Source organism: Nannobrachium achirus (assembly GCF_963921795.1).
Source record: "Nannobrachium achirus genome assembly, chromosome: 9".
NCBI lineage: Eukaryota > Metazoa > Chordata > Actinopteri > Myctophiformes > Myctophidae > Nannobrachium > Nannobrachium achirus.
In genome coordinates this window covers 33688974-33816077 of record NC_137818.1, presented here as the reverse complement: position 1 = coordinate 33816077, position 127104 = coordinate 33688974, and the positions used below count along the sequence as shown (strand labels likewise).

The 127104-nt window shown below is 42.0% G+C and overlaps 3 protein-coding genes across 3 annotated transcripts; 2 read left to right on the top strand and 1 right to left on the bottom strand.

Moving 5' to 3' along the window:
• Positions 1-8468: 8468 nt before the first annotated feature.
• Positions 8469-22783, top strand: LOC308291677 (putative helicase mov-10-B.1). Its single transcript, XM_080733771.1, has 23 exons — positions 8469-8743; positions 8872-8989; positions 11306-11508; positions 11810-11921; positions 12596-12737; positions 13109-13361; positions 14029-14142; positions 15159-15339; positions 15470-15615; positions 16024-16200; positions 16587-16699; positions 16849-17045; positions 17242-17339; positions 18511-18608; positions 18695-18793; positions 19044-19146; positions 19522-19639; positions 19901-20092; positions 20225-20296; positions 20473-20598; positions 20678-20766; positions 21187-21299; positions 21801-22783. The coding sequence occupies exons 1-23, from the start codon at positions 8619-8621 to the stop codon at positions 21860-21862; spliced, it is 3051 nt and encodes a 1016-aa protein (XP_080589897.1). The 5' UTR covers positions 8469-8618; the 3' UTR covers positions 21863-22783.
• Positions 22784-26926: 4143 nt separating this feature from the next.
• On the top strand, positions 26927-40074 carry LOC308290784 (putative helicase mov-10-B.2; the record flags this gene model as incomplete). Its single annotated transcript, XM_080732693.1, has 20 exons — positions 26927-27084; positions 27482-27578; positions 27800-27941; positions 28713-28965; positions 29469-29597; positions 30462-30624; positions 31420-31580; positions 33144-33320; positions 33944-34056; positions 34568-34764; positions 35315-35412; positions 36223-36320; positions 37762-37867; positions 38071-38188; positions 38442-38633; positions 38849-38920; positions 39020-39145; positions 39341-39549; positions 39638-39750; positions 40049-40074. The coding sequence occupies 20 exons, from the start codon at positions 26927-26929 to the stop codon at positions 40072-40074; spliced, it is 2748 nt and encodes a 915-aa protein (XP_080588819.1).
• A 1897-nt stretch (positions 40075-41971) lies between these two features.
• Positions 41972-65950, bottom strand: LOC308291710 (rho-related GTP-binding protein RhoA-D). Its single transcript, XM_080733833.1, has 5 exons — positions 65803-65950; positions 51433-51588; positions 47060-47180; positions 44767-44897; positions 41972-43993 (listed from the first exon to the last, which is right to left on the bottom strand). Exons 2-5 carry the CDS (start codon positions 51586-51588, stop codon positions 43820-43822), a joined length of 582 nt encoding a protein of 193 aa, XP_080589959.1. The 5' UTR covers positions 65803-65950; the 3' UTR covers positions 41972-43819.
• Positions 65951-127104: the final 61154 nt, after the last annotated feature.

The following is a 127104-nucleotide window of genomic DNA, read 5'->3' as shown; positions in this document are numbered from 1 at the left end:
ACTTGCGTGGAGAAATAACTGAGCCCCTTAACATGGACAAATAGGTGTGGATAAGGTCTGCAGAGAATTGCCGATTCATCACGAATTTCAAACAAACAGATTAGACGGAGACTGTTGTAGTATTCAGATGGACTTACAGGATTTGGAGGTGTATACAGTGCAGCCTGGGTGTGTGAGATTTGTGTGGGTACGAGGCTATGAGAGTTCTGCGGGGATTGCCAACAGGGGCGTCACAAGGGGTAGGAAAGTGGGACTGAGTTACCAGGGCCCAAGGTGGTGGAGGGGCCCTAGTAACTTTAGCTATTGAAAAATAGCAGATATACAAGCTCACAGCGCGGCACCGAGTGCCGCGCTGCGAGCTTGTAGATCTGCTATTTTTGAAAAGTCGTGAAAAGGTGTGCAAATCTTTGAATATGTATTTTTTAAGTGGACATTTGTAACTCAGATTTTGCTTCCGGGGGGATCCCTGGAACTAAATATTTTGAGATGGGGGTCCGTGGCCAAATTCATATCATTTTGGGGGTCCTTCACATGAAATAGTTTGAGCATCTCTGACATGGTAACATGGGTTTCTTGCACACTTTTTCACAATTTTTCAATAATAGCAGATCTACAAGCTTGCAGCGCGGCACTCGGTGCCGCGCTGTGAGCTTGTATATCTGCTATTTTTTAACATTCATGGGGGGCCTGCAGTGAATCCTTGTACCCAGGGCCCAGAATTTGGTGTGACGCCCCTGATTGCCAAAGCAGTGACAGGCCATTCTTCTGCAAACAGGTTTTTCAGATAGCTCTTATCTCCTCCTCTCCTCCAGTCCCTTTCTCTCCATTCCTCCTCTCTCGTCTCCGCTTCGTTCCCCCCAGTTCCCCTTTCCTCCTCCTCCCCTGTCACCTCCTTGTCCCTCCTCTGCATCGTTCGCTCCACTGCAGCGGTCGTTCACTTCGCAAAACACGCGGCTGATTGGCACTGCGGATTCACCAGACGTCCAGAGTTAAGACCTGGGAAGACACTTTAACTTGAACCTCTTCGTTTCTCAGATAGAGATCGCCACGCTGCGAAATCCTGAGTGTCAATAAAACCCATTTAGAACGGGTACACATTATTGTATATCATTATTTTATGCTTTAACTATTGAAAAATAGCAGATATACAAGCAACGAGTGCCGCGCTGCGAGCTTGTAGATCTGCTATTTTTGAAAAATCGTGAAAATTAGAATTTTGACCCGATTCTATAAGTGTCTTTTGAATCCTTCTAAGATTTTTTGAAAAACCTATGTTTCTATGTCAGCAATCTGGCCAGCTATCGTCAAAGAAAAGGTCCTTTTCACTTAAATGGAGCTCAGTTAGACTGTTCTTGAGAGACTACTATGTCAGTGGTTCTCAAACCTTTTCAAGTCAAGGACCCCCACATGTATTTGGCCACGGACCCCATCTCAAAATATTTAGTTTCAGGGACCACCCAGAAGCAAAATTTGAGTTACAAACGTTCGCTTTGAAAATACATATATTCAAAGATTTGCACACATTTTCACGACTTTTTTCAAAAATAGCAGATCTACAAGCTCGCAAGCTTGTATATCTGCTATTTTTCACTGGTTAAAGCATTCAATAATTCTAGGCCTTGACGTGCAACTCTGAGCGTGTAAAAGAATGGAACCACGCTTTAAGACTAGAATTACCGCATTGCGGTTTGTACTGTATGTCTGCCTCAACCAGCCACTGGCAGTTTAAATCCGTGACTGTCCGGAGACCCACATGATAGACGTAGTGAAGACTTTGAGGGAATTTAACAGACGTGTTTCGTGGAGTCACAGTGACCTTGACCTTTGACCACTGACCAGTAAATTCTACGTTAATGAACCCCCCCCCCAGGGGTCCCTGAGATATCACATTCACGAGAAAGGCAGCAATGTATACGGACGCGTGTACGTCTGTATGTACTTAAATACGTATGTACAGATGCACGTTACGGACATAACGCCTCTGGCCATGGCCATGGCTGCCACCAGCCGAGACATACAGCAATTAACCCTCACGATATTCACAGTGCAGAGACTCGGGGGCGGTCATCGTCAGCTCTGGTGATATATAAAGCGAGGCTACGGAAGGAGGGGAGAGACGGGGGTGGCATTCGGGGTCCGCGCTTCCTCCCAGATGACCTCAGCAGCAGCAGCAGTCCCAGCCTGCGTGTCTATTAGAGCAGGGGGGCTATTAGGCCATCAGAACGCTGGATCGTCCCCTCTCTCGCCATGGTGATAAGATCAAGGCATTCCGACAGCCCGAGAGCGGTCATTACCCCGCTCTCCAGCCCATAATGTCTCCTCCATTAGAAGCCCTCCCTGTTGCCATGGAGATGCAGCTGCGGCCGTTTAACTCGTGTTCTTGGCAATGGCTGCCCCTCTGGGTCACTGGCACACACACACACACACACACACACACACACACACACACACACACACACGCAACCGTCATTCTCGCAGGAATTTTGTTTGAGAGATGAATGCGCGCGCAGCCGCGCACGCTCGCCGCTGCAGTCACGCAGAGCCAGACGAGGTGCCGTTTCTGACAAAATGACATTAATAATGAATACAATACCTTGCGTGTGCACTGTGCAGCCATTTGGGTGCAAATTGTATTTTATTATTATTATTATAATTTAACTTGGATTGTAGAGGTTCAGTGAGAACACATTTTCTTTTCCAGCAACGCCCTGCTCCACACACTCTCTCTCTCTGGAAGCTGAGCAGGGTGTCGCACCAAATTCTGGGCCCTGGGTACAAGGATTCACTTCATATTTTGTGCTTTAACTATTGAAAAATAGCAAATATACAAGCTCACAGCGCGGCACCGAGTGCCTCGCTGCGATCTTGTAGAAAAATCGTGAAAATTCGAGAAAGTCTTTGAATATTTCAAATCATTCTAACGTTTTTTCTTTTTTAAAACCTACGTTATGGTGCTCACAAATTTTCATGTGAAGGACCCCCAAAATGATATGTATTTGGCCACGGACCCCCATCTAAGATATTTAGTTCCAGGGACCCCCCCCCCCCTCAGAAGCAGAATTTGAGTTACAAATGTTTACTTAAAAAATACATATATTCAAAGATTTGCACACATTGCCACGACTTTTAAAAAATGGCAGATCTACAAGTGAGTGCCACGCTGTGAACTTGTATATCTGCTATTTTTCAATAGCTAAAGTAAAAGTATAAAATAATTAAGGCCCCTCCACCTTGGGCCCTAGTAACTCAGTCCCACTTCCCCCCCCCCCCCCCCCCTTGTGATGCCCCTGGAGCTGTCCAGTACAATCACAGTCTTACATGCTGCTGGACACGACAACCACTGAGGTAGCAGTTGGGTTAGGGTTAGGGTCCAGTGCCCTGCTCAAGGGCACTTCAGTGGTGTTGGGGGTGAGAAGATAAGAGGTCATTTTGACTCACTCACTTGCTTGCTTGTGGTTGTCCATCGTGTCCGATGATGACCATCTTCTCCTATTTGTGAGTCTTCTGGTGGCTGTATAGTCCGATCACACACACACACACACACACACACACACACACACACACACACACACACACACACACACACACACACACACACACACACACACACACACACACACACACACACACACACACACACACACACACTGATTGATTGATTGATTGAATACTTTATTACAAGTTCACATAGGAAAAGTACAGGAGAGTACAGTTCAGAATATACAAGGTCTACTAAAAGGATTTAAACCTCAAGAAAGCACAGTGGCTTGTTTGCATTGGGGTCCATTTGTACTCAAATTCATACAAATATTGAATACAAAACACACACACACACACACACACACACACACGCACACACGCACACACGCACGCACGCACGCACGCACGCACGCAGGCCACGCACGCACGCAGGGGTCATGGTCGTCAGGACTGGGAGCCAGTTACTGAGTCACTCCCTGGTCACTGTCATGTTCCCCTGAGGCCATGGCGTGAAGTGATGCTCTTTCTAGGAAGACTTTCTGGCTTTATTCAAGCTTACACACCCAATAACACAAACATAGATAGACAGTTTGTGGTTAACAGCCAGCCACGCACACACAGCACTGAACACTACACTTTGAACAGGATAAACAAACACCTCGGGCTGTCCTGCAGCTTTGCCATCAAACAAACCTGACCCCCCATCTCTCTAATACCTCCTGTGGTCACGTCCAAGCCTTTGTCTGAGTCATCACCGGGGCCCCCAACCACAAACACACAAACACACACACTACACAGACTTTTACATGCACACGCTCTCCCATACACAAACAGAGGCATGTGCATCACAGTGGAACGCCTTATCTCTCTAAAAGTTTCTTTAGAGTAACAGCGACCTCTAGTGTTCATCTGACGTCAACAAAGATTCCCTGAAAAGCCCCTCACTGCCCCATTCTGCATTCTGCAGAGAGGGATACTTGGATTCCTTGAGGTGGTTGTCTGGACATGAATTTGCTACCAGTGAAATTCCTAATTCCATTTATCTCTCAAGAAAAACCTGATTCAAGGACACAAATGTTGATTGGAAGTAGCTTGACAATTCAATCATGAGATGTAAAAACTAAAAAGCATTTTCTTTGCATGTGTTGTGTCCCTTACATTAATCAATGTGAGAGAAAAGATCAAATATTGACTTGATCGTTTGAGATAAATGTGTATTAATTTGAGTGGTAGGAAATTATTGACAGAGAATGATGCTGGTTGCTGAGACATATTGAAATTGCTGTCATGATGAAAAGCAGAGCGAAAGTAGGGTAGACTTGGGCGTAGAAGCCTTGCGTTGGCATAAGAAAGTGCCATGTGTTCCTATAAAGATAAGGTTGTCGATAAACCTTTTATTTATAGGAACACATGACACTTTATATCATATCATAAGAAGACAATAAACTTTATTTTTGTAGAATTCAATGACATAGTGCCATTGAAATGTTGTCTGTTACTTCCAATAAAGTCATATTCTGATTTTGCAACAACATACTTCAGGACAGGTGGCACGGTGAAAATCCTAAAGGCCTGTCCATAGTCTCTCCAAAACCGAACCTGGTGAAATGCTAACCTGCCGGTGCCGAGTCCGACGCTGGTGAATGTTAACCTGGTCGGACCGACGGGAGGTCTAACCAATGCTCGAGGATGTAGAGCCTCCACCCAACCCCAACACTCCCTGCTGACAGGTGCCACAGCCTGCAGTTGTATTGTGAACATTGCACTGCAGTGACAAATTGTACACATTTTTTGTTAGTGGAAACTGGATAGAATACTATTAAAATATTTCTACAAGTCACTACAATGACAAATTCCTTCCCATTCTACAGAAGGAAAGTTTTTGGATGCAGTGTGACCAGCTGTGTTGCTTTTTATTCGACAAGAGATGCTACGTGTTTTGCTTTAATACCTGTGGTGTTAAGAATGCCTCTGAGGGGCGGCACGGTGGCGCCAGTCGGTAGCGCTGTCGCCTCACAGCTAAAAAGTCCTGGGTTTGATTCCTGCTGGGGACACTGTGGGCACGTCAACCGCGTCATCAATGCCCATACCCTAGGTGGGGTTAGCAAAATGGCCTTTCTGTGTGGAGTTTGCATGTTCTCCCTGTATCCCCTGGGGTATGTAACCTCACAAAAAACATGCAGTAATCCTGATCTCTATACTGCCTCCCCTTGGCCAGCCAGGGTGCCTGATGGAAGGGAAAGGAACTTGTTGGAATAACGTGTTTTTTCCATGCTAGCTGGGGAATCTCTCCCCTGTCAGGTGAAAAGAAGCGGCTTGGACTCATGCATAGAAGGAAGCATGAGGTCAGTCTGTTGCTCTCCCTAGGTTGGCAGAGGGAGTGTAGCGCCCAGGATTACTTTAGATAATTGGCACTGGGTGAAAAATGGGTTACAAAAATCGTGGGATAAAAAAAAATACGAAAAAATAAAAGAATGCGTTCTGACCCAATTATCTTGTAGTGTGAGCAGTCTCCCATGCATCTATCCTTGGACCCCTCATCTTTCCCCTCTAGTCTACAACAGAATATCTCTTTGCCAAAAATAGCAGATTGCAACACGTTGTGAGCTTGTTAGATCTATTATTTCTTCAAATGTTTCACACAGAACAGGACTTGGGGTTGAAGTTTTTTACAACTGGAATAAATATACTCAAAATGTCTATTCACAGGTTCAGCCATATAGACAGTAAATGGTAGCTATACCAGTAGTGGAAAGTAACTAATTACATTTACTCAAGTAGCCTACTTAAGTACAATTTGGAGGTAGTTTTACTTTCCAATTTTTAATACTTTTACTTCTACTCCACGTCGCATCACAACATGGAGTAAGCTTGTAGATCTGCTATTTTCAAAAGATTTTCATATATTTTATACATATGCTTTGTGAAACGGCACATTATGCATAATTAAGAATACTTTTACCTTTGGTACTTTAAGTAGCCTATATGTTGTATGCCAATCCTTTTGTAATTTTTGATTAGGCCTACCAGACTTTTATTATGTATTTGCACATTGCAGTTTGAAGGCTACTTTTACTTGAGACTTGAGTTATAATATTTCTTTGTATTTGTCACATTCCTAAGACAAAAATGTGATTAAGTGAATTTACCCCCATTGATTCCGGAAGGGAACCATGATAGTCTTCAAATTTGATCTATCAAATATGTATTTAATCGAGTGTGATATTTGCTTTAATACGTATCCAAGAAATGTCAGACTCGATAAAACATCTATGATTGATAGTCTTGATCCAAGGCTAGGTGCGAATGCATCAGCATCAGTTATTACACAGCCAGCCTACCGGTACTTCATGTATGCGGGGGATTGGGGGTAGAGACTCCCTTCCATGGCCTGGAGCTGGAGGATTAGGACCGAGCCTTGTACATAGGCCTCCATTAGAGCAGGTAGCCTACATGCATGCCAGCCAGGAACGTATGGCACTCATGCTAATGTAATGTAGGATGGGGTAAGGGCAGCAGTCGACATTATAACTATAGCCCGGTGGCCCGGTTGTACCTTTTTGATTGACAGGGCCACTACAACTCACCAGCGACTTGCCCGTTTGGGCCAGTGAACATAATGCCTTGAAAATAAAATCTACAAGTAAAAGTAAAAAGTAAAAAAACGTTGCAGTTTGAAGGCTACTTTTACTTGAGACTTGAGTTATAATATTTCTTTGTATTTGTCACATTCCTAAGACAAAAATGTGATTAAGTGAATTTACCCCCATTGATTCCGGAAGGGAACCCAAATGCATTTGGGTTTTGGGTCCCCATCCGGAATCAATGGGGGTACATTTATTGTAATCACATTGTTGTCGGAATGCAACAAAAATCAAAACATATTATTGAACTCAAGTCTCCATGGTGTGAGTAATCATTAGAATGTTTTTGGGGGTGAACTACTCCTTTAAGTTTAAAAAAGTAATGTTCCCACTACTGGTAATTAATCCATTTCCCTGTTTTCATTCATGCACCCAATGTAATATCAAGCATTTATATGGTGTAGACTAGAGTGTAGCCTGCCTATCATCCCTATAGTTACATGTAGATCACCTGCTCTGCTTTGTCTTTTCATGACAATCCTGCTTCTTTATTTACTATTGGGGTGTTTCTGTTAGACCTGACCAAAGTCTGTACAGAAGTGAGCCATAAAAGCACTAAAGCAGTCGGCCACAATCTATTTTCATATGTTATAACAACCATAAATAAACCTAATGTGAGAGTTGTCCTGACTTCAGGATGACCTTCTAGCAGGGTCTGCCTTCTTTTTCTTCTAGCCTATATTGTGTTGTCTGTATCTTGTTTTGTCTACTATCCATGGTGTGTAGACTACAGGGGTCTGCATGGTACAATAAAAAAGCTCACCTAGTAGCCTACCTACAAACTAAAGCAACAGGTGCGTAGAAGTCCAAAGGCAGATCACCAAATGGAACCCCCCCAAAGACCCCTGGGGGTTCCAGACCCCACTTTGAGAACCATATTGTTCTAGTTGATAGGGCTTCAGCCTAGGAGAGGAGAAGTAGGGGGCAATTCATCAACTAATCAATAAAAAATAAAAATAAAATAAAAAACAACACATGACATGACATGACATGACATGACATGACATGACATGACATGACATGAAACAAATAAAATAATAAAATATTCTCTCCCCAATCTCTCTCCCCGTTTCCTGTCAGTCTACTACTGTCCTATCAATAAAGACATAAAAGCCCCCCCCAAAAAATAAAATAAATGGGAAAATAGCAGAGCTACATAGCCTAATATAGCTAGCCAGCTCTTATAACAAACGAAACCTAATTGAGTCTTGTTTACTCTTAGGTTTCGTTTCCTATTAACAACCATGTGGACGTGTACACAGTCCCTTTACAGTGTGTGGGCGGCACGCTCAGCTGTGATGCAACCATTGAACTGTACTGTCCCAGTCTCTACTTGCAACCTACACAGACCGACACGAAAGTTTAACCCCAAGGAAGGATACAAAACGGGTTATGCGCTTTATTGTCTGTCTGTCATATTGACATTTATGCAACTTTTGACGATTGAGCTGAGCAGTTTTCCTGGAGCATAGCTCAAACAAATTAAGAAAGAAGATGAGATTCTCCGAGGTCTGCAAAGTTGGATTAGATTTCTTTGAGTTTTTGAAAGAGACTGATAGGGAAGAAATCAAATACAGGAGTCAACTAAAATACATCTATAATCTTGAGTTCAGGGACAGGTGAGTTTTGGTTCCAGATAAGCGGTTTTACATGTAGGGCGGCTACTGTAGTGCTATAAACTAGATTTTTCGTGATTATTGTCCGTCCGGGAGTCCCCGTTAACATGTAGCCTACTATAATATTTCAGAAATGGTGAAGGACACAGAAATCCAAACTTTTGGAACGTTCTTCATGTTCTGGAACTGTCCAACAAAGTCGAGTTCTACTCAACGAAACGGAAAGCTGCAGTTCGTTTCACCCCCCAGGTAAGCATGTTTTCTCAGCGCAACTTTTCATTTGGGAAAATAAAATGATGATCTGGCTAACATTAATTGTTTGGAAATGAAACTCGCACCCACTCAAGGAAGGGCTAAGGTACAACAGCTGCTGTACCATTGGATCGAGAGTTGCCTAACATAATGTGCTTGCTTACCCGGTAGCCCCGAATGTTATCTCAGCATTCGGAATCTTTGTGCACTGTATCAGTCCGTATTTTTCTTTTAGATGTGTTTTAATCCCGTCTGTGCCTGAACGTCATTCTGTCCCCTCGTTTACTTCCTGTTTACATTGAGTGTAATACCGGTTTTCACCGGATGCGTCGTCACTACCGACCATTGAGAACTTTCGACAGAATCCAACACAGACGGGTTAAAAACACATATCTATTGAAAAATACGGGCTAATACAGTGCACACAGGTTCCTAATGTCGATTTAACATCCTTGGCTACAGGGTCAGCGCTTTATATGTTTTGTTTGTAAATGTACGGAGAAGTACGGGCTTTCCGCGCGGATGTACAGTGTCATTTGTGGGGTAAAGCCCAAAACTATCACAGAGATACGAAAGTAAACGTCAGACACTCGATACAAAAATATATCATGATAGTCTTCAAATTTGATCTATCAAATATGTATTTAATCGAGTGTGATATTTGCATTAATACGTATCCAAGCAATGTCAGACTCGATAAAACATCTATGATTGATAGTCTTGATCCAAGGCTAGGTGCCGTGCGAATGCATCAGTTATTACATAGCCAGCCTACCGGTACTTCATGTATGCGGGATTGGGGTAGAGAATCCCTTCCATGGCCTGGAGCTGGAGGATTAGGACCGAGAAAAGCCTTGTACATAGGCCTCCATTAGAGCAGGTAGCCTACATGCATTAGCCTGAGGGCTTTTAAGCTGTGACATCATTTTGTAGGCAGAGGAGAACTCTGCCCCCAGAGCATTTTCTGTCCCTCGCTATTTCAACAGATCCGAGACAAAAATAACGACTAAAGTATAATTCTAACACTTTCCTTTCAACAACAAAGAGAAGAAAAATGTGTAAATAGTAAAAATAGTAAAAAGATTCACGGAAACTGGGGGCAGAAATTCTCCTCTGCCTACAAAATGATGTCATACTTAACAGCCCCCAGGTAGGTCCTACTTTACTTATGGCACTCATGCTAATGTAATGTAGGATGGGGTAATGGGATTATGGATTTTTGGATGTGTAGAATTGACTGGTGCGAATTGACGCGCGCGCGCGCGCGCGCACACACACACACACACACACACACACACACACACACACACACACACACACACACACACACACACACACACAGGTAAGCTTTAAAACTGTGCAATGTATATGTGCACTAAAATGTAGGGTTTGTACAAGGCATTTTCAAACTGCAAATGGTGTGACCACAGTCTTTAACACACTTGTATTGTCACTTTATTGTCACATCACGGGTTTACAGGTGACTCGGTTTAAGAAGTGGGTGAAATACTATTCAGGTGTATTGCACTGCAATTAAGTTGCAGCACTGAGAAGAGCTTCAGAAGAACAGCTGGAAATGAAAATGTTTTAATATGGAAATTACAATGGGATTTTAATTAACATTATACCATTGATATATAATTCTAACACTTTCCTTTCAACAACAAAGAGAAGAAAAATGTGTAAATAGTAAAAATAGTAAAAAGATTCACGGAAACTGGGGGCAGAAATTCTCCTCTGCCTACAAAATGATGTCATACTTAACAGCCCCCAGGTAGGTCCTACTTTACTTATGGCACTCATGCTAATGTAATGTAGGATGGGGTAATGGGATTATGGATTTTTGGATGTGTAGAATTGACTGGTGCGAATTGACGCGCGCGCACGCGCACACACACACACACACACACACACACACACACACACACACACACACACACACACACACACACACACACACACACACACACACACACACACACACACACACACACACACACACACAGGTAAGCTTTAAAACTGTGCAATGTATATGTGCACTAAAATGTAGGGTTTGTACAAGGCATTTTCAAACTGCAAATGGTGTGACCACAGTCTTTAACACACTTGTATTGTCACTTTATTGTCACATCACGGGTTTACAGGTGACTCGGTTTAAGAAGTGGGTGAAATACTATTCAGGTGTATTGCACTGCAATTAAGTTGCAGCACTGAGAAGAGCTTCAGAAGAACAGCTGGAAATGAAAATGTTTATGGAAATTACAATGGGATTTTAATTAACATTATACCATTGATGTTATTGAAATACTACAGGTAACAGCCATATATGTGGACCAGTGGCATTCACGCAGGAGTCAGCAGCGTTTGGCTGCCCAGCCTGCCCAGAATGGATCACCTGGGCAAGCACAGAGTAGGCCTACACAGAGTACACCAAGAGTATTTGGTGAACAGATGACTGGGGTTCGAGGCAGACAGAAATTTGCCAGGCATCTCATGAACAAACTCAATACAAACATGTAAGAGGACAAAGGCAAATTGCTTATACAATAGTCATACATTATGTAGTATGCTCCTCTATGATGATGTAATTCATGTTCTTACTTCATTTTGTGACTACAGAGATCCTACCATATGTGTGAAATGTTTTATTTTTTATCTTGCTCATGTGACTTTTAGTTCTTTTTTCAAAGTGACACCCATACTTTTTGTTTGCTACATATAATCCTGAATGTATTATTTGCATGGACGCTAATGTGCTATTCTTGCTTGGCTTTAGTGACATGCCAGTACAATAATCTTGTCATGTTGTATCCACAGGGCTGAGTTCATCTTGGACAAACACGGTGTCTGCATCACCTCAGACCATGAGTTTGAGAACGGCAAGGTTCTAGGTGTTGAGGTTGTAGTCGGTGTTGGAGGCGTGTACGAGGTGCGCATTGATAACACAACACTTTCTGGACAGTACAGTATCTGGTAGAAATAGAATACATAGGCAAGTAGGGTTGCAACTATTGATTATTCACTTTATCAATGAATTCTATCAGTTACTGTTCTGAAAAATAAATAAATGGAGTAACTTTTTTTTTTTAAACACATCAACAAATCGACCAAATTGGTTAGTCTGATTAAACACGAGTGCCAAAAAATAAAGGATTTTAAAGCTCACAACAAGTGGCATTATGATTTGTTGTACATCTGCTATTGTTGTTATTTTTGAAAATATTTGAACATTTTCACCTATAATGCCATGCCCAAAATAGGGATAGCAGGTTGAAAGGAATACAAGAATGTTCCCCCCAAAACACGCTCGTCTCGGGTCAAATCCAGCAACCTCGGAACGGTCGCCACCAGGTACAGTATTCCTAAACATAACCTCAAGGCCCGGACGGCTGGCATAGCCTGAGCACTCCGCGAAAGAAATGGGGGGCAAGTGTGTTTTGGGGCGAGCATTACCGTTGGTAGAGGTTCACTGTTGCAGCCCTCTTGTACTCCACAGTCCCATTTATGCTACTCGATTACTGGATTATTTAATCAAAATAGGCAAGATTGTGATATACAGTATAGAGTTCCATTGAGTGACTCTGTTTTTTCTCACTCTAACAGCATGCGGTACGTATGTATGTGGAGAACACTGGAACAGAACAAGTGTATTTCACCTACTACAGTCCTCTACACTGGCTTAAGAATTTTGCCCTGGAGGATGAACATAGAGTGACCCGTGCCAACCCGTTGAAGCTGGAACCAGGTGAATTTATTAAGCTAGCCTCTATATTGCTGCAATGAAAAACAAGGTCTGGTTTCTTAATCTTAATTACTATAATAGACTGGATTGTTATAGCAATCTTCCATCTACATGATTGTATTCAAATACTGATAAAAAACCATAATTAACCAGGGTACCCAGGGGTCTGTACTTGGTCCCCTCTACACCAAATGTCTTTGCCAAAAAGAAAACTCACAATGTGTTGTGAGCTGTAAATCTATTTTTGAATGATGTTCACCTATTTTCACATAAAACTTGTCATGCCAAGAATAGGAATACTGAGGTTCATGTTGTTAATATTAGTTAAATCACTGGATGAAATATTGTCATATTTTATGCGTTTCTGTCCCCAGGTGATAGCTATGAAATCAAAGTGCTCTTCCGTACCAGTTCAGTAGGTTACTATCCAGCAACTTTGGCCTTTGAGTTCAAACCAGACCAGCCATCCTCCACTGCCTTCCACATTGTGCGTGTTATTGAGGTCAAATGTGTTACACCTTTTGGAAAGGAGCTGGGTCCTGAAGCCCCTTACGAACCTTGCATCATCTCTGCCGTGACAAATGAAGGTCCGACGAGGAAAATTGTGGATGGCCTGCCACCTGAGAAGTATGTCATACTGACTTAATATCTGTCAAGTGTTATCTGTGTGTAGCAAAGTTAAGTATCTGATGATGATGATCCGTATAGGCAGTGTCGTATATTATATGCTCAAGCTTACATGATGGGGAGGAAATTCCACTCATGTCCAATTGAGGTGAAGGTAAACCTCTTCAGAGCATACTGTACACCCCTATATACCGCTCCCTGTGGGTTAAGTTCAGCAAGGCAAGCATGTATAAACTTCAGGTTGCTTAAGATTGCATATTGCGTATACTATTGAGAAAATCAAGGTGGAGCATTGCAAGTGAGTTCTGTAATATGGGTGTCAACACTTCATGCCCTTTTGAGAAACATGATGTACAAATGTAATTATGTGTCGACTGAATGAATCTAAACTCTATTATTATGCTGCTGTCTAACCCCTGCCTCAGTGCTACAATGTATCAGTCTTCTTTTTGGAAACACTGGTATGATTGTCTCTTGTTATAGCTGATGATTTTATGCTTTAAAGTTTTTCTTTTTGTATGTATAGTGTTTTTATGTGTTTCTTTAATGGACCTCTTGAGTCTACACAAATAAAAATGATTTATTGATTGATTAGGTTGTTGAATAGAAGTGGAATGTAAATGTTCACTAACAGGGATGCATCGATTAAATTGTCTCCTGTGCACAGTTTGTCAGTGTTGCGCCTTAAAATGGAAGTTGGGCTGAAAAAGTATGTGGTTCCAGCATACATGACGCAGCTGATCATGGCACTGAAGGGCCCGAATTCTGTCCATAATGCAAGGTAAATGTGGCGTAATTTGGATTATCAGCACATAAAGCATACCACTTTTAAACAAGCAAAAGAGGGAAACATGTACATTTTTTACAACCCACTTAAAATTGCATATCCATCTTTCCCTATTTGCAACATCAATTCTCATGATTGTCTCTTTATTGTCCATAGAATGATGTTTGCTTTTGGCCCTGTCAAATCTTGGTAGTAACTCATTGGCCACTATGGCCAGTAACATTCAACGACCTTCCAAGGTCAACGTTCCGCCAGTGGGCCTTGACCTTTCTAGATATAGTATATTTAGAGCAGTCGATAGCAAGGTTACACGGAGCAAAAGAAGAAAACATTAATATGTGGTCGGACATTGCAGATAAGCTTAAGGCTATGATTCAAGAAATCACTATATAGTGGTAACAGCCTAGCACAGGCATGCACTATTGTACATTCCGTGTTGGTCCGGGGAAAGGGGGTGGGTGGGTTTTCTTTTCCTTTTCTTGTTTTGCTATTGTTTGTGTTGTTTGTCTGTTAATTGCATTTTTCTTTTGATCAATGTTTTACTTTTTCTTGTTCTATTCATATGTATGTCTCTAATTTCATGTTTTGGAAAATAAAAATAATTGATAACAAAAAAAAAAACGACCTTCCAAGGTCTGAATTTGTGCAAGACACTAATCACGTGACTATAAACAGCTGTTTAGGTGTGGGTAAACTGTCTCTTGAGTATGTAATAACATGGCCTGTATTCTATATAAGTTGCTATTTTATTGCTATTGATCTTTAAACTTCTCGTGTCTGGCATTTTGTTTAAAAATACAAAATGACTATCCTTTTTTGTCAGAGCTGAGGGACTGTGCACCTTATGTAATTATCTGTTACTATATCTTATGTACATATTTACTCCACTCATATTAGAAATATTTCACTTATTTTCCGCTGTCCAGAAAACTGCAAATGATGGGAGCTTGTACAAATTTCACCCTTATTTTTACACCTGTAAACTTGTGATGTGACAATAATCTTTGTAGAAAGTCCTTGCTTGAGAGTCCATTGAGCGAGGAGAACTATTGTGAGAAGTTCCAATTGATGCTGTTCCTGGAGGAGATCCAAACGATGTTCGACATCAGGAGATACGGCATCCCCAAAAAGGACGGAGAATATGCCACCATGGTAAAAGACAAAGTCAACAAGAGACTTCTCGTTTTGGAGGTCAGTTTGAGTCGCACACATGCGCGCACACATGCACGCCATTGCATGCATGCACACACACACACACACACACACACACACACACACACACACACACACACACACACACTCATGTATCCTCTCCTGCTAGGTTGAAGGTGTGTCTGAAAACCGTCCATCTGTGCTTCGTGGGGACAAGCTGCTAGTCCAACTAAAAGGGGAAGCTGAAGGAGTGAAATACCAAGGCTGTGTCCACAGTGTGGAGCAGGACCGAGTCAAGCTGGGCTTCAGCTCAAAGTAAGCCCAAGACAGTGTAGCAATGTGTAACAAATGTAACAAGTGTGGTTCCTGTGGAAATAAGCCTCTGCTTTCTAGGATCTCCTTTTAGTTGACCGTGTACCAGTGATTTGTACTGTCATGAAACTTCAATCAATCGATCAACAATACAGAGTAGAATGCAATACATGTTGTACTCCATTAGCATCATTATACCTGGTTTTGGTACTCATGCATTACTGTTTGCTGACACTTCTTTTTACTTTCTTTCATTAGTATAACTTGTTACTCCTAGCTTTATAATTCTTTCTGTATCTGTCCTGTGTTTCATAACTGCTGTAATGGCACAACAGAATTTTCCCCGGCGGATTAATAAATATCTGTTTATCAGCAGCTCATACATTTTGTTGTGAATTGAACTGCCTGCAGGTTGGTGGATCGCTTCATAAATGACATGAAGTTCAGTGTCGAGTTCATAGTCAACCGCCTGATGATGCGCCTCCAGCACAGAGCACTAGAGTTTGTGGCTGAATACAGACTGGGAAAGGTGCTGTTTCCCAACACTGCCTCCCTAGACCAGCAACAACTACAGCTGCCTGAACTGAGGTTAGTCATCCTGTCACTCCACGTTGAGATGAGTCATTAAACACATACTGTACTAATCTCTCAACAGCAGAATCTGTCAGCGCCACTGACCTAAACACGTGGTGTTGTTTGTAGGAATAGAAATGAGTAGACAAGGAAAAATGTTTTCCACATGAACCTTATTGTCTATTCTGGTTCAAACCTTTGCCGAAAATATCTACAAGCTCAATGTGTCGCAATGCAACACGCCACAATACTAGCTTTCCATGGGTGCTACTGTAAAACTGTGTACATCTGTGGGTTCCCTAGATCACAATGCAGATTTATAAGAGATCATTTGTACGTAGTGTCACCACAGTGCTGAAGCCACAGCAGATAACTATTGGTTCTGATCTTTCTCTCTGTAGGCTTTTTGACAGACAGCTGGAAAATAATCCTGAGCAGTACGCAGCCGTACAACACATTGTAGCTGGGTCCTCTAAACCTGCTCCTTATCTACTGTTTGGACCACCTGGCACGGGTATATTTGATTTATTTAAATTTTAACACATAAGGGGGGGGGGGTCTAGTAATTTTGCTAATAAGGGGGAAGGGGGGTGGCATCCCCCGTCCCCCATCAAATCTTCTTTCAGTACCCAAATACCTGTAACTGCTGTTTGTGTTTGTCAGGGAAAACAGTGACTATGGTTGAGGCCATCAAGCAGATAGAGAAGACCCAGGGTTCCTGCTACATCCTAGCCTGTGCTCCATCCAACAGTGCCACAGACCTCCTCTGTAAGAAGATAGTGGAGCATGTGGACAAGCACAAGGTGTTCCGCATGTACGCCACCAGTGTGGAACCTATACGTGTTCCCGAAGAACTACGGGTCAGTACACTAACATTAATGTTTTCTTCTTAGTTTCTTAATGTAAGTTCATGTTTGCCTGTCATTCTTTTTCTGTTCAGAGAAGCACTTAACACAGCACTTAACCATGTCACATTTATAACCTTGTGAGCCATTCCTCATGCTTGTGTTATGTGTGCATGTGTGCATGTGCTTTCCTGTGCATGTATTTTCATAGGATTGCTGTAACCTGGAAGGAGAAACATATGTGTTTCCCGCTAAAGAGGAGCTGATGAAGTATAAGATCATGGTCACCACTCTGATCACTGCTGGAAGGTAGCTAATGCTAGATGCTAACATTTACAGTGTATTTCCCATGGAGACAGTTAAGAAGGTAGCAAACCTCTATTTGCTGCTATTGACAGCCTGTTTTCATCCTTAACCCTTAACCTTATTACCCACCACATTGCTAAAAGCTAAATAGAAATGTGTGCTCAGTAGAAGGAAAAGTTACACTTGTCTGTAAACCAGACAAATCTGCCAATGTAAAACAAAAATTGCCGTCGGCACTCGGCAGATTTGGTCTGGCACGGCTCAGTTGTGATTGGATTTCACTCCCTCCGAAGTAGTGAGGGACCAATCAGGGCCCAGTATGCAAATGTGGGGAGGATTTATCACCAGAGGCATTTTTGTCATTCAGACCTTGGAAATGCAGGTTCCACACAGAGATTCTAGACTAATATCTAAGCAGTGATATTTGTCTGGCCATGCCATGCTAAATTTACACCAGGATTCATGCCCCATGTCCCTGCTTCAGATACAAGTTCAACTGTGTAGGTCATATCCTACATACACATTACTTTTCAGTGTCATGTACAGTACTATTGACTGCCAGCTTGAGCGCTTACTTCCTCATACAAAGGACTCGCAAAGTGACTGTAGGGAAGCAAAAACCTGACACGTCCAGTGGAAAGAAGAGAGACAAGTGTTTCCAACGTCACCTCATTTGTTTACTTCCGTGTTGAAAGAATAAAGGGAGCCTCCGCACACTCAAAACTGGGCAAAATCAAGTTCTTTATTTTCACTTAGACAAAGTGCAAGCTTTCGGTCATAGACCTTCTTCCGTATTGGAGGAAAAAAAAGTTTGTGGATCATCAAAGGTTAGTGACAATGATGTTTTAACTCTGGCAGTAAAAGAGTTCATATATACACAACATCTACATAATGCTATCATCATCTTTAAGGACAATTTCACCTCTGGGACAACCAGATCTTATTTTATTGTTGTTTGGGACACGATCAACACAATCCTGAAACAACAATAAAATAAGACCTTGTTGTCCCAGAGGTAAAATGGTCCTTAAAGTGCCGAACATGAGCCTATCTCCTGTTTCTGCTGAGTGTCAAGCATGTCAAGCACCCACTTTTATTATCTTTGGTATAACCAATGCATTATTAAGCTTTCTAATTCTTATGACATTCTGTGGTGTCTCTCTCATGTGTACAGGCTGGTTACAGGAGGGATTCCTCCAGGCCACTACACGCATGTGTTTGTGGATGAGGCAGGGCACGCTGTGGAGACTGAATGCTTAATCCCATTGGCAGGTAAAAGATATTACAATTATCATAAGAAACATGTTTACGTTGTGTTTATGCTGTATCCACTCATTTATATGATCCATGGAACACAGGGCTACTCCACGCTGAGTCAGGTCAGGTAGTGCTGGCTGGAGACCACAAGCAACTTGGTCCCATCCTCAGATCTCCACTGGCAATCAAATATGGCATGGGTTGGTGGCGCCCCTTCACCATTACACACATGCGCACACACACACGCACGCACACGCACGCACGCGCACGCACACACACACACACACACACACACACACACACACACACACACACACACACACACACACACACACACACACACACACACACACACACACACACACACACACACGCGCGCACACACACACACAAACGTTGCTCAACATGCTGATGTTTGACGTGGGAGATAAAATGTCTTCTCATTTATAGATGTCTCCTTATTGGAGCGTCTGATGAAGGATATCCCTCTGTACCAGAAGGATCAAGAGATGTACAACAACCGTTTTGTCACCAAACTGCTGAAGAACTACAGGTATTGTAGTGTTTATTGGGTCATTTTGACACAATCGCAACAGAAAGTATGTATTTATGTATATTTTATTTAATTGGTTTTATTTTATTTGAGACTTCCTTTAAGCTTGTCATATCATTGCTGTCAGTCAGACACCTCTTATCTCAATTTTGTTTGAACTTTTTTATGTTTTTATCCCCCTGTAAATTAATGCCCTACTTTGTCATTCTAGAGTGTCATACCAAAGTAGCAAAAACAAACGATCTAAAAGCTCAAAACACACCGCGCTGCGACCTTGTAGAGCCAATATTTTTACATTTGAATCCTGAAAAGTAACAGTTTTGGACATGGACACCACGCGGCAACAACGATATGTGTTGTGGTTTGCTGTGGCAGGTCCCATCCTGCCATCCTGAAGATTCCCAATGAGCTGTTCTACGATGGAGAGCTCGAAGCATGTGCTGATGTGATTCTACGCGAATCCTACTGCTGGTGGCAATACCTGCCCAAAAAGGTAACTTTTACACTGTGTATTGTTCATTGGCAATGTGCACAAGAAATGTGGTGCTTCTCAGTCCAGCGGTTTACACTATACACTATAGAGAGAAACTACAAGTTCACAACCTTAAAATATGGTTAAAATACACTTTTCATAGGAAGTGTGCAAGTGTTTGTCACTTCCACAAAGTAATACATTTCCAAGTGAAGAACACAATGCGTCAGTGAGCGACACAGTCATACAACAAACTATAAAGTAGGCTTTGTTGTCTCTCAGGACTTCCCAGTGATCTTCCACGGGGTGACAGGTATTGATGAGCGCGAGAAGAGCAGTCCTTCATTCTTCAATGTAGCAGAGGTGGAGGTGCTGATGGACTACGTGAGGAAACTCCTTGAGACACAGGGCAAGAGGGGTCTATCTAAGATCCCAACCCGCGAGATAGGTATCATTGCCCCCTACAGGAAACAGGTGGGAATACACTTCTATTGCCATGCAGCTGTGTGCACTCTATAACATACACAGGCAGAATACATATATATATATTCAAATCTAGAATGAAATGAGGTGATGTATTGTTTTCTGGGAATACTGTTCATGTAGGTGCAGAAAATCCGAAAAGGCCTTCTGAAGGTGGAGAAGGACCTTAAAGTGAAGAACATGCATCACCTCAAGGTACACAGCTTGTTCACTAATATTTACAGGTAATGAGAATATACAGTATCAGCGATTTGGCATAGCATAAATTGCTCTCTGTGTACTGTGTGTGTGTGTGTGTGTGTGTGTGTGTGTGTGTGTGTGTGTGTGTGTGTGTGTGTGTGTGTGTGTGTGTGTGTGTGTGTGTGTGTCAGGTCGGTTCGGTGGAGGAGTTCCAAGGCCAGGAGAGAAAGGTGATTCTGGTGTCTGCCGTTCGCAGCAGCCGCAGTTGGGCTGAGTTTGACGCTAACTTCTCCCTGGGCTTTGTGAAGAATAAGAAGGTAAGGTATATCATCAAACACTTGTGTGTATGTGCTGTGTATGCAGACTGGTCCTTGATACACATTTCTCCTTGCTCAGAGGTTCAATGTGGCAGTAACCCGAGCCAAGGCCCTGCTGATAGTGGTGGGAAACCCGATAGTGCTGAGGTCAGACCCTACTTGGGAGAGGTGGGTACCACAATGTCACCAGTTCCACATATCAGTGGTTCTCAAACCTTTTCATGTTATGGACCCCCAAATTAATATGTATATTTAGCCGTGGACCCCCATCTTTAAAGATTCTTAACTCCTACTCCTGTTGTTAGATTGTTTCTTTTTTTGGGGGGGATCTACAAGCTCACATTGCCCTCACTTTCCTGTTTATCTTCACTCTCCGGGTCATAATAAAGCAGAAATGCCTAATATTACCTTTAAAAGACCCAAAATGCTATCATGTATAAATATCATACTAAACTGTCTATCGAAAACGTGTGTCTTGCTATCTAACCTCATTGTCTTCCCCAACCCCCCCACTCCTCCCCAATACATGGCACTAACACACACACACACACACACACACACACACACGCACACACACACACCCCTCAGGTTCCTCCAGTACTGTAGGGATGAAGGAGGCTACACTGGTGTCGCTGACCCAGAGGACGATGAGCAGGTAGAGACCAGATTGGTCCAACTCTTCGCCCAGTTGGAAGTTACAGGTGAGAAACACACATGCACATGCACGTCGTACTCACGCACGCACACACACACACGCAACAATCTTCATTTTTATCAGGTCGTACAGACCTGGTCTACATCTCCTCTGACCACCTAGTCATAGCTCTCTCATTTACATCTTTCCCATCACTTTCATCACATTGGCTGGCACTGTAGCCAATGAGGAGGGCTATCAATGTCCTCATCACCGTCTGAAAGCACTAACTCTTATTGAGAAGGTGGCTAGGAGCAGGAGGATGGCAGAAATACCGCTATTTCTCAAATAATAAATCGTCATTCATATTGATTCTCCGTTCCCCAAAATACAGCACTAAGTGCGTCCCATATCAGTTAACCCATTTAGGCCTGACCTGAGTTTTCTGAAAAACTTCAAATATTATAGTATTCAAAAATTACAAAAACAAATATGTTGCTAGTGCTACATACTGTACCTGTAGTTTAAATAATGTTCCCCTCCCTTACTGTCTGTTGTTGCCCCCTAGTGGAGACTGCAGAGAGTGTAGTTCAGCAGCAGCTGGAACCAGAGTGGAGGAATGACCTGTGAGTGTAAGCTGGCTGAATGGAGGCTGGATTCTGAATTCCATTTGGTTGTTTCTCTTAAGACACTAAACTACATGAGTGGGAAAAAGACTGTTCTTCAGGTTCTTTGAAATACTTTACAAGTCCTCACTGAGGTCATGGTGGGCTGCTTGCACCAAAAAGAAGTAACTGAGTAAATAGTATAATTGTTTTTATGTCTGAATAGATTGAAGTTGAATGGGCTTATACTAAAGGAGTGTGGCGTGTCTAATCAAATCAGTATCAAATATCATTCAAAATATAAAACCAAGCAACTTAAAAACTGTCTGAGGTGCACCCAAAAGTCTGAGTACTAGTGAATAGATATGAAAATTAATATAATCTTATATTATCTTATAATCTTGAATATTGATAATGATAAGTTTTGGTGGAGAATACTATATATTTGCTTTCCAATTGTTGTTTCCTTTTCTTTATTCTCGATGTCCTTGTTGCTCATAGTGTTTATCAGTGCCCTATCTTTGACCAAATGTTATGTAATGACTTCTGTGATTTAATGTAGCCTCTGTGAGACTGATGGATGGAGAGAGGGGTTATACAATGTTCTGTATATTAAGTCCTGTTTAATGGCAAGGAGACATGGGCCAGGTGCAATTTTCTTATATTAAATTAATTTGCGCAGCCTTATGTGAACAGATTCAGGTTCAGTATAGACCAGATTATTTGACTACCACTGCCCTCAAAATGGAGCATCAAATGTAATACTAAGCAATTCATTCAAATTTCCATCAGCATATTCCTAGGGGTATTTTGTAGACATACAAAACTGTTTATACAATCTTTATACATGTAAAATACATGTAAATTATTTTATCCACTGGCTTTCTGCAGTTCAGTGGTTCTCTGAAAGTGATTGTGAATAAATGGAAGTTGAGTTTCCAATTAACTAATTTGTTGACTTTTTTCTTCAGAGTTCTTATTATGAGTTAGAATTCAAATGAGGCTGTGGTATTGTTTCTTTTAATGATTTGAACATCTCAGCCTGGTGTATTGCTAATCACATACTGTACATGCAGGTTTCTAGGAAGTCGATTGTATTTATTACATTAGTCCAATGGTATTCATTACAGTGGTCCAACAGGTTATATATCAGTTACAATCTGGCTAGCCATCGCCAAAGAAAAGGGAAAAAACTGCACCCTCTCTGTTTTGTTCCTTTGAGAATCTTTTTTTTTAAATGTTTTTTATCCCACGATTTTTGCAACCCATTTTTCTCACCCGGTGACTACCTAACCTGTAGTCCTGGTTTCCGCTCTCCCCCTGCTGCGCCAGGGGACATCGGGGAGCACCCGGCTGGCTAGGGGGAGGTAGTATAGAAACCAGGACTACTGCATGTTTTTGTGTGAGGGCCTATGCCCAAGGAGACACGGGGAGAACATGCAAACTCACCACAGAAAGGCCCTATCGCCAACCCCACCTAGGGTGTGGGAGAATCTTTTCTTGAAAGATTATAGCAGTTACACCAGAAACGAAAGTAAGCAAGGTAAAGAACGTCACTCTGGCACCACGCCAGATGTGTGGACTCTGGACAGGCATTGTAGATGTAATCAAATTCAGAGTCATAACCAAAGTGTTCGGTCAGTGTTTTGTTTATTTCATCGGATAATAAAACAATTATAATTAACCCATCATATATTATTGCCCAAGCGTAATGATGAGAGAATATCCTAACATGTTCTTATAACTGTACATTCTGAGTACTTGCTTCTTGTGTATCTCTGTAGGCCAGTGATGCCTAAACCTTTCAGCTCGAGACCCAAAAGAGAAATTGTATAGGACCCAAACTAGTAGACCTAAAATTATTTTTTCATTCATGTTTTTGAAAATGTTTGAAAATCTAGGAAACAAATAAATAAAACCTGATATTTACTAAAATTGGTCTGTGACCCTAAAATGGGTCCAGACCCACTGTTTGGGAAACAGTGCTTTTATGCAAGGGACCTGCGCTCAAACAAGTGGGATATTCTCTGGTCTTGTCAGTTTCATTTTCCAGACAATAAATACAGGAAGCATTGAATCATTCCCCATCAGACCCAGTAGGCGTCACCTGGCTCACAGCCAGTTTACTGTAGATAAAAGACAGCTTTGCCCGTAAGTCCAAGACTACTTAAAGGTTGATGCCAGAGGGCTTCTTATTAAATATTTATCCCTTATTTTTATCACAATAACTTTCATCAAACAATGGCAAAAAGAATGACAGTGAGACAGCGGCTGAATGTGGGGCACGACTTCATTGAGCACTTGGAGGAAAGTAGACGTGGACACATTGCTGACAGAAAGAAGCTGACTGACATCTACAACAAGGAATTTAGAAGCAGGTAAATTAAAAACGTTTTAACCTGTACTGTAGGTAATAAAATATACTATGTAACATTAGTGGTGGAAAAAGTAGGTTACTCAAATGTTTTACTTAAATATAAAAGTATCGATAGAAGAAATACTCTACAAGTAAAATTGGCACAATGTCCCATTTTCACAAGTTTTCAAATGTATAAAAATCTTTTGAAAATACCAGATCTACAAGCTCACAATGCGTTGCATCACATTGTAGATCAGCTATTTTCAAATGGGTGAAATGTATAGGGCAAAAATGGTTAATGTATGTTTTAACCAATCAATCAATAATCTACAAAGTAACTAGTAACTCAAGTTTTCAAATAATTGTAGTGGTTTAAAAAGTACAATATTTGCCTCTGAGATGTAGAGGTGTAAAAGTATTGAAAATTGAAAAGACTCCAGTAAAGTAAAAATACCTCCAAATTGTACTGAAGTACTTGAGTAAACATACTTAGTTACTTTCCACCACTATGCAACATTATATAATGTAGGTCTTACAGTATATAATGTTACTTAGTATATTTTTTATATGAGGACTATACAATTGTCTGATTAGTATTGTCAAAGGGAATTTTTCTGGTGAATTATCAATTGGTGTCTGATATAACATACTTTATTTATTTGTACTGAGTGTACAGATCTTGGGTTCAACGCTGTGGTTTTAAATGTATTATGGATTATGGATTAAATTGGATTGGATTGGATATCATTGAATGTCTCTATCTCTCTCTCTCTCTCTCTCTCTCTCTCTCTCTCTCTCTCTCTCTCTCTCTCCACTTGAAGGGACTGTGGGGCCAAGGACCCTAACCTCAGCAGAATCCTCTTTACTCTATCAAGGTCCAAGCAAGTATTGACATGCGGGTCGAGTGTAATATTACATCCCGAGGTACACACACTGCATGTCTTTTCTGTGTTCACACTTTCACTTTGTTTTGTCTATTGTAGCCTATCGGTTGCCTGGGTGCCAGCCTGCTACGCTACGTTCCGTGGATTTGTGTTGTCACTTCACAGTGAAGTGACAAAACAAATCCACAGAAGGTAGCAGGCAGGCTACGTTGCTACGTTCCTGCATAGCAGGCTGGCACCCAGTCTAACACATGGGAATAAAATCTTTTCTATTTGTAAAACTACAATTCCCAGGAGGAAGTGCTCCACATAGGGTGTGCACCAGGTGTGCTGCATACAGCTGATGAAGGGAAGGGGATGGGAAGTTATTTATCCTTCCTATGTGTTTTGGGTGCTCAGAGGAAGGACACTGGACTGGAAATAAAGTGGGGGCATAGCACTTGGCCAAAGTGTGTGGATATCCTCTCCCTGTGTTAAAAGATTTAGTGTCCAGCAGCTTACTAGAATCTTTAAGCCGGGTGAGAGGCTGTCTATTTTTGTGCGTTTGTTGACATTTTTAGTACAAAGCAGTCATATCACATGTTAGCAGTTGTAATCACAAGACATTTCAGTCTTTCTTGGCTTTCAATTCAACACCTTTTCAACCAGTCTTGTGGCTTTAGTGATTCTTAATTAATGTTAATGAGTACTTTTCAAGTTAATTAAGTATTGTGTAGGCCCAACACTAGATGCAACTTTGACCCAGCTCTGCAGTTCCACCTAGAATTGTAATCTATTTTGCTAATTAAAGGGGAATATCATTAACTTGGTCAAGAGTATTTCTGTAAATGTGGAAATCAAATTATCTACATTCTTCAAAAGTTGTGAGTCAGTGCTGTCTGCTGTGCTATTCAAAGTTGGCCATTGTACTACAGACTTGTAGCCCAACTCTCTGGTTTCATTTCTGAGTAACATGCTGAAGAATCTCTCAAGAACAGATGTATTGCTACATTACTATTTCTGGTGAAATGAAAAGGAACAAAACAGAGAGGGTGCTGTTTTTCCATTTTCTTTGATGATGGCTAGCCAGATTGCATGCTGAAAAAAACCTAGATGTATACTGGAGATATGGACTAAAGTCTATACAGCTTTAAAAAGATATCCCAAATTAGCATTTATAAGTATGGAGTTCCCATGATATACTGTACCCCATTAGGTATGCTTCAAGCAAGCATCATGCTTGGTTATAATAATGATTGCGACTGTAGGGAGCAGTTGGCATCAAAACCTCCGTCTCATGTCAGTGAGTGAGATGGTCTCGCCTCATGTCACACTCCATATATTTTCCCCATTGACTTGAATGGGGGAAATTCAAATGGTAAGACAGAATTCATTTGCAAGTGTGACTTGCATCACAGCGACTACAATTGCAAATGAATTCTGTCCTTGTCCCTTTTATGTCCATATATAGAAATCCCTGATGTCATCAATATTAAGCCCATATCTGGGAATGCCCATATATGGAACATATTGTGTCACTGTGTCAGTCTCATGATAGTCTCTCAAGATCAGACTAACTGACTCCAGTCAAGTGAAAAGGACCTTTTCTTGACGATGGCTAGCCTGATTTGTCTCATGATAACCAGTGTGGTTGCCACGACGCGAGTCACTCTTGCAAATTAATTATGTCCTTGTCCCTTTCATGTACGCATATGGTGTTTTTATGCCCATATATGGAGATTGTGACCTTGCCTTAAGGCAAGGTTGCGTCTTACTAGTGATGATAACCAATAATAAAGACTGATGTTTTTTGCTTCAGAGGAGAATGTTGCATCAGGATCAATGGCACATGCCGGGATTAGCGCACATGTCCACCCTGAGTCCAGGACCGGTGGGCTGCAGCCCAGCTCAGGTGGGCTCTGCTGAGCCTCTAGAAAACTCAGCCTCCCCGGGTGATGCAGAGACGGGCGTTCTAGCCCGCAGGAAGCTGGCCAGACTCCTCATGGACAGACTCGCCACTGACAAGTGAGACCATTGAACCAACTGTACTGCACAGTGTGAATGGGGTTGGGATCCTTTTAGGATTTGAACGATTCCGGTTCCTTATGGTTCCCTTTAATGATTCCTATATTTTGACATTTCTGTATGCCTTCATTGTAATCTTTGATAAACACAACTTTGATCATACATACAGTATTGCATTTATGGTAGTGGTTCTCAAAGTGGGGCAGAGGGACCCTTTGGGTTACTTGAGGGGGTTCCAAATGGACCCTTACAGGTCTGTAACTCTTGAGTGTACAAGTGGAATCATATGACAATATTATATCCAAAATCCCAGGTATCTACTGTATATCTGCTGTATATAATATTGATATACTGTATATATTGCTCAGTCCTGCCCCTGTTTCTTTCAACCCTGCAGGGCTCAGTTCATCTCTGATCGTTGCGGTGTCAGCATCACATCAGATCATGAGCTAAAGGATGGAACAGTTCGCTTCCATGTTGAGGGCGTGCATGAGGTAAAGGTCTGGCAAAAGTACTAATATAAATGGTGAAGAACATTTGAAGTCACTTGTATCATACAGTACTTTGAAAAGTTGTGACTTTAGTTCCCATTAATTATGATTTGTTCCCTTGGTATATTTCGATCTTTACCCCGCAAGAAGTTATCAACGATCTATCAATACAGATACATTGTTGAGGTGATTAACAATGATTACTTTGATACATCTCTTAACAGTATGTTGCCCGACTCTACATCGAGAACTCGGGCTCCAGCCCAGTGTACTTCACCTACTATTCTGCACTGCATCGCATCAGCTACTTCATTTTCAAAGATGAACAGAATGTATCCCGAAGCAATCCACTTCAGCTAGGACCAGGCAAGAGAGACACACACACACACACACACACACACACACACACACACACACACACACACACACACACACACACCGTCTGAAGATGCACAATCTTCCCAACATTCTGATACTAAAGTAGCTTTTTTCAGAGCGACAAATCAACAGCAACATACACTAGAGATCTAGCACCTGTAAACATGGGATGTCCACAATATCTGCCGCCCACTTTCAGCATTTGTGTACCATTTCGCCTCTAGTGGCACAGCGACCGTTGGGCTAGCTTCCTAAATGAAGCATCTTTGATGACTCATACATTGGAGACCGTTCTGTGGGATGCTTTCGGATTTACTCCCGGGACACAGAGATTTGGTCAATTAATGTGTGTGTGTGTGTATATACTTTACATGTCACCTAGGGTTGACTGTTAGATTATTAGCCAAATTTGATGTAAACCTGTCCAGAAAATGTTTTATTTTTCTGTAGTCTTGCATAACTGCATTAGTGCCACTATTGATGAGATGACGTGTGTTATGAGCTCAACAACTCCCTGCCTTCCAGGCACGTGCACACAATAGACATCAAAGGGGGCTTGAGCCCCTGCCCTTTTACCTGTCTGTAAAAGGTGCCCTCTCCAGACCATGAAAATGCGCAGACCTCCATGCTCACAATGCATCGCAGCGTGACGCGTCGTGAGCTTGGAGGTCTGCTATTTTCGATATTTCCACCAAAAGGCCCTTTTAGAAATGTCCAGAACCTGCCTTTCTAACATTCTCTGCATGTCCCTGCTCACAGGTGCTAGCTATGAGATCCAGGTCCTGTTCACCTCCAGCCAGGTAGGCTTCTATCCAGCCACACTGGCCTTTGAGTTCAAACCGGACCTGCTGCCCTCCTCCACCTCCTTCCACATTGTGCGCTTCATAGAGGCCCAGCACTTGACCTCTCTGGCCAAAGAGCTGGCTCCAATAGCCCCCTACAACCCCCGCTCCATGGCTGGCCTGACTGGAGAGCCTCGTTGTCCCATTGAGGATGGCCAACGTCCTGAATGGTAAGAGACTTCTATAATATTGATCTTGAATGGCGCCTGAACCAATGCCAGGTTGCTGGGTCCGATCCCGACGTTTGGATAATTGTAGCCCACTGATTTGACCAATATTTTGTCAAAAAGTGCAAAATGTTCTAATAAAAAAAACTCAGACCTTCTATCGATAAAATAAATACAAATAAGTTGGAACGATAAAAGATAAACTTAAATTGAACATTATTTAACCACTTGACCCCATTAAAAAAAAACAGCAGATCTACAGGATCACAACATGACACAATGTGTTGTGAGCTTGTACACATAGTAATGGCCTATAATAACATGCCCAAATTAGTTATGCCAGGTTGAAAGTGATAAAAAATCAGGACACATCAGCTGCACAATTTCCGATAAAGGCTTTATATACAGTATATTATAATTGCCCTAACATTGATGATTGCACAGAACTTGCCTTTTACTCAGGGCTAGAAATGTTTTCACTGCTCTCTCGTCCTTGTGTTTCCCAGTCCTGCAGGGAATCCTGAACAGGTGGTTGCTCTGACCACCTACAGGATGCCACAGTATGTGAGAGATCTGACACTCATGGACAAACACCCCAGCTTCATCTCTCACAGACAACAAGTTTTGGATGCTCGGTACGTTTACAACTTTTACTTTCCTTGAGTATGTACATTTTTCAATACCATACTTCGATAGCAATAACGTATTTATTTATTAACTTATTTAACTTAATTATTTGACAGCTTTAGTTATTGTTACTTTGCAAATTTAGAATATTATTACAAAACATACAGGACGTATACTTCTAACAGAGTATTTTTATGTTGTGGAGTTGCTCAATTTACTTGATGAAATCACTTGAAAACTGAATCTTAGTATTTTCCACCACTGCATCAGTATGATGTGGAACATTCAGACAAGACATTGATCTAGACAGCGTTTCAATAAGACAGCTCAATATGTAGGTACTGACAGAATGTGTGGTCATCATAGATGTGAGGAATGTGCACTTGAGATTCAGGGTACATTGGACCTTCGCACTCAGCTTTGCAATGTCTAGTGCACCAGGAATTTATTTGGGGGTAAATAAAGTACTTCATAATATTCAGTTTAAGTTACCAACACTATCAACTCTAAAGCAGACAATGTTATTTTTTGTCTGCTATATGATATTATTTCCCATCTGAATCAATCTAACCAGACAAACATTTCTGGGCTATTTGTTGTTGCTTGCTTGGGGATTGTTATTTTCTTATTGAAACCATATTGCCATATCACTGCAACTTCCACCATCCATTCAGATATTAAAACATAAAGCAAATCCATCTGTATCAGCTCAAGACATACACATTTTATGTACGGCATGTCTTTGTCCCAAAGTTCTGTGTACTCGCATTTATTAAAACAAGCATCTCATTCATGTTCATTTCAATATGCTCTGGCATGCATGCCACTGTGCTTGTTAAAAGTTGAAGAAAACCTGTTCTGCCCCTCCATAGGGCCATACTGGAGAGTCCCCTGAGTAGACAGAACTACACAGAGAGGTTCCAGTTACTTCTATACCTGGAAGAGCTTCAAATGACAGTGGACATGCAGAAATTCAACATTGTGGCAACTCCCATGATCAGAGACGAGCACGACAAGAAACTCATCGCTCTCGCTGTGTGTATTCATGCATATTATATACTGGGAGAGCAATTTAGTTTAAAGCCATACATATGCACTGTAGTTTATCCATTTTGTACAAGTGGTGGAATTACAGTAGTACTACTTTGGACTCGCCTATTTGATACTTCTACACACTGCTCTTCTACTGCCACAATATACAAGCATTGCATCTGTGACTTGTAGATCAGCCATTATTAATAACCCAACAACCCTGTCTTATGCCTTAACCTTATTTTGTGCAGGTTCTTTTTACTATTTTGAAAAACATTTTAAAATACTAATGGGTCCCCAGAAAAAGTATTTAATTTAGCGGCACAATCATTTAACCACTTAAACCATAGTTTACATGTCGGCTGTTAAAGCATAGCAGATATATAAGCTCATGGCGCATCACTTTGTGCTGTGCTATGAGCTTGTAGATCTGCTATTTTTGAAAGATAATGACCTAATTCTTAAAGCATTACATTTTTAACTCAACTCTTTGCTTCTGGAGGTCCCTGGCAAAAAATATTTTTGGGGTCTGCAGCCAAATACATAATGATTTTGGGTGTCCTTGACTTGGAAAAGGTTTTGAGAAGCACTGCTTTACACCTGGTTCTCAAAGTGGATTCCAGAGACTCTGGAGTCCTTTTAGTGGGGTCTAAATGGACCCATACGTCTGTAACTCTGACCGTAACAGGTTCATTTGGTTCCATTTGTACACTGTCAGAGTTAAGAGGCGACCTTGAAAATGTGAAAGTTTTGAGAAGCACTGCTTTATACCGCTGTGTACAACGTGTGGACCTTCAGGTTCCAGGGGTGTCTGAGAAGCGCCCCTCTCTGCTGCGTGGGGACCAGCTGCTGGTGAGGCCTTCCACTGAGCCAGCAGGGGGCGCTGGGGAGCTGTTGAAGTACAGGGGCTACATCCACCGTGTGGAGCAGGAACAGGTGAAACTGGGCTTCAGTGCCAAGTAAGAACCAAGAGGAAGTGTCAGTTCAACTGCTAGTATGAAATGCATTCTAACTGACAGGCAATTAGATTGAAAACTTTCAGGTTAAGGCTGAATTACCAGTTATTTATTAGAACTTCGGTAGGAGCAATTCTTTGTGTTATTTTTGCATATGTTTTTGAGCGGTGGTAGACCGCTCCATAGCATGGCCGTGTGTGTATCCGTGTATGTATCCGTGTATGTATGTGTGTATGTAGCCTGAACTACCACTCGGTGACCAGAGAGGGTGCTCTTGAGTCTAGTCTGAGCATCAACTGCAATATTCTCTCTCTCTCTCTCTCTCTCTCACACACACGCACACACGCACGCACGCACACACACACACACACACACACACACACACACACACACACACACACACACACACACACACACACACACACACACACACACACACACACACACACACACACACACACACAACCACCGCTCAGTTCACACGGGTGTGATTTTTGTTTACTGTCAGACTCTGCATATCTTGTCCGGGTAACGCTTGACACTGTGGTTCCCCTGACACATCACTGTGACATCACAGGTGACATCACAGTGATGTCAGATACTCAGAGCAGGGATCACGCCTCACACTGTGGTTCCCCTGACACATCACTGTGACATCAGTGATGTCAGATACTGGGATCTCCATATATGGCCATAAACAGGTGGCGTCACAGTGGTCTGGCTGGTTCAGACAGGGATTGTATAAATGGTAAATGGTAAATGGTGCATTTATATAGCGCTTTTATCCAAAGCGCTTTACAGAGATTGTGCATTACATTCACCCATTCACGCACACATTCATACACCGGTGGCGGAGGAAACCATGCAAGGCACCAACCAGCTCACCGGGAGTGAGGTTGAACAATGTGGGGTTGAACAATGTGGGGTTCAGAGTCTTGCCCAAGGACCCTTCGACATTAACTCAGGGGGAGCCCGGATTCGAACTGGGAACCCTTCGTGCTCTAATAACGGTTTTTCTACCCCTGAGCTATGCCGCCCCATGTTGTATGTTGTGATGTCATGGGAACCACTCTCAACAGAATCCCTTTATGCCCATATATGGAGATCCCAGATGTCATCAATATTAAGCCCATATCTAACAGGGGCATAAAAGGGATTTTGTTAGGGATCTCCATATATGGGCATAAAAGGGATTGTATCCCAGATGATGCCCTGTTAGGAAAATCACACTAACAGAATCCATATACTGTATGGCCAAGACAGATGGTGCGACCTTGCCCTTTAGGGTGAGGTCGCTTTACGCCCTTAGGCGTCTTAATGGTTATATTTACATTAGGTGTACAGCAGTTAATCAAACTAATCGATTTGATTAAAGTTGAAAAGTTACATGGTAGAGGCGAGCTTGAGTGGTTAAGCAAATTAATTAGTAGATTATAAAAAATCTATTCTAAATTGTTTGTGCCAATTCATCAAATGAAGAAAATGATGTATAAAAACCTTGCTTCTTGGTAATTTGATTAATTGAAAAAAGAAATCGATGCATGTGTGGCTTGTCTTTCACCCCAGGCTGCTGGCCACCCTCGTAGACGGCATGAAGTTCAGTGTGGAGTTTACAGTCAACAGGATGACCATGCGCCTCCAGCACAGAGCCGTAGAGCTGGTGACTCAACACAGCCTGCTGGAGGTGCTGTTTCCTACGGCAGACACTGCCTCAGAGCAGCAGCCACAACTGCCTACGCTCAGGTCTGCTGACACCTTTTGGATTTGAGATGTTATTTACTGACAGATTTGTACACATATTCATACATATGGTTGCACACCACAGTCAAAAGGATAAAACATTTATGAGCTTCTTTTTTTTCATTGTGGTCCTTTAAAATTAAAATTAGATGTATGTCTGCAGAGTGTGGGAGTTGTATGTATTGATTGTATGTGGATAAATAAAATGGTAAAGAGCAATATGAATACATTAGATATACCCATATATATTAGCCTTGTAAACCACCCCCTTTCCGGAAATGACATTTGCTTTTGATTTCAGAAGGTTGTGATTTATGAGGCTATACCCATACATATACAACACATACAGTATTTAGTCAAATGAAAGAAGGAAACTAAAACAATAACTATAAGAGAAAGGTTAAGAGACGGGAGACAGGATTCACTGTAGCTTCACCTTTAGTGTAAAACAAGACTGCAGGTACATGGAAGTAGAACAATAGACAGGGGGGCATGACGGTAGCACAACAGGGACAAAACTAGGGCTGTCAATAATACACAACCAATACACAACAGTAAACATTTAGGATAAGAATATATCTTTTTCATTCTGGTTGAAAGTAATTGACTTGCCTTTTCCTCTGTAGTCTGTTTGACAGACAGTTGGAAGACAACCCAGAGCAGTATGAAGCTGTGCAACACATTGTAGCTGGATGTTATAAACCTGCTCCCTACCTGGTGTTTGGACCGCCTGGCACAGGTACACTACTTCATGTTGTGTGTGTGTTTAAGGTATTATAGTTTTGAAATATTCATTAATTTGTATTTACATTCTAGTTTGATTTTAGTTTGTTTTACTTTTTACAAGCAAAAATGTAGTTTAAGTTTTAGCTTCATTTAGTGTGGTTGCCCCTGCAGGGCAACCAGACTATTAGGCTACTTGTTTTGTTTCAGGTATTATGAGGAACACCTTCATTTGTAGAAGTAAAGCTGAAAAGGGATAACATAACATGTGATTGAGGAAAAACAAACAAAGATGATTTTATATGCAATTCTGTGTCAGTTACTGTACTGTAGTTGCTTATTGTAATTCACTCTAGATTAGGAGCGTCTGCTCTTTTGGTTCGTTTTGCGTTTTTTTTTTTTTTTTTTTTTTTTCCAACAAATAATTGTCTCCCTTTTAGTTCATCTTAGTTTGGGTTCACTAGAATTAACCTTTGTGTGCTGATCTGTGCATGAATTTACAGAATATATTTGTCTGTGTTTGTCAGGGAAAACAGTGACTGTGGTTGAGGCCATCAAGCAGATAGAGAAGACCCAGGGTCCCTGCTACATCCTAGCCTGTGCTCCATCCAACAGTGCCACAGACCTCCTCTGTATGAAGATAGTGGAGCATGTGGACAAGCACAAGGTGTTCCGCATGTACGCCAGCAGCCGGGACCCCAGAGACGTCCCTGCACAACTACTGGTCAGTACCTACACAATTCCTGGTCAGTACCTACACAACTCCTGGTCAGTACCTACACAACTACTGTTACGAGTTAAAAGTCCAGTATTCATTTTACTTGAAAGTACAAAACTATTGGCATCAAAATATACTTTAAGTTCCAAAAGTAAAATTACTTATTATGCAGAATGTCCCAAGTTTTGCAAATGTTTAAAAAAAAAATCAAAATCTTGCAAAACTATCAGATATATTGTTACATCTTACATAAGAATTAAATTTGCATTGTGCCAGAATTAATACATTTTGCCAGGAGAGGGCAATGTCACTCCACACAGGAACTGTAAACATTGCTGCCCTATTCTTGACATTTTAACTCAATCATTGGACAATACAGTATAGTCTGTAGATATTCAATTAACCTCATTCAGCTAAATTGGCTATGCTCACAGCGTTACGTGGCACATTATCAGCTTGTAGATCAGCAATTTCTTTGGAAGGAAAAAAGGGGGACACTGGTCATTGAAGTCTATATGGGTTTGAGTGGTTAATTCTATCCTTTTCATTTGACCAGGGATGCTGTAACCTAGAGGGGGACAGCTTTGTGTTTCCCACTACAGACAATCTGATGCAGTTTAAGATCGTGGTGACCACATTGCTGACTGCTGGACGGTAACTGATGCTTAATTCCATTCACAGTGCATCTTCCTTACTCTCTCTGTACACTTAACAATTTTGCTGCCATTTTAAACATAGCTGTAGTAAGCAGCTGCCAAATTGTCCTTACCTTTTAACGTGGGCACGCGCACGCATCGTGCACAATCTGTGCGCGACTCATCTAGTAGACGTGTAGACTCGGTGAAAGCTATCGAATAAAAAAAACAAAACATTGAAATAGACATATCCGTTGCCACGCTGTATCCCTGCTTATCCGCCAGTGTTTACATGAAAAAACATTGAAAAAAGCCAGCTGTGCGCTATGGTAACACGTGGACACGTTCACGCACAAAACGCACGATATGTGCGGGGATCATAATCCAGGCGTGTAGAGACTGGATCAAAGTTTCCAAACGCAAAAATCGGATTGAAAAACGAGCTTTCCATCGCTGAGTAGCTTCCTCTTCTGTTACAATGTAAACCAATGGAGGCGAGACTATGGCCCAGGCTCAGACCGGATACGGAAAGCTAGATCCGGTCCAGACCGGAAATACGACCGGATACAGTTAAGGGGTGGGCCTAAAGAGCCAGAATCAGCGAAAATCTGCGATAATACTTTTAATCCTTTCATAATGTTTAAAGCTAATTAAAATTCCGGGATCGACGGGCATGGCACCGCGGTACAGTGGGAAATCTCCGGTTTCGACGGGGATCGCAGAGTATGAGTTAAACCAAAACCATCGATCTCCCCAAATTCACCTTGTGGAAAGACATTTCTGTTAGTGTAATATTCACTGTCCTTGAATGCTAACGCTGTCTCTGTAGACTGGTGACGGGAGGCGTTCCCCCAGGACATTTCACTCACATATTTGTGGATGAAGCAGGCCAGGCTATGGAGACTGAGTGCATCCTCCCTCTGGCAGGTTAGGAACAGACACACACACACACGTTGGTATTGCTACATGTGACAAAGGCCTTTTTATAAATGTCCCCCTTTTTTCTTGCCATTTTGTACCCTAACCCTAAAGTCTGAGTTATATTGGTTGCACACCTGTGCCACCGAAAATTGCCGATATCGAAGCTCGCGCCATGCTGAAATGCCTAGCGAGTTTTTAAATCTGCAATTTTTGGTGCATTCCAGACTCACATTGTCTATAACACACACACACACACACACACACACACACACACACACACACACACACACACACACACACACACACACACACACACACACACACACACACATTGTACTGTAGGTGTATTCACAGTGATGGAGTGTTTTTCCATGTGTGTACTGTAGGTCTGCTCCAGACGACGTCTACTCATTTGGTACTGGCTGGAGACCCAAACCAGCTGGGGCCTATTGTCAGATCCCCCCTGGCAATGAAGCATGGCATGAGTAAATATCTCTTCTCTCTCTCACACACGCACGCGCGCACGCACGTCTGGGTACCTTTTATTCCAGAGACTGTGGATATAAATCCAGAGATAAGCTGTTTTGATCCCAAGAGACATAAGTGTCATTCATAGATTCATTCATAAAATCTGAACCTGATCAATATGACTGTTAAGCTTAAGATATATCCACAATGAAAATCTATCAACAATTTGTATTATTATACGTATTGTCATTCAGCAATATAAACAAAATGAACATGAATGTACAGTTACCCTCAACAGGCATAATATGCCAGTGTTTGGCTATGTACGTCATAGCCGTAATTGACAGTATCTATGAGCAGTAGTAATGTGACATGAACAAAGTCCATGTAAGAGGGAGTTTCGGGTCAAGCTTTGGTTGATATAATGGCAATGCCTGATGCTTACTGTACCTTACTTTTGAAACGAAATGATAAATGTATGCAGTCATGTAGCACGTCATAATGGATTTAAAATGCATACAGTGGACAGGTGGATTTAGAACAGTGGTTCCCAAACCTTTTAGCTCGAGACCCAAAAGAGGAATTGGCCATTTGCCCGGGACCCAAACCAGTAAAAACAGCAGATCTACAAGCTTACAACGCGTCACTTTGCGCCACGTTGTGTGAGCTTGTATATCGGCCATTTCCACTACTACTTAAACATTTGTTTTCTAATTTACAGAATTTCTTTGATTTTCCTTATTTCTTCATGAAATTACTTTAATTTGTGACAATTTTAGCTTTTATGGGGAATGTGTTTTTAATGTAAAAAAAAAATCATTCAAAACAAAACATAGGAAACTTAAAAAATGAAGGGACCCAGAAAAATGTGTCCGCGGCCCCACCCAGTGCTTGGGAACCAGTGATGTAGAACACTGGGGACCATTTTGAAGGTCAAAGATGTTGCAGCCACAGAGCTTATGTTCTGGTGTCCTTGCAGCCCTGTCCCTGTTGGAACGTCTGATGAAGCATGTGGATCTGTACCTCAAGGACGAGAGGGGAGAGTTCGCCAAACGATTTGTCACCAAACTGCTAAGAAACTACAGGCATGTTTATTTCCCTTCCTTTAAAAAAGCCAGACATTTTATTAACTTGCCAAGATGCTAGGCCTGCAGCGCTAAAAGTCCTATCTGATTTCAATCTTGGATAGTAGGCCCTGGTTATAGGCCTACCACATGCCCACTTCTTATTTCTCTGTCCTCTTCTGTATATTCAGTATATTCAGTCTGTATTGTACACTGTTTTCCAGGTCCCACCCAGCCATTCTGAACATTCCCAATGAACTTTTCTATGAGGGAGAGCTCCAGGTTTTTGCAAATGAGATGATCCGCAACTCCTACTGTAGATGGGAACACCTGCCCAAGATGGTAACTTTTTTTCTATCCTTCTCCCTTCTCCCTGAATACATAATGTTTTTTTTTTTGTCTTTTTGGAAATCCTTTGGAATATGAATAATTAAAAACTAAACATAGGTGAGTGGTTGGGGAGCGAAAGCCCCTGGTCGTTCCAGGTACGATGCCAGGCCAGAAATTAATCAATGTGTGTCCCTGAGCAAGACTCTTGACCCCTTGTACTAGCCACTGTCTTAATGTCCTTCCTTCTACCTGCCCTCTGCTTCAGGACTTTCCCATGATCTTCCATGGGGTGACGGGTATTGATCAGCGCGAGGCTAACAGTCCGTCGTTCTTCAACATAGCAGAGGTGCAGATGTTGATGGACTACCTGAAGAAAATCTTTGAGACGCAGGGCAAGAATGGCCTGTCTAAAATTGAACCAAGTGACATTGGCATCGTTGCCCCTTACAGAAAACAGGTTTGAGCCGCACTAGATCATCTGAGTACACGGTAACATCTTCAGTGTTGATTAAATGCCAAAGGCTATTCCATTGGTTCCATTTGTACACCCTTGGGAGTAGTTTAACCCTAAAGATTTTACTGTGTAGGATGGACTATCCATTTATATTATACTGCCAGTAGAGATGTTTTTGGTAAACAAAAGACAAAACACAATGTTGTATATTTATACAGGTGGAAAAAATTCGCAAGGCCCTCAAGTCAGTGGAGAACTCCCTGAAAATAATGAACATGAAGGACCTGAAGGTATGGAGGCATCAGCTGTATGAAGGCATCGGCTGCATATTAAAAACATTTTAGACGTTTCAGAAACTACTCCTTTTGACTTGTGTGTATGTATAATAGGTTGGTTCAGTAGAGGAGTTCCAAGGCCAGGAGAGAAAGGTGATTCTGGTGTCCACAGTTCGCAGCAGCCCCAAATATGCCGAGCTTGATCAACAGTTCACCCTGGGCTTTGTGAAGAATGTAAAGGTATGTACAGCATAACACGAAAAACAATACAGGGCTCGCAGCTCACTGTTAAATGCTCCAAATTGGATTTATGGAATACATCAGCAGATATTTACCTTGCAGTCTTTTTACAATAGTAAAACACGACATAACTCAACTCATAAAGTTCTGTTCTTATGTTTATGAGCTCCTGTGATGCCTTTGTCTTGTACTTAGAGGTTCAATGTGACGATGACTCGAGCCAAAGCCCTTCTGATTGTGGTGGGAAACCCCAGAGTGCTTAAAACGGATCCAACCTGGGCCAGGTGGGTATCGTCTCTAAATGTTACTATAGAATTGTGTCATTTGACAAAGTTTTCGTTAACCACTAAACCCTGTGTTCATAGAATCCCCCAGGGCACTATAATTGGTCTCCTCCTAAGCTTGTAGATCTGCTATTTTTGTTAGCCTATCGGAGTAGGGACACTAGGGTTTGTTCATTCTGTTTCTTTCACACTCTTTTCTCTGTTCCAGGTTTATTCAGTACTGCAGTGATGAGGGAGGCTATGCTGGTTTCCCCCACACAGAGGACGAGGAGGAAGTGGTGACCAGATTGTCTGACCTTTACATCCAGATGCAGCCTAAAGGTGAGAGACGGACACACAACGAAATTTGACTTAATCTGCTGGCCTACCTTAACCACACTTGTCCCAAAATCCCCCAAAACAAATTGTAACTCCGACCTGAACCCTTAAACTTAGAACCGTTTTTGTTACCGTTAAAGATTACCCTGTTAACCTTTTGTGGTGGCCATACTTTTATTTAATTTGAATTAATTTCGAGTAGCCAATATTCTTTGGCTACCTGTCAGTGAGGAGCCCCAACCGGGAGGGTGTAGCGTGACGTCTCTGTCCTACTTCTCCGTTCAACATTACCCGCTGACAGGTGCCGTCCCCAGCCCCAGCCCGTAGGAGTACCGTATGTACAGTGACAAAGATCATCCTCCTTGCCCAGCTTATCATCCCCGAGCACAGCCAATTGTTTTCGTATAGGGTGTGCCAAATGTAGTTCTAAGAGCGGCCATTTCTTGGGTAAACACAGCCTTACACAGGTGTTCTGATCAGACTATAGCATTAGTTCTATGCAATCAAACAATTGAAACACCTGTGTTTTTACCCAAGAAATGGCCGCTAAGGACTACAATGACGTAGCCGCTGGCACACACTATAGACGCTTGGCAAGTCGGATGCACCACGGTGGATTTGCAATCCGAAAGCCTTGGAAGCCATACGTAGCTAGTGGTTCAAGAGAGGCTGGTAATCAGAAGATTCACCTCCCTGTCTGCCTAGTACATTTGTCTTGAGCCTGACCCCTAGCCCTACCCTGAGCACTCATTTTTACAGGTATTATTATCCTCCCCCAACCAAGAATAGTCTCTCACACCCCCCCCCCCCCCCCCCCCACACACACACCCCCCCACACACACCCCCCCCCACACACACCCCCACACACACTTTTCCTTATGCAGTAATATGTTTTATCCATTGTTAATGCCTTCCTTCCCTGTCCTCTCTTTTGGTGAATGGCGCCCTCCAGTGGCGACTGTTCAGCTGCAGCCAGACCCAGAGTGGAGGAATGAACATTGAAAGAGACTACACTTAGGACCTGTTCCAATACAAACATATTATCCTGCTCTTCTACACAGTTGCTAGGCTGGATTAATCCATATTTAGAAACGAGACATTTTCCATGCACGTCTTGTGTAAATAAGACTCCTTGTAAAATGTATGTAAGCATAAACAAGGCCTATGTATTTTCTTATGAATATGAAACGGCAGCTTTTTTATAAGGAATGGTTTTGATATGACCAAATGCACAGTTTTTATTACATCATAATGTGTGTGCCATTGAATGCAGTGATATTTATAGACTTAATAGATTTTGAAATTGCAACATAACTTATTAATTCATTAAAAGGATTCTAGGATGAAATGAAAATTATTTATAAACACTATTTAAAGATGTAATTTATCAATAAGTGCTTCAGGCCAGAGGCTGACCACCTCCACCCATAAAGAAAACAACAATTGTACCAGTAAATAATCTGGGACCTGGGAACTCGCACAACTAAAGGCTTCTCTACGACCCTGAACACCCCTTGAATAGGAAATACTTTCGCTAAACATTCCTGCGTGTTTCAACATCTAAGACCATCTTTGTCTATGATAGAAATTGTCCTCAACTACCTTGTTGTGCAAAACAATGTGCTTGACTTTGATTTTATTTTTATCCCACCATGTATACTATGTAGTGTTATTGTTCACTTATGTCATAAGTTTGTGTGAAACCGAGGCTCGCTTCCTGTCTATTGTACACAGTATGCTTTATGTACGTAATGAGTGAAGGGCTCTGTCCTCGCACTCAGGAAATCTTGTTTGTACTCATCTTTTTATAGGTTTAAGACACACAGTGCAGTACTCGCTGTTCAGGCAGCATCTGTGCCTTAGCATAATGTAATGACAGCTCTGGGAACAAAAGGCTTTGGCAACTGGCTTCAGTAAAAATGGATTTAAATAAAAAATACAGCATCTTTTTTTGGACTCTTGATTTTCTGCGTATTCTCAAACTTCCACTCAAACTAGGGCGGTGGATAAACGACCTTGCAAGCTTATGCAAAGGCTAAAGTGTAGTTTAGATGTCAGATTAGATTTTCTTATGTTACTCATAGGTTCTTGGTTTAACATTGATCCTAGATTACTATTTATGCATTTGTTGTATTGCCTCATATTTCCCTTGCTACTGTAAATCACTCTGGATTAAGGGTGTCTGCTAAATGCCTACATTGTAAATAAAGGAGGAAAGACATGGTTTATGTAGCATTTCAAAAATATTTTATTAACATGTTTGTCTTACCCAGACATTAAACACCACACCCCTGTCCTGTTTGTAAAGCATCACCACAATCAGCTTTTTCTCTTGACTTTACTTTAAGGTCTTTATCATGTTCCGGGGGCATTGCTGTTAAAAGGAGATGGGGGTTATCGGCCAGGAATTTGCCAGAGCCCCACTGCCCTCTGATCTCAAGGTGTCTGATAGAGCTGGACAAGCGTATGCAAGATTGCCATCCTTGGATCTCAACATACATTGAGACAATCTACACACACGCTTAACCCAGTGATCTGCCATGAGCTCTAGTGTAGAGTGATAGTGGGGAGGATACTGAACAAGGGTTGATGTGCACTGCACTCCATCCCTTTACATCACCCCTGATGTCAGGAAGTAGCTGTGAAGACTCATTAATCACTGCTTTTGCATTAGTCAACCGATTGACACTTCAAGAAGCTTTAGTGTACTTTTGAGAACTTCTCACTAAGAAAAACGTGGGTCTTGGTAGGCATTTCACCCCCCTCCCATTACATTTCACTGTCTACACGTTTCACAATGTTATAATACAGCTGGTTGGCTGGTGTGTAAAATCAACATGGCAGTTCAAACAGCCAAGGTATCTACTGATCGTGGTGTTCCATGGTTTAGAGTTGGCACATTGATAGCGAGTGTGTTTGTCAATCAAGCTGTGTCTTATAGTAAGTATACAGCTGGATAATTCATAAGCCACCTCAAACTGTCTGCCTGAGTGGCAATGTTGCTGAACACAGTGGGGTCCAGCAAACCACATATGCACTCCCTTTCAGTTAATGAAAAACAAAAGTAATATCACATAACTGCATAATGGGTCTGAACGAGCCATACAGAATTCAGAGTGGGCATGTTATGGGAGGCCCTGGTGTGGCCCTGGTTCGTGGCATGTCTGTCTGAGCCAGTGTGCGTGTGTGACTGCGAGTATTGTTTTTGACAATGGGCCACTGTGTGTGGTGCCAGCCATAGCAGACAGACAGAGCAAGGTGCATTCCGTAAACAGCCCTTACTGCCCGAGTAACCTCATGTAGGTCTCAGTGAATGAATAAATCCAATTTGAGGCAGAACCTAGACGTACAGTCTTTTTTGTTGGTGGAGAAAAGAACACACAGGGAGCACTGCCGATCTCAGCACACTGGAAATCTCGGGGCGTAAAATTAAACAGTCGCGGCCAATGACCGCAGCATGAGGACTGATAATGATGCACGGTGTGGAGACGAGTGAACAGGTGGGGTTCCATGACATTTTTAGTTTTGAGTCCAACAAGCCAAATCTAAAAGAACACTTTATAAGAAACCGTGTGCCTTTTTGATATCGGCTGGGAGATTTTAAGGGGTGTGTGTGAGCTACTTGGTCCTTCTCTGTAAACAATCATCACAGAGGCAGTGGCAGGATGACTGATATATATGTAAAGTATAGATATATATGCACATATAAATACAAACATACATTCATACATACAGGGGGGGGACTGAGGGAGACGAGCTCCTCACACAAACAGGCTGGTATGCTGGTGAAGAGACAAAGAAACAAAAACCAGCAGCGAATGGAAGAAAAAAGCAGGAACAACGTGTGAGTAGTAGAAGAAGAAAACAGAAAAGTACAAAAAAAAGGCTGATTTGTTTTGCTTTTAAACAGGTGTGTCAGTCTTTCGCATTTGCCTGTGGCATGATCTGTGTTTGTGATGTAAATATAGTCCAAGAAAGCCATTGGTTGGTTTAAAGGTTTTTCTCCTAAGGACGCGCTGCGGGGAGGTCTTCCCTCAGTCGCTGATTGGTGGTTTGGCCCGTCCGTCCCCCTTCACAGCAGCAGGCAGCCGCCCCGCTTCTTGCGCTTGCGAACCTGCAGCGCCGCCCTGGTGGCCATTTCAAATACCTCCCGCACCCCATCCTTCGTCTTGGCTGAGCACTCCAGGTAGCCGAAGGCACTAATGCGGTTGGCCATGTCTCTGCCTTCCTCTGGCTTCACTGGCTCCTAAACAACGAATGCACATATCTGTGTTAATTTTGTTGGCCAACACTGGCAAAATATATTCACAATTTTGACAAAATATATTCACAATTTTGACAAAATATATTCACAATTTTGTCAACAAATAAAAACTAGACTAAAATAATAGGAAGGAACTACTGGAAAAGAGATCAAGTAGAACTAAAAGACAAGTCATTTTATGTTTGGTTGTCATTTTATTCTGCATTTAGCTTAAGGCAAGAGCAAGACCCATATTCAGAGTGAACATTTTTAACTCAAATGTTGCTTCTGGGGGTCCCAAGAACAAAATATTTTGAGATGGGGGTACGCAGCCAAATACATATCATTTTGGGGGGTCCTTGACATGACAAATATTGAGAACCACTGATATAGGCCGATTCTACAAGTGTCTTCTAAAACAGTTTTCTGAGAAAACTAATTGCTGTCAAAATGAACTCAGTCAGTTGTTTCTCATCAGCAGGGGACCGCTGGGGGTCCTTCAGGGGGTTTCCAGTGGGTCCCCTGCCAAACAAGTACTTTAATTTCACTAATGAGTCATTATAACCTGCCGATACACACAGTATATACCATATCAGACATTTAGACAAAAGTGTCTTTTCATAACGGGGTTCTAAAAGCAGAATTCCAGAATAACTGGAAATCTGTCCTGACCTGCATGCATACATAGATTATAAGGCACTGGTTATACAGGAGACAAATGTCTTTTCTCAAGATATCAATATAAGCACACACAAGATATCAATATAAGCACACACCTGTTTCATCTTGGCCAGCTCTCTGCGTGTGTGTTCATCGTTCCTCAGGTCCTTCTTGTTCCCCACCAGGATGATGGGGACGTTGGGACAGAAATGCTTCACTTCAGGCGTCCATTTCTCTGGAATGTTCTCTGCAAGAAACAGAGGGACACGTGGGTTCCATTGAAGTCCAATCCTGCTGTTGTTATCCACACACACACATTCCAACCATCTTGCCCTAAAAGGACAATTGGGAGAGTCCCGTCCTGTTATCACAGCCAGGGGAGACGTAAACACTCAGAGGCCATCGACCCCTGGGCTGATTCTGGGTCTATGGCCCAGTGGTGAAGACCAGTGTTCTCGTTTTCCCTGGAAGGAGATGCCATACTGAGATACAGTAGGAATGCTAGCTGTGGCACAGCCAAATCCAAACAGCATGGGAGAAAAAGCCCCATGGCGGTGGTGTTTCAGAGGAGGGGGCTCTCCATACATCATGTCAGCCAACAGGGCCAACTTATTTAAAGACTTGGGAGGATACAGAGAGCCTAGCCAGAAATACATGTCGATATGCTCTGTTTGCTTACAGGAAATGTCAGAGCCTCTAGTTTGAGTTTCACTCTAGAAATCTATTCTATCGTCTGTACATTTATGAAGATTAGAAGCAACTGCATGACAAGAACGAGTTTGTGCTCAAACAAACAATGTCAGCTTCTTTTATATTATGTAGAACATTACACTACAAACATCAAAATGAATTGGCACTGCGCAGTGCCAATTCATGCATGACATAATACAGAACAGCAAAGAATCAATCTACACAAGTTATGCAGTAATACATGCATATTCAACTGGCCCCTATACTATACTGCACATGTGTGCACACGCCCCAATGTAAACACTCATACTGTGTATTGAGCCATATACTGTACAAGCCCACATGCACAGTAGAATGCAAGGTCATCTACAGTAAGATATATATATATATATATTTTATTATCTTATAACCCTATTTCTTATCTTCTATTTATTTTGCTGTAGAGATCTGTAGAGAATGATATGTGTCCCTTGCAGTAATTATTTCCCTGGGGTTGCCCTGGCCTAAGGATTCATTTGCAGTTTTGCACCAAACTATTCTTACTCAGGATGCTGACTCTTAGGATAAAAATCTATGACGCCAACATGTCATAAATTCTCACCTTCCTTCTCTGTGCTCGCCTCTTTCCTCAATCCTCTTTAACAATTACAATCTAAACTGCCATTCCGTGAATGCTAGCAAGCTACATACTTGTGATTTTTGGGACAGCTAGCTACAGTATCTGTTGCAATTTAACCAGTGCAGTCTTGCCCCTACACCTCATGTCGTTTTAAACCACTTTCACCCTGGCGTCCCTATTGGGCATGTCACTGTAGGCATTAAAAATCAAAAATAAATCAAAAATGAAATGAAAATATGTTATCTTGTAGATCCGGTATTTTAGCTATTTGTCATATGACGAAGTATATAGGCTTAAGTGGTTAATGCAGTGCTATGCAAGGCATTAGGCGTCTCATCTGTGGCTTCTTCCACAATTACATTCCAGTTGCACCGCATCGCGGCTGGAGCGCAGTCACCACACCTTGTGCTGAACACTGAGCAGGACAACAGTGGTTGTTGTTTTTCTATGAAGCACAAACAACCAGAATGTCCCCGCCCCATCCAAAATGCATAATGGATTTGTGACTCTGTAACAGACTGTCACAAGGAAGCGTTGTACCCTGTTCAATCTTTATTTCCTTGCAGAACTCCTGCCAGAGATTGTGCGTGGCTGGACAAGACTACGCAGATGTAATCTGCACAGTGGTTTTCATCTTCTGTAGCACACATCACCATGATAGTTTGGCATCTACATTATACTATCCAGTGTTTAAAAGAGCCGAAAAACATGCAGGAGAGCAAACTGTTCCAGTAAATGTTGCATGTACACACGACCTGTACAGGTCTTGACATGTACCTGTACAGTCAAGTTGTGGAATGATCAACTTTCTTCATGCTCTGGGAGGGCCCTTTTAGACTTCTTGTAAAAGAACTGTGACAAGGTCTCGACTCACAGGCTTTTAACACCTTGCCAAGAGGCAATAGGCCAAGAGTCTGGCCAACTCGGATGTATTTTTAAAGCACCTATATGGACCTATGGGTCACATACTTAATCGGTACAGAAAATCCTTTTTATACTTGCTAGACCTTTTTCTCTCCTTGCAATTATTTTATTACTATAAGCTTTAATTATTTCATTCATCAACATTGTTAGCAGCCAAGTATGTCCTGCCATCTTACCTAAACTATCAGGGCTGTCTATGGAGAAACACATGAGGATCACATCTGTGTCGGGATAGGAGAGAGGCCTCAGTCTGTCATAGTCCTCCTGACCTGCTGTGTCCCAAAGTGCCAGCTCCACCTGAGGAGATAAAAAAAGGACAAGCCATTTACATAACTTGACACAAAGAAGAGAGGGTCGGCGGAGTCCAATGATCAGAGCTTTAGATGAGGGAATTAAGTAGACGGTCAGGGTGCCTCGCTCACTTAATTAAAATTAAAAGGACAGATGATATATTAACTTACATTTCATGCCTTGTCATTTAAGATGGAGACAGAGATAACTGAAGGCGGAAAGTGGGGAAAAAAGGGAAAAGGCGACTGAACATTATCGGTTTTGACAAGTACACCTATAAAAAACGAATTCCCCTGAGCATGACATGGGTCCCCAGGCTCTCCTCCGGTTGTTAATCAAACAGTTAGCAGCTCCCGAGAGGACTATCTGACCTGATCTAGATGAAACAGATACTTGCCAAAACGAAAACATAAAAAACCTGCACTGCAAGAGACTGCAGCACACATCGAGTCTGGGAATGTGCTCCGCAGGAATGTCTTATGTACAGTAGCCTAGATATGTCACTTTTTTCATCATGTGGCCTGTAAGCTGCTCAGGCCGATGGTAAAAGTCTGCCAACTGAATGCAGTCTCTTGGCTGCTGTATGACACAGTGTTGCCCTCCACACACACACACACGAGAAGTCAGTAACCTGATCTATACCACTTTTTTGTTTTTAAATAACACGCATTTCAGTCAAGACAAACAGTAATAGGTTGGGTTTTGGCAGACTAGATCAGCTTTTATGTCTCGCTGCAGCATGGGTGTGCAAAGACTTTGGTCAGGATAATCCGCCAATGGTACATAAAAACAGATGCTGGTAGGTGGGGCTGGGTGACTGTGCTGGAGCAAGTCATATAAATGCTTGACATTATTGACGGTGAATGATGTTTGGTCTCCTTGGACTGTAGTTGCGCACCAAGTCTATCCTGTTTAAGGTAGAACTTCCTTATTAAAAAAGGTATGCCAGTAAATGAAAGTTACCCAGAGATTAACCCCGGAGACTCCGGAGTGCACTTTTTTTAGATTTAAAATAAAAAGGTGACATATTCGTTGTTCATCAAGATCTGAAATTCACTAAGCACAGCCAAGCATGGGGGCGGGGCAAAGGGGGGCGTTTCCCTTGGGAATGTGTTGCAGTGGATTGCACTGTACCACATTTCCTGTCTGGGTGGGAACATGAGGGCAGCCATGGCATGGGCAAGGCAAATCCACTGGTGCCACTCTCCAACTCTGACCTGGCATTCTGTCACCACTGGGGGTCTCCCAGGAGTCAGCCAATTCAGCCATAATTTACTTTTATTTCTTCAAGGGTCTTCAACAGGGGTTCAGGACCCCTAGGGGGTCCTCAGAGTTACTACAGGGGGTCCTCCAAATCTTCCAAACCTTTTTATATTAACAACTTGAAACCCAGTGTCCATATTCTGAGAACTGTAGCCAAAAATAGCAGATCTACAAGCTCACAACGCAAAGAAGGTTGGTGTAGAGGGGGAAAAGAGCAGACTAAGAACAGAGTGAAAGGTCAAGTTTATTATGTAATGACGGCTCAAGAGGTTAAATATCTGAAAACAAAAATTGACATGAATCCAAAATACACTGATGATTGTGCTGGGAAACGATGAAACTAAATGGAATCTATGAAAAGGCAGTGGGGGTCCTTGCTTCATCTCTCTCTCAGCCCATCCAAACAGGCACTCTTCAGGAAGCATAAAAGCCCATTACCCTCGGCCCTGCCATGCCCGAGGAACCCGAGAATTTCTCGTTTTTGAAAAAAAAAAAAAAAAAAAAAATTAGGAAAACATAATGGCTGCTATCTCATGAATGCCTGAACGGATTTCCATTCGGATTTTTTTGTTTGAAAGCTGTGAGCAATGTGGACACACGTGGTGCATCCACGTCCATATCTAGGCATGGGTGTGCATGATCCGTGCACTATGTATTACATGGAAGTCTATGGAGACAGGGGCATATGAGAGTACAAAGGTATTGTTAAATGGCAGCAAATGAGTTAAAAGAACACATGGACCATCTTTTGTGGGACCAAATAAGTACTTTTAGAGGTAAGAAACTCTCCTTTAAAAAGCAGTGGAAGAAACTTGCACCGTATTGCAAAATAAACCCCCTCAGATTTGAGGAAGTGAGCCCATCCAAGGTTTCACAGTACAGGAAACGGGGCATTAGTCATAACGTATTGTACAAAGGTGGGTAGGGAGCGCCAGCCAGGCCTGCGCAGGAAGTCTGTGACGTTCCATTTCCTGTTTTTGACTGTGAGGTCTACGCTTCCTTGCCAGCCTCAATAGACAGAAGGACTTCCTGTCTGTGCTGCCCACTCATCTCCCTCTCAACCACCATCCATTTCGTCCCCCTCTTCTATCATTGTTTGAACTAAAAAAGACTTCCTGCTTGACATGGTCAGAAGGACACATGAGTAATGAAGTGATAACTTTCCACACGAGCCAGGAGACTTTAGGTGAGTAATGTCTCTCACTGGAGCCTCTCGCCATCCAAACCTTCCTCGTTATGACCTAAAAAGAGGCCAATTAAGATTCTAGTTTATTGGCCAAACATGTGGCGTCTCGTGCACATAATGAATATGCAGTATGTGGCGTGCACCGATTGCTTCACCTCATGACTCCCACCGCTGAATTCATTGTAGATGCACTGCGCGGTTCCTGCATGTAGCCCATATCATAGTTTCATACAGCTTTATTTATACTCATCGTGCAAAATGTGTTGCTTGCCTAAAAGTCACAAAAGAAAAGCTTTACAACACATCAATGTTCTTTTTTTGTATTGTAACCGTTTTGGGTTTTTTTTGGCTGCCCATTTCATGTTCATGTGCTCCTCTATCACTTTTATTTGATTTTACATTATACGCATCAGTTCTGGTTCATTATATTTGTGCAAATATTTGTGAAAAATCTGAAGGTTTTAATTACAGGTACATTTATAATGCTTGCTTGCAGTAGTTGAAAAAAAAGATCACTGAAAAAGCACAAAACCAGGGACATGTGTTTTCAATGAGTATCATGGATTAAATTTGAAGTTCAATGGGCTTCAAACTGAGGGGGGTGTATCTAATAGAATGAAGGTGTTTAAAGGTGCACACAAATGCCAGAGTACCCATTAAAATGACCCCTGGAGGGTTTGAAAGTGAAACGCCACTTTAAGCTCCACACTTTAAGTTTCCTAAACACTGGGTCGGGATCCATGTGTGGGCCACGGAGTGACTGCTGAGGCACGCAATACAAAAGGAGTTTAGTTTTCTCTTCTGCTCTGTGTGTGTGTCGGGTCTGATCTTGAGAAAAGAGGACATAAAATGTGCACATACAGTAAATTATATAAACTAGCCCTTACCCGTTCAAAGATATGAGCTCCGAAATGATGTGCAGTGTGTGGATTATGGGATGTGCACTGTGCACACAGTATATGAGGGATGGAAAGTAACTTTAACTGGTGCTTGCATGCTAATATGTAGGAGCATCAATGTAAGAAATACCCGTTCCATTTAACGGCTACAGAGATACTGTGTACCGATCTGCATGATTTTGGACAACATCTGTAACAGGGCCAGAACCACCCCCCCCCCCCCCCCCTGCACACACACACACTCCACCCCCCCCCCCCCCCCCCGTGTGTGTGTGTGTGTGTGTGTGTGTGTGGGGGGGTTTGTGTGTGATTGTGCATGGCCTGAACAACAGCGCCCCTCCCTTAACATGTGTGGTCACAAAAGGTACTGTAGGCTAAATAGATATAGATACACCATAAAAATGCAATTATACAGCATACGATTTGTGAAAGTGACAAACGGGCTTCACAGTTATGTCAGGTGTGTTCATATGCTGATGGTGATGCGATTTCAGATCAATTGCTCCAGCCACTGAGGAGAAACGCGGTTTCAGACAGACAGACACTCAGACAGACAGACAGACAGACAGACAGACAGACATTCGGAAAATTATATGTTAGATATGAATAAACATACACTATTTCGTCTTTCGCTTCAATCAAAGAGTATGGTCTAGATGTGCTCTTAATGAAGTGCAGTTTTTTCTTTCACCAGCACCCGTAGCATGCGTCTGTTAATGGCATAATATAATAAAGTAAATTTGACTTGCAGGTGGGTACCATTGCTCCTGCAATGGTATTGGAAACACACTGTACTACTTTTTTCCTGCAACAAATCTCTTTGCCCCAGAATAAGGACACTACGGTTCATGTGGTTGGATCCCATGGGTGCAGATCACACGTGTGGCTGTGTGTGTCCTTCACAACGTACCTGCTTGCTGTCCACCTCAATGTCAGCGATGTAGTTCTCGAACACCGTGGGGACGTAGACCTCTGGGAACTGGTCCTTACTGAAGACGATGAGCAGGCAGGTCTTTCCACACGCGCCGTCACCGACGATCACCAACTTCTTCCTGATGGCTGCCATCTGCCAAACAGAAAGGAACACTTTAACTAGGTGTCTTTACTCTTTATTCAATATAAGAATAAAAGTGCAGTATATAGCACCTTTATCCAAAGCACTTTTTAGAATGTCCGTTACATTCACCAACTCACACACCAGTCTCACAACCGTGGAGGAAATCCAACATTATCATCAGGAACAGTCAGAGGTTCAGTGTCTTTAGAACGAACTTGGAACCTTCCATTCCCCAAGTGGCCGCTCTGCCTCCTGAACCATGGCCCTAGTCATTCATTCATTTTATATTTGATCCATTTGTGATAGTGCACAGCAATTTATAATGAATTTATAATGAACTATTACATCTCATAATTTCATGATCAATACAACTCTGTCTGTCCGTCTTATCACTGGAAAAAGAGAATGCAGAATGGAAAATGCAAAAATAGGAACAAACTCCTACACAAGCATTCCGAGCCAATTCTTGGAAAAGCATGGCTAACTTGTAGCATGGCAATTCATGGACGGGGGGAGGGGAGGGGGCAATAAGGGAGTGAGTGAGTGCGAAACCCGAGAGAGACCGAATGAGACTGGCATTAAGAGGCAGGAAAGGAAGGAGAGAAGAGGTGATCCAAGTCTGGTGGAAAGCCGCACCCTCTTCCCCTTCCCTTCCCTGGGCCGTGTCCTGTCCTGTGGGCTAGGTGGAAAACAGAGCGAGGCAAGGCTGAGGGTTCATTGTTGGCCTGGAAAGAAGAAGAAGAAAGAAAAAAAAGAAGAAAAAAAAAAGGCGGGGGGTTGGGATAGCAGGCGGCGCGCAAGAGTCCTGAGAACACTGCAACCCCACACAGGCACAGGATGCAATGCTCTACATACAGCTGCCCACGCATGGTCTCTCATACACCAGCACAAAAAAAGACGGAAAAAAAGTGCTGCTGCTGCATCACCTTGGCCTAATAATTTATAGCACCTACAGGTTTGGTTGGTGACAGGCCTGTATTGCACACAATTCTCTCCCGACTGCTTTTTACTTGCATCCCTGAAGGTGTGTCTGAGTGCAACCTGGCTTGCAAGTGAAAAGAGACACGGACACGCACGCACACACACATACACACACGTGGATCAATAGCCATCTACCTCCAAGCTGACAATAATGGAGAGGAGGCAGTAGGTGATGAGACAACTGCTTGGCTGGCGGCCAGCAGTCTCAGCAGCCCGGGCCTCAAGGAGAACCAATTTCAACTTCAATGAATTCTCAGTTCTCTGCCATCTTTGACCAAGTGTCCAAACCTCCCCTGATTAGGAATGGAGAAACACTGCAGTTGTTTCAGACTTTCTTGGTGGGCCCGGAAAAGTGCTCCAAAATGGCACCGAGGCCCTTCTTTGACACTAAGCTGCTTGTCCACTGAAACAAATTACTTTATCCACTGAAACTGAAACAAATGAATTTCTTAAAGACACGTCCTGCAAGCGTGTCTTCCTTTCCTAGTGCAGTAATGCCACAAGTTCCCACAACCACGCCCTTTAGGTATGACGTTTGTTGTTGAGGTCATGTGTTCGAGCAGTGCAGCTTGCTGCTCTAATAAGTGGCTTTCTTTCAGTCCAAATGACAGCATGTAAAGTGCAAATTATACAAATCATAAATATAATAAATGGAGTACCTGTTGTGATTACATTTAGTATAGTATTATTAGCATTCATTTCCTTAGTAAATACTCGGTTTTCCCATGATTACTGTGCAGACTGATAAAAATGGCAGCTATTACAATGTGCTTATGCGTTTCCTCCTAATGTGATTAAATATTAGACAGCTATTATTACAATGTGCTTTGCTTATGCATTTCCTAATGTGATTAAATATTACACAGCTATTACAATGTGCTTATGTTTCCTAATGTGATTAAATCTTTATGAAGATCATGAAATTTGACCAGACTGGACGTATTTTCCCCCTGAATAATGCCAAGACAGAGTTGTGTTAATGTATCTAACAGCAATCACAAGAGAATACAATGTTTTAGTGCTATACATTATACAACAATCAAAGTTTCAATGATTGTTATTTTGTGGTAGAACAACGGAGGCCTGTCAAACTCAAAGTATTGAACTACTCCCAACTTTCAAACCCTTATCCATTATCTTATTACTTAACCATCCTTGGCCCATTATTTTTGTCCCTCCACACAAAATCTCTTCACTGAATAGCCGATTTTTATATTTTTTTGTCGAATGCCAACCTATTATGTCATGCCCAGAATAGGGTATAGGGTTACAGTGGTATACAAGAGAAGGTTACAGAGAAGTATACAAGGTAACAGTCTCAGCAGTAGACTTTTTTCTGCATACAGCTTCATTACTGAACATTCAATCTAAAGCAACATACTGTAGTTGTGTATGTGTGTCTCTTAATAACATGGCCCGTGCAGCCTGTGTGTGTGTAATGCAGGTAAAAGAATTATAAATAGTAGGCCTGTCACATTTATTACATAATCGTCTAATCGCAATTATTTGACATAATCGCAATTATTTTGTCATAATCGGTGAATTTGTGAATGTTGAAAAATTCATACATTTTCAAATATTTTCAGAAATAGTGGAAATAGCAGATCTACAAGCGATGTGACGCGTTGTGAGCTTGTAGATCGGCTATTTTCACTATCAATGTTATTTTTTAAGTAGAAAGTTGTCAAATATGTCAGTAATTTGATTTATTTGTGTATTTAGGTTATGTGTTATATCTGCCATGTGCAACTTCAAAGCCTAAAAGCCAAACAGAATTATCAACGACAAAAACAATCAAATCATTAATCGCAATTATTTGAATGACAATTAATAGTCAAGTAAAATGTCATATCGTGACAGCCCTAATAAATAGTATTGGCCTATTGTTAAGTAATCTGCCTGGCTTTTATAATCATATGAGCCATTCATAATAATTGTGGGTCATTATAAATATTTAAATATTACACAGCTATAACAACGTGCATGCTTATGCGTTTCCTAATGTGATTAAATATGACACCTTTGTTTGCTTTGCATTAGCTTATTTTTTTGCACTCAATTTGAACTTACAGAAAACAGCCAATTAGAGACATGTTAACCGAGTAAACGTTAAGAAATGAAATCGATTTCCGGAGGGTTCGGAGCAAAGGTCATTACTTGCGGGCTGTAGTTTTGGTAAAACTGCATTAGGAAAGACAAATCCACCTCCTGGAAGCAGGGTTAGTACATTCTGCACAACATGTCTGGTTCTACTCTGCATGATAAGGAACACTGCCAGATACAACGGATGTACGTTTTGTATATGTTCCCCACCCCCCTTCCATACTATACTACACACACAGAATACAGCACATGCAGAAGGCCAGTTTAGCACTGAGGTTTACAAAGTAAATTATGTTATATGTGCAAGAGCCAAATGAATGTGTATGTATATTGCATCTTAACCTGTAGGCCAAATGATGCTCACAGCTTTTAGCCATAGGCATTTGCCTTGGCGCACTGCAATAACAGCTATAGTACCAACTGTGTTATTCCTCATCCTCCACATATTTCATTAGCTGGAGTTCTTGCTCACTCTCTCTCACACATCAGGCCAGTGCTGTTGGGTTGTCTCTGGAGAAAGCCACCTGTTCTCTGTGATAGTAGGCTGCTGCTTAACTCCATACATCATGCTGTCACTGCCTTAGGACACACACAGGCGTGACTGCTAGCTACAGTACAACCCTTTCCATTCGCAGTTGGAGATGGCTTCACAAAATGGAGCTTGTGTTTTATTTCTCCTGACACGATACAGTAATGTGGCTGGTTGCTGATGGCTGCTCAGAGTGCTGCCCAATAAAACTGCAGGAATAGATGTACTTTGTAGGAGTGATGAGGGCCCCTTCTGGCCTGTGTGTGCGCGCTCCGTTACAGGATAATAAAAGTGGCCTATGGATTGTGAATCTTTCCTCCTAATTTTCCCTCCATCTTTTACTTCTTCCTCCTTTGGTTTGGTTTCTGCCCCTGCTGTTATTTCATAAAGTACTTTACTGGCTCAGGGAGGAGCCCAATACACCCAGTCTTGCGTTGCGTTCTCTCTGTACCTCTCCCATGTCCTTTTCCTGAAGTCAGAGTCAAGACACTTCAGGCCAGGGTCTTAAGATTTCACCTCCTCGTTCCAACAAGTGTTCGCTAAAGAATAGTAACACTGGTGCGTGAACGTTTATGTTGCAGAAAACTGCGGAAACAAGCGCCATAGTCAGTGCTACCAGTGATATCATGCCACAGACTGTGTTCAGGCCTGTCACAAGATATTGCCCAAATGTTGAACAAATTCATCCAAATTCAACACAAATATTACATTAACCTCATTAAGAGATAAAATGAAAGGTTGAAATCCCCTATACAATGTAATTAACCTCATAGCCAGAAGCTTTGGGTTACTTTCAGATCAATTGTACACTAAACTTGGTGACATTTTCAAGCAATAATTAATTATCCCCAATACGCCTTGAGTTTCTTTGGCCACATGGGGGTGTGTCAGCCTCAAAGAACAGTTAGTTATATGCTCACATTGCCACAGACATACAATATACCATAGATAAGAGACAAAATGGATACGATAGCAAAGCATGTGCTGGTTTGTGGTATGAAATTGCTCATATCTCCAACAATGTAGGAGACAGAAACGCTGTTAAACGAACCGGCTGCATGACAACTGAGCGGTGTCAAACCCAGGGTTACATGACTCACATCACATTCACCAAGCAATGGAGACTGCAGGCCGAATGGTGAGCCATCAGATTCTCGCTCTCTTACACACACTCCCTGACCTTCCCATGTGACTGCTAGAGCGCGCGTGCGTGTGTGTTGGGATAAATCGACCTGCCTTGCATAATGTTAGTCCCCAAGTGGGGTTGCAAAAAGGGCAAAGTTCTCATTCCTCTCTCAGCAACTAGTGCTCTTTTCTCCCAGGCAGGTCTGGCGTCTCCCGTGCTGGAGTAGTAACACATTAGCCAGCCCAGGGGCCATTCTTGTCCACTGGACAAGGGAGGTGGTGGTTACATTAACACACAAAGGCTTTATTGAGTTTCAGGAAGACTAGCAAAGAAAGAAGGAGCTCTACCCGTTCTTAAAGTCTCAGCCCACTTCTATTCACATGCATCAGTGACCACAAAGTATCCATTGCAAATCATGTATTTGGGGACCGTTCTATTATGTTAAGCACAGGATATTGCGCTTTTATTGTGCGATAGCTTTCGCTTACCCTGGCCTGGGACGTAGGTCATGCAAAAACGAGTGTAAGAAAGTTCATATCAGTCACAAAAAGGTTCTTCTAATTTCCAGGTCTTGTAGAGCAGTGGTTCCCCAACTTTTTAGCTCTTCTTCTTTGTTCCTTCTAATTAATGGATCCTGCCCCCCACACATTATTTTAAATGGAATAGTTTTAGAAAAAGGTTGAATTTGTTTTTAATTTAAATGTAGGAAACAAAAAATTAAGGGATATTTGATCGTGACCCATAAAAATTGGTCCACGACCCACTGTCTGGGAAATAGTGCTTATTGACAGTCAGATGAGATATCATTACCGCGTTTAGGTCTAGCAGACAGAGTGTGAGTGACAAGTGTAAATAAATGTTAAAATAAACACCATGAAGATTTCAACAACGTCAACAAACAGACAACCACACAGTGCTTACTCAGCTGACATTAACCACTTAAACCCTATACTTAGTGGGCCGGAGTCACCTAACGCTCTATACTCGTAGGCCTCCCTCCCTCCTCTTTTCCATTTACACTAAATTATCTTCACCGGAAATAGCTCACAATGCGTCCCGAGCTTGTATCGAATATGCTACTTTCCCCAAATGTTAACCCCAGAATAAGGACACTAGGGTTCAAGGACTCTTTCAGTTGACCAACCATATGAAGTTATAATTTACATTAGTTCACTCGAGGCATTTTGGAGGCATGTCTGGTGGTCAGCAGCAGTAGGGATTACAGTACATACACACTGTTGTTGTGATTGTGGTGAGGAAACCACCAATAATCTACTCAACCCCCACCCAGCTCTCTCTGACAGCAAATTTGTCGAAGAGGAAAACGAATTGACTGTTCTTAGTGACTCAGATATCCTGATGCATGTATAGTAAGTGAAAGTGAGGGCCGCAAATATTGATTATTTTGTTGGCGATTATTCTATTGATTACTTTCAAGAATCAATACGGTTTTGACACCAACTTTACAAGTACAAGCAGATAATTGTTGATGGGACAATGCTAAATTGCTAACATAATATACTTTATCAATTAAAGCCATACTGTGTAAGTTGCTCACCTAGTGGTCATTAGCCCTATAGCGAACCGCGGTCGCGTCCGCGTCTTTCGGCCGTTTTTCGTACCTTCAGACCCCCGCGTCTGCCTCCACCTCGCTGAGATCTATCTTTGGAGGGGTCCCTTGTTCCTGTGCGTTCAGTAATTCCAGAGATACACTCCTTCACCCTGCCTGGTAGGCGAAATTACCTAGAGACTGGATGGTACAAACCGGCGACAACAAAATGGCGACCCCACTTCAAGATGCGATGTGATTGGCCGGCAGTTGTATAACCCTCGCTGTGATTGGCCGGTAGTGTGATGACGCAATTTTGGCGCGAGATCCGGTCCACGGCAAGGATCTCAGTTTACATATATAGAGAAGGCTTTACAGGCTGAAATTCACGGCGCGGATCTTCTAAAACTTTTGTGTTTTAATAGTTAGGAGAATTTTAAGATTTGTTTTATAAAAAAAAGTTACATAGTACAACTTTAACTTAACACGATGACTGCCAGGGGCCACAAGGTGCCGCTAGAGTGCCAGCCATTCCTCCATAAGGCTTCATAGTAACATCCGGTTAACCACGAAGAAGTGGCTTGTGTTTTTTCTGCAAACAATGTTATGAACGTGAAATGGAGGCCGAGAGCTAACAGTTAGCTATCGGCTATTTATTTTTTTAGAAGCCCGATCGGAGGCTATAGGGTGTGCCAAATGTAGTTCTAAGAGCGGCCATTTCTTGGGTAAACACAGCCTTACACAGGTGTTCTGATTAGACTATAGCATTAGTTCTATGCAATCAAACAATTGAAACACCTGTGTTTTGACCCAAGAAATGGCCGCTAAGGACTACAATGACGTAGCTGCTGGCACACACTATTTAGCCGCAAAAAAAACTTTTCCGCTGCACTAGGAACACAGTTCAGAGAAAATGAGCTCTAAAGATGTGACTATGTATTGGATTGGGCGGCGCGTTTCGGCGGCGTTACCCGATTACGGGCCGGTGGAAACAGAGCTCGGTAGGCGGCTTGGATCAAGATTTAGACCGGGGCTTCGTTGAGGCCTCCGATTATTTAATTCATTTTATTAAAGAAACCGAAATTGTTCGGTTTTTGTACCTCAGATACGTCTTGCAAAAGGGGGCTCTAAACTTTATTCGAAACCATTTTCAATGGAATAAATCGTCGCAACATGTAGCATGGCTCGTTGGAAAGCGATGGACGAGCCAGGACCACCCACGTCGCTACTAGCAGCTCAGGGTAAGTAAAATAGCAAAAAGAATATTGTATTGGATTGAAAAAAAGAAACAAAATTGTTCGGTTTTAGCACTAAATGAGTTAATAATCTCAAAGCGAGATTGAGATTTATATATAATACTTGACTACATCACAACACAAGTCTGATAAACCATATCTTAATAAAAATAGCGGATTGTGCATGCAAAGTTCGGCGCAGATCGGTCCAGCAGTGTCTGACAGAGATTAGCTGTGCAGCTAAACACGGACAGGGGCGAAAATAGAAGTATTTGCCCTCATTGTCTGCCCGGCAAAGACAATGATGATTACCAACAAAGGGTCACTGAAGGTTCACATGCAACATTAACTCTGTGTGTGTGTGTGTGTGTGTGTGTGTGTGTGTGTGTGTGTGTGTGTGTGTGTGTGTGTGTGTGTGTGTGTGTGTGTGTGTGTGTGTGTGTGTGTGTGTGTGTGTGTGTGGTGAACCATGGAAGGACGTAAGCGGTGTGGAATGTCTCACCCACTTAGGTTCCAACACCCTTATCCCCTAAATACACAACACCCCTGGTCCCAATCAGCCTTTATCTCCACGTCTCTCTCTCTCCCAGGTCCTCTTGCTTCCGTTCACATTTTCCACTCACAGGCTTGTTAACCACATGAACCCAAGTTCCTAATAGAATATAGACGATCTTCAAGCTCACAACACATTGTGATGCGAGCTTGTAGATCGGAGATTTGGGGCAGAGGGGTAAAAAGGGTAGTCCAACCCTCCCGGGCAAACTAAGTATATAGGACCTACAGGGTTTAGCAGTGTGTTGTGGTCAGATTATGCATGAAGCAGTAAATCAGCCCACACACGCACACCATAAAGATTTGTGTGCAAATGAGTATGCGGTGTGTGTGGGTGAACACAAGTTTAATGATAAAACTAGAGAAAGCTTGATTTCTCGCCTTACAGGGTTTTATATATCTCAACTCATTTGCATATTATGCACAGCCTGAGGTGAGCGCTAAACTCTGGTCGACCTGACCCGATCATAGATACCAGTGCTGCAATCCAGCAAGCTCGCTCTCTGTAAGTTTCCTTTTCTCATCTTTTATTGCAAACATCTTTCAGCATAAAAGAAAAGGGTCCGGGACAGACTGAGAAAAGGCTGCCAAAGCAATGTTGAACTCTGGTGGAACTTCTGAGTTGTGCTGTTGGGCGTGATACAACATTGTCAAATCATTTCTACGGTACCCGTTGCTTCTATGCTGCATGAGCACAAAAAATAAACAATGTAGCGATTCCATTCCCGGTTATTCATGGCGACAGGTCTCAAAATAGGAAGGAAAAAGAAATCCCACTTTTAACACTAGCGGCTTTCTTTGCAAAGTATCAAATCAGGACACTTCTTCATTCATTACCAGACTATTAGTTTTTGTGTGTTTAGGTGCATTGCCATGATATAACTCCAAATATAGGCAAGATATCTTCACCTTTTCTCCAAAGCTTAGAAATTTAAACAGGTCTAGTTAAGTGTAACCATGTATGAATCAGGTATTGGATTTAGATCATGTCCAGACCAGGTAGCTATAGAACCCTGGCTTTAAGTTAAAAATCACACCCGTGTGAAGTGGAGCTGTGTGTGTGTGTGTGTGTGTGTGTGTGTGTGTGTGTGTGTGTGTGTGGATCATGTGTACCGATTTTTGTGACATTTGAAGAAAATATGTAGGAAAAGGAGCAAAAAGTGTGTTTTGGAGAAAATTCAAGATGGCGGAAAATCTATCATGGCGCAAATGGGCGTGGCCTATATGGGGAGATGCGTCATGACCCAAGGAATCCAGGGAAAAAATATTTTTAATTATCCGACCTACGGTTCAAGAGTTACAGGCCAAAACGTAAAGTGGGGTGTTATGGCGCCACCATGCGGCCAAATGACACAATTATTTTTTATTTAATCCTTGAAATCATTATGAACCTCCTCTCCAAGTCTTGAAACTCTAGCCCCTATGGTTTGCGAGAGACAAATAATTGAATGTGAGTTTTTGCGATTCCCATTATAAGTCAATGGGGAAAATTAATTCACTAATAAATTAATATCAATTAAACTATTGAACCTTTCTCTTAGCAAGTTACTAGCCCACGATTCCCGAGTAAGCCGGTCGATTTGACATATGGCGCGAGTGTGTGGTGGCAAAACTGTGGGACTAGTAGCGTGCCGAAGTTTAGGAAGTTCAGGCTACATACACACAGACACACACACACACACAGACACACACACACACACACACACACACACACACACAGACCCACACAGCCACGTATAGGGAGCCTGTGCTTCACACAGCTCCAAAAACAGGCACACAAGCCCCTCTCTTTAGAGCTTTCACCCAGATCATTTCTTTGGGGTCAAAGATACTGTTGAGAAATATTGCAGCACAAATTATATAGATAGTAGCCATTTCAGTCTGCAGTCATATTTTGGCTCCCAAAAACTAAATGATACTTGTGTTTTTAATTACTCTGGTTTTTCCAAACATGTTTAAGTCAAACTATATCAGGCTGGGCATAGATTGTCTGGCCTAAGCTCTTAGCCTGTTAGCCTGGGGGCTGGCTGGTAGAATGGATGCATGCTGCTAGGGGTGTCGGGAGGGAGATGGAATGGGTGCAGCAGGCTGAGCCAGGGACCCGAGCAGACGTTTGAAATAGGACAGAGCCATTGAGACTCCCCCGGCCCAATTTATCACAGAGCTCAGCCTGGCTCAGAGCAGAGAGAGAAAAAATATCACAGAGATTTATCCATTCATCCACCCACTGCAGTTCAAACAGACAGACAGAGATGGAGCGAAGCAGGAAGCAAGAGAGGAAGAGACGGAGGAACAGAAGTCGAAAAAGAGAAAGGATGGAAGAGAGAAGAGATTGCAGCAGATGTGGAGGGAGGGGGGGGTGCTTATAACTGAAAGTCTGATTAATATTCCACAATGAAGAACTGGGCCTAAATAAGTGGATGAAGTAGTCATGGGAGGAACTTGCGGAGTTAGCTAATCAGGGTTTGGGAAATGATGACTGCATTGCTCTTCCCAAGTCTTGTACAAAGACAAAAACACGCATCACCCCCACACCCCCCTTGCAAATTCACTGAAGAAGCTGACCTGATTGTACCCCCACCTCCATCTCCATCATCTGTGTTCCCTTCATTGTCACCCTCCCTCTCTCCTTCCGTTCTGCCTCCGCTCCTCCAGGCTAGTACCGTTCTTAGTCTGTCTGTCTGTCTGTCTTTCTGTCTGTCTGTCTGTCTAATCCCATCCTCTCTCTGTGTGTTGCAGTGTGATGTCACCATCAGGGAGCTAATGTTCTGTACACTCCTACTTTCCTGCTGACACACACCAGCACAAATAACAACTTGAAATCGGGGCAATATAATTGATAAAGTATCGACATTGGGATATGAAGACTAGATATTGCCTGGAACTCCTATGTGTTGTCTTTTCCTGGTGCCCCATTTTATATTTTCAAACTTGAAAATGAAGTGAAGCTTTTAGCTTTTTTTTTATCAGATATTTTTGAACACATCAATTGTTGTTTAACGATTTTCGCCAATAATAACATGCCAACAAGGTCAAAGTGGTTAATGGCTGCATTACAGAAAAGGGGTGTAATTTTCTGAACTTGCATGACAGTTCCATTTGCCTTTATCCACTTAGTTGTTATATAGACTTTACTAGATTATTTATTTTAAAAGAAATCACTGTGTAAATACTTTTGTGAAAGCACCAATTGACATCCTACACAAGAATATAAATAATGTGATTATATTATTATGGTCATATTTGATTTTGTCTATATGACCCAGCCCCATCTTAAACGCACACAAACATAACAAACAAGCTAGATGGATTAACAACAACATTCTCATTTGAGCATTCCATCCATCTCTAGGCTATGTCTCAGAAACAAGGGAAGAGTAGCAAGTTACAACTAATAGGAACATGGACAAAGGCTAAGGCAAGCTAAAGTCTTTGAGTGAGCCTGGCTGACACGCCATTAAGATACTCAAAAAGGAAAACCAAACCATCCCTCCCTCCCTGTAGCAAAAAGGAGATTGTGTTTTAAAAAGTCATTTTAAAAGCCAGTATGCTTTTGTTATGTATGTACTACACTCTATTAGCAATACAATTTTTGTTTCGTCAAAAACAACACTAACACAAGCAAGGCATTGCTCACAGCTTCTTTGACTCGTGAGATTGCAGTGTCATTAGTTGCCATGGCATGTGACCATGACATTGATCACCTAGTGAGGGAGGGTGGTCTTTAAAACCCACTGATGGATGCACAACACACAATGAACCACAGCAATGCACATCCCCTGCAAGGCTGCAACATCCAAAAGGGGAAATATTCTCTCCGAAGATTATCCAGCTGCCCAGGTCTTACCTCCCAAACAACTGCTGAGGACACTTTCCTGTATAGCAGTGGTTCTCAACCATGTGGTCTGTAGACCCCCAGGTCCTTGAGGAGGTTCCAGGTAGTCCCTCCCTTATGGGTCCATTTGGTTTCATTTAACCAAATGGTTAAATTATTGTCAACCCATCTGCATTACTTAATTTACAAGAGGTCTACACAACTGGAGAATGTAAAAGAATTGTTCTTTGATGAACTTTTGCCTGTTATCTCTCCTATGGTACCACTGTCAGCATAGAATTGTGGACAAAATCTAATCCAACGACAACAACATCTTCTACGTTTTGGGTCCGATATACTGGCTAAATCTTATCAAACGGTGGTCCGTGGGTCACATGCTGAATAAATAATGGACCTTGGTATGAGAAAGGTTGAACACCACTGCTGTACAGTCCCAGCAGAACAGAAACAGAAGTACAACATCCATAGCAGGTCAGTCAGTGACCAAACGGGGGGCAGCAGGAGCTGTGTGAAATGCCCGCTGGCTATCTTGGAGCATATTGGTCCACAATGACTATATCTACAGTATGGAGCCTTTCACACTGACCTACTGAGCAACTCGGTCATCTTAGTTCTAATCTAGAGTGACTTCAATGGAGAGCAGTGGTTTAGAAAGAATTGCATGGACCCTCGTGCGAGTCGCATCATATTCCTAGAGTGAACATTCAAGTGAAAATAGATCTACAAGCTCAAAACACAAGTTAACACATTGTGAGCTTGTATATCTGCTATTTTTGCAGAAGGTATTTTAGTGTTGAGAGAAAAAGGGAGAGTCCCGGGTGATTCCGGTCAGCTGAGGACATAATATAAGGGGTTTAAGTGATAAAAGGGCGGTTTTAGAATGACATTGACACTGAAGGCCAATTAGCCTATGGCAAAATGGAAAACAAATTTGACTTTTAACTTAAACCAAGGACTTTCCCGCCCACCTTTCCTTTTGGTGCACTGTGTGTGTGTGTGTGTGTGTGTGTGTGTGTGTGTGTGTGGTCACGCGAGATAATGACCATGGCCATTCTGTCCAGTCAGTCCACTACCTGTGTGAATTGCTTGGTCAGCAGTCAGCTGTTCCTCCACAATGACATCATACACAGTCCACACACACACACACACACACACACACACACACACACACACACACACACACACACACACACACACACACACACACACAGTAGTAGTCACACGCAAGCGCGCGCGCACACACACACGCGCGCGCAAGCCAAGAAGAGGATGTGGGAGAATCTTTGTGTGCATTCCTCCTCCTTGCCAGTAGACAAGAGAGGCCACTGCCACCATGTATTGTAATAGCCAGTTTATTACGACTGTATAGCAACTGAAATGTGGGAGTGTTATTCCAATTTCCAACAAGTCGGAAGGTTTTTCGCCAATTAGGCTAGTTGGCTTTTATTTGCGCGAGAGCGGCGTGCCAAGGAAAAGGAGTTTATGGAACATGATGGTCTTGTTGCTACAGCGGATCAAAAGGGTGTGGTGACTCCTCGGAGAAAGGAATGTCCTCGGGACAGAAAATATATTTTTTAAAACAGCCGTTAAGCAACAAGAAAGCGAAGAATTCGGTTATTATTTTACAGAAAGGGTTATTACAAAAAGGAAAGGTGTGGTATATCATCAAGTAGTATTGGTTCGCGATTCTTTTCGTCGCATTCCCAAGTCTCCGGTTCCCCGAAAATGCTTCGAATACCGATCGATCCTCTCTCACTGGCCAAACAGGTTTCCTCTCTCGGAGAATGACGGGAAACTTTTCACAACAAGGTAGGGCCGATGACGTTGTCCCCGTTGGTGTTTAAGTCCAAACAATGAAAAAACATACAATCAAAGTTTGTTTGCGGTAAAAACCCAATCGTTGAGTTTGTGGGTTAGATTTGCGGAGCACTAAAAACACGACACAAAAAGATTTGTGCAACGAACACGCCAAGGTTTAGACTAGAGGAAGGAAACAGGTGTGTCCTTTGATTTTCGACACTTATTTTCGATCGAACCAGAACACAATGTAACGATGTAAACAATGAGCATACTTTTATCGAACAAAGAAGGCCTAACAAGTCTCAACTCGCCAAGCTTGTTGATAATATCCAGGCTAAACCGACATGCCTGCCTTCCCTTCTTCAGAAAAGAATCGCCTTCAAACCGACACCACCTACTTTTCCTTCGAAGCTCAAAACTCACTTCTAAAGTCGAACGGTTGGTTCGCATATAAATTACGAATAACGATTGAAAAACAAACAGCCGAACATACGATTAAAGTTTCTTTCTCACCTCTCCCAGCCTGTGCTTTCAAATTCCAAAAGAACTCCCGTCTTTTCTCCTGAGCTGTCGCCCTTCCCTTATTGCAGCTCTGATCAGGATGTATTGGCTTTGCTTGGGGACTCTATGGGAGGAACGGAACGAGCGGCCGCTGGGCGCTGACACACACTATAGAACAGAGAACCTCCCCTAACGTCGATTTCACATCGGAGCGGCCGCACGCCATTGGCTGGCGGGGACGTTCAACCCAGAGCAGTATAATCAGAGAGTGGTGTCACCGCGGGGTCAGAAACAGCGCTGGTCACGTGGTTCATTGTCACTTTACACCTCATAGACTTCAATGCATTTTGTAAACTTCCGGTTGGCCGTTTGTCACTATACGCCAATAGATGTGTGCGTAGAAGACCTGGCCCCATGAAGTGAACGGGAGTGACGCAACTCTCCATTCTAGGGCTCTGGTTCAACCGTTACAAAGAACGGAGGTCCCTGCCCCTTTACGGTTAGAAAATAATGACATCATTATATAAGGAGGGGAGGGGAGGGGAGGGGGCTCTCTCTCGCGCGCGCGCGTGTGTGTGCGCGCGTGGTCAAAGATTTCTCATGCAGGCATAGGCCTTGATTGTTATTTGTTTCTCAACCTGTGGGTCGCGACACCTGGGGGGTCTCCACATTTGGGGGGTCCCCACCCCAGATGACAGTGAAGTGACAATATAAGCACTTTTAATACCAAAAAGAAAAAGACCATTACTGCATCAAAACTAATCAACAACTATACTGGGCAAACATGGCAAAATAGCCAATCTACAAGCTCACAACAAGGTGTTGTGACTGTGAGCTGCTATCTGCTATTTTATCAATATTTATCTGTGGAACCTAGTCAAACTAAACCGAATGCCTTCCAAGTGCTTAGCAGAGGTGTCCCCCGTTCAAATATGATTATTTATTTATTTTATTACATTATTATCTATGAATCATGGTGTTTGTTGGGGTCTCCTGTCTCAGGTTGGGATAACAATTTTATCCAATCAGTAGAGAGAACAGAACGGTAACCAAATAAATGAACATTTCCCTTGTTTGCATCCTGCATGAGTTTTCTCTCCAGATTGGATAAAATTGGAATCTCTATTAAAAGAGAGGTAGACCACTATTATTGAACTGGCAATAATAGCATTGATTACTATTGGAATATATAGTTATTTAACACTTATTTTAACAAACAATATTGATATCACCAGTGGTGGATACATTTACTCAAGTACTGTACTTGAGTACAAATATGAGGTATTTGTACAAAACATACATTAAACACTCTATATTGTATATAGGCTACTCAGGATATTTTCAAATATCGATAACCGATCTACAAACTCACAAAGCGACGTGTTGTGAGTGTGTAGATCGGTTATTTTCAAAATATCTTTTATAAACATATTGAACTTGTGAAATGGGACATTCTGCACAATGAGTACTTTTGGCACTAAGTATATTTTGATAACTTTTGCACTTTTACTTAAATACATTTTGAATGCAGAACTTTGACTTGAAACAGAGTATTTCTACACTGCGGTATTAATACTTTTACTTAAATAAGAGATGTTAGTAGCCTACTTCTTACACCACTGAATATCACGTACACCACCTTTAATCAAAGACACTGCAGAACACTGTTCCAAGTATCAGAGACTGCTTGTGAAATGCAATGTTATGGATGTTATTCATAGTTATGTAAGTTCAGAGATTGGGTGTGTGTAAGGCTTATTATTATTCCTCCTTGTGTAAGTAAGGGGGGACTATTACCCCGACACTCATAATGTAACACAGGAAATCACACAACCAGGATTTGTGCTTTTAAAAATTCCAATCTCTCAACAAGGTCATCAGTTCACCCACCAGAGCAATAGCAAGTGCATAGCAGCTCTAAGGTTAACCAAATTAACCTATATAGCTTCCCTATTCTGGGGCGGGCGAACATGCAGCAGAAATAGCAGATCTATAAGCTTGCAACGCATTGCAGCATGGCGTGCTCTGAGCTTGTAGAACGGATATTTTCAGTGAAGCTGTTTGCCCTGGGAGTGTGTGTGTGTGGGGGGGGGGGGGGGTGTCTTGACAATGTATCAAAGTCATGCTTTTCAGGGAAAAGGGTCTGTCACAACAAGGCTTAGCTTTAAGTAGCCTATAACCACAGTGCTGCCACATCAAATTTAAAATAGTATGACTTGTCTGTGTACTGGCTCTTTGACAGTACTTTGGGCAGTTCTCTGCCGTTTCCATGGTAATACTCCACATAGTTTCAGATAAAAGGAAGCAAAGACCCGTAGAGTCCTGATGCTATTTCTGTATGCTAGGGAGAGATATGTGTTCTGTTCTCAAGTACAGCAGTTCACAGAGAACACAAATCTCATGGATTTTTACTGTTGACCCTGCTCTATGTTTCTGTATGTCTCTCTCTCTCACACACACGCTATTTATATATGTGCTACTGTATTTACCATCTGCCATAGCTCACATACAGTACTCAGACATGGGTGGGAGTGCGCCCCACAAATCTGACACTCCATACTGCTATTAACACAGGAAATCCACCCTGACCCATGGGCCTTAACACACACACAATTGAGGATAGTGCTAGGGTTTCTTTCTCCCACATTAACATTCCAACAATGTAATACATCATTGTCAAAACATGGTTACACTAAAAAACTGCTGAAATGACAAATATTGCACTGCATTAATGTGGATATGCAGTAGGCTACTTTAGTCAGACTAGTATCATTTGTACAGTACTCATCAGTGTGGTTCAAGATTTGCATGTCAGGGTTTATTTCACAGATTTTCCTGGCTCACTGTCCGATATACACCCACTGCTTTGACACCCAATCCTGATACCATCTCTTATGAAAGTCCGCTTGTCTTTGCATTGGTTATGCAATGCTCTTATTTGTTTTGTCCTTACATTTGATGACATCTCTACATAGATGTCATCAGACATATCAGATGGCTGAGATCTCTGATCACCTGACTACACAACACTATTTGGTATATCACATCCTGCAGTAATTTTAAACAATTAATTGAAACAGGATTACAAGCACATGGACATTCCATAGTACAACAGGACATTGTAGAGCATAGATTCATACAGTAGACTATATGCATTGCAAAGCTCTCAGTTTATGTTAGGATTTGCATTTGATGGCCAAACATCAGGGCATGCACAATCCTGTTAACAGAATAGTAGAAGGATATAGATTAAACACTTATGACATAACCATGGTGAAAATAACTGTTGTGAATATGGACTTGACTTTTCCAAGAGCAGGATCTCACTGTCAGTGGTGGAAAGTAAGTACTATACTTAAGTACAATTTTGACTTTTTCTTTTTTACTTTACTGGAGTATCAATTTTCAATAATTTTACTTCTACTGGCATGTCTTGTTATTTCCATCTTGGCCCATAGCCTTCTATCTGTGCTGTGGCACCACAAAATGGCCTCCACTGCTGTACCCTATATGAAGATCTCTGTAACTGTCAGTCCACCCTTTTATGCGGAGATCAATGATGTCATCAGTATATGCCCATAAATGGGTATGCCCCCTTTTGTGCCCATGCTGCCTGAATTGTTTGCGCCTGATGCCATGATGACACATTGAGGTAAGACAACACACTCCACCCGCCTGTCCCTTTCATGCCCATATATGGAGATCTCTGTATCTGTCTGACTACCCGTCCCTTTTATGCCCATATTTATGTATATTGGCATCCCCATATATGGGCATATTGGGTGGATTGGTTGACGGTTCAGGACAACTGGATTACTATATGCGAATTAGCCTTGCACAGCCAGACAATCCACCCATGTTAAAACAAACTGCTGTTAAATAGCTGCATTAGTATATAGTCTGGCCAAGCCAGGCTATATGCGAATATAATTATGGACCAGTGGTTCCGGACGGTGTAATGGCGGACAGCCGAGCAGTCGCAATTCCAAACGCTCCGACCTTTTAACTACCTGTTTACATTGACAAAGGTCATTCCAAAAAGTGTTGTAGCAGACCTCTCTGGGAGTTTATTCCAGATGTGGTGCAAAAAAACTGAAGCTCCTTCTCCATCTTAGTTTTGAAACAGACGTGTCCCAGATGACCTGAGAGGTCTGGATGATTCTTTAGGTTCATAGGTAGGGGATTTGTAGTGCGCCCCCCATCCTGTTATTACACTAGCACGGGTGCCGTCTGAAGAAGAGAAAAGAAAGAGACAAGAGAAAAACATAGGACAAGACAAAGACAATTACTTAATGTAGCAGTAGATCAGAAATCATGTATTTTGGCCCTAAACCATTGACTGCTTTATAATCAAACAGTAGTATTTTGAAATCAGTTATGGGGGACAGACATTCAACATGGCTCAGCTAGATTTTGGTCTCAAATGATGCTATAATGACATGCCCAAAATACCAATACCATATCAATTACATTATATAAGTCGATTAGTTCGATTAACTGTTGCACCCCTACAGTATCGGTGATCACTGCAAAACAGCCATGGTGAATCTGAGCCAAATCTAATATATCCAAGGGGAAGTTTACACATGAGAGAAAGGGTGGGCTATCTGTCCTGAGCTCACCTCTTGCCTCACGCCTGCAAACATGTAATGTAAGTGAGGACACAGTGACATCTTGTGGTATCATATGGTCAGTACAACGAGGCACATCTTAGTACAGTCTTGCCTTTATCCTAGATGCTCATGCTCCTGCAGTATATCTGAGAGAAAGACAGGAGAGGGGGAAAAGGCTGTTAAGTGTCATGTTTGTCTAAATAAGGAAGCACTTATTAACCAATAAATGGGAACACCTTTTGTTAAATCCAGCCCATCCAGCATATTAAACAGCTATGTGTCAAGGTGAGTCATAACACAATAGTTAACACAAAATTGAAAATGAATAAATGTCCACATAATAACACAAAGGGAGTTTGCCAGCACATATTCGCAGCTTACTGTAAGTCATTGCTAGTTCCACAAAGGGCAAAGGATGACCATAAAATTACTCCACAGACTACAACTAATGCAACATACTACTAGAATCTACTGAAGCCAAACATGAGTGGAAACTGAGTGGGAAAATACCCTTATTTAGTGCATTTTCACTTAGATGTATTATTTGCTTATGAACACATAGATTAAGTTTAAAAACTTACTTTAGATACTTGTTTGAGTTTGTATTGTCCAAGCACAGTTTTGAATACAGAAGGGGGTGAAACAGCTATCAAAGCCATACCAAAGTTTCCTGCAGCGATGTTTCTTATAGGTTGACAGCTGATCTGTTATAAAGAAAGCAAAATGTATAGAAAAGAGTTTATAACAGGGCATTCAAACAAGATCCAATAACAGAATGGCCGCCATGTGGACATTGTCATATTGATATATATATATATATATATATATATATATATATATATATATATATATATATATATATATATAGACAGTGTTGTCATATGGCTGTGATGCATATTGACTTCCAAATATATTTATTTCCCCATCCATTGACAACCAGTAGGTTATCGTTGTTTTTGTTTTTTTAAATATATATTTAAATATAAAATATAATATTTCAGTATAAAACGTGTGCGTGTTAACTGCTCAACATTGAGAGCTCACTCAAAGAATTCCAGCCTCCCGTGTGATGTGACAATAAAGTTGAATGAATGACTGATTAGTTTATTCATTGATTAACTGACCGACAAACTCAAGCCCACGTTTGACAAATAATATGGTCACCCAATACAAAATAAATTTAAATTAAAGCTGATAGTCTGTCTGACTCTGATGTCATAGTAACTTGCAATGGCTACATTGATTGAAGATTGATTGAAATATGTATTAGAAGTTTGCATAGAAAAGGTACAGTTTATGACAGTACAGTTCAATGGTACAAGGTCAACTAAAAGGATAAGCTCAAGTAAGCACTAGACATATTTAAATGTTGTAGATCCTTTATTAACTCATATAACATTGAATGACAGACAGATAAAACACAGTAGGCCTACTATGCAGAGGAAATAAGAAAAAATAAACAGTCGTAAAGTATTTCTAAACTGTGTGTCAAAAGTTAAAACTAATTCATCCATATACACCACACCAGACATGTGCTTTCTTGGGTTTAAATCCTATTAGTAGACCTTGTATCTGAACTGTACTGTCCTGTGCTTTTCCTATGCGAACTTCTAATAAAGTATTCAATCAATCAATAACCTGTTGTCTCACTGCAAGTGTTGTTGGTGCGGTCACTGCTGTGTAACTGGGATTTTAAACTAGTTGTTGTTTGTGTACTACTGTAGGCCTACTTTGTCCACCACACTGACCAAAAATGAAAGTATAGCCCATCCTATCGCATCGCGACGCGTTGATAAGTAATTGTTTTGCACATGACACAGATAATTGACAACATAGCCTACTACAGAGTTTTAAAAGTTCTACAACCCATCCTCTCCTCAACGTTAGCTAGTCGTTTTTCATAGCAGTATGAACGCTGCCGCGGATCATTCCTCCAGAGCGAACAGCAACACTGGTCTCTCGTTTTTTGCAAATTCAGCAAATGTATTCACTCTACATAATATTGATGAAAGAAATAAGTTACTTTGAATACTGTGAGAACCGGGCGGGGATCCGCCATTATGGTTTGTTTATGTTCACGTTGACCCGGAAACAGCTGTTGTGTTGAGCGACGCGCGCGCAGCACACGCGTTGCTAGGTTACGTGTACATAATGTGACGTCAGCTTATTGGCCCTTTAAAAGGCAGCGCGGAGGCCACAACAATCAGTGTGGAAGCGACACAGTGAGGTGCAAAACTTCTGAAGAGAACAGCAGAGAAGAGAAAGAACAACAGTAAACAACAATTAAAATGATGTCACAGAGCCAGTCTGGATTGACTCAATTAGGAAATGAGTCTGTTTCAGGCAGGAGAGAGATGCGTCCTGTTTTGGGCAGGTTAAACACAGGAGATGTTGCCATGCCTATGCAGGCACAGCGTGCAGTCAGGTTCAACCCAGATAGAGATGATGGAGAGAATGCACCTTCAAGCTGCAGCGAGTCAGACATTGACTCATCCCTGGAAGATGCCGATTACCACCCACCAATTGTGGAGAGGAGAGAGTCATTCGAGAGGAGCAGATCTGTAAAGCGCTGCAAGATAGGCAAGACGGAGGCAGCGGTCTGGCGGCCGGGGGGAAAAGGGAAAAGAAAGATTAAAATTGAACTGATCAAAGACAAGCACAGCCGATACGCAACCTTCAGCAAGCGGAAGACTGGTATTATGAAGAAGGCCCATGAGCTGGCCATGCTGACAGGTACCCAGGTTTTCCTACTGATGGTCAGTGAAACGGGACACCTTTACACCAATGCCACTCGCAAGCTCCAGCCCATGCTCACTGGGGAGAAGGGAAAAGCCCTGATCCAAACATGCCTCAACTCCCCGGACCCCCCATCAAACTATGATCCGTCCACAGACGAGCGCATGAGCTCCAAGGGCTTTGAGGAGACCGACTTAACCTTCCAGGTGTCGTCAGAGTCAGGGAGCCCCAACGAGGGGCAGACAGAGGCTTCTCTACCCCTACTGGACCCCCCCTGCAGCGCCCAGTCCACGGAGCCCACGGCAGCCACCATCATGCAGTTGAGCAGCGGACAGTCATTCCAGATCCCCATCATCAGGCAACCCATCAGGGGCAACTTTACAGTGCTGCCCACTGTGCCCAGTGGCTTGGCTTTTCATAGCACTGATCCTATGTTTCATAGCACTGCTCCTATGTACAATGGATACAATGTATCCCCAGGGATCCAGACGATCGACAGCAGCACTAAGTTGACGGAGCTACAGCCAGTAGTGAACACAGCACAGAACATTTGCAATGACTGGAAATACAGTTGGTGAACAACAGCACTTAATGAAACACATCTCTCCCGTATGCATTTTGTTTTATTTTAATATTTGTCTTATTTCTCTGTATCAGTTGTTATATTGTTGTTGATTCTGTAAACATTATTGTGAAATAAAAAGTATAAAAGGTATAAACTTTTGTGATTATTTGCTATGAATATTGCTGTGTTTAATGAATTTGGCCTTTAAAAGGCAAGGTCACAGCCTCACAGCTGATGGGTTTTAACTCCATGCACCACCACTTTTTTTCTTTTTCAAATCAAAGTTCTCTTTACTATAGACAGTAAAACAATGATGTATGTTCAATTTTAAGCATTACATTTATGAAATTATATATCTAAAAATACACAATAGGTTTCTTGCATACACATCCAGGAATGGCATTACTTTTTGCATATAGTACTCAATAGCTACTTATAGCCTACTACAACTATGACAACTAGGAAGATGCAATGTGGTTGCCGTTTTAGCATTTTCCCATTCAAGCCAATGGGGAAAATGTATTCTACCTCAACAACAATGTATCTCTTAGCAAAATGCAAGCACACGATTCTCGATGAAGCCGGTCGATTTGAGTTAGTCCGGCAAACAATGCCTATGGTAACTACACTAAATATAATACATTGATATTTGCCCAAAATGCCCAGATTGTGATACTGATACTTGACTGTCATAACAAGATTGATAGTATGTTATGATTGTTATGAAGCATTTTAAGTATTTACTTTAGTGCTTATATATATTATTATACTACTATAATTATACATTTGTATGAGCATATAATTATGCATTATTTTAGGTTTATTAATGCACTGTAGGCTCCATAGGGAGTGTTACCAAAATCTTCATACAATGTCCTCTTATACTCTTCATCGGTATATGCCCATTTATTGTCATGCCCATATATCGGTTCTGGACAACTGGATATCTATATATCGTCACTGTCGGGCAGAAACCTCGTATCTCCAAGTTTCAAATTTGTACGTTTTTTTGCGAAGCAAGGCCCTGCTCCATCATACAAGGCCGTCGCACAAAAGTAGTGAAAACAGCAGATCTACAAGCACACAATGCCTCGCGGTGCGAGGCGTTGTGTGCTTGTAGATCGGCTGTTTTCACTAGTTTAAATCATTTTTAAAATGATAAATGCAAAACGAACAGTTTTGGACATACTAGGTTTTCACCCGACAACGACGATATGGATATATCGGTTGGATCTGAGGTTCTAGACAACTACATATCAGAACTACTAGAAGGCAGGCACTGACATATTAATACATGAAATATGCAGCCACATCGCAGAATTGATTTTTCTGTCTATATCCTCCTCATCATGGTATTCAGGTCAGAACACTATGGACTTTTTAGTCCAAACATTAAATAATAAATATCACAATGAAATAAATGAAATCAACAATGACATTTATATTTTATTCTATTGCTATCAACTTTTGAAAAAAACAAGTTTTGTTTTTAGAAAACAGCAAATACAAATGAAATTGATTTAAGACACTGACAGTGTTCTATATTTTAATGGCACTGAAACCATAAGAAAATAAAGCATTTTATTTAGTAAATGTGACTCATATTGCTTGTGAATTTAAAATAAATATTCTTCTCCTTTACACAAGTTTTATTATTAGCCTATGACCAGACAATCACAACCATAATTATCAAGGAAATTAAAGTACTTTAACCATTTGGAGTGCATCTACTCTTCATTGTACAGGTATGTTCTCATTCAAGGCAAGGTAAAGCAAGTTTGTTTGTATAGCACTTTTCAACAAGGCAATTCAATTTTCAATTTAGGCATTTGGCAGACATTCTTAATCCGGAGCGACTTACAATAAGCAAGGTAATAAATTCATCAATACATCAACATCAATACAAGGTAATATACCAGTAAGACTCCCTAATCGGGAGATAAGCGACCGTAGGTCACTTATATCCACAAATAGGGCAAAAATGTGTTTTGCCAAAATCTTCCTGATCCATGTTGATGACATGAGTGTAGACATACTGTGTAGTGATTTTCGTGATTTTAGGGCAAAATCTGTAGGAGCAGTGTCCAAAAATGTGTTTTTAAAAATCGGCCTGGAGGTGGCGCTATATGGGAGAGATTCATGTTGATGAGATGCGTGTAGACATACTGTGTACCGATTTGCGTGATTTTAGGGTGAAAATTGTAGGAGCAGTGTCCAAAAATGTGTTTTGCAAGAATCGGCCACATGGTGGCGCTAGAAGAGGGGCATGTGAGAAATGAGGGGTGGGGTCTCCGCGCCGGCAAGGCGGACGAATAGGTACCGGCCCCGGCTGTCCCGGTCGCTCCTAGCCGGAGTTACGGCATTTTATGTGAGCTGCAGTGTAGGGGGTCCTCCACTGGGGGCGCCACCACTTTTGCATCCGTTCTGGAGCACCATGAGTGGGTGGTCCCCGGGAATTCCCCGTGAGCAGCCTCGTTGGGGTGGTCATTTGGTCAGTTTAGCACATTTGGTCATTTTTTACATCTGGGGGTCCCCCAGGGACCTGGGGGTCCCTGGAGCTCCGGGGGTCCTTGGAGGTTGTAGTTTGGCAGGTAAGGAACGTGTGTGCAAAATTTGGCATGGATCGGGGCAACGGTTGCGGAGATATGAGCAGGGCAAGAGTGTGACGTGTGAGGTGTGACAGACAGACTGACAGACAGACTGGGTGCAGGGTTTTTTATCGTCACTGTCGTATCTCCAAGTTTCAAATTTGTATGTTTTTTAAGCCCTGCTTCATCATACAAGACTGTCGCACAAAACTAGTGAAAATGGCAGATCTACAAGCACACAACGCCTCGCAATGCGAGGCGTTGTGTGCTTGTAGATCGGCTATTTTCACTATTTTCAAAACGATAAATACAAAACGAACGGTTTTAGACATACAAGGGTTCCACCCGACAACAACAAAATATATATATCAAAGGTTTCTGCCCGACAGTGACAATATAGTGTAATATGCACATTATGGATATCCTATGGGATAATACTGAAGTGATAGTAGCCTATATATAATGTCACCTTGCCCACTATGTTGACAGTGATAGTAGCCTATATATAATGTCACCTTGCCCACTATGTTGACAGTGATAGTAGCCTATATATAATGCCCACCTTGCCCACTATGTTGACAGTGATAGTAGCCTATATACCAGTAAGACTCCCTAATCGGGAGATAAGCGACCGTTGGTCGCTTATCTCCACAAATAGGCCAAAAGTTTGTTTTACCAATTATCAAGACATACGGGCAGTTGACAGTTTGCCATGGTTACTCATTGAAGTTGAATCTCCATATATGGAGATAACCTACGCATCACACTAAGTCTGACCTCACCAGCCCATATTTGGGCATGAGCAACTTATGTCTCCATATATGGAGATATGATGACATCACACAGTCCTCAGCCGATGATGTGGCGTGATGTCATACAATACACAAACGAGCCCTACAGTATAAAGGGGCAATTCTTGCCAGGAAAGAAGCATTTCTTCGACTCAGACCTTATCGCCAGGGTTGGCTTATAGCAGCTGTCGGTAGGACCATATATGGATTCTGTTAGTGTGGATCTCCTAACAGGGCATCATCTGGGATACAGTCCCTTTTATGCCCATATATGGAGATCCCTAACAGAATCCCTTTCATGCCCATATATGGAGATCCCTAACAGAATCCCTTTCATGCCCATATATGGAGATCCCTAACAGCATCCCTTTTATGCCCATATATGGAGATCACTAACAGCTAACAGAATCCCTTTTATGCCCATATATGGAGATCCCTAACAGAATCCCTTGTATGCCCATATATGGAGATCCCTAACAGAATCCCTTTTATGCCCATATATGGAGATCCCTAACAGAATCCCTTTTATGCCCATATATGGAGATCCCTAACAGAATCCCTTGTATGCCCATATATGGAGATCCCTAACAGAATCCCTTGTATGCCCATATATGGAGATCCCTAACAGAATCCCTTTTATGCCCATATATGGAGATCCCTAACAGAATCCCTTTTATGCCCATATATTATGGAGAAATCCCTGCTCTGAGTATCTGACATCAGTGTGATGTCACCTGTTTATGCCCATATATGGAGATCCCTGCTCTGCGTATCTGGTTGCTATGGTAAACAGTTGGTTGCTAGGGTAAAAAAACATGGTTGCCAACCATCTTAAGATACTTGGGCATGGCTGATTTATGACCTCATCATGATGACACGAGCAAACACAGCTGAGTTGTATAAATGATCAGTGCAGAAACCAACAGAAGTATTTGACCAAGACTCTTCGATTTAAACATCAACAAAGGTGTGACGTTTGTTGATGGTCACAAAGGTGTGACGGACGGACGGACGGACGGACGGACGGACGGACGGACGGACGGACGGCCGGTGGAGGTTTTCATAGTAAACTGCTCCCTGACGGTCGCAATCAATACAACAACATGAATACATCAAATGCATAGAAATAGTAATCTAAGAAAAAACGTAGGTAGACCAAGCACCTATTCAGTGAAACACTTTATAAAAACCAAAAAACATCAAAAATGTTATAATAATTACCTGTATGGTCATTGATGGTAGGCAATAAAATAGAATAGAATAGACTTTATTGCCATTTTCACAGGTCCATAGGAATTCTTGGAGCAAGTGCTACGGAAAGTGCTATAGGCCAAGGTGGAGTCTGAAGAGGTGAATCTTCAGACCACGGCAGAAGCAACTGGGAGTTTATTCTGCAGTTGAGTTTGGGGGCCAGGAGGGTGAAGAGAGTAGGACAAGTGGATCGTTGTCCAATTCAAGTGCTTTACATAAAATAGTGAGCATTAAGACAAAAGTAAAAAAAAAACTAAAAAAAAACAACAACATTATAAAAGGAAGTTTGAATACAGTTAAGTTATTCCCAAGCCCGGCTATCCCCCGGCAGCCCTTTTCTGCATGACACTCCAAGATTATGTCCCTGTTTACTGTCACTCTCTACTTTACTATCAAATAAAGGCAGAAAAAACTAAAAATATATATACCGTAGTGTAGGGGGGAAACAATGCAGAAGCAAAAATAAAAGTGTTGTAGCAGACCTCTGGGAGTTTATTCCAGATATGTGGTGTAAAAAAACAACCCCCAGAAGGGTCCTACGAATTGCACCAAAATACACAAAAGAACAAAAAAGTACACAAAACTACCCAAAAGTATACCCCAAAGTACCCAAAAGTACCCAAAAGTATACCCAAAAGTACACAAAACTACCCCAAACTACACAAAACTACCCCAAACTACCCAAAAGTACCCAAAGGTATACCCAAAACTACCCCAAAGTACACAAAACTACCCCAAACTACCCAAAAGTATACCCAAAAGTACCCAAAAGTACCCAAAACTACCCCAAACTACACAAAAGTACACAAAAGTAGGCAGGGACCAGCACCCAGGGGGTCCCTGGTGGCCGCCCCACCACCGGGGCCCACCACGGACCCCAACGGACCCCCACGGACCTCAGCAGCGCTGGAAAAAGCAAATGAAAAAATAAGCGAATCTAGCAGATCTACAAGCTACGTACTGCTCCACTCCACATGCCGTGGCTTGGCCGGGAAGGGGTCCGCGGACCCCCACTCCTCAGGGGGGGTCCCCGGGGGTCCCTCACCGCTGACCCTCCACCGGGGCCCCACGGAGCCCCTCGTGGACCCCCACTGCTGTAAAAAAACAAGAACAGAATTCTCCGTCTCCAGGTTTAGATTTGACTCCGGGGATTGAAACCAGATGTGTCCCAGACCCAGATGACCTGAGAGGTCTGGATGGTTCTTAGGTTCATAGGTTTGGGATTTGTAGTGTGCACCCCCACTAGCCCGGCTGCAGTCTGAAGAAGAGAAAAGAAAGAGAAGAAACATGGGACAAGACGAGAATTAATGTAGCAGAAGATCAGAAATGTATTTTGTCTCTAAAAAACATTCACTGCTTCAGCTTTATATATTTAACTTCATATTCTAACAGTAGTATTTTGAAATCAGTTATTTTACAGACGGGGACAGACAGTTCAACGTACCTCAGCTCGATTTTGGCCTTATACATGCTTGTCTGTTCCCCATTGAAGTTTGAAATTATTATACTACTAGAAGCTGGGCCGCCCGAGTCGGCGACCTGGCCAACTCGGAACAATGTAAATAGGGAATGAATGCCCGGCCCTTTAATGCAAACCCCATTATACCTGTTTTCATAGGACCCGTTTTGACCATCTGTCTGCCTGTGTCCATTTATGCCCATATATGGAGATATCTGTATCTGTCTGTCTGTCTGTCGGCATCCATTTTATGTCCATATGGAGATCACTGCAGTTATAGTTCTGGGTCCATTTTATGCCCATATATGCCCATATATGGAGATATCTGTCTATCTGCGTCCATTTTATGCCCATATATGGAGATCTCTGTATCTGTCTGTCTGTGTCCCTTTTATGCCCGTATATGGAGATCTTTGTGATTCTGCGTCCATTGTATGCCCATATATGCCATATATGGAGATATCTGTTTATCTGCGTCCATTTTATGCCCATATATGAGATCTCTGTCGCTTTTTTGCCCATATATGAAGATCTCTGCACACACAGTACCGGTTGCGGAAAACTCTGATGTCAGACATCAGCTCCGCATACGGGCATTCATTTTATTCCCATATATGGAGAACGCGCGTGCCGGTGGGACGAACGGTTCTCGAGATACGCGGATTACATACATACATACACACTCACAGAGATTTTTTGTTGACTCATGTGGCGTACGTGATGTCAGAGCCTTTTATGATGTGATGTCACAATGAGTCAGCGCTTGCGCCGATTTCCTCCGGAACAGCCTGATGTCAACAATCAGCCCAGCATAAGGAGATTCCGAACGTTTCGTGACGGTTAGGGAAAACCGCGCGTCGGGTCGGGTCGAGGCCCGGCACTGCACTCCGTGCCGCGGCGGGGAACGCGCATGTCGAATCTGAAGCCGGTTGGAAGAACGGTTCTCGAGATACGTGGATTACAGACAGACAGACACACACACACGCAGACACGCAGAGACTTCTCGCATTTATAGATAGATAATGACGATCAATTACATTATAAGTTGATCAGTTCGATTAACTGTTGCACCCCTAGAGTATTGGTGATCATTTGATTGATGACGTCACAGAGCGCCTGGGGTTACAACTGTACTATATATTGTACTCTGTCAGTCTGCTCTATCGGCCCGTCTCCCCTGAAGCCCGTATCAGAGTCGGGTCCGCGGTGGATAGCCGTCCACCGCGGTGTAGTGCCGTGTAGTCTTTTTGAGTCATAAAACTACAACGTTAACGCTCAAAAAGACTACACGGCACTGACCCGACTCTGTTACGGGCTTGAGTCCCCTCGCGCGCAGCAGCTTCCTTGCACTAAAACAGGAAGTCACAGATACATGAAAATGTATTTTATTACTAAATTTGTGTATATCAAAATTACATTACCCCTCAAATATCTTAGTTATAGCAACATTGTTCATGTCAAGTAGTTTGTTTATGCTCATTTATTAAAATAAAAAATATCGCTTTGGGCATTTATTGCCCTGGTTCTCCATGAAATTATAGCCGTGCACAGAGCCTCAGAGCCGGCTTGAGCAATGAGCATGGAGGGGCGCCAGCAGGGCAGCTGGAGTAGCGATTTTGATCATTACAATGAATAAGCATAAACAAAATAGTTCACATGAAATAAATAAGGTAAATCCGAACGGGTACATATATTTTATGCGCAGAATTACTGCTGCGCTGCTCTCTGCCAGTACCAGAGAGCAGCAATACAGCCCCGCCCTGTTTACAGAGAGACCACGTGACCTACTGTATCATAATGTTAATTTTCGGGGCAAGACATACAGTCTTTAATATGTCCAAGGGGAAGTTTACTCATGAGAGAAGGGGTGGGCTATCTGTCCTTAGTTCACCTCTTGCCTCACTCCTGCACTGCAAGCATGTACTGTAAGTGAGGACACAGTGCCATCTTGTGGTATCATATAGTCAGTACAACAAGGCACAATCTGCTGTATTATGAGAGAAAGACAGGAGAGGGGGAAAAAGAATATGGCTGTTAAGTGTCTCAGAACACATTACATGTATGCCTAAATAAGGAAGCATACCTATTAACCAATAAATGGGAACACATTTTCTTAAATCCAGCCCATCTGGCATATTAAATGGCTACACACAATAGTTCACCCCAAATTGAAAATTACTTGAAATAAATGTCTTTGTCCACATAATAACACAAAGGGAGATTGCAAAGGGCAAAGGATGACCATAAAATAACTCCACAGGCAACAACTCATGCAGCATACATCTACTGAAGCCAAACACGGGTGGAAACTGTGAGAGGAAAAAAATGTGTTTGCCTTTTTATTAAACAAAATCTGTAGTGAACTAAATAATGGTATAACTATAGTTATTTTCCACTCCTAGTATCATCATTTGGCTTCAGAAGAATGGTAATGTCTACCCTTCCCTTTGTTTCAAATGTCATTAGCGTGAGTAGATAATTACATAATTTTCATTGTTGTTGAACTATTCATTTAAGACTATACAAGTCTTACCACTAGAGGGCACTCCAAAAGCAGACCAGAGCTATGGCCATCATCACCATGCAGAAGATCAGTTTCATTTGCAGTAAGTGTAGTAGAATTAATTCCCAACCTGTTGTTTGCATTGATTGCAGAGAATGTTTATCACGTAAAAAAAAATAAAAACTAAAAAAACACAAACTTAAAATGCTTTGTTATGAATCACAATTATAATTGAGTCGGTTGTCTCACTGTCTACAAGTGTTGTTTGTGCAGTTGTGTAACTGTGAGTTTAAAGTAGGTAGTTGTGTAGCCTACTTTGTACACCGCACTGACCAAACAGTTAAGTATTTATAGAATATCGCACAGCGACGCGTTGATATGGCTTAGAAAAGAAGTTATTTTGTTTGCACATCATGACAGAGGTTTCAACTTTCAACCCCATCCTCTCTTCGCCTAGTTGTTTTGATATGGAAGCTGCCGCGGATGGCGGATCATTCCCGAGAGAATAGAGCTACAGCCGTCTCTCGTTTGGAATCGAAAGAATTCAGCCAATGTATTAATTTAAAACAAAATAATAAGTTACTGACTGTGTGAATGAATACTGTTCTTACCGGCGGAGATTGCGCCATTGTGGTTTGTTTACGTCCACGTTAACCCGGAAGCTGTTGTGTTGAGAGACGCACGTACGCGCTTGCGCTGCCACGCGTTGCTATGGTTACGTTTAGGCGTTTGTGTACATGTGTACATTTGTGACGTCAGCTTTTTGGCCCTTTAAAAGCCAGCTCAGAAGTCTCAAAGCAATCAATGTGGAAACGACACAGTGAGGGACAGAACCTTTGATGAGACCAGCAGAGAAGAGAAAAGTACAACAGCAGACAAAAAAACAGAAGATTGTAGAACAGACAAGAGTTGCAACAAAAGAGAGAAAAAGGAGAGAGAAAGCAACCTTTTGGCATTTGTTTAAAATGATGTCACTGGACCAGTCTGGATTGGCAGTATCAGGTAAAGAGCCCGTTTTAGGCAGTAGAGAGATGAACACAGGAGATGTTGCTATGCCTATGCGTGCAGTCAGGTTCAAGTTCAACCCGGATAGAGATGATGGAGAGAATGCGCCTTCAAGCAGCAGCGAGGCAGACATTGGCTCATCCCTGGAAGACGCCTATTACCACCAATGCAAACAGTGTGACAAGAGTTTCCGTCAGTCGAGTCACCTGAAGAAGACACACCAGCGCGTTCACACTGGTGGAAAACTGCTCCACTCTAAACAGTGTGACAAGAGTTTCTGTCAGTCGAGTCACCTGAAGAAACGCAGTCTCCAAACTGGTGAAAAACTCTACTCTAAACATTGTGACAAGAGTTTCCGTAACAACCTTCCAGCCAAGAAAACACACTTATGTGAACAGTGTGGCAAGAGTTACAGCCGCGCATACAACCTGCATAAACACCAGCGTGTCCACACTGGAGAAAAACATTTCCACTGTGAACATTGTGACAAGAGTTTCAGTGAGTTTGTTTACCTGAAGACACACCAGCGTATCCACACTGGAGAAAAACCTTTCCACTGTAACCAGTGTGAAAAGAGTTTCCGTCAGTCAAATCACTTGAAGATACATCAGCGTTCATACCATATTGGAAAAATAATTTTCACTATAACCAATGGCTGGCGCTACAGTTGGTGAACAACAGCACACTCAATGAAACACATATCTCCCATATGCATATGCATTTGTTTTATTTTATTTAATATATTTGTTTGTCTTTCTGCTCTGTATTAGTTGTTATATTGTTGTGCAGGTGACTTTATCATGATTCTGTAAACATTATTGTGAAATAAAAAGGGATATCTTTGTAAAATATAAACCTTTGTGATTATTTGCTATGCATATTGCAGTGTTGAATTAATGTGGCCTACAAAAGACAAGGTCACAGCCTCACAGCTGATGGTTTTTGACGCACCACCACCTTTTCAAATCTAAGTTCTCTTTACTGTAAAGACAATAATGTAAATGCATGATCAATTTTAAGCAATACATTCATGAAATTATACATCCAACAATACACAAAAGGTTTCTGCTTCAGGAATGTCATCACTTTTTACAAACTGTAACCAATAGCCACTTACTTATACATTTGACAATTACAATACATTGATGTTTGTGTAATTGATGTAAGATGTATAGTGTGTTATGATTGTTATGCATATGAAGCATTATGACTGAGTGTTTGCTTTAATGCACACACACACACACACACACACACACACACACACACACACACACACACACACACACACACACACACACACACATACATACATACATACATACATACATACATACATACATACATACATATATATATATATATATGTTTATATAATGCACTGTAGGTATGGGCTTCATAGGGAGTGTTACCCAAATCTTTATAAAATGTTTGCACTTACTTAATCCCCTTCGTCCCAAGTGGGACATACCGGTATATGAACATAATATGTCATCAGTATATGCCCATTTATTGTCATGCCCATGTATGGACATATCTGGACAACTGGATATACAGTATATGGATATATCGGTTGGATCTGAGGTTCTAGACAACTACATATCAAAACTACTATACGGCAGGTATCATGTCATAACATAGATCTATGGACGTCCAAACATTAAATAATAAATACCACAATGAAATAAATAAAATCAGCAAAGAAATACATTTATTATTGTATAGACCAAAACACTTCTATTGCTATCGACTTTGAAAGACTGAAATAATTTACCATCTTAAGTTTTGTTTCAAAAACATCAAATACAAATACAAAAAACAATATCATTTAAAAAACTAGACCAGGTCAACCTGGTTGTGCCAGACCCCCTGTCTGTCATCATCATTTATGACATCATGCCTTTTGTAGGCATGTCATCATCATGTCATCATCATATATACCCTTTATATAGAAAACCCGGACAGACAGACCGACATTTGCTTATGTAGGCCTACCCATTTCATGGGTCTGGCAATAAAGTGCAATATCATGAACAGCAAAAAATAAAAAAATAATGCAGGCATAAAGGGCTACACAAAGCAGGTGCAGTCTTATGTAATGCATCCTCAAGTAGTACCGAGTTTGTTCCTTTTGTCTGGGGCATAAAATATGAAAGCCTTTCCCTGTTCACTGTTCATTCATGGAGTGATAAGTCTAATGTGTGTCTGTGAGCGTGTTTGATATCCCGTAGTTTTAGTTCTAAAAATGAAGATGAATACAATTCCGCACAGGGCCTTATAAATAAATAAAACACAATGTTGCTCTCCACAAAGAACTTCAAAGTGTCGTCATAGCATCAGGCGCAAACAAATCAGTCTGCTCCTGTGCTCCATATATGGGCACAAAAGGGGGAATGCCCCACAAAAGGCACACAGACAGACTATACAACGGGTACAAAAACCCCTGACACTACTCAGACATATCGGCGGTGCGACATAGTACCGGTACATGTGAAGGCCCAAACCTTTAGTAACCATAAACAAACCCAACACGCCCATATATTGGCCTGTCACCTTGACTCAGACATAACCATAGGCTTCGCCCATAGGCATATATGGAAATCCGGTTGTCCAGAGCCACAGATCTGACCGCTATGACCATATAGTCATGGGCATACTGTATGTGGGACCAACCGACTTGGGTAGTTTTGGTATGTGGATGTCCAGAACCTCCGATCCAACCGATATGTCCATATATAGGCATATATAGATATCCAGTTGTCCAGAACTGATATGCCCATATATGGGCCAATACTGATCACATCAGAGATCTTCATGTATGAGCATGAAAGGGACATTGACTAACAGTTACAGAGATCTCCACTTATGGGCATAAAAGGGACACAGGTCTTCTTTCATCATCGTCCTTGATGATTGGGTGGTGACATTTGTTTCATTTTATTGTTACTTGCAGGGGAGGCCACGTGGAGGCTCTCGTCTTCTCCCCCGGGACACAAGTAGACAGACAGATACAGAGAGATCTCCATATATGGGCACAAACTAACACTGAGGAAAGTAGGCTTTCAACTCCCAAAAGCCATCTTTGTTTTGGTGAGTTTTTATTTTTTACTACAGATGAGAGGTGCACAGCATTTCCTGCTGGCGCACCGGATCTTTACTGACATATAGCGTTAAGGAGAAGACAAAGAATAATATTTAAACAGACACATAATCCACTACAGCACTCATAAAATAAAGACATTACATACGACTGAAATATCAAAATACATTTATTCAAAATTGGAGTAATGAATTCAAACTTATAATAACCCCTGCCCCTCACCATATGCACAGCGGACATGGTGCAGTCCAATTACACGGGTCCTTGTAAGTTGATCTTAAGCAGCTGGTTCTTCCTATGGCCGAACTGATAACTCAACAAAACAAAATAAACCTAAATACAAATGAAATGACTCCTGATAAAACAACTTAGCCTGGACAAAAGATAACTTAATGGATGTACAACTCCAGTCCGTAACTTCATCACCAAACTTGCAATAAATGTAGAAATGTAACCGGTTGTGTGTAGTCCTTTATATTTGTAGTATAGTGCTGAAAATATAAACTAAATTAACAAACCAAAAACAAGCATTCACCATGTTTTACCCAACTTTGTGTGGCTGCCTGCTGGTGTGGCCATCACATGGGCAATCTTGGACTGGATGTTTCTTGAAATTAGTGGTAGCGGTAAAGAATGTGCAGAGTAGACTACGAGTAAAGTTTTTACACTCTTAGAGTTAAATTAACGGAGGATTTTACTTTGTGGGCCCACTGTTTTTCCTCCTCCCCAATCCCCATAGTGTCTTTCACGTAAGCTCTCTCTAGGGTCTTAAACTCCTCTATAAAGTAGAGTCGGTCGAGTAAAAGACACGACTGGGAGCAGAGAAATGGTGAGCCAGACCTCCTCGTTACCGCTGATATGAAGTGCTCCCTAATCGCAGCTAGTGGTCAGCAGTGATCATGATTAATCATGTGCAGGTGGTGTCAGGAGGGGAAAATGAGGAGGTGGGGAGTGGAGGCTGTAGGGAAGTGGAGGGAGCAGAGAGAGAAGCAGGTGGGATGCAACACTGTGAAAGGAAGGGAGGGCACAGATGAATGGACGCAGTGTAAGTCCCTTTGGCCGTGTGGCTGAGGGGACTGAATCGCTCTCAGTGGCTACGCTCCACACAGTGATGTCTCTATGGACTGTAGAATTGCATCTGTATGGACACGATGAGCTGAGCTCTGGCCGTGTTTTCAATCAGGCAATTTAAACCTGTAGAAATGTGAATCCAGCCCTGACGGATTTTCTGCCCTGTCACGATGGTCACAGAGGGGACTTGAAAAACGGTCACTTCCCTCTTGTAAAGGCTTTACGGGGATGAGGCCATGCGAATGTAAAGAATTTAGAAAATAGCACAAGTTTAATCCCCTTTTCACTGGGAGCAGATTTGCAGCTCTCCTGACAAAATATGTTAAGCTAAAGGCATGCATCTGCACTTGTGTTTGAGTTAGACTGTCTAATCCAGTTCATGCATACTGTAGAAGGGTGCAGGCCAGGACATAGGGAAGTTAGTGTGGACTTCCCTGTCATGTTGCTCAAAAAATGTGCAGAAGTATCGTCTGTAAACCATACAATGTTCAGTACTCTCTTCCGGCTCCCTCACTGTATCTCTCCCTCTCATTTTCTGCTCTCTCCCTCCCTCTCTCTTCTAACTATACTGTAGTGCAGCATACGCCATGACAAATGTATTTTCCAAAAGGAACTTTTCACTCCTATCTTTGGCTTCCAGATAAGAGTGTTTTCTGTCTGATCCCTGGCTGATAAGAACTAAATCTGCTTTGGAGATTTGAAGAAGTAAGCAGGGGGAGAGAGAGAGAAACACACAGACAAACAGACAGAGAGACAAACAGAGATGGATATACTTTATATGTATATATATCGAGAGAGAAGGGGGGAGAGAGAGAGAGAGAAAGAGAGATGTGAGAACTCCCACACCCTGGTGTGGAACTACATAATCCCAGGCTGTTGTTTTTCCTGGAAGGCTTTTGGATTATGCATGAATAGCAGTAGTAAAATTGCACCTGTACATTGTATCATTGTGTGGAGCGGATTAACGTAGGTAGAGAGCCTGAGAGAAAAGAGACAGAAACACAGAAAAAGAAAACATTGGCTTAAGTTCCAAATTGTTGAAACAAAACAAATAAATACACAAAAGGTTCTGAACCAGTACTTGTACCCAATTACTACAAACTCTGAATCCACAAGAGGTCATGCGGTCTCTTGGCTAACCCCTCTCAGATCCTTTCCATGACCACAACCATTAGAACCCTATCGTCCCAATCCGTCCTATGCATGTCATAATCTGCAAACATTCTGCAAAAACAGTCAATCGACAATCCCACCGCGCATCGTAACGGCTATTTTACCAAGAGTTTTGGTGTAGAGGGGAAAAAAAGGAGAGGGCCAGTGATGGAGCCTTGGGGCACATAGGTCAGGGTCAGGCGTATGTTCACTTGACTCAGTTTGGACGTGTTCACACATGAAGGCTCATAAGGATGCGTAACGCCCCTGCCTATTGTAGCATTACTCCCTTACCTTTGAACTTTCACATTTGAGCAGCTAATGTGAGTGTCAACAAAGTGACGTTACAGCAGTGCTGAACCATGAACCGGTATTGAACCCTTGAGCTTGTGACCCCGCAGAAGCATAATGCGTCTTCGGTCACAGACTTAACGCCTCTTCCGGGTTATTCCCTTAACATAGGAGTGGATGGGGTCAATGCATCTGCCTCTGACTATCTGAACGTACCCATAAGGATAAGGCTTGGGGTTAGGGTTGGGATTAGTGTTAGGGCTGAGGGAACATGGGTATGCTCCCCACCGGTCAACAACGTAAATAGGGTTTAAGTGGTTAAAAAAACCTATAATGACTAAATCGGTGGCACTAGAGAAAAAGCCTAAATCAACAGAATTTGTAGCCTGATCTAAGACTCGGCTCACGCAGTAATCTGAAACTGTGCCCTATTGTGGGCGATTTCTGGAATGGAGGGGGGTGGGAGGTGCTTTGATTTAAAAAAAAAAAAACAATCACTACAGGTCTCCTCGTGAGCACCCACGTGAGCACCTCGTCTTCTAATGATGACGCTCTGATGATGACGTTGCTTGAAAAAACGGGCTGCGGTGCGGATTGGATATTCGTTAGACCCACCCCCACCCCCTGCGCTCATTGGAGAAACTTTTGGCTGATAACGGCCAATTCATGTACACGGCTCCAGACCAGAGAAACAGTCCACTCTGAAAGTGGGCAGGGTCTATGGCAGGGTTCCCCAATAGGCGGCCCGCGGGCCATTTGCGGCCCGCGGGGGGCTACTGTCTGGCCCCCACCAACCCCAGTAATAATGGTGGTATAAGAGCAGCAACAACACTACTAGTATATCGTCATTGTTGGGTGGAAACCTAGTATCTCAAAATTTGTACGTTCTTTCACAAAGTAAAGCCCTGCTTCATCATACAAGGCCGTCGCATAAAACTAGTGAAAACAGCAGATCTACAAGCACACAACGCCTCGAGGCCTTGTGTGCTTGTAGATCGGCCACTGTCGCCCCCTGCAATGTTGTGGCCCTCGGCTTGGTACCCTAGACATAATTTGGCCCTTGGGGAAAACTAATTGGGGAACCCTGGTCTAAATCAAATTCTGTAGCCTGCTTCCAGACCATATATGGTCTGGAAGCAGGCTCCAGAATTCGTAGAGTTCATCCTGCACAATTATCGATTGCATGCAATGTGTGTCAAAATCGAATGGACAGATTACCACAAACCTTGCTGAGCGCATTCATGATCCCTGGAGGATTAACCATAACAATTTCAGTGACCCCGTGACCTTTCCTTTAATGCCACTGCCACCCTCTGACCAAAATGTAAACTATCATAAAATCTATTAGGCAGATTGCTGAATGAGCCTCTGATTTCTTTTCTCATTTTCTCTTGCGGCAACTGTAGGCCAACATTTCCTCGTTTTATGTCTGTATAAATTTTTGATTAATTACATTTTCAATAAAACACACACACACATGCACGCACGCACGCGCGCGCACACACACACACACACACACACACACACACACACACACACACACACACACACACACACACACACACACACACACACACACACACACACACACACACACTATAATCATTTTGATTTTCTTTTCTTTTTTTCTTTTCTTATTTTATGTACTGGAGAACCATTGTGGTAATGTAGCTGACTATGTCAGGGTGCTAATAGTCTTCTCTCCAAGCTGGTTGGTCTGTCGCCCTCCGTCTTCAGTCTGTCTCTGTTCATAGTTTCCGCAGCCAGATCTGGTTGTCGGATACACTAGGGGACACGAGGACTCATCTCTCCAAGCCCTTCGCCTGTTCCAGAGAGGCCAGTGTGTGCTTACAACTAGATAGATGCAATTGGAAATTGCAAGTGTGGTTGCCCTGACTATATTCTACAGCAAACTAACTGTCATGTGAAGCTCGACCAATCCTCGAGCTAGCACCACTCTCCCATTGAACTCAATGGGCTTCCTCTATAATGGTGAAGTCACGAGAATGCTGCTTCCTGACTGGCTAAGAGAGTATCCAGGAAAATAATGTGTTGCCTACAGCAACCACACTAATTACAAACACCTCCCTTCTAAGCAACTATAGTTGCTCCATGGTTTGAATGTGAACCAATAAAGCATATGAGCAGAGTGGCACAGTGCAAATTAACGTAGGAATGACCCAGCACGTCACGAGTTCGAGTCCCGATCCCGAAGGCCTTTGCTCCCCATCTCTTTCTCCCCATTTCCTGTCAGCCTACTATCCTATCAATAATAAAGGCATAAAAAGCCCAAACCAGCCTGCTTCCAGCCCATAGACCCCGCACACTCTCCGAGAGCTGAGTCTGAAATCAGGCTAAGCCCAAACATAAATCTAAAAGGAATGACCCTGCTAGCATATCAATATTATGGTCCAGGTGTCATGCCTGTTTACTACTCAGGACGCTGTCATATTGTCAAATAGAGATTTTGATACGTGAGAAACAGACTTTTTTCGTGATCTAGAATTTAAAAACCAAGTATCCAAAATGGAAGTTGCATACAAAACAGGATCATCATGTGCTATAATCAGTATTTTAAAAGTTGTTTGATGTGTATAACACTTTTCTCCCCAGATATTCAGAATGTATCTTCCCTTTATTATTGATATTCAATTATTGACTCATTTAGGTTTTCATTTTAATAGTATTGACTTATTCTATGCTTGTATTATTCTAGACATAGTAAAAACAATGGTAGTTCTCGCTGTCTGGCATGGCTCTTGCCAGCTTTGGAAAGCGACTACCGTAATTGATCTTGTGCCCGAAAAGGTTGCCCACCCCTGTGCTACTGCATATCCAACCCAGTGGAAACACGTGAAACGTTTGCCACAATTAGCTCACTCGGCTGCACTGTAATTGTCACTTAAATAGAAAGAGTTAAAAGGAAGTGAAAGGAGAGTAACAGAAGCTACGCCAGGTAATGGAATTTTAATGGAGCCAGCCATTGCGTGGTTACCGCTAATGAGACGAGTCTAAGGCAAGGCCCGTCTAGCTTTCAAGCTGGTGTGTGGACCATCAATTAGCAATGAGGGAGGAGACTGGACTTTGATGCTCATGCTATGCTATAATCGATTTAACGTTGTAGATTTTTAATTTTTTTTGTAAAAGAGAGCGAGAAAATGGCAGGATTGGAAAGTTGAGTTGCCGTAAAGAACCCTGCTGTGTGAGATAGTGCAGTCTCTCTGCCTTGGGCTGCCATATCTTTCAGCTTCGCTGTCAGCTTGTGATCACTTTAGGAGTTTTCAGTCAGGCACATCCCAAGGATAAAACAACTTTTACAAGCTATTTCATTTAAAATTGAAGACTTGGTGGAAATGGAAATAGAATGCCGTAATTTCCATAAAATAGAAACAAAACACACATGCACGCACGCACGCACGCACACACACACGCACACACACACACACACACACTAAAAACACAAAGCATTGGACTAATAAAAGATGAATGCCATTCAGCATATGCTGTGTCTATGAGGAAAGCCCACACTCAAACAGCTACAGATTACATGTGGGGAACCCATTGTCTCTTCCATTCCCCGAGGGACATACTGCCACTTGAGCTCACCGGAGAGAAAGGGAGAATGCCATGCAAGCAGAGGGAGGCAATAGGGAGTGTTATAATATAGAGAATATCAGAGGAGGGAGAGAGACAGAAGAGAAGGATGGCAAAGACAGAGAAGCTGCTATCCAAATGGAAAACACAACAACAGCAACAACAAAAACAACAATAACGGTGTCAGCTACACCTTTCCAGCTGCTTCTTTTCATATGCTAATGCTGGTATTACTGCCTGCCAATGCCGCGCAGAGGACTGTGTGTGCATGCTTGCATTGTTGTCACAGTCTGAACAGATGACTCATGAACACTCTCATCACAGCACTCAGTGGCCATGTGTGACTGACTGCTTAAATAGGCCATCAAACACACCCCCAACACCAAACTGAGGCCAGGAAGAATCCCCAGCCCAATCGTCCTCCCCTCACCACCCACAGGGTTACAATACATAACAAACAAGGGATTCTGAAACAGGGTTGCCACATACCTAAAATAATAAAACCCTTGCAACGCCATTGTCCTGCACACATCCCCAGAGTCTGTCTGCCATTTAGCCATCCACCGCTCTCTCGTAGACCGGAGGCCTGGGGCTTGGTGTCCGGGCTGGTGGAGGTGGCATTGGGCTGTGTGGGAGTTGGCTCGGCAGGTGGGTCACGAGGGTGGCTCCTTGGCGGGGTCGACTAGCCGCAGGCGGTTGCTGCGGTGCTTCCCCATCCCTGGCGAGGCACCACCTTTGAATTCAGCTGTCCGCCAGCATGGGCAACCCAGGGCTGTGTCAGTTGTGGGTTGCAGCCTGCAGGACACAAGGAAACTGCAGTGGGAAATGGCACACTGTACCTTGTGTTTGAGGCAGTCTCTGCCTCACCTTGATCTAACACAGGGGTGGGCAACTTTGATGATGAGAGGGCCACTATATTTTCACACTCACTCCAGAGGGCCACAATGCATATACAATCACAAATAGCAAAAATAGACGATATACAAGCTCGTTTTGAGCTTGCAGATCGGCTATTTTTTTTTTTACTATTTTTTAATTGGAATCCTGAAAGTAAAAATTAAATTTTATTTCAAATGCATTTATATGTTCTTATGTTAACTTAACAAACTGAAATACAAATACATTGGACACAAAAAAGACTAGTACTAGTCTTTAAGCTAGTAGCTTATAGACTGAAGTAATTAAAGCAAGTCATGTTTGCATATTTGGAATTGTAACAGCTGAAATCATCAATATATCAGTATTATATTAACCTGCGGGCCGCATTAAGTGATCATACATGGGCAACTGGTGTATGATCTAACAGGTGACACACACACAGCATGCACCCATGTGTGCAGGAACACACACACACACACACACACACACACACACACACACACACACACACACACACACACACACACACACACACACACACACACAGTACACACACAATATTATTTTCTGTGATTAGCTGAGACAGGGGGACAGAGATCTCATTTAGCTTCAGGTGATAAACAGTTCCATCCACCATAGTTTACCAACTTGGACGACGTGCAAAGCCATCGACTGCACTCTCTCGCCTGGCGGCTCGCTCTGGCACAGCCGCGCAGCTCACGAGCCACATGTGATCTGTCTATGACTGACAAGCTTAAAATACAATGGCAAAGTGTGAAGTGAACATGGAGCGATTTGTGTTCACAATTGTTAAGCGAACAGCAACAGGGACTTGAATTGAGCCATACTCTCACTAGCAGGCTTTGCTAGACTTTGATTGTTTGAGTCTGTGGCTGTTTGACTGCTGGTGTTGGTGTCGTTCTTTCTCAGTGTTGAAATGTGACAACCAGAGAGAGCATTGAAAGAATTTATCAGATTATTATAATAATAACTAGAAAAATATTGTTCCTTCGAAACAATTGTGGGCTCGCTTCAAGCCAGAAAACAATGGCTATAAAAGTACAAAATGTCAAGATCGCAGGCAGTGCTCTCTTTGACGTTACTGGCGTCAACGATTGGTCCATTTTGTTCCAAAAATGTGTTGTGCAAAAGTTGACCCGCTGGTGGCGCTATAACAGGCCAATGTAAGAAGGGTGGTATCTGTTCCTTGACCTATTGGGAATGTGCTTGCAAGATTTCACGCACATTGCAGGCAGGTGTTCATGATTTGAGGTGTTTTTGGCTTTGGCCACTTTATCGCTGCTTGCAGCTATATTCATTATTATAATTTTTTTGTGTGTGTGCACTTCATAGGCATATTAGATAAAGGTCCTTAGATTGTGTGTAGAATGTTTCATGCAAATTGCAAAAAAAAAAATCCTAACGGGTTTAAGCGTTTCACAAACTGCTCAAAATGATATAGCGCCCCCCTTTGGCCAATTGGGGTAAGATTGGTTTTAGTGATATTTGGACTAACACTCTACATCTTTGCCAAATGCCATGAACATGTTACTTTGCATGTATGATTTAGAGGCAGAAGAATAATTTGCATAAAACTGCAATATTCATTGAATTTATTTAAAAAAGCATGTTTCAATTTTAAAGAAATCCGATCTGACAGATCTTTAGATATCGGTCCAAAGTTCACGTAAAAAAGGTTTTGTGCACGTGGAGCGAAAATTCCAGAATACAAGCAGGTTTACGCGTTTTACAAACTGCTCAATATGGCGGAAAATCGAAGGGCGGAGCTTTCTTAACAACGACACAGATGTCTTCCGCTCGAGTAAAAGCACGCGTGTAACAAGTTGCATGTCTTCAAACAAAACAAGTCATGACTTATGCCCGTTTGAAGTTTGGATTTTCAAACGCTTCGTATAGCGCCCCCCTTTGGCCGATTGGAATAAAATTGGTTTCAGTGATACTTTGACTAACCCTCCACATCTTTGCCAAATGCCATGAACGTGTAACTTTGCATGTATGATTTAGAGGCCGAAGAATAATTTGCATAAAACCGCAATATTGATTGAATTATTAAAAAATTATATTTCACTTTAAAAGAAATCCGCCGAGACTAGTTTGACCGTATTGGTCCAAAGTTCATGTGAAAAAAGTTTTGTGCGCGTTATGCAAAAATCCCAGGAGGAGATAGATTTTTACTGTTTTTCATATAATGGACGAGTACCGGGAGCTCCGCCCCCACCTTTCCCTCCACGTTACTGCTTTGAAGTCCGACATTCCTCACTCAGTCATTCAACAACACTGTCAGCACGATGGAGGAGAATGTCACACACAGACACACTGCATGTCGCGTTTTGGACCCAGAGCCTCGAAATCTCTTCCAAATCCGTCAACAAGACCTGGCATGAAATTAGAAAAATATGTAGGCCTATTAAAACAAAGCAGCAGAGAATACAGAAGTTCTCTGCTGGATTCAGAGCCGTTTTACACTGACTCGGAAAGATTTAAATATGAATACACTGTATTGGCTAAATGGCTCATGACTATAACATCAACACCTTATTTGTTATGTTAAATAGCTACTGATTATCCCCCTTGGGATAATAAAGATATCTCTCTATCTATAGCCTATATCTATTAAGTGGCCTGCCTAACATAAACCATAAGCATACTACCATCATCATTATCAGCACAGACTTTATTTGTTTAGATCGATTCATGCCATTATAATGATTAGTGTTATTGACCTGGGCGGAATATGAGTTAATTTCATCAAGTCATATGAACTGAGAAAATATGTGTAGGCTACTCATTTATAGACTACCAACACAAACATTCTATGTGTTTATAATGAAGAAGCACCAAGGAATAGGCTACTTCATCTGATATAAAGCAACTTATCACTGACTGGACTGGACAGTTGTGTACATAAGGTAAGGAAGACAACAAATAAATATAATAAATATACCTACCAGTGAATTTGACGCGGCGTGTTAATGTATTTATTTGATCTGTGATGATGGTGTTTAAACAGCCTATAGCGACGAATGAGGTAGGCAGTATCCTACTCTGTCTATTTCTCTTATTTCACAACAACCAGAATAAACTGCATCAAATGTAGGCTAGGCCTACATGTTTCTTATCATGTCGATTGCTTATAAATGATATCTCTGGCGTTAAAACGTCTCGATTCCGAAAAGTTTTAGCCGCAGCGAGTCGCAAATACAGCCAAGGGTGTCGTCGCACCAAATTCTGGGCCCTGGGTACAAGGATTCACTGCGGGCCCACATGAATGTTCTTCATCTGGGGATTTCAAAAATAGCAGATATACAAGCTCGCAGCGCGGCACTCTCGAGTTTATATAATCTGCTATTTTTCAATAGCTAACGTATAAAATAATTAAGGCCCTTCCACCTTGGGCCTTAGTAACTCAGTCCCTCTCCCCCCTCTTGTGACGCACCTGCACGCATCCTGTTGCATGTCAGAAAAAATACACTTCGCGTTGTTCATTCATCATTAGGCTACTTTATCAGCAGCTATTTTACATAACAAATAAGGTGTTGTAGTCATGGTCAATGGCCTTTTAGCCAACACAGTGTATTCATATTTAAATCGGCTTTTTTATATAAAAAACGGCGATCTGTGGTCCAACAGACAGGGGCTTCCTCCCTTTTTTTCCCCAAATATTCCTCTGCGGTTTTGTTCCATAGTTTTGTTCCATTAGCCGTGTAGGCTACTACACCTTCCTCCAACGCATGCCAGGAAGAGATTTCGAAGCTCTGGGTCCAACACTGAATTAGTATTTAATGTGTAAAATGTGTGTACAATCCGCCGTATTTCCCATTGAAGTGAATGAAGCCAATAGCGGCGCGCTGTGATAGTGGCGGAGGCAGCTTTTGGAGGGGGCGGAGCCGGTACTCGTCCATTCCAAATTGTGGGAGACCTAAAGGTCAGAGGTCAAAAGTTAGAGGGTAAAAGTTGTTCGGCATGAGGAGACGCATAAGTGTATACAGGTTTCATGGCTGTACGTATAACACAGCATGAGCTATACCTGTTCAAAGATCGCACTTTCGAAGGCTTCCTACAGCGCCACCATTTGGCCGATTGCTGTAAAAAATTATAGCACACTTCGCCACTGTAAGCTGAACACATTGATGTTTTTATTTTCATTTTCTCACTAAGTATGTAGGAGTAGAAAGGAACCGAAGTTTTGAGGAGAACTTGATATGACGGTTAGATATTGTCACTAGAAATACTGTTCCTTCGAAACAGTGTGGGCTCGGTTCCAACCCAACAAATAGGATACTTTAAGGTACTGTAAGGTACAGTACCTTACAGTATTGTACTGTACCTTACTATACTGTACTGCACCTTACTGTACTGTACTGTACTGTACTGTACTGTAACTTACTGTACTTTACTGTACTCTACTGTACTGTACTTTACTGTATTCTACTGTAACTTACTGTACTTTACTGTACTCTACTGTACCTTACTGTACTGTACTCTACTGTACCTTACTGTACTGTACTGTACCTTACTGTACTATACTATACTGTACTCTACTGTACTCTACTGTACCGTACTGTACCTTACTGTACTGTACTCTACTGTACCTTACTATACTGTACTTTACTGTACTCTACTGTACTTTACTGTACTCCACTGTACCTTACTGTACTTTATTCTACTTTACTGTACTTTATTGTACTTTACTGTACTCTACTGTACCTTACTGTACTGTATTGTACTTTACTGTACCTTACTGTACTGTACTCTACTGTACCTTTCTGTACTGTACCTTTCTGTACCTTACTGTACTTTACTGTACTCTACTGAACCTTACTGTACTTTTACTGTACTCTACTGAACCTTACTGTACTGTACATATTCTATGTGTTCTAGATCTACATTTTTGATTCTGTGTTTGGGAACCAGCAACTGTCAAATGGACTCCAACTGTAGTGGAGTATATTGAGTGCATATACTGTAGGCTAACAATCCCAGATCACATATGTCCTCCACTATGTCTATAACCAAGGCGTTCTTCTATGTGGCCACTCCAGACTGAGGAGTGGAGCATGGCTTTTATTGTGTTTGTGGATCTGACTTGGAAATGCATTGGTTTTGATATCTCCCTGACAACCAACAACAACCACTAATATGGCTGACTGTCCCTGCGGGCTCTAGGATATATGGCTATGGGATTTACATCCCATCGCCCGGACTTGATTCTTGATCACAGCTGTGTAATCAGTAGAGTGGAGAGGGACATTTATTTATAGTTTTAACTATAACTATAGTTTTATACATCACACAGCTTAGACATTTGGATCAAATCAGAGAGCAGACCTGTGTGAACGCAATGATATAGATAGCATATCTGAAGTGTGAACACTGCAGCCACAGCGCCTTAACATAAACATGGGTCTATTATCCTTCTCTCCACTCTGTAAACCCATTGGAAATGCATTGGGTGCTTAAAGTTAAACATTTTTATTTTTTTATATTTATACTACAAAACATTTCAAAACCAAAAATACAAGCACACTTGTCCTCAGTAAGCTGAACACATAAAAATTTGAATGGTGTTGAAAGGTGTAAGCGTTTAAGAGATGAAGCGCGCCAAAATATTGAGGAGATACTGACTAGTATATAAATAAATAATGAAGATAACATACGTGTGCTCGCCTTCCAGGCGAGCCCACAACTAGAAAAATATTGTTCCTTCGAAACAATTGTGGGCTCGCTTCAAGGCAGAAAGCAATGGCTATAAAAGCACAAAATGTCAAGATCGCAGGCAGTGCTCTCTTTGACGTTACTGACGTCAAAGATTGGTCCATTTTGTTCCAAAAATGTGTTGTGCAAAAGTTGACCCGCTGGTGGCGCTATAACAGGCCAATGTGAGAAGGTTGGTATCTGTTCCTTGACCTATTGGGAATGTGCTTGCAAGATTTCACGCACATCCCAGGCTGTGTTCATGATTTGAGGTGTTTTTGGCTTTGGACACTTTATCGCTGCTTGCAGCTATATTTATTATTATTATTTTATAATCTTTTTGTGTGCACTTCATAGGCATGTTAGATAAAGGTCCTTAGATTGCGTGTAGAATGTTTCATGCACATTGCAAAAAAAAATCCTAGAATAAAAAGGTTTAAGCGTTTTACAAACTGCTCAAAATTATATAGCGCCCCCCTTTGGCCATTTGGGGTAAGATTGGTTTCAGTGATATTTGAACTAACCCTCTACACTATTTTGTCATGAAAATGTGACTTTGCATGTATGTTTTAGAGGCAGAAGAATAATTTGCATAAAAATGCAATATTGTTTGAATTATTTAAAAAAGCATGTTTCAATGTTAAAGAAATCCGATCTGACAGATCTTTAGATATCGGTCCAAAGTTCACGTAAAAAAAGTTTTGTGCACGTGACGCGAAAATTCCAGAATAAAAGCGGGTTTACGCGTTTTACAAACTGCTCAAAGTGGCGGAAAATCGAAGGGCGGAGCTTACTTAACAACGACACAGATGTCTTCCGCTTGAGTCAAAGCACGCGTGTAACAAGTTGCATGTCTTCAAACGAAACGAGTCATGACTTATGCCCGTTTGAAGTTTGAATTTTCAGACGCTTCGTATAGCGCCCCCCTTTGGCCGATTGGAATAAAATTGGTTTCAGTGATACTTTGACTAACCCTCCACATCTTTGCCAAATGCCATGAACGTGTAACTTTGCATGTATGATTTAGAGGCCGAAGAATAATTTGCATAAAACCGCAATATTGATAGAATTATTAAAAAATTATATTTCACTTTAAAAGAAATCCGCCGAGATTAGTTTGACCGTATTGGTCCAAAGTTCATGTGAAAAAAGTTTTGTGCGCGTATCGAAAAAAACCCAGGAGGAGATAGATTTTTACTGTTTTTCATATAATTCCGAATTGTGGGAGACCTAAAGGTCAGAGGTCAAAAGTTAGAGGGTAAAAGTTGTTCGGCATGAGGAGACGCATAAGGGTATACAGGTTTCATGGCTGTATGTATAACACAGCATGAGCTATACCTGTTCAAAGATTGCACTTTCGAAGGCTTCCTACAGCGCCACCATTTGGCCAATTGCTATAATAAATAATAGCACACTTCGCCACTGTAAACTGAACACATTGATGTTTTTATTTTCATTTTCTCACTAAGTATGTAGGAGTAGAAAGGAACCGAAGTTCCCGTCTACTGATTGCCTGCCTGATAGATAAATAAACTAGAAAAATATTGTTCCTTCGAAACAATTGTGGGCTCGCTTCAAGCCAGAAAACAATGGCTATAAAAGCACAAAATGTCAAGATCGCAGGCAGTGCTCTCTTTGACGTTACTGACGTCAAAGATTGGTCCATTTTGTTCCAAAAATGTGTTGTGCAAAAGTTGACCCGCTGGTGGCGCTATAACAGGCCAATGTGAGAAGGTTGGTATCTGTTCCTTGACCTATTGGGAATGTGCTTGCAAGATTTCACGCACATCCCAGGCTGTGTTCATGATTTGAGGTGTTTTTGGCTTTGGACACTTTATCGCTGCTTGCAGCTATATTTATTATTATTATTTTATAATTTTTTTGTGTGCACTTCATAGGCATGTTAGATAAAGGTCCTTAGATTGCGTGTAGAATGTTTCATGCAAATTGCAAAAAAAACTCCTAGAATAAAAACGGGTTTAAGCGTTTTACAAACTGCTCAAAATTATATAGCGCCCCCCTTTGGCCATTTGGGGTAAGTGATATTTGAACTAACCCTCTACACTATTTTGTCATGAAAATGTGACTTTGCATGTATGATTTAGAGGCAGAAGAATAATTTGCATAAAAATGCAATATTGTTTGAATTATTTAAAAAAGCATGTTTCAATGTTAAAGAAATCCGATCTGACAGATCTTTAGATATCGGTCCAAAGTTCACGTAAAAAAAGTTTTGTGCATGTGACGCGAAAATTCCAGAATAATAGCGGGTTTACGCGTTTTACAAACTGCTCAAAATGGCGGAAAATTGAAGGGTGGAGCTTACTTAACAACGACACAGATGTCTTCCGCTTGAGTCAAAGCACGCGTGTAACAAGTTGCATGTCTTCAAACGAAACGAGTCATGACTTATGCCCGTTTGAAGTTTGGATTTTCAAACGCTTCGTATAGCGCCCCCCTTTGGCCGATTGGAATAAAATTGGTTTCAGTGATACTTTGACTAACCCTCCACATCTTTGCCAAATGCCATGAACGTGTAACTTTGCATGTATGATTTAGAGGCCGAAGAATAATTTGCATAAAACCGCAATATTGATTGAATTATTAAAAAAATATATTTCACTTTAAAAGAAATCCGCCGAGACTAGTTTGACCGTATTGGTCCAAAGTTCATGTGAAAAAAGTTTCGTGCGCGTTATGCAAAAATCCCAGGAGGAGATAGATTTTTACTGTTTTTCATATAATTCCAAATTGTGGGAGACCTAAAGGTCAGAGGTCAAAAGTTAGAGGGTAAAAGTTGTTCGGCATGAGGAGACGCATAAGTGTATACAGGTTTCATGGCTGTACGTATAACACAGCATGAGCTATACCTGTTCAAAGATCGCACTTTCGAAGGCTTCCTACAGCGCCACCATTTGGCCGATTGCTGTAAAAAATAATAGCACACTTCGCCACTGTAAGCTGAACACATTGATGTTTTTATTTTCATTTTCTCACTAAGTATGTAGGAGTAGAAAGGAACCGAAGTTTTGAGGAGAACTTGATATGACGGTTAGATATTGTCACTAGAAAAATATTGTTCCTTCGAAACAATTGTGGGCTCGCTTCAAGCCAGAAAACAATGGCTATAAAAGTACAAAATGTCAAGATCGCAGGCAGTGCTCTCTTTGACGTTACTGACGTCAAAGATTGGTCCATTTTGTTCCAAAAATGTGTTGTGCAAAAGTTGACCCGCTGGTGGCGCTATAACAGGCCAATGTAAGAAGGGTGGTATCTGCTCCTTGACCTATTGGGAATGTGCTTGCAAGATTTCACGCACATTGCAGGCTGTGTTCATGATTTGAGGTGTTTTTGGCTTTGGCCACTTTATCGCTGCTTGCAGCTATATTCATTATTATTATTTTTTTTGTGTGTGTGCACTTCATAGGCATATTAGATAAAGGTCCTTAGATTGTGTGTAGAATGTTTCATGCAAATTGCAAAAATAAATCCTAACGGGTTTAAGCGTTTCACAAACTGCTCAAAATGATATAGCGCCCCCCTTTGGCCAATTGGGGTAAGATTGGTTTTAGTGATATTTGGACTAACACTCTACATCTTTGCCAAATGCCATGAACATGTTACTTTGCATGTATGATTTAGAGGCAGAAGAATAATTTGCATAAAACTGCAATATTCATTGAATTTATTTTAAAAAGCATGTTTCAATTTTAAAGAAATCCGATCTGACAGATCTTTAGATATCGGTCCAAAGTTCACGTAAAAAAAGTTTTGTGCACGTGGAGTGAAAATTCCAGAATAAAAGCGGGTTTACGCGTTTTACAAACTGCTCAATATGGCGGAAAATCGGGGGGCGGAGCTTACTTAACAACGACACAGATGTCTTCCGCTCGAGTCAAAGCACGCGTGTAACAAGTTGCATGTCTTCAAACGAAACGAGTCATGACTTATGCCCGTTTGAAGTTTGAATTTTCAAACGCTTCGTATAGCGCCCCCCTTTGGCCGATTGGAATAAAATTGGTTTCAGTGATACTTTGACTAACCCTCCACATCTTTGCCAAATGCCATGAACGTGTAACTTTGCATGTATGATTTAGAGGCCGAAGAATAATTTGCATAAAACCGCAACATTGATTGAATTATTAATAAAATATATTTCACTTTAAAAGAAATCCGCCGAGACTAGTTTGACCGTATTGGTCCAAAGTTCATGTGAAAAAAGTTTCATGCGCGTATCGCAAAGATCCCAGGAGGAGATAGATTTTTACTGTTTTTCATATAATTCCGAATTGTGGGAGACCTAAAGGTCAGAGGTCAAAAGTTAGAGGGTAAAAGTTGTTCGGCATGAGGAGACGCATAAGTGTATACAGGTTTCATGGCTGTATGTATAACACAGCATGAGCTATACCTGTTCAAAGATCGCACTTTCGAAGGCTTCCTGCAGCGCCACCATTTGGCCGATTGCTGTAAAAAGTAATAGCACGCGTCGCCACAGTAAGCTGAACACATTGATGTTTTTATTTTCATTTTCTCACTAAGTATGTAGGAGTAGAAAGGAACCGAAAATCCCGTCTACTTACTAGATAAATAAATAAATAAATAATGACAATATCTAAAGTGTGCTCGCCAGGTACTGGCGAGCCCACAACTAGAAAAATATTGTTCCTTCGAAACAATTGTGGGCTCGCTTCAAGCCGGAAAACAATGGCTATAAAAGCACAAAATGTCAAGATCGCAGGCAGTGCTCTCTTTGACGTTACTGACGTCAAAGATTGGTCCATTTTGTTCCAAAAATGTGTTGTGCAAAAGTTGACCCGCTGGTGGCGCTATAACAGGCCAATGTGAGAAGGTTGGTATCTGTTCCTTGACCTATTGGGAATGTGCTTGCAAGATTTCACGCACATCCCAGGCTGTGTTCATGATTTGAGGTGTTTTTGGCTTTGGACACTTTATCGCTGCTTGCAGCTATATTTATTATTATAATTTTATAATTTTTTTGTGTGCACTTCATAGGCATGTTAGATAAAGGTCCTTAGATTGCGTGTAGAATGTTTCATGCAAATTGCAAAAAAAATCCTAGAATAAAAACGGGTTTAAGCGTTTTACAAACTGCTCAAAATTATATAGCGCCCCCCTTTGGCCATTTGGGGTAAGATTGGTTTCAGTGATATTTGAACTAACCCTCTACACTATTTTGTCTTGAAAATGTGACTTTGCTTGTATGTTTTAGAGGCAGAAGAATAATTTGCATAAAACTGCAATATTGTTTGAATTATTTAAAAAAGCATGTTTCAATGTTAAAGAAATCCGATCTGACAGATCTTTAGATATCGGTCCAAAGTTCACGTAAAAAAAGTTTTGTGCACGTGACGCGAAAATTCCAGAATAAAAGCGGGTTTACGCGTTTTACAAACTGCTCAAAGTGGCGGAAAATCGAAGGGCGGAGCTTACTTAACAACGACACAGATGTCTTCCGCTCGAGTCAAAGCACGCGTGTAACAAGTTGCGTGTCTTCAAACGAAACGAGTCATGACTTATGCCCGTTTGAAGTTTGAATTTTCAGACGCTTCGTATAGCGCCCCCCTTTGGCCGATTGGAATAAAATCGGTTTCAGTGATACTTTGACTAACCCTCCACATCTTTGCCAAATGCCATGAACGTGTAACTTTGCATGTATGATTTAGAGGGCGAAGAATAATTTGCATAAAACCGCAATATTGATTGAATTATTAAAAAATGATATTTCACTTTAAAAGAAATCCACCGAGATAAATCTGACCGTATTGGTCCAAAGTTCATGTGAAAAAAGTTTTGTGCGCGTAACAAAAAAAACCCAGGAGGAGATAGATTTTTACTGTTTTTCATATAATTCCGAATTGTGGGAGACCTAAAGGTCAGAGGTCAAAAGTTAGAGGGTAAAAGTTGTTCGGCATGAGGAGACGCATAAGTGTATACAGGTTTCATGGCTGTATGTATAACACAGCATGAGCTATACCTGTTCAAAGTTCGCACTTTCGAAGGCTTCCTACAGCGCCACCATTTGGCCGATTGCTGTAAAAAGTAATAGCACACTTCGCCACTGTAAACTGAACACATTGATGTTTTTATTTTCATTTTCTCACTAAGTATGTAGGAGTAGAAAGGAACCGAAGTTTTTTGATACTTGATATGCCTGCCTGATAGATAAATAAATAAATAAACTAGAAATACTGTTCCTTCGAAACAGTGTGGGCTCGGTTCCAACCCAACAAATAGGATACTTTAAGGTACTGTAAGGTACAGTACCTTACAGTATTGTACTGTACCTTACTATACTGTACTGCACCTTACTGTACTGTACTGTACTGTACTGTACTGTAACTTACTGTACTTTACTGTACTCTACTGTACTGTACTTTACTGTATTCTACTGTAACTTACTGTACTTTACTGTACTCTACTGTACCTTACTGTACTGTACTCTACTGTACCTTACTGTACTGTACTGTACCTTACTGTACTATACTATACTGTACTCTACTGTACCGTACTGTACCTTACTGTACTGTACTCTACTGTACCTTACTATACTGTACTTTACTGTACTCTACTGTACTTTACTGTACTCCACTGTACCTTACTGTACTTTATTCTACTTTACTGTACTTTATTGTACTTTACTGTACTCTACTGTACCTTACTGTACTGTATTGTACTTTACTGTACCTTACTGTACTGTACTCTACTGTACCTTTCTGTACTGTACCTTTCTGTACCTTACTGTACTTTACTGTACTCTACTGAACCTTACTGTACTTTTACTGTACTCTACTGAACCTTACTGTACTGTACATATTATATGTGTTCTAGATCTACATTTTTGATTCTGTGTTTGGGAACCAGCAACTGTCAAATGGACTCCAACTGTAGTGGAGTATATTGAGTGCATATACTGTAGGCTAACAATCCCAGATCACATATGTCCTCCACTATGGCTATAACCAAGGCGTTCTTCTATGTGGCCACTCCAGACTGAGGAGTGGAGCATGGCTTTTATTGTGTTTGTGGATCTGACTTGGAAATGCATTGGTTTTGATATCTCCCTGACAACCAACAACAACCACTAATATGGCTGACTGTCCCTGCGGGCTCTAGGATATATGGCTATGGGATTTACATCCCATCGCCCGGACTTGATTCTTGATCACAGCTGTGTAATCAGTAGAGTGGAGAGGGACATTTATTTATAGTTTTAACTATAACTATAGTTTTATACATCACACAGCTTAGACATTTGGATCAAATCAGAGAGCAGACCTGTGTGAACGCAATGATATAGATAGCATATCTGAAGTGTGAACACTGCAGCCACAGCGCCTTAACATAAACATGGGTCTATTATCCTTCTCTCCACTCTGGGGACCCATTGGAAATGCATTGGGTGCTTAAAGTTAAACATTTTTATTTTTTTATAATTAAACTACAAAACATTTCAAAAAGAAAAATACACGCACACTTGTCCTCAGTAAGCTGAACACATAAAAATTTGAATGGTGTTGAAAGGTGTAAGCGTTTAGGAGATGAAGCGCGCCAAAGTTTTGAGGATACTGACTAGTATAGAAATAAATAATGAAGATAACATACGTGTGCTCGCCTTTAGGCGAGCCCACAATAATGACAATATCTAAAGTGTGCTCGCCTTATAGGCGAGCCCACAACTAGAAAAATATTGTTCCTTCGAAACAATTGTGGGCTCGCTTCAAGCCAGAAAACAATGGCTATAAAAGTACAAAATGTCAAGATCGCAGGCAGTGCTCTCTTTGACGTTACTGACGTCAAAGATTGGTCCATTTTGTTCCAAAAATGTGTTGTGCAAAAGTTGACCCACTGGTGGCGTTATAACAGGCCAATGTAAGAAGGGTGGTATCTGTTCCTTGACCTATTGGGAATGTGCTTGCAAGATTTCACGCACATTGCAGGCTGTGTTCATGATTTGAGGTGTTTTTGGCTTTGGCCACTTTATCGCTGCTTGCAGCTATATTCATTATTATTATTATTTTTTGTGTGTGTGCACTTCATAGGCATATTAGATAAAGGTCCTTAGATTGTGTGTAGAATGTTTCATGCAAATTGCAAAAAAAAAAATCCTAACGGGTTTAAGCGTTTCACAAACTGCTCAAAATGATATAGCGCCCCCCTTTGGCCAATTGGGGTAAGATTGGTTTTAGTGATATTTGGACTAACACTCTACATCTTTGCCAAATGCCATGAACATGTTACTTTGCATGTATGATTTAGAGGCAGAAGAATAATTTGCATAAAACTGCAATATTCATTGAATTTATTTAAAAAAGCATGTTTCAATTTTAAAGAAATCCGATCTGACAGATCTTTAGATATTGGTCCAAAGTTCACGTAAAAAAAGTTTTGTGCACGTGGAGCAAAAATTCCAGAATAAAAGCGGGTTTACGCGTTTTACAAACTGCTCAAAATGGCGGAAAATCGAAGGGCGGAGCTTACTTAACAACGACACAGATGTCTTCCGCTTGAGTCAAAGCACGCGTGTAACAAGTTGCATGTCTTCAAACGAAACGAGTCATGACTTATGCCTGTTTGAAGTTTGAATTTTCAAACGCTTCGTATAGCGCCCCCCTTTGGCCGATTGGAATAAAATTGGTTTCAGTGATACTTTGACTAACCCTCCACATCTTTGCCAAATGCCATGAACGTGTAACTTTGCATGTATGATTTAGAGGCCGAAGAATAATTTGCATAAAACCGCAATATTGATTGAATTATTAAAAAATTATATTTCACTTTAAAAGAAATCCGCCGAGACTAGTTTGACCGTATTGGTCCAAAGTTCATGTGAAAAAAGTTTCATGCGCGTATCGCAAAAATCCCAGGAGGAGATAGATTTTTACTGTTTTTCATATAATTCCGAATTGTGGGAGACCTAAAGGTCAGAGGTCAAAAGTTAGAGGGTAAAAGTTGTTCGGCATGAGGAGACGCATAAGTGTATACAGGTTTCATGGCTGTATGTATAACACAGCATGAGCTATACCTGTTCAAAGATCGCACTTTCGAAGGCTTCCTACAGCGCCACCATTTGGCCGATTGCTATAGAAAATAATAGCACACTTCGCCACTGTAAACTGAACACATTGATGTTTTTATTTTCATTTTCTCACTAAGTATGTAGGAGTAGAAAGGAACCGAAGTTTTTTGATACTTGCACTGACTGCCTGCCTAGTAAATAATGACAATATCTAAAGTGTGCTCGCCTTATAGGCGAGCCCACAATAATGACAATATCTAAAGTGTGCTCGCCTTATAGGCGAGCCCACAATAATATTATTATTATTATTATTATTTTAACACACTTTTGGTTCTGTTGTCTATGATTTCAACACCTTTGACGTGAGATATGGCATCCCTGTCATATGTTCTGAAAGACATCAGAAAGGTCCCTGCAGCCCTCTGCATCTTTGGGTTGAATTTTAGGCCAGCTTGTAAGCCTTTCTCTAAACTAAAGGACCTTTAAATGACAAATGGCTTGCTTAACACTGACTCAGCCTGCTCCAATCCTCTCAAAAGCTTCATTATAACTCCTATAGAAAGCGCCATCACGTATGTTACATGTGGACCACCCACACATTTCTTCAAATATTCTTTAAATACAGCTTCTGTGGAAGAGGTGGCTCTGTGATTGATAAGTGATATGAAAGAAGCTTTACATTCTGTGAATTGGATAGGATCTCTGTTGCATACAAATTAGTAGGGCAGGAGAGAGGGGTCTACCAGCACCCCAATGACAGTTTTTCGAAACCTGTTTTTTTTGGACCGTTATGATGTCTAGTTATGATTTCTGCTTGTTGCCGTCGCCAACTAATGTCCCATGGGGTTCATTTTTAACCTTTTCTCACAACTATTCCCAATCTGAACCATACAATGGTCATAACAGAAAATGCCATAACGCTTGATGTAAACAACCTACAGGGACAAATGAACACACTTTTCTATATGATTTTGACCCAGGAAATTCATTAAAGTGGTTATTTTTTACATTTAAGCACATCTTGACCCTATTTCAGGACAGAAACGGCGAAGAATAACCCAAAAATGTTCAAAACACGTCTATACTTCTCTTTGTACAGATGAATTAAGGTGTATTCTTTTGATACCACAGGTTTTTTAGGACCCTTATGATGTCTAGTTATGATTTCTGCTTGTTGCCGTGGTCAACTAATGTCCCATGGGGTTCATTTTTAACCTTTTCTCACATATCCCCAATTAGTGTGGGGATTTAGGGGAGCAAATGCTAATTTCGTGCAATTTTGACTTAAAGCGTGAAATTTTGCACAGATGTAGCCCAGGGCTTGCTCTAATGATTTAGCTAGGGCGCCCGAGTCTGCGACCTTCGGGGTTGCCACAGCGGTCAAATCAAGTTGGGCTTCCATTGACTTTCTATACAGGAGGAAAATACCCAGAAAAAGATTTTTTTTCTGGGTATTTAAGGAGGATCTGAGGGGTCTAACTAGAGGTTTGTCATGATGCTGAATCCATTGCAGGCATTTGTTTTGCACAAAAAACATTCAGTGGGCTAGAAATGGCCTTAGAAAACAATACACGTATGGGTGAGTATTCATGTTAGTCAGAGGCCTTAGGGTTTTTTTTTCTCGTGCTAATCAGTCTAAAAGTTCAAGATTTTGCACAGATGTAGCTCAGGGCATGCTCTAATGATTTAACTAGGGCGCCCGAGTCTGCGACATTCGGGGTTGCCACAGCGGCCAAATCAAGTTGGGCTCCCATCGACTTTAGTGATGAAAAGTGATGAGTCATCACTTTTCAGAGTTGTGTGGGTGCTGTGGCGACCCCGAAGGTCGCAGACTCGGGCGCCCTAGCTAAATCATTAGAACATGCCCTGAGCTACATCTGTGCAAAATTTTGAACTTTTAGACTGATTAGCACAAGAAAAAAAAACCCTAAGACCTCCGACTAACATGAATACTCACCCATACGTGTATTGTTTTCTGAGGCCATTTCTAGCCCACAGAATGTTTTTTGTGCAAAACAAATGCCTGCAATGGATTCAGCATCATGACAAACCCCTAGTTAGACCCCTCAGATCCTCCTTAAATACCCAGAAAAAAAATCTTTTTCTGGGTATTTTCCTCCTGTATAGAAAGTCAATGGAAGCCCAACTTGATTTGACCGCTGTGGCAACCCCGAAGGTCGCAGACTCGGGCGCCCTAGCTAAATCATTAGAGCAAGCCCTGGGCTACATCTGTGCAAAATTTCGCGCTTTAAGTCAAAATTGCACGAAATTAGCATTTGCTCCCCTAAATCCCCACACTAATTGGGGATATGTGAGAAAAGGTTAAAAATGAACCCCATGGGACATTAGTTGACCACGGCAACAAGCAGAAATCATAACTAGACATCATAAGGGTCCTAAAAAACCTGTGGTATCAAAAGAATACACCTTAATTCATCTGTACAAAGAGAAGTATAGACGTGTTTTGAACATTTTTGGGTTATTCTTCGCCGTTTCTGTCCTGAAATAGGGTCAAGATGTGCTTAAATGTAAAAAATAACCACTTTAATGAATTCCCTGGGTCAAAATCATATAGAAAAGTGTGTTCATTTGTCCCTGTAGGTTGTTTACATCAAGCGTTATGGCATTTTCTGTTATGACCATTGTATGGTTCAGATTGGGAATAGTTGTGAGAAAAGGTTAAAAATGAACCCCATGGGACATTAGTTGGCGATGGCAACAAGCAGAAATCATAACTAGACATCATAACGGTCCAAAAAAAACAGGTTTCGAAAAACTGTCATTGGGGTGCTGGTAGACCCCTCTCTCCTGCCCTACTAAATAGCTCTGGACTGGAATGGAGAGTCTGTTCAAAGCTATGCTGTCTTGAAAGGCCTGAGTGAAGGAAGAGAAATCTGGGTGTGAAGGTGACATTGCAGTGGTGGAATGCTATTGGAGTCCTGTTCTCTCATACCTTGTTGGTTTTCATTCATTTTATCGTCCTGTTTGGTAGTTGCAGACTTCCAGCTTGGCTTGAGCTGCTCTTACCTCTCTCGCCAGTCGCCACCTGCAGTCACTCCAACTCATGCTTCTGAACCTCCAGAGCCTTCCAATGCAGCTCTTCCAAGTTTTTTTATACTTTCCCTTCCACTTCAGTTCTTCTGCCACATTTCATACACAGCCTACTTTGTTGTAAACCCTGCTGCTGGCTCAACACAACTACACTGATAAAGTCATGGGGTAAAAGATAGACTTAATTGTACTCTCCACCAGCCGAAAGGCATGGGGAGAGACACGTTTTCGCCCCTGTCCGTCCGGCGGTCCGTCCGTGCATGCGTGTCCGTGTGTGCTTCCGTCCATCCAGTTTGTTACCATCTAATCTCCGGGAGCGTTGGGCCGGTCGCTCATTTTTCACATGGGCCAGTTCTAGTGCCACCATGATGCCACCAGGAGGCCAATTTTTACAAAACTAACTTTTGGCCAGTACTCCGACAGATTTTGTCCAAAAATCACACAAATTGGTAGACAGTATCTCTACAGTCATGTGATCGACTTGGATCTGCCGATTATCCATATTCCATCCTAATTGGCTAAAACTGGCTTCCAAAGTTTGCAGGATTGGTCCGTTTTAAAATGCCTGAATCATGAACGCAGTGTGTGATTTTGGTGAAATTGTGCATGCACATTCCCAATAGGCAGAGGAATAAATGTCACTTTAAAAAAATCTAATCAGCCTCATGGTGGGGCTATAACAGCTCGATTCGTGTTTTTACCTATAACTGTACAACTTTGTATGTGCACTCCCTAGAGGCCAAGGAAAAACCTTTGCCCTGCATTTTTCATATCTGCCTTTTATAGCGCCACCAGGCCAACTTATGTAAAACACATTTTTCCGAATATTCCTTTAGATCTTATCAAAAAATTATGCAAATCAGTACACATTATCTCTATAGTCATGTGATCAAGACGGATCTGTCAGATATTTCATATTCCATCCTAATTGGCTAACATTGGCAGGATTGGTCCATTTTGAACAAAATAACTTAAATCATGAATGCAGCAGAAATTCTGCACGCACATTCCCACTAGGTCAAGGAACAAATTACACTCTTTTCATATTGGCCTGTTATATTGGCAGGTCGACTTTTGCCAAACTCTTTTTTTTGGGGATCAAAATGTCTCAAATCATGCATGCAGTGTCACCGTTAAAGGCCAAAGAAGACATGCCACCCTTTTCACATTTAGTGCCACCAGTAGGCCACAATAACTAATACCTGACCTGGTGGAGACCTGTGCTCGGAAGAGCACTGCTTCTAGTTGGAACTCATTTCTGAGGGATATCCAAATGGAATGAGAATAATCATATTCTTCTGAGAACATCAGTTATCATAGATTCAAATGTATCCATGCATAATCCTACCTGAGTGTCTGGTGTTACATGATCTTGTACTTCAAGATAAGGCTTCATGATAGCTTCTTTACTTTTCACCAGTGTGTCAATCAGAGGTCATTGCATGCTCTTTCTCTCTCAGGAACGTCTGACTTAAACTGATTTCATGTAGTGTGTGCTAGAACTTCCATTGGTCATACGGTTGGCTACAATTACGATTGGCTATGATACAGTACCTGTACGGAAGAGGGACAGGAGTTTTGTAATTGGCTAGTCAGTAGTGTTGATCATATAAGCTGCATCTGGGATGCACTGGGGTAGGCTGCCTCAAATCTTCTAAGAAGTTGGCAGACAGCGCAGCATGTGAGTAGTATAAACACTATGCTCCTAATAATATCAACGTACAGTATATGCATCCTTAATAGTTTACACCAGACATGGGCAACTGACGGCCTCCACCTTCACTTACTGCGGCCCGCAGGTTAATAATACTGATATATTATTGATTTCAGTTGTGCAACGTGGTTTGAGCTTGTAGATCGGCTATTTTTGCTATTTTTGTTGTGGCCCTCTCCATCATCAAAGTTGCCCTCCCCTGGTTTACACTGTCAGAGAATGGCACCAAAGACACCCCCCCTTACTTTGCACTGTTGGTGATTTGTCCTTGTTATTTAAAAGAAAGAAGCAACAGAGACAGAAAGAGGGAACGGAGACACATAGAGAAAACCCATTATTGTCTGTGTTTAAAAACTATGAAATTGAGGGACAAGTGAGTGAAAGCAGGGAAAAGAAGCTGAAGCTGAAAATCACAGAGGAGAGGAGAGTACAAGCTGCACAAAGGAGAGAGCAAAGGAGAGAGTAATCTTAACTCTTTGTCAGGGTTAACAGATTAGCTCACTGGGTGAAATGATATATGATGGCATAGGGTCTCGCCCTCTCTCTACGCCCCCCCCCCCCCCCCCCCCTCCTCTCTCTCTCACACATACACACACACACGCACAATCATGCACCCCACCCTCCATGGATCACGTATCCTATCATGTGAGCGTAGAACCATACATCAACAACTTGATTACATCTCACAGTACACACACACACACACACACACACACACACACACACACACACACACACACACACACACACACACACACACACACACACACACGCACCAGCAGAAGTCATAGTTGCACTATGTACAAGAAAAGGTTGTCCAACAAAACTGATTGTGTGTGTGTGTGTGTGTGTGTGTGTGTGTGTGTGTGTGTGTGTGTGTGTGTGTGTGTGTGTGTGTGTGTGTGTGTGTGTGTGTGTGTGTGCATGCTTGTGTCTACAGTAGCTTGATATTTCAGAGGAAAATATACGAGTACTTTTAGATTGACACGTGCACGATGAGTCTGCTCTTTTTCCACACCACATTTTTGTCATTGAAGCATAAATCAGTCGTGTGTGCGTGTGTATGAGTGTGCATGTGTGTGTGTGTTCCAGCTGTTGTCGACTACCCAACCTTATAACCCCTCCTAAACAGCAGTGTTTCCCAAACACTGGTTTAGGGAGTCAGGACCCATGTTTGGTTCGCTGACCCCTTTTTATGGGTCAGAATAACTTTATTTGTCCATTTCCCTTTGTACTTATACACCTAGAGAATATGAAATACTGTTTTACTACACTACATTTATTTTAAAACTGTAGTTAGTTACGTTGTAGATTTTGATTATTATTACAAAACACACATTAACCACTTCAGCCCTATTTAAACTTTGGCAAAATAGTTTTATACATTTGAAAATGTAGAAGCTACTAGCTACTTTATACTTTTGGTACTCAAAGTATGGGGGGCTCTCTCCATTCGGACATGTCGCCACTCCGACAGTGACTTCTTATTGTCGGAGTGGCAACACTTCCATTAAGGTTAGGGTAAGGGTAAGATATAGGGTTAGTGTCTGTCGGAAAGGAGACATGTCGGAATGGAGAGATGCACCCTCAAAGTATATTTTGATACCAATACTTTTGTAACTTCACTCAAGATTTTAGTTGTAACAGAGTGTTTCTACATTGTGGTATTGGTACTTTTACTTAAGTACAAAATGTGAGTATTCTTCCATCACTGAGCACAAGCAGTATAAGCAGAGACACTCAAATGAACTGAGTGACCGGACTATGTTGTGTGGTGGAAACCCCTGTGGGCAGCTCAGGAACATGCACGTTCGCATGCACGCACGCAAGCGCGCGCGCGCGCACACACACACACACACACACACACACACACACACACACACACACACACACACACACACACACACACGCGCGCACAGCAGGTCAGTTTGGCTGGGCATGGTGTCTATCACCCTCCGCTCTTGTTGTTGTACTCTATTGGGAAATGCCCATGGCTTCGCTAAAGTGGGTTCAATTTAATTTAAACTTCACCACGGCCAAGGAGAGGGAGTGAGAGATGGAGAGGGGGTGGGGGGAGTGAGTGAGTCAGTGTGAGAGAGACAGAGAAAGAGAGGGCTGCCTGAATCAATCCATCACTCTTTGCCCTTCTTGGAGTGACACACCACACACATAGGCTACTGATATTTCAAACATTTCCCACATCTGACATTTGGCCAACATAAAGTTCTGTGTGTGTGTGTGTGTGTGTGTGTGTGTGTGTGTGTGTGTGTGTGTGTGTGAGAGAGAGAGAGAGAGAGAGAGAGAGAGAGAGAGAGAGAGAGAGAGAGAGAGAGAGAGAGAGAGAGAGCTGTGTGTGTGTGTGTGTGTGTGTGTGTGTGTGTGTGTGTGTGTGTGTGTGTGTGTGTGTGTGTGTGTGTGTGTGTGTGTGTGTGCGCTCGCGCAGTGTGTGCGTGTTTGTCTGCCTCGCCTACAGTACAGTATGGTAGCTTAATATTATGCCTGCATCCATATTAGGTCTACTTGACTTGTTCACATTCAAGAGTGCGCAGATTCAGAATCTCGCTTTATCATGAAGTTATCTTTGTCAGTCTTTTATTTCGGTCTGACTTGATTACAAAACGACCACGCTCTCTCTCTCTATCCAAGAAGTCGTTGTTCAGACTTCAGCCAGTGCAATTTGCATTTCTGACACGCGCCTCCCTGTCAGTTCTTTCACCGTTTGGCCGCGGGGGGGCGCTGCTCCACTTCAATTCACTTCACAGACAGTCCTGAACACTTTCCATCCAACTAGTCGACACAGGCTGGCACTCAGGCGGTCTAGGAGCGGTCAGAGAGCGCCAGCTTCGCCGACCTCAGCGCATCTCTGTCCCGTCACAGGACTTTTCAACTGCCACCACCTGCCCCGTTTTTCCCCGGAGAACACACGACGAGGAGGATAAAAAGTTGGAATGTCGGCTCAAAAGAGGCGCCACGCACGGCGGCAAGTAGGATATTCTCCTGTCAGTCGTCGTTATCATGGCTGAGTAACTTGGAAGTTTTCTCTGTGTCCACTCGTTGCCACCGCACCACAAAGGAGGAGAGAAGTGCAAGAACTTTCAGTGGACCGTAATTTACATAGGAATAACCGCGGGGCTGCGCTCTGTTTTTCATACCCCAGGAGGAGGAGGTCGCGTCTGTCACTGGTCCCCTTTTCTCCAGCCGACTCCGTCCGGACGGTCGGAGGTGAGGTGGTGCTGGTGGTGGTGGTGGGTGTAACTTTACGCTCCAGTCAGTCGAACCCGAGCGGCCGGTGTGTGTGTGTGAGAGGAGCCGTGCGGTGGCATTGGAGACGACGGGATGCGAGCCTTTTCACCGTCTCAGATAGCGATGAGGCGGCTATGAGGACATCTGTCTACCTGCAGGATTAACACAACCTCTAGACCACACCGCGCCAACAGGTATGGACCATAACATTAGCAGCTGTGTTGTTAGGAGGAGAGGCTGAAATGAGCTTGTTATATATATATTTTTTTAAAGGTACGCCTTTTTGGTGCCGAAATGAAAAGTGTATTTTAGGTGTGTTGGGGGGAAAGTCTGCTGCACCTGCTATATCAACAGTGATTGTACATCATAATAGTCTCAAGTGGTACATTTCTTTCCTCGAAAACACATTTTTGCGCACCTCATCAACACCTTGAGTGAATGATTCATTTGATTATGTAAAGCCAGGTGAGCTGCATCATCATCATGGTCACTGCTGTGCTGTTGGACTTGGAATGGTGATGAAAATGGCTGTATCTTATATATCACAACATTACTGGCTGGGTATTATCGCTATCGCAGCTGTAATTCTTTCTGATAGCAAAGAAGACACATGAATGCGGTTGATTCATATGTTCCTCTCTTTAATCTCTCACGCACGCGCGCGTGCACTCTCACACGCACGCACGCGCGCTCTCTCTCTCTCTCACTCACTCACACACACACACACACACACACACACACACACAAACATACACACAGGAAGAAAGAGGCTCTATTCTGGGCCTATGTATGGTGTACACTACAGTAGGCTATATGTCGGTGGCTTCACAGCTGTCATGCTGCTTGCTGATTGATCTAGTGGGTTGTGATGTTTCCAGTGGTGCTAATAGGAGAGAGAAATGATGTCTTCGTGTCCCACTGATTGGGATGAGAGAAGACATGCACGTTATGTTTCCACTCACACAGCAGCATTGCACTGACACACACACACACACACACACACACACACACACACACACACACACACACACACACACACACACACACATACACACCGACCACTCCCTCCCTGCATAGTTAATAATAAAGTTAACAAAGTAGCACCATGTCATTCTGCCAAGGAGCCTATAACATGGTTATTTAAATCAGTGGTTCTCAACCTGAGGGTTGGGGCTCCCCACGTGATTGTTTTGGGGGGCCCGGGGTCCCACCCAGATGACAGTGAAGAGACAATGTAAGGACTTTGAATGCCTGATCTAAGCTCACAACCATGTAGATTGGCTATTTTCACTATTTATCTGTGAAACTGAGTCAATCTAATTGTAATGCCTCAACTCCTACAATTCTATGTGCTTGTTAGGGTGGGAGGTCCCCAGTTCAAATGTGATTATTTTGGGAGGGCCTGAAAATGTTGAGAACCACTGATTTAAATCACTAACATGAGCAGTCTTCCATGGTGTGGCTGACTGTGTGTTGTACAGGGGACTGAGGGAAGAGCCATCGCAGTAAACCAGAGACAACGGTTCCATCCGCTGCTTCTGCTCTGCAGCCCCAGATCATTTTGATGGACTTTGACACCTTTATTAATAACTAACGTAAAAATACATTGTCGCACCATGTGTTATCAAAAGGATAAACCCCGAAAAAGCCAGCAGCTTATTTCCATTGAGGTCCTTTCACATGTACTGTATATGCAAATGATTTTGTGTTGCATGATGATGTCATGTGTATGTGTGTAACTGCACCATGTTCACGCACCCAACGCAGGTTCCAAAAGTGGCCTAGTGCAGGGGTCTTCAACGTTTTCAGGTCAAGGACCCCTTAGTTGAGAGAGAGATGAAGCAGGGAACAAACAACGTTTTCATAGATTCCATATACTTTAATCGTTTGACAGCACGATCATCATTGTGTTTTGGATTCATGTCAATTTGTGTTTTCAGATATTTAACCACTTGAACCGTCAATACATAATAAACTTGACCTTTCACTCTGTAATTAGGCTGCTCTTTTTCCCCGCTACACCAAAGCTCTTTGACGAAAATAGCCGATCTACAAGCTCACTGCGAGGCGTTGTGAGCTAGATCTGCTATTTTTGGCTAAAGTTCTCAGAATATTGACACTAGGGTTCAAGTGGTTACTATAAAAAAGTAGAAAAAAACTTTCTATCACTCAAAGATTTGGAGGACCCCCTGTAGTAACTCTGAGGACCCCCTAGGGGTTCCAGACACCCTGTTGAAGACCCCTTTCCTAGTGCATGTCAATCCAAGCACCAAGAGCTGCTGGAAAATGTCCTTTGTGGGGAAAGTGTGGGTGCATGTGCCTTCCACACTGGGGGGGGGGGGGGGGGGGGGGGGGGGGGGTAGGGATTTGATACCTGAGAAATACAGGTGTGTGTATGTGTGTGTGTGTGTGTGTGTGTGTGTGTGTGTGTGTGTGTGTGTGTGTGTGTGTGTGAGAGACACACACGTGTGGGGTCCTGGGGGGTATAAAACAATACAGAAACAATACTAGTCTGCACTCTGTCGAGGTGCCAACTTGCGCCTGGTGCACACGTGGCCTATACTTGTAGCTAACAATTGTACAACTACAAATAAATAAGACACCAGGCCAGACAAAGAAACCATGCATTTTAAGGAAGATTCTTTACAAATCATAGAAACTGTTACTGGAGATTAATTTAGATGGGCCCAGTCAGTGGGCTCCAGTCAGAGGCGGTTCCAAATGGACCCTTATACAAGTCCATTTGTCCATATAGACTCTCAGAGTTAAGGGGGTCTTTAAAATGAACACGCGAGAACCACAGAGTTTGATATGCTTTGGCTTTGCACCGTCTTTGGCAATTCGTTACTATACCTTTCGAAATTCTCAAAGTGAAATCGTATCTTCCTATTTGGAGAACCACTGTTTTGGATGCTATATGTTGATATACAGTACCATTGCAGTTGCACATTTGGAAATGATGTGGATGGAGAACTGACACGTGGGGAAGATAGGAGGTAGCAGCAGTTTGAGCAGGAACAATAAAAATATATTTATAAAATCCGGAGAGGAAATCATTTTTCTGGAATTGAGGTGAGCAGTTAGGGGGTTAAGTGACTTCAGGGACACTTTGACATGGAAGCCTGGAGCAGTCGAGGATGGAACTGGGGGGCCCTCTGTTTCCCAGCCCGTTGTGGCTGACACATGTCGTTGCAGGGGGCTGAGGGAAGAGCCTTCGCACGCAGTAAACCCAGAGGCAATGGTTCCACCCGCTGCTTCTGCTCTGCAGCTGCAGATCTTTTTTTTATAGAGATTTTATTTAGATCAGTGGTTCTCCAGGGACCCTGAGAGTTCCTTGAGGGGGTTCCAAATAGACCCTTACGTACACTCCGAGTTATGGGGGTCTTTCAGGCCGGGAACACATTTTAGTGTATGGGAGGGGCTTACAGTACATGTACAGTATGTAGCAACATATTTGTTTTTGTAGGCTAATTTCTGATTTAGGCCTAACTAGGTTAGGCCTAGACGTTTGAGAACCACCGGTTTAGATGTAGTACTGTGGCTTGGCACCATCTTTGGCAATGCACTACCTTTTGAATATAGAAATAGGTTGAAATTCCTATTTCCTATTCTTGAAAGTACAATTGTATCTAGGTATATGGAGAACCACTGATTTAGTTCATGTTAATATACCATGGCTTTGCTGCCAATGCACTACCTTTTTGAATATAGAAATAAAAATACATTTACTAATCCTGAGGGGAAATCATTTTTGTTGTAATTGACTCAGCAGTGTGCTGCTCAGCTGAGCAGTTAGGGGGTTTAGTAAGTGACTTGTTCAGGGACACTCTTTGCCATCGAAGCCTGGAGCAGCAGCAAAGGATCGAACCCTCTGATTCCTAGACCGCTCTTTTAAAGCACATCGAGTTGTAAGAATGTTGTGTACAGGGAACTATGGGTATAAAAGAAGTGGAAAAAAACATCAACTCTGCTCCCAAATGGCATTTGTAGCTACGCCGTTGGTGTGCTTAGTGTGGGGTGTTGGCCATCTAAACAAGACGTATAGAGTCTAATAATGGCGTGGCCTCCTTGTCCAATCTTTAGCTATCGATTGTAGGCGGCTATGTTGGTTGTTAGTTTATGGGTCGTTTATGCCGCCTAAAACGCTACTTTCTCAGGTAGGAGGGCGAGACTGGGCTTTGGCCTTTGTATTGAGTAATGTAGCCTACTGTTTAAGGTGAAACAGATATAAATAATATGGTCTAAATTGTGAAGGCTCCGCGGTTCCAGAGACCACTCGCTCTCCCGCCCTTTCTCTATGTCTCTCTACCTATCTCTGCTTCTCCTCTCTCTCTCTCTCTCTCTCCCTGGCTCATTGACTCGTTCTTTTTTTTTCCTTTTTTTTCTAATCTCAATAGCTGGCGGATGTACGATCTCGTGGCGCGTTGGCTCTACGTGCTTGTGGATCCGCTGTCTGGGGGGGGGGGGGGGGGGGTAGTTATTTACCTACTTTACTTGCTGTCTTCTAAAATGTTAATTTCTTGATGGGGGGAGAGGGGAGCTCTGTTTTGGGATATTTATTTTGTAGTCGTGATTGGGTAGGTTCACTGTTTGAAGTATGGTAGTTTACTGTTTAAGACGGAAACAGACTTAACTAATATGATTGACATTTATCTAAGTTTGCACTGGCCTTTTGGGCATGTACAGGGAGCTGTATATGGCGCAGTATGCATTATGTGTGCTGTGTTGTATATGGTTTCCTGATCATACATAACTGTGTTTTATGTAAATACTTATGTATACAGACTTTTCTTTTCTTTCCTTTTTTTCCCCCTTCTAATTAGTAATTGTGGTTTGTATGCATGGATGCATGGGGGGGCTGTATGTGGCGCAGTATGCATTAACACTGTGTGTGCTTTGCTGCATATGGCCCCCCGGATGTGCTTTTAATTTCTATTTCTAACTACATATGTAAGTGCATATATTTTTTATATCATATACACTGATTTCCTTTTTTATTTATTTTTATTATTAATATTATATTAGTGCCTTGTCGTGGTGACAGCCTTATTTCCACTTATCTGTCACAAGTGTTTGGTTATTTGCATTAACGTGGCTTATAGGGCTTTATCACATTCTAAGTGGGCCTAATGCTGGACTGATTATTATTATTACAGTTGTTATAGTCCCCTCAATTTTTTTTTTCCTTTATTCTTTTCTTTTTTCTCTCCCCCTTCTTTACTAGAAATGTTAACATACCATTCTCATTTATTTAAGTGATATGAAGTGGGGAGATTGATCATAATTTGAGCTGATGGAATGTTTGAGAGCTATTCAGCCACAAGAAGGCACTTTTTTGTTGTTGTTGTTTTTACTTTGGTGATCTGTTATATATTTACATAACCACCAGAGGGCAATGTATGGTTACTTTTGGGCAGTTACTTGTTTGCACTCTCTGACAGAGTGAAATGAAGGTTGACTAATAGGTTGATGGGGTGGGGAACTGTTTTTGTGCACTCTGATGCTAATGGGGTTTTCCCCCTCAAGCTTCAATGTTATGTGTTTTTTTATGTTCGTTTGATGTTGCTTTTTCCTTTCTGTTCCTTTTGGGGTTGTTTTGTTTTTCTGTTGGGAAGGTTTGTTGTGAGGGACCAACTAGGAAATTCTAAAATGTTCTACTGTGCTTGCTGTGCGTATGGTTTGAACCACAATTATGACAGAATATAAATTTCTAAGTTTCAATGTAAGGGGAGCGAATATACCGCATAAGCGAACCAGCATTTTGGGGGTTTTGCGATCTAAATCAATTGACTTTGCATTTATACAGGAGTCTCATCTTTTAAAAGAGCATTCCAACCGATTGGCTAATAAACATTATCGTGTTTTAGCCTTTTCAGCTGCTTCTTCCAAAACCAAGGGAGTAGCCATATTGGCTAGACGTAACCTTAGGTTGGATTTTTTGGGTGATTGGTCTGACAGTGACGGGAGGATAGCTGTTGCTAAAATCCGCTTGGAGGGTAAAATGCTAGCACTAGTCTCTGTGTATGCTCCAAATGTTTTAGACAAAGAGTTTTACAAATTACTAACTAAAACCTTATTGGAACTGACGGATTTCAAAATCATTGTTGGTGCTGACTTCAATGCAACATGGCAACATAACCTAGATAGATCCACTGGGGTAGAAAGCAGAGAACAAGCACTAGCGTCTGCAGAACTACGTGCTTGGGCAAACTCAACTGGCTTACTCGACATCTGGCGTTTAATGAACCCAACGGTTAGAGATTTTTCTTTTCTGTCGGGTAGGCATGCTTCATTCTCTAGGATCGATTACGTTTTTGCCCCTGTTAGCTTGTTTCATAAAATTGCCAAGGTAGAGTTGCTCCCAATGTCACTCTCGGATCACAAGGCGGTGCTGTGTGTTGCTTCACTGAAACAGGTTATAGATAGAGCTCCTAGATGGCGGTTTAACACCACACTGCTGCGCGATGCGGCATTTGTAGCTCAGTTTCAAACTGGTTTGCGTGAATTTATAAATATCAATACAGGCTCAGTTGAGGATCCCAGAATTCTTTGGGATGCAATTAAAGGCTTTATCAGGAGTAATACAACCCTCTATGCGTCCACTCAGAGAAAATTAAGGTCAGCCAAACTGGTGGAATTGGAATCTCGGTTTTCTACTTTGGATAATTCTCTCCAAAATAACTTTGATGTTAGTACAGCAACTCAGAGGGAGCTAGTTAAGAAAGAAATTAACTCCATTCTCAAGCGCCGCTCAGAATTTCAAATGAAACGCACAAGGCAAAACTACTATTTTAATAGTGCAAGACCCAGTCACTTACTGGCTTTACGTCTTAGATCCAATGAGCATTTTGCTGATATTGTTAGTGTCAAATCAACAACGGGAGCCATGGTTACAGAACCCAAAGAGGTCAATGCCACGTTTCGTGCTTTTTATGATGAGCTCTACACCTCCGAGGTCATTCACGATGATGCAGTATGCAATAATTTTTTATCCAACATACAGTTACCAACCCTTAGCGAGGCGGATGCGGAAGCCTTAGATAGACCGCTCCATCTGGCGGAATTACAGGAAGCTGTGCTCGCAATGCGTAGGGGCAAGTCGCCTGGTTTGGATGGGATACCCCCTGAACTTTATGCCATCTTTTGGGAAGATCTAGGTCAGCTGATGCTAGACATGTTTCGATATGCAATTGAAAGTGGCTCTTTCTCCAGGGATGTGAATGTAGCTATTATATCATTATTGTTGAAGAAGAACAAGGATCCCACAGATTGCGCAAGCTATAGACCGCTTTCACTTTTGAATTCTGATCTAAAAGTTTTTGCTAAGGTGCTTGCGCGTCGCTTGCAGGGTTTTATGACCACCTTAGTACACTGTGATCAGACAGGTTTCATAGGAACTAGACTAGCCTCTGATAATGCTAGACGACTATTGCATATCATCGATAGGGCTAAGGAGCTGAGGACCCCCGCCGCAGTGTTGTCGCTCGATGCGTTGAAGGCATTTGATCGTCTGGAATGGTCTTACCTGTGGGCTGTACTAGATAAAATGGGATTTGGTGCTTCATTCATACATTTTGTTAAAGTACTTTATTCTAATCCGTCAGCGATGGTCCTAACCGGTAAGATCTGTTCGCCGCTATTCACAATTGGCAGATCTTCGAGGCAGGGTTGTCCCCTTAGTCCTCTCCTTTTCGCACTTTCACTCGAACCCTTGGCTCAGACAGTGCGTCAGTCTGCAGATATTACTCCTGTTTCGATTAACAACACACAGCATCGCATTTCCCTATATGCTGACGATATTCTACTGTTCATTGAGAATGCACCACAGTCAATTACTCACGTCCTTCAAATCTTTGATCAGTTCAGTTCCATTTCCGGCTACAAAATTAATTGGACGAAGTCAGCCCTTCTACCTCTAAATGATCAGATGAGATCTGCTATCCTGCCGCCCATAATCCCAGTAGTAAGCCAATTCAAATATCTTGGCATAGATATTTTCCCCTCTCTTCAGGCTATTGTTAAGAACAACTATGGTGACACTCTAAATAAGATTTGTCTTGATTTAGATAGATGGTCATCTTTGCCCAACTCTCTCCAAGCTCGAGTTTCAATCATAAAGATGAATGTTCTTCCTAGGGTTAACTTTGTAAGCTCTATGCTCCCTTTGCCACCACCGCCGCAATACTGGAATAAGCTTCATTCTTCGATATCTAAGTTTGTGTGGAAAGGGAAACGCCCTCGTCTTAAACTTTCTCTATTACAACGTGCTAGAGATGATGGCGGCCTTTCATTGCCCAACTTTAAATTTTATTATTGGGCCTTCACGCTCCGCCCCCTTTTAAATTGGTTTAACCCAGCAAATAAGGTTTCTTGGAGAGAGCTTGAGGAGAGTTTAGTGCAGCCTGTTGAATTGAGAGATCTTATCTATTCAAACATAACTACACATCAATGCAAAGTTCGCTTTGGACCTATCATTTCTCATTTAGTGGCAGTATGGAGAGCAGCTGAAAAGATGTGTAAGATTGATTGTAAATGGAACTTATTTTCCCCAGTGTTCAATAATCAAAGACTTTTAATCGAGGATCGCCCCATTCGCTTTCCAAGGTGGAGGGCTAAGGGGATTCGTACATTAGGGGACTTATTTGATAGAAATGGTTTACGACCTTTTCGAGATTTGTGTGACATCTTCAATCTGCCTGGAAATACCCTTTTTTTCTACTTCCAACTGAGAACGTCCATGAGGACCTATGGGGTCCCATGGCAAGCTCCCCTTAGATTGCACCCCTTCCATGAGTCTATCTGTGATGGTAACAGAACAAGAGGTTTGGTTTCCACCCTCTATGGTTTTTTATTAGACTGTAGTTATGGGCCCCTATCTGTTGATACTGTTTGGAGGAATGATGTACCAAATTTGGACCCTGACTTTTGTTGGGACACAGTGTGGTCTAACATTAGGCTATCTTCTAGAAATCCAGACCATCAACAAATTCATTTAAATTTTGTTCATCGGACTTATTTAACTCCCCGCAGACTATGTGCTATGAGGATTTTGAATAATCCCAACTGCACTCTCTGCGCCTCAAATAGTATTGGTACCTTCCTTCACATGGTTTGGGAATGCCCAAATGTGTCGTCATTCTGGAATATGGTTGCCTCAAAACTTTCAACTATTTTTAGTATTAATATCATATCTTCTCCTTCTTTATTTTTACTAAATGACGTCTCACAGTTGCAACTAAACAATATACGCAAGCGCATCTTCTTTGCTGGATTAACGGCGGCGAAGAAGATGGTAGCTACGCGGTGGAAACCTCCTCATACGTTAACGTTTCGCCAGTGGGCCTTAACCTTTCTAGATATAGTATATTTAGAGCAGTCGATAGCAAGGTTACACGGAGCAAAAGAAGAAAACATTAATATGTGGTCGGACATTGCAGATAAGCTTAAGGCTATGATTCAAGAAATCACTATATAGTGGTAACAGCCTAGCACAGGCATGCACTATTGTACATTCCGTGTTGGTCCGGGGAAAGGGGGTGGGTGGGTTTTCTTTTCCTTTTCTTGTTTTGCTATTGTTTGTGTTTGTCTGTTAATTGCATTTTTCTTTTGATTAATGTTTTACTTTTTCTTGTTCTATTCATATGTATGTCTCTAATTTCATGTTATGGAAAATAAAAATAATTGATAACAAAAAAAAAAGCTATCGATTGTAAGTTACTATGTGAGCAGTTTGTGAACTAAGCTGCACAAATAGCAATCCAGTGTTCAGTGGTCAAGCCGCACACAGGCTGGCTGTTTACATGCATGTTGTTCCTAGTGTGTTCGTGATGGATGGTCTACGTTTCATTTGGCCAAATGGAAAGAGTGAACTTTATAAATACTAATAACCAATTAGGACAAAAGTTCTTCACAAGAACAATGTTGTAGATTCAATGACTATTTTTTTCCTCTTCTGTAACACTTTATATGAAGCCCATGTCCACATAACCATGCCTTTTAATCTGCTTATAATGCTTTATAATAATAACTCAAAATAAAACTGTTGTAATTTGTAAAGCTCTCTAACTATCAGATAAATGCATTATAATTGGCTTATTCCACTATATAATTACAGCTATAAACACTCCTTAAGTGCTTATACTGGGTTATAACAATAATCATAACCCATTAAAGCATTTTATGATTACTTATACAGTGAGTCAACTATCATAAATTATACTTAATAATTGCTGGTCACCAATTTTTTCCTCTATACATAAATCCTCCCTCTGTGCCCGCCACTGTCTAATACAGTTCAAAATAGTTCATAGGGCCCACATCTCTAAAGCCAAACTTGCAAGCATATACCCTGACGTGAGCTCTAGATGTGACAAATGTAACGGTGAAGCCACGCTTATACACCAATATTGGTCGTGCCCACGGCTACAGTTGTTCTGGAGTGGCGTATTCGATACACTGTCCAACATTTTAGAACGTGATCTAGACCCGGACCCCCTATTGGCTCTGTTCGGTACAGTCGGAACTGAGGGTCTTCCCCTAACACGGACAGAGAGTCGTATGGTTGACTTCACGTTATTGATTGCTAGACGTGCCATTCTGCTTAAATGGAAAGATGCTGTCCCGCCTGGGCTTAATCAGTGGCTTTGCACTGTGATGTCCTGTCTGGAGCTGGAGATGCTGAGGTTCTCAATTGCTGGCTCTGAAAAGAAATTCTATAAGACTTGGAGCCCTTTTATGATGTTCTACCGTAATACCCAAATGGCGTAGTGTGGCGCTTACCTGCTCTGACCAACCCAACACGCAACAAGTTCTGAATATCTATTCCGCTTTCTTCTGACTTTCTCTCTTTTCTCTGTACTAATTTTTATCTTATTTCTTGTTTTATTGAATCTGGTGTGCAACCGTCCTGGGGATTGAGGGTGGGGGGAGGGGGGATAGGGGTCGGGTTTTGGTCTCTCT

What these genes read in the sequence shown, in the direction of transcription:
- LOC308291710 (XM_080733833.1), bottom strand. Translation starts at nt 51,588, where the DNA reads ATGGCAGCCATCAGGAAGAAGTTGGTGATCGTCGGTGACGGCGCGTGT. An exon ending in TTGAGGTGGACAGCAAGCAG is followed by an intron (nt 47,181 to 51,432) that starts GTACGTTGTGAA and finishes TTATCTCCTCAG; the next exon opens with GTGGAGCTGGCACTTTGGGA. An exon ending in AGCTGGCCAAGATGAAACAG is followed by an intron (nt 43,994 to 44,766) that starts GTGTGTGCTTAT and finishes TTCGTTGTTTAG; the next exon opens with GAGCCAGTGAAGCCAGAGGA.
- LOC308291677 (XM_080733771.1), top strand. Translation starts at nt 8,619, where the DNA reads ATGAGATTCTCCGAGGTCTGCAAAGTTGGATTAGATTTCTTTGAGTTT. An exon ending in AGAACATGCATCACCTCAAG is followed by an intron (nt 20,297 to 20,472) that starts GTACACAGCTTG and finishes TGTGTGTGTCAG; the next exon opens with GTCGGTTCGGTGGAGGAGTT. An exon ending in GCTTTGTGAAGAATAAGAAG is followed by an intron (nt 20,599 to 20,677) that starts GTAAGGTATATC and finishes CTCCTTGCTCAG; the next exon opens with AGGTTCAATGTGGCAGTAAC.